This window comes from Chelmon rostratus, chromosome 10, assembly GCF_017976325.1.
Source record: "Chelmon rostratus isolate fCheRos1 chromosome 10, fCheRos1.pri, whole genome shotgun sequence".
NCBI classification, from domain to species: domain Eukaryota; kingdom Metazoa; phylum Chordata; class Actinopteri; order Chaetodontiformes; family Chaetodontidae; genus Chelmon; species Chelmon rostratus.
Window position 1 is genome coordinate 28,672,122 of NC_055667.1, and position 144,179 is coordinate 28,816,300.

General features: G+C 42.3%; 4 protein-coding genes and 1 pseudogene across 5 annotated transcripts in view; 4 read left to right on the forward strand and 1 right to left on the reverse strand.

Annotated features, from left to right (window-relative positions):
• Positions 1-5,384: 5,384 nt before the first annotated feature.
• On the forward strand, positions 5,385-80,646 carry oprl1 (opiate receptor-like 1). The gene is made up of 5 exons (XM_041945502.1): positions 5,385-5,611; positions 52,819-52,906; positions 55,123-55,305; positions 57,438-57,528; positions 80,105-80,646. Exons 1-5 carry the CDS (start codon positions 5,403-5,405, stop codon positions 80,644-80,646), a joined length of 1,113 nt encoding a protein of 370 aa, XP_041801436.1. The 5' UTR covers positions 5,385-5,402.
• On the reverse strand, positions 35,063-38,433 carry LOC121612642. Its single transcript, XM_041945670.1, has 8 exons — positions 38,428-38,433; positions 37,584-37,651; positions 37,169-37,237; positions 36,823-36,914; positions 36,330-36,703; positions 36,112-36,178; positions 35,748-35,913; positions 35,063-35,177 (listed from the first exon to the last, which is right to left on the reverse strand). Exons 1-8 carry the CDS (start codon positions 38,431-38,433, stop codon positions 35,063-35,065), a joined length of 957 nt encoding a protein of 318 aa, XP_041801604.1.
• Positions 80,647-109,188: 28,542 nt separating the features above from the next.
• LOC121613346 (Ig-like V-type domain-containing protein FAM187A) lies at positions 109,189-113,564 on the forward strand. Its single transcript, XM_041946699.1, has 5 exons — positions 109,189-109,377; positions 110,788-111,065; positions 111,266-111,631; positions 112,906-113,135; positions 113,338-113,564. Exons 1-5 carry the CDS (start codon positions 109,189-109,191, stop codon positions 113,562-113,564), a joined length of 1,290 nt encoding a protein of 429 aa, XP_041802633.1.
• A 25,601-nt stretch (positions 113,565-139,165) lies between these two features.
• rgs19 (regulator of G protein signaling 19) overlaps positions 139,166-144,179 on the forward strand; it is a 36,304-nt gene continuing 31,290 nt past the window's right edge. The window contains exon 1 of one of the 2 annotated variants that reach the window (XM_041946008.1): positions 139,166-139,331. In XM_041946008.1, coding sequence (XP_041801942.1) covers positions 139,275-139,331 — 57 coding nt within the window. In that variant the 5' untranslated portion in view covers positions 139,166-139,274. The remainder of the gene's footprint in view (positions 139,332-144,179) is intronic. The other variant, XM_041946009.1, reaches the window with a different exon arrangement.
• Positions 141,635-141,789, forward strand: LOC121613423 (annotated as a pseudogene).

Genomic DNA, 144,179 nt, shown 5'->3' on the forward strand with positions numbered 1-144,179 from the left:
TTCCATCGAGGCTCATGACTAGAAACCTCCAACACACCGTGATCTTGCAGTCCCTGTGAGGGAAAACAGCTCTGACTTGAAGTTTGTCGTCAGGACACAAAGGACAGACCTGAAATCTGGTGCTAGAAAAAAAAAAAAAAGAATCTGTGACATTAGAGAAGCCAGTGAACCCATCATAACCTTGTTAAAATGCACTTGTAGATAATCTTTAATAACACATGGCACACTGCTGTGTATGTGTGACTTTAGGCTGACGTAAGCCTCTGTCAAGGACCCAGACCAGGACCCAGGGAAATAACCTGCTGCTACCTCTCATCGTCTGCTGTTGCTGCAAAGCCAGGTCCTGGCATCCACTACTTGTTTTTTTAGGTTCCCACATTGGTGACTGGGCGTTGGCTCCCCTGGCCCTGCCTTGACAGCACCCGTGGCCATACTAAATTGCTGAACACATATATCACACTAACCTCTGCGATGGCTGCAACTGCTTCTCTTTGCGAGGCTTCTGATGTCAGATGGTAATGATGAGGATGATGATGCTCACAGCTGGTTTTCCAGGTTTGGGTCTGTTATCTTTGTGCAGAACGGAGTCATTTTTGAAGAGAGTTGCTCTCAGTTGCAGGTTGTTGCTTTGCAGCTCAGTGATTTCATGTTTGTAGGCCGACAGAAACATCAGCTAGTTCCTCAGGAAGCACAAATATGTTCAGTTCTTTTTGTCGACTTTTCACGTCCTGAAATCTCACCAAATATCTGAAGGCGTTTTCATCGGCAGCAGGCTCAGATGTCACAGCGGCTTTCGTTCTTGCAGAGTAGAAAAATGCTGCCTGTCCTCCTTCCTGTTGCCACAGCTTTAATTTCACTTCCCGTGATTTCACATTTGAAAGCAGAGAGCTGAGACGCTGCTGGAGCTCGAGGTTCAGCTCTGAGAGGTTCTTGGTGATGTCCACCATGAAGGCCAAATCACACATTTGCTGTCACTGAGTTTCCACATCAGGTTTTCCTTCATGTCTATAAATTATTCCAGACAAACTGACAGTTTGACTTTGCCTGGTGCTCGCAGCTCTGTCAGAATGTGGTCTGTAAAAGCTGCTTGTAGCATCCAAACTCCACTGAAGAGCGTTAGCGTCATTGAAGAGCGTTAGTCCTGCAGCTTGTTCAGTTTAGCTAGTAATGTGTGTTGCTTTCAGGGACCACTCAGAAGAACATCATAGTCACCTTTTTTAGCTGATTTTCTTTATCACTGTTTATCACAGCAGAAACTGAGGCGGCGTCAGACATTATCAGTGAGGCCCAACCAGGTCGATGTTGTGCTGATGACATAATAAAAACCAGGATTGTGTCTTTTTATGCAACCGTGACCATTTGGACAGCTGTGAACAAGCTGAAGGGTTGAAAGTAAGCAGAGACTACACCCCCCCCCCCATAGTTTACCTGAACTGTATGGAATTATTAATAACTGTTTGTATTATGCTTCCTTTGCGGCGGTGCTATCTGAACCTGCAGGTATTAAACTCTGCGACACCCTGATCTCTTTGTGTATGTTTAGTTAGCAATATTGAATGTTCGCATGTCCACTTGTAACAAGCGTTCTTCATGACGGTCCCGCTCTGTGGATTTTCTGAAGATGTTTGCTGCTGTTTTTTGAAAAAACGAAAAAAAACACAACCCCCTCATTCACTTGTTACAGACTGGTGTTTGAAGTAGTTTGCCTTGTTGTCCAGAAATCCCACCTGATAATGGTACGAAACTCTTTGCAGTGTTTCAGCGCCTTCAAAGTCATGGATCAGTTACTCAAACTGGACATCCTGGTTCATATTTCAAGTCTCAGCAGCACCTGAAAGAACACACCTCCACCAGTGCAGCCCCCCAGCAATGAATCAGACGAATCAGACACCGGTGCTTGATTAATTATGACATCTTGGTGCCTTCTCTATGTATTCACATTACTGTAATGACCCACATTGGTTTCTGACTTTTCAGGAAATTTGCATAAATGTCACAACATTTGTATGGACACATAATTACTGCAATTACTTAAGATAAGATAAGATAAGATAAGATAAGATACACTTTATTAATCCACAGCTGGGCAAATTCGTTGTTACAGCAACAGGTAATGGCAGTTGTAGAAAAGATAGCTAAAGAAATAGAGAAATACAAAATAAAAGTAGACTATATATATGTACAACTATACAAAGGGCTTATGTCAGAAAAAAAGTATGTAAATATATATATATATATATATATAAAGGATAAACAACATTTGAAGTGTACAAACCAGTTGCTGCAGCTTTACTTTCCTAGATGCATCTTGCACTATTACAGTAACTAATAAAAATATCAGTGTCATTAGTCCTCGGCTGTCTTCTCACACATAGTAGAAGTGGTTCAGTGGCCCACCCAGAGCGGCACCGCAGCCTTACATGGACATGCACTTCAGGCTCTAAGTTTAACGGCTTATTCATCAAAGCTTAGGCAGCCAAAGTACGCACCCTCACACACTGCCGCTGGAACAGAGCTCGAACCTTGAACACAACACAGCGTGTCTGGATGAGGATGGCGGATGTGAAAAGGGAAGGAGGAGAGGAAAAAGATGTCACGAGAGAGAAAGAGTGAGCGATATCGGTGCATGGACAGTATGATCCACGTGTTTTAAAAATTCAGCAGCACAGCAGAGTTACTTTGCTGTTTTGATTTGATGAATATTCATGATCAGGCAGGAAGGGAGGGAGGAAGGGAGCGTGGTTCATGGCAGCTTTTGACGTGTTGCTGCTGCAGCTCACATGAAGGGTGTTGCAGAGAAAGAGAGAATTGCCTTTGCAGCTGAAGCTTGATTTAACACACGCCTTCTATCAATGACGAGGACCTCCACTGTGGTCCATGAACTATTAAAATGCTTGAATAAGTATGTTCCTCATGAACACCATCGACACTGTATTTATTGTATTGTACTCTATTTGTTTATTTTCAGTCTGTCTCATGTACGGCAACCTCCACCCATCCCTCCATCCATCCCTCCATCCGTCCCCAGGCTGTGGTTTACCCACATTGTATCCAGGCTGATTTAAAAAAAAAACGGAACTGTAAAAAAACAAATCAGATGCACGCCACATTTGGAGGTGGTCTGAAATGCGATTTCCAAGCAGATATCAACAAATACGTCTCACTGGATGCCACGGCTGCATTAGAACAGCTGAGCAGGATCCACGCTGCTACAAGCAGAGCATATGGAGGACATCATGAAGAACTGCAGTCTTCTGCACGGCGACTTGGCAGCGTGATCGTTTGGACGGCGAGATCAGGGAGCTCCATTCATCATTCTCTTCATGCAGATTGGATTTGTGTGTCCAGACGTCGCCGACCAATCTGATCCCAAGGGACAAAAAGAGATTTGATTTGAGAGACAATGCTGATTTGCCTGCTGTCTGAATGTAGCCTCAGCTTTGTTCTGCGATTGAAACAGATGTGGTGTTGGTGGATGTGACCCCTGTCACAGAAACAGTCAACCAATCAGAGCTAAGTAGGTGAGACGCTCCTGTATCTCTCCTCGCTTCTTATTAACTGTTCTCGCCTCTGTGCTGCTCATGAGGGAATCGTGAGGGATCTGTTGGGTTTCTGTAGATAAAGAGTTTGGTCTGTTTCTGCTCATCTGTAAAGTGTCCTGAGACAACCTCAGCTGTGATTTGGTGCTTTATAAATAAAACTGAATGGGACAAAATCCTTGGAAACGTGTTGCTGGTTTAAATGGCAAACATCACCGGCAGCAGATTAAATCAGCTGCAGCTAGTAAACGTTAATCCCATAACTGTTACAATTAAAAGTCTGGATATTCTCAAATTAATAAGCCACGTGGCCACGTGGCGAGAGGTGACTGCTCTCTGGAGAAATCAGCTGATCACCTCATGTCCATTTAAGAATCTGACCCTTAAACTTTATATCAGATCAATATTTTCATCCGATCAGCTTCATAGTTCAACAGCACGAAAGAAACACGAACATGGAGCTCGGCATGGCAAACGAGTACAGACAACACTGGAAGACGCTGGACAAACACTTCATGGTTTGTGGCATGGCAAGGAGACAAAGACAAGACTAGATAGCACTTATGTGGACAAGAATAAAGACAACACCAGGAAAAACACTCACAAGGCAAGAAGACAACAACCTGACAAAGAGTGAGGGGAGGACTCCGGCTTAAATACACCAGGGAGGGCGACTGATGACACACAGGTGAAACAAATCAGACAATCAGGTGGGAAAAAAACCACAGGAAGTAAAGCACAAGAAGACACATCACGTGAACCTTCAAAATAAAACAGGACGTGACATTTCACACACTTATTTTCAGGTTGTAGCTACAGATTGTGAACGTTAATTAGACTGTAACTAAAAACCGCAGTGCTTCTGCCAACAAAAGTTGATGAGACATTGTTGACATGCGGAGGTCAGATTATATTAAATTATATTAACCCTAACCCCATAAGAAAAATCTAGAATAATGCAGCCCATCCTTTGCACAAACAGTTTTTGATTGGTGGTTTAGAATCACTGTTTCCTGTATAAAAAGCCAAGTATACGATCACTGTTTCTCCTATTTTTACTGCATTAACATCCATAAATATTCATTAAATAGTAATCTACCCCCCCTATATTCATATTCATGTGATAGTACACTTGATGCCATCAGTTCCTCTCCTCCTAATTTTCCTTTCAGTGTCGTCTTCCTTTCCTTCCTCCTTTTCTTTCCTCATTCCCCATATTCCCTCACTCCTCAAACTTCTTCTTTCTTCCTCGGCCTCTTTCGGCCTCTTGATCCTCCTCTTCTTCGTACTCTCCTTCATCATACATTTCCTCCTTTCTTTCCCAGCCCCCTCTTTATCTCCCAACTCTCCCAGTCTTCTCACCGTTATTCTCCCAACCCCCTCCAGTCAGTTTCTTCTCCATCTGTCCCCCCTGCTTTATATCCACCTACCACTGCGAGCGACCTTTGTTTACATTCAGCGACATAGGTATTAGTGTGACAGATGACGAAGTCTTGCTGCTGGCTTGGGGGGGTTGGATTGATTGTGCAAAGGTGACGATCGGTCTGAAAATCAGAGTGTGCATGTTGGATTCTCTGGACGTGAAGATGATCTTTTTCTGCTGTATCAATGAGAAACATGTGCACTAACAAGTCAGAATTATTACCATGACAACTAACATGTGAAATTCAAATCAGCCCACACAGCATGACGTTAAACTGTTCAGCAGAACCGACATCTTTCTGCACAGTTTTAGTAACTCAGATGGGCTCATTGTTACCTGTAGCTTTATCACGCTGCTACAGTAGATACAGTAGGATAAACACACTTCTTCCTTCTTCCAGGTGCACGTAAACCCCCCCCCCCCCTCGCTCTCGAGCAGAGATGGAGTTCCCGGACGACTTCCTGCTGGCCGAGCTCGGTCACCTGCAGCTGTACAATGACTCGCTCTTCCAGAACAACTTCAGCGGTGCCTACAACGAGACCGACGCCTTACTGCCGACAGGGGTGAAGGTCACCATCGTGGTCGTCTACATGATCGTCTGTGTCATCGGCCTGGTGGGAAACTTCCTGGTCATGTACGTCATCATAAGGTAAGAGGTGCAAGAGTCTCTGCAGGTGTAAAGTACGCAGACCTGCTGCAGTACATTGTCACTCGGTATAAGTCTTTCAGGACCCTGAACTTCCACAGACGATATTTTTGCTTTAAGCCTCGATTTCACTTGAAGTCCACTCTTGTTCAGAAGGATTTATATGAGGCTGATACGAAAGTCTCAACACATAAATAACTGAGAAACCGCAACAGCCCAGACTTTCCAGTCAGTCGTTCCTCTAAATCGAGGGATTTGTAGTCAGGAATGATGATATGACCGCAGTTGCTATAGCGATCCACACGGTAAGGATGAAATATTTAAATAATCCAGTCCAAACATATGTATTTTGCCACTCTAAACTGAATGTGTTTATACTCCGGGAACATCTGATGGGCTCCAGACATTCGTCATTGACAGTGAGTCTCAGAACGATTCAGACTAAACGTTAGCTTATCTTATCAGAAATGATGATTATCAGTCATTGCAGCGTGAAGGGCATCGAGCGGCCTCTTCAGACTTCGCTGACATCGACGACTCGAGATGCACATGGGCCACAGAACGTGTGTGTGTGTGTGGGGGGGATACTTGGCCGTATCAACAGAGAGACCAGCTCCACTCCCAGGCCTTCTGAATCAGTTTGGTGTCAGCCACCCTCAGCCTCCTGACCCAGTCGACCACAACATAGAAAATGGTCTCCACAGACTCATAAAACTGCCGTAGTGTGGTGCCACCACACTCTGGTACTCTGCCCCCCCCCCCCCCAACGATGCAACTGCAGAGTCATCATACTGAAGCCAGCAGTGTACAGGGTGAAGAGAAAAGGGGGGAGGTCAGTCCCTGTGGATACCTTTGAACTGGAAGTGTTGCATTTACCTCCTTACTTACTGCATGTGAAGTTGGAGGTATGAACTCCTCGTTACCTTCAGGTCTCCACATGACTTGACTGGAAAAAATGACTTTTTCCTCTTCAACTCCTGTTTACAGTGTTTTTGAATATGATGTGGCAAAATGCTGCGGCCACACACACATATATGGTGATACCAACTTCCTTATCCCAAGAATAAACCGTGCAGGAGACATGGCATAATACTGAAATACAGCTGAAATTACGTATACATAGCTCCACGGATAGATTGTACCACCTTGAACCCATTAAATAATGTCAGGCTCAATCAACTCAGTGCTTTAAATTTAACAATTTCAAATTACTTAAAGAATTGGGCCCAATGTGACTCTGGTAGGCTTGGCATTAAGGTGATGGATTGTGGGTAATTACCTGGGAAGGACAGGTAGCAGGTGACGGAATGCCTGACCAGCTGACTTATTCATGTGAAGAGACAGCAGAGACAGAGCATAAGAAAGAATAAGACAAACGTAATGAAGGGTGTTTTCTCTGCACGCCAGATGTGACATTAGGATTCAGTTTTTTTAGAAATAGCCTGAGTCACTCTTTTGAAACAGATGGGAAGAGGTGACATTTACCCTACACAAACACATGCCCCCACACACAAACATCTCACACAACAAGACGTCTTTGAAAATGAAAGTTACTGCGTACTGCCCAGAGACCATCGAGAAGTATCGCTGAAGTATCTTTGACACCACTCACAGGCGTCTGAAGGGAGTTTTGTAGTTTTCTGTTTATGTCACTCGTGTCAGCTAATGTAGCTTAATGCAGCCCTTCTTAAGCATTCATGTCTTCTTCATCATTTTGAAACTTTAACCCCTCTTTTTGGAGGTAGTCTGCCTAAATAACACAACAACAACGACTTTGGGAGAAAACAAAGCCTTTCGTGGCTCCAGAGGGAGCTGAGCAAAGTCTGATAAATTGCCCCAAGCGATGTCATTTGATGCAGTGTTAGTTGGGGCTTTTAATATTGCATGAAAATGTAAAAAATCTGCAGGGAATTACACAGTAGTGAGCCTGCAAGGCCTCTGCATCCCACTCCTCTTTTCAGCTTGATGCTTATTCATGAAAATAGTCTAATAAGAGCATTTGTTGAAGTTAAAGTTAAAACTCTTGTCTTTGAGACTGAAACAACGTGGATGCAGAGTAATAATCCGGAGAGTCAACGACTCTGATCAACATTTTCATCCAGCTGACGTTCTCGTCCGACTTCCGGGTCCTTGAATTTCTGTGTTAGAGGTGATTTAGCTCTGAAGGCTCTGTTAGCTTTTCAGTAGCAGAAACTTCGTTTTCAGTTTTTATCTCATCTGCTACTATTATTTACTGTAAAATGCTTCTCTGATGGCGTAGCTACGTCCGATGGAGGAGCTTGTGCTGCCGTCATGTCGATATGATGTAGGGAGGCAGGGACAGTGGGAGGCCAGTATTGGCCCACACACACCTATGTACACCTCCCAAACTTGGTCTGATGCTACTGAATAATCATAGAAATATAGGAATATTATAGGAATGCTACAGGCACGGTGTGTCTATATGATCCTCTCGCTGTTCTGTGACTACAGGTTGCTACATGTACTTTGATCATGAAGGAGTCACCACTCTATAGAGTATGAAGGCTATAATTGAATATAGAATTGAGTATTTATAGTATTATATGTATTATTATAAATCCAAGAAGAAATCGTTCTGCTCCTTCAGCACCACAGACAGCTTCGTGGATTCATCAGTACTCAGCACAGTCAGACCTGATACTTCAGAGCCGTGGTCGGGGTCATAGATCCTGACGAACCTCAGTCAGATGACGGATCAATGAGTCAGACAGACCAGGCTAAACAAGCCCCCTGGCCTTGCACTGTCTCTGCTGCTAGAGGATGGAGATGCAGGTTAATAAGGGATGCATTCTGGTCATTTTACAAACAAGGGGGATAGCATCCCCCCTCAAATCACCTACTGGACTGGAGAAAGCCAAGCCTATCCTTTAAACATTTACTGCTGTTGTGTGAAGCTCATGTATACAGCTTCATCTGCAGCCATTGTGAAGCTTCACTCCATTTTTTCTCTTCACTTTCCATCCATGGAAACAAAATGTACTCTGAGCTGTCCTCCCGTAACTTCAGAGGATCCTGTTGACTGTAAAATGAGCTGAACGTTGTCCTCTGGCAGCAGCCACTTTTTGATGTGTGTGTCTTTGTAGTTATTAATTCTTTTGTCTTTGTCTACATGAATGGGATAAGTTGTCCTGTTCTTACTTCTTACATAAGATCTGGTTAGCCAACAGAAACGCAGTACACTCTAACACCTAAAGTTGGCTTTTGAGGGAAGGAGAAGAATGAAAAGGTTTTGTTCTCGATGGAGCAGCCATAAATCATCATTTAAATGCCAGAGTTAATAAGCAGCATCCAATCCACCTCTCCCTTGTAAACTGCAGTGATAAAAGGAAGGGAGGAAAAGCCATCTAGCAGCATTAGTTGAGGTTGCGTGCCTTCTCTCTGCGTCTTTCTGCTTTTTGTTTTTCCTGACAGCGCTGCAAGCTTAGCGTGTTTTCAGCTCTCATGTTCTGTCAGAGAACAGCGGAGAAAAACAGTTTTGACTTTCAGCAGCAGAGCGCCGCACTGCAGATGTGTTGTTGGCTCATAGCAACAACAGGAGCCACGAGCAGGGATTCCTACCAGCATCTGTTTAAGGCTACAGCCCCCCCCCCCCAAAAGAGAGAAGATGGGAGAGAGACAGGGAAAGAAAAAAACATCATCCTGAGGATGGCAGGCTGAAGCTGTGTTCACATGGAGCGGGGCTTATGATGGAGAAAGTGCCGCCTGGAGAGAATTTTGTAAAGGAAGGGTTTCTGTTTCCATAACAACAGGCCAGTCCACGTTGTACATTGTCGGACACAATCAGACCTTTGCACTAGTTCTGAGACAAGATGCCATCGTTCTTTGGAGCGAAAGACAACACAACATGAAAAAAAACAAAACAAAAACACATTGTCAGATCTGAGGTGTCACTTAACAGACTCAGGAGTTATCAGGTGAGTCTTCAGCTCTCAGGTGAAGCTGCAGTGGTCCAGGCTCAGGAGCTCGGATGGAGGTGACACAGTCCCTGCTGCAAATAGATGATGAGATGAACAAATCTGTTAGCAAGCAAATCCTATGTCAATTTTAAATATCAGTGTTGGAGGTATAGCGCCCTTTATGTTGCACGGTAGAAAATGTGGATGTGGAAGTCGGATATTATTTATTTGCCATAATGTTGATCTTACCAGTTTCCATTGACCCGTATTGTACAAAGCAAGAACTTTACATTTGTATTACTAACAACATGTATGTTGAATGGAATCAAGCTGCAGAATTGTTTTGTTCTTGTCTGGGATGTTAGACTTTCTTTCTATGTGTGTATGTGTAATATACACTCACTGGCCACTTTATTAGGTATACCTGTCCAACTGCTCGTTAACACAAATTTCTAATCAGCCAATCACATGGCAGCAACTCAATGCATTTAGGCATGTAGACATGGTTAAGGCGATCTGCTGCAGTTCAAACCGAGCATCAGAATGGAGAAGAAAGGTGATTTAAGTGACTGTGAACGTGGCGTGGTTGTTGGTGCTAGACAGGCTGGTCTGAGTATTTCAGAAACTGCTGATCTACTGGGATTTTCACGCACAACCATCTTCAGAGTTTACAGAGAACGGTCCGAAAAAGAGGAAATATCTAGTGAGCGGCAGTTCTGTGGGTGAAAATGCCTTGTTGATGCCAGAGGTCAGAGGAGAATGGCCAGACTGGCTCCAGCTGATAGAAAGGTAACAGTAACTCAAACAACCACTCGTTACAGCCGAGGTCTGCAGAGGAGCATCTCTGAACACACAACACGTCGAACCATGAGGCAAATAGGCTACAGCAGCAGCAGACCACACCGCGTGCCCCTCCTGTCAGCTAAGAACAGGAAACTGTGGCTACAATTAGCACAGGCTCACCAAAACTGGACAACTGACGATTGGAAAAACTTTGCCTGGTCTGATGAGCATCGATTTCTGCTGCGACAGTCAGATGGTAGGGTCAACAACATGAAAGCATGGATCCATCCTGCCTTGTATCAACGGTTCAGGCTAGTGCTGGTGGTGTAATGGTGTGGGGGATATTTTCTTGGCACACTTTGGGCCCCTTAGTACCAACTGAGCATCGTTTCAATGCCACAGCCTACCTGAGTATTGTTGCTGACCATGTCCATCCCTTTATGACCACAGTGTTCCATCTTCTGATGGCCACTTCCAGCAGGAATACGCACCGTGTCATAAAGCTCAAATCATCTCAGATCGGTTTCTTGAACATGACAATGAGTTCACTGAACTCAAACGGCCCCCACAGTCACCAGATATCAGTCCAACAGAGCACCTTTGGGATGTGGTGGAACGGGAGATTCACAGCATGGATGTGCAGCCGACAAATCTGCAGCAGCGTGATGCGATCATGTCAATATGGACCAAACTCTCTGAGGAATGTTTCCAGGACCTTGTTGAATCTATGCCACGAAGGATTAAGGCAGTTCTGAAGGCGAAAGGGGGTCCAACCCGGTACTAGCAAGGTGTACCTAATAAAGTGGCCGGTGAGTGTAGATATGTATACATATTAATATAATAAGAAATCTATCTTGGGCATTTACTCTAATTTAATTTTTCAAACCTGATTTCCACTTTGACTGACGCTGAGAGTCCGTCAGCCTTTCAATCAATCCCTGATCGATCCGGTTTAATCTGCGGGTGTTTAAATGTTAGTTTGCCTCTCAAGCACAGCTCTGGAGGAGTGTTTTGACATGTATCTCGTTCTTTTACAATTAAAAATGACATGTACAGTGCGTAAGTATGACAGCACTATGAATGGCTGATTTTTGTCTGCTGACTAAAAAATAACACGTTGAAGTGTTTTAAGCATTTTTGTGGGGGCTTTAATGAAGTGGGAGTGAAGACGAAACACAAATCAGGGAGAGTAGATGTCATATTTAACGTCTTTTTAAAAAAAATGCTAAAACGATGAAACAATCGAGAGCAGAGGTGACGGAGCTGTGCGATAGCGATTTCCTGCTGCTTCTGGGCTGAGCTGATGGAGCAAGGATTTTTAAATTGGAGGAGGCGGAGGAGTGAAGCGAGGATTGAAAAGAATCTACAGAGAGAGAAGGGCAACGGGTTCACAAGAGGGATGTCAGGTGAATCTTTGCCGTCTACCTGGAGAGCAGCGTGTGACACACCTGAGCTGGAATTAGCCACAGAGGAAGTGTTTCTTCTGTTAGACTCGTTTTTCTCTGTACAGCTTTGGTTTTCTTCTGGTTTTGTCATGATCAGAAAATATTCTCACAGTTATGGATTCAGTTTGATCCACAGTTTATACGAAGCTGTTTAGTTTGTGACTTCTCGTCAATGTATTTCCTATTTTGTTGTGTAAGAAAATGAAACAACGTGAAAGTCTTTCAGCAGTTTATCTCTATAGTATAGGTGAATCTAGCTGTATTGTCTTCTTCTGTTCCTCTTAGCAGGTAGTGGTTAGCATTTAGCATTAGCATTAGCTAAATGGTAGCATCGGAACTGTATTGTCTTCTTCTGTTCCTCTTAGCAGGTAGCGGTTAGCATTTAGCATTAGCATTAGCTAAATGGTAGCATCTGAACTGTATTGTCTTCTTCTGTTCTTCTTAGCAGTTAGCATTAGCATTAGCTTAATATTAGCATCGGTACTGGCCACTACCTGGAGCATCTCTGGGTCAGTTGAACGTGGCAGTGCTGTTTGGATTGTGTAGGAGCAGTGTGAACTGGCACTAGGGGGGGTGACTCTGGGACGCCGGAGCTCACCGCCTAGCCTCCTGGAGGTGTAGTGGGACTAAGTAGGCGAAACACCGTTGAAGGGAGGTGTCCACCCCGCAGAGACGTGTTAGGAATCACTGCTCTTCGGCATGTATAGATGTTCTTCACTGATGCATGGAGGTTAAGTGTGTGCGTGCTGTGGCTGCTGGTGTGAATTTCTTCGATGTTGGTGTGGCTCAAACCTGCAGCGTCATGGTCTCTCAGTCCACTGTGCGGTTTCTGTGGTGCCGGTAGCCAAAAGTGTTTTTCTGAATAGACAGACACATTAAAGATTCATGCTTTGGCTCAGAGACTTGAAGCCGACTGAATAGCTAATCACGCACAGATGGTCTGAGTGTGAATCACAAAAACAACAAAAACCACAGTTTCGATTGTGACCCATCATTAGTCACCTCTTCAAACTAATTACATTTATTGTGTGTGTGTCCCTGTCATTCAGCACCATTACAAAGGTCAAATCTCACTTCTGTGTTTTCATTCACAGCAGCATCATTAAGAAAAATCACAATCAGACCAAAAGAGGTGTGTGTGTGTGTGTGTGTGTGTGTGTGTGTGTGTGTGTGTGGTCTGCATTCACCGAGCCATTATGATCCTCCTGATGAAATCTGTGCATTCATTGGTTCGTTCCTTCGTGCAGGTTTATCTGCAACCTGACACAGACTGGTGGTGATGGGCTTTCATCTCATCATCTTATATTTCACTTTTTGGAAAATAGACTTATTTACCAGTTCAGTGTTTGGTTATTAGCTTAGCATCCAGACTGGAAGCAGCGGGAAACAGCTAGCCTGTTTTTTTTTCCAAAAACACTTTAAAGAAAGGAGATGGATCGTGTTCATTGGTGGCATTTAATCTGAATATACACAGAAAAGGAAATATGACAGTTTGTGGTTTGAGGGGAGTTACATGCTGGAATTATTCCCCTTCGTTTGACAGATGAGCAGTTTGTTCTGCACATATTTAATCCAACCTCTTAGAACATATTTGCCAGCGAGTTTAAAGCCATTTGCATTCTTGTATGTAATTTCTTTAATGGTAATAGTAATTGTATGCAGTACAACGATTCTATAATATTAAAAATATTCTCATATGTTGTGATCAGTGTTATATTTATACTTTATCCACATTTATCCGAAGTCTTTCATACAGTAACAAATCAAATCTGTTTTATTTATACAGCACCAAATCATAACTGAATATATACACACCCATACGCAGTTAAAAATATAAAAACTCAACACAGCAGAATTAGAAATATTTCACCAACATCACCCACAATTCACCTTATACTGGAAATAAAGTTTAGACGTTGGTTCGATTCACTCAACTGCACAGGTTCCAGTGTGTTTCGCTCGTAGCTACTGCTAATGCTAATGTAGCCTCGAGCTGCTAACCTCAAGCAGAGATGAGCCGTGGGCTCCACACCCTCTGACCTTCAAACTCATAGTCTTCAGAGCGTCTATCAGATTTCATGCAGCTCCCTTTGGACCCAGAAAAGCCTCCTTTACAGAGGCAGAAGTTCTCCTGAAGGCCTGTCAGATGTCTAAAATCTTCTGTAGCAGCGAGAAGATCAGAGCGACAGATTCAGCTGGATCAACACATGTCGAACATCGTCCTGTTGAACATTCTCATTCTACCTCCGACCACCAGCCCACATTACATTCTCATCACTTAAAAACATGTTGCCAGTGTTGACCTGCCAAAGACTATTCATCAGTTATTTTTGAAGACGACACGAAACGTTATTCAAGTCGGCATAAAAAGACAATATGTCACCTTCAAAGCCGGTCCGCCCGTTTCCCTCCCTCTGAAGCAGCGGTGAAGAACGCCAGGAGTGAATGCCAGTTTCCATTACAACAAAAGCATGACTGTGGTGTCAACTGCATGCCAAATTAATCAGAGCACACGAGGCCAAATCGCCTTCCAAGCTGCCGTGTGACCGGTTGCTGACGAGCACTGTAGCTTTTAAAAAGCTTTTTTTTAAGCAGAGTCTGGTGCAGCGGCCCCTCCTCATAAAACACACCAGCAAACTTCACAGAGGACAAAGAGGACAAACAGCGTCGCCGATCTGTTTTAACCGAAAACAGTGGTGATCAAAATCAAAAAAAGAACTGTCCACCATCTGTGTAAGTGTCTGTACCTGTTGTGTACACCTGTGTGTGTGTGTGTGTGTGTGTGTGTGTGTGTGTGCCACAGCCTAATGACTGTGCCTTCCTCCCTGCTAATGACCGTGGTGAATTATGAGGCCATTGACTCTGTACTGCAAATGAATCCTTCAAACTGAGAGCAAGTGTGTGTGTGTGTGTGTGTGTTTGCATGTGCACACACACACACAGCATGTGTGTAATAGACACCAAATATAGCTGCTTGTCACATGATGTCTGTGTCTCTGTGACACAAACACAGATTGTCATTGACATATTTTCAGGACTCGCTCTTTACGTCCTTCCTCGTTTGCCTGCAGATGACAGGATTAAAGGGAAACTCCCCTGATTTAGTTTGTCATCTCTAGAAAGTTTGGGTTTGTCACCAGTGACAGATTTTTAATTTACATTTTCCACAATGAGTTAAATTCCTCAAGGAGCAAACTGATTTCAATTTTCCCAACAGTGAGACAGCAAAGACTAAATTTACCGAAATCTGAGTCTCTGAGTTAGCTATACTAATTAGCAAAGTTAGCATGCTAACAGGCTAAAATAAGATGAGCCTGTGAACATTACACCCTCTCAACATCAGCGTGCTGCTCATTGTCACTGTTAGCATGTTAGCATGCTGGTGTTTTGTCCAGTGTTTTGGGTTAGCTATACTTTGTGTTAAGTGCTAATTAGCAAATGTTAGCATGCTAACAGGCTAAAATAAGACTAAAATAAGATGGTGAGCCTGTTAACATTACACCCTCTCAACATCAGCATGTTAGCATGCTGATGTTACCATTCAGGCTTCCATGAGAACATGAGCAGAGCATGAGCAGAGCATGGCTGGAAGCTCTTGCATTGTTTCTTCTGAGCTGATTTTCCAGTTCCTGTTCACTGGAACTTCCCATTTATGGATTTTTTATTTTATTTTATTTTTTTGGGGGGGTTGCTGAGTGCAGAGAAGAATGTGAAGCCCAATGTGTGGGTTTCTTTTCTTTTTTGCTGCTGACGTGTGAGTATGTCTGTGGGACCTGCTGAGTTTTAAAGGTCATTGAGTGACTTGTTGAAATGTGATAAAAAGCCTCCATTAAATAACACATTTGCTCATCGTCAGTGTGGGTGCAGTTAATGAGAATTAAACTATAACTCTCATACTAACGAGGAGCCAGATGTGAGGAGGAGTACTGTGAGGGTCTATATTCATCTTTTTTCCTTTTCTTCTTGTGCATGATGATATTTAAGTTTTATAATGGACATACGGACTGAAATCAAGTGATGTTGAAGAGGATTTTGACTGCGTGGATTTGACTTAAGTGGTTCCACACGATCCAAAACAAATGTCTCATCGTGTTTTTAGTCTGAGTGTGTGATGAATCCATGCAATCTTCCCCATTTAAAAATGACAGAAAAACAAAGATCCAACCTAAGAGGCAGCTTTTTCAGCTGCCGTTCCATGTTGACTCTTTTTCCCTACAACCGAAAGCAGGGTGAGCCCTAACATACCCACAAAACAAGTGATCATGCTTTTGTTGCCACAAGGAGATCCTACTGGAGACTGATACGCCGTCAGTGAGCATGAATTATGTATTATGTTTCTTTTTAAAACATATTTGGCGTTTCAAACAATCATTGTAAGAAAACAGCGTTTGTCGCAGCCTGGCAGGATTTTCTCGACTTGAACGTCCACTTCATGTTGTCTGAAGACGAGTCTGTGCTTTTTGAGGCTCCTTTTAGAGTTCCAGTTAATAACATCACAAATCAATGCATTTCAATTTGTACAATTCTGCGAAGGTTTCAGGGTGAGGAAAGAAAACAGCAGGTTCACGGACGAGGAGCCGCAGTCTTTTTCCATTGAACCAGCTGTGTGAACATTATTAAAAATCTTTAATCAAGTATAATTGAGGAGTGTTTGTGCTGCTCTGCTTTAATCTAAAAGCCTTTATTAAAGACTGGCTGGTCTAAAGTCTTGTTATGAGAACAGAGTTGAGGCATAAATATCTACATCTTCAAATACTCAAAAGACACGACATGAATAATTTGTGAGTGTTAAAGTATTTATTTTTGGAGATATATTGCACAGCTCTTGCACAAACCTTTTAGTTCAGTCTAAATACATTTTCTCTGCACAGGTTTGAGACTGCAGACCAAATACCAACAATGTTCACCTTGAAGTGGAAGAGAAGAGCACAACACTTTCATTTGTTTCGCATTAAGACCTGACCGGAGGAGCTGTGACACACAGGGAAAGATGTTGGAGAGTAAAATACGGGGAGTTCTTCCATCCCTCATTATCCATTTTCATGCTTTGATCTTCATTGTCATCTTTATTTTCCATCTGTGCAGTTCTCTGTCTCCTCTCTTCGGTTCGACTTTCCTTGCACTGCAAGTTAATGAGAACTGTTCTCTTTATGAACCGACACAGGGGTACAGACATCTGCCGGACAGGGGCGTCACAGCCATCTAAAATGTGGGGGTGTTCTAGGTTTCTGAATCTATCATCGGGAAAATTAACCAACAATTATCCATTAATGTTAATTTTTATATTAAAAAAGTAATATATGGCCGAAAATAACAACAAAAATGTGTTTTTCCTCAATGAAACATTTATTCCAAGAAGAACAAAACCTCTTTCAGAAACAACTCCAAAACATGTCAATCATATGAAACAATACCACTGAGGTGATGGTGGTTTGGGAGCAGGATTTCAGTTTTCAGTTTTCTGTCAACATCTAACTCAGTCTTTATTTATATAGCACCTTAAATACGATTAAAAATGCAACACAAAGTGCTTCACAAACTAAAAACCTTTGACAGAAACACAATAAATAAGAAGAATGAAAACCTGCCCCGTAACGACCCCGCAACGTTATCGCTGTTTAGTGTTCCCATTTCCTACCGTCAGTGAACGCCTCCGGTACGGATGCGTGCGTGTGGTTGGATGAGGAGGAAGGGGGCGGGGCGAGAGTGAGGAAGTGTGCCTGTGTGTTTTTGGAGAAACAGCTTGTTTAATGGTTGTTTGCTCGGCGTGGTCGACCGACAGTAACCGTTTATCCTGCGATAAAAAGCAGGTGAGACCAACTCTCCGTCCGTTTCCTGGATCCAGTGGGACGCTGCAATATATAACCTCAGGAAAAAGTGGGGGGGATGAAATCATCTGGTTGTAAACGTGGGGGTGTTGCAACCCCCTGACCTGAAAACCTTTATATCAGGGGTCTCAAACTCAACTTACCTAGGGGCCGCTGGAGGTAGAGATTGGGTGAGTCTGGGCCGCATCAAATATCCCACAAAAAAAAGCTTCAAGTATTCCACAACAAAAAAGGGAAACTGTGCCAATCTTCTCAATTTGAACAAATTAACAGTCAGAACATCCAGAACATGGAGAACATGAAGAACAGGAACAGTTCTTCAGAACATAGGCTTCATTTCTACTTCCTCCTACTCCTTGCTGCCAGAGACTTGGCAGTGCTTCCTCTCACACAGCTGAGCCACATTTGGCTTGAGGGAGGAGGCAACTGAGACCCTCAGTATGGCTTTAAGATGCTCATCTTTAATCCTGGACCTGTACTTTGACTTATTGAAGTTCATTGTGGAGAAGAGCTTTTCACACAGGTAGGTGCTGCCAAAAAGGCACATGATCCGCTTGAACATCTTGGAAAGCTCAGGGAAGGTGGGGGGCAGTTCTCTCAAAAATTGTCCAAGCTCCACTGTATTTCCACTCACTTCCCTGAACTTAGCTTTGAGGTCAGTATTGCACTGCAGGTCAATTAGCTCCATCTGCAGGACAGGGGGGGCATCCTCAACATCAAAGGAGAAGGGGTCAGCAAAAATGTTAAAAGTGACTCTGTGTGTCTTGAAGTCTGCAAACCTGTGTTCAAATTCTTCTTGTAGCTTCCCAATGGTATCAGCATACTTCTCACCACTGAATGCTGTGCCTGAATCCATGAGTCCCTTGCATGCTGGAAAATGGCAGAGGTTTTTCTGAAAAAGCTGGGCTTTCCATAACATAAGTTTTTTGGAGAATGCTCTGACATTGTCATATGCAGCACTGACAAGCTGGCCGTGGCCTTGTAACTTCTTATTCAGTACATTCAGCTCATGTGTGATGTCAACAAGAAAAGCTAAGTCCATCAGCCATTCAGGATCACTTAGCACAGGAACAGGCATCCCATCCTTCTCCAATAAGGCTCTCACTTCAGCTCTCAACTCAAAAAACCTCTTCAAGACTGTCCCCCTGCTGAGCCAATGTACCTCGGTGAAGTAGAGCACGTCCTGGTATTCCGACTCTATTTCTGACAAAAAGTCGCGGAACTGCCGGTGCTTTAAAGCCCTGGATCTGATTTGGTTGATCATTTTCACAACGTCAGCCATCACATTATCAAACCTCAGGATTTTGCTGCAAAGGGCCTGCTGATGTATAATGCAGTGAAGAGCAATAGCATCCTCCACACCCTCATCTTTCATCTTTTTTTTAACGAGAGCGACAAGTCCGTTTTTTCTCCCCGTCATTGATGGCGCTCCGTCGGTAGTTAATCCAGCCAGACGCGTCCATTGTAAGCCGGCATCCTTGATTGCATCACACAGCTGGCAGAATATCTCCTGACCGGTGGTCTGGCCATGCATTGGAATCACTGAGAGCAACTCCTCCATAACTTCAAAATTGTTGTCAACACCACGGAGATATATTGCAAGCTGCGCCGTGTCAGTGACGTCTGTGCTCTCATCAAGAGCCAGTGAGTAGGAATGGAAATGTTTAGCTTTCTCACGCAGTTGATCGTAGATGTTATCTGACATGTCAGAAATACGCTCTGCCACTATGTTGGCTGAAATACTGATGTTACTAAAGAGCTCCTTTTTTTCCGGGCAGACTATACTTGCAGCCTGTAGCATGCACTGCTTAACGAACTCACCGTCTTTGAATGGCTTCCCTGCTTTGGCGATCATCTCACTCACCACGTAGCTGGCTTTGACGGCCGCTTCACTGTCTTTGCGCGCTTTCTTGAAGAAATCTTGTTGCCTCAGTAGAGATGTTTTCAGTTTGGCAACCCGATCCTCTCGCTCATCTCCCACGTATTTCGCGTAGTCCTCAGCATGTTTAGTTGAGTAGTGACGGCAGATGTTAAACTCTTTGTTCACCGCAACTTTACCCATGCATATAAGACAGGTTGGTGTGCCCCTGTGCTCAACAAAGAAATATTCCGTCTCCCACTTCTCCTGGAATTGTCTCTTCTCGTCGATACATTTTCTCTTGACCGCAGGTTTTGAGAAAGACATGACGGCGGAAAAAAACACCGGTGACAGTGACAGGTTTCCCTCCACTCACTCATCCAAACTGTCAGAGTGTTCAACTGTTAATTCGCGCTCTTGTCATGAGCCTGAGCTACGGGAGCCCATAAGTGTCAAAAAGTTAAAACGCCCAGATGCATGTGAAAAAAAAATGTGCGGGCCGCACTAACACAAAGCTTTTATTTCAGACAGGGGGCCGCAAAATATTGTTCCGCGGGCCGCAATTGGCATGGGGGCCATGAGTTTGAGACCCCTGCTTTATATCATATATATATAGGAAAGGTTCATTATGTGTGAACACAGTTTGGAGCCAGACCACTCGAGGTGATGAAGGTCCGACTCAGGTGCCTCAGTGTCATCGCCTTAACATCACACTTAGACCTATAAGGTGCTTTGAGTGGAAGATTTCTAATATTAACCATAATCAGTGGCGGCTGGTGGTCAAATTTGGCGGGTGGGCTGTCAAATGCACAAGATGCTGCAAGAGAAGCATCACCTGTCATACACACAGTTTCATCAATTACAGGTGCACTATACTTTTTTAGACCTCTTAAATACTCAATTCTGATTGGTCAATCACCAAAATTCAGCGCTGTTTATTTCTCGACAGACGACCGCCTGCACAGGAATTCCTAGCTGCCATTGGCTGAAGGGGCAATCCCTCATGTAATGTTGGCATCCAGTCGTGCTCTACAGGGTCTTTACACCTGTGAGAGCTGAAGTCTTTCTCACACTAAGATTAATATTCGCACTCATCCTCATTAAAGCGACAGGCCGACGCTGCTCCACTGAGTCATGCACGGGCACAAATGTGTTCATGAAATATCTTTGTGTCGATGTCGGGAGGTGTAAATGTAGTTCAGCTGTTTTTGGTTTGGTTGATTTGTGTCATATCTGGTTACAAAGTAAGAAGATGTTTCAGTGTTTCACCTGGCAACATGTGGTTTGGCTGTGATGCATCATTTCCTCGCACCAGCAACAGATTTCAGCTGGGAGGCGGGTTTCGTCTCTCACACAGCACTGGCGGGGTTAACGGTGTGTGCAATCATCTCTGCTCTGGGCCTCTGCGAGCCATTTCCCTTAATGAGGGCCTCAGATGGCGAAACAGAGCCAGACCATTTAACATCATCACGGCTAATTTCTCCTCTGCACGGCGCGAGCACGGCACCGTTTCTACCCCCGATCGCGTCTTTCACCGGCAGGCTTCCGGACTTTCGCTTGATTTTGAACAGCGGGAGAGCCAGGCTGATTTTTGACCGGGGAGCGCTTCATTTGCATTACAGTAAGGGCCGGTGTGGGGTTTGATGGCAAGTGAATGGAAGGATTGAATTTAGAAATGTGGTGATTTATGCAGTTTTTTATGAGCAGAACTGACGTCTGCGAGGTCATCCAACAGAACAGGAACTTTTTCAAGAATGAAAGAAAGGGGGAGTTAAAGGCGCGGCTGCATGTAAACACAATATTAGTGGAATATTAATGTTCATCCGCAGATGTTCACGTCTTAATCTGTATTTTGTTCAGAATGGAGCAAAACCAGAATATTTTGTGCACACAAATGTGATCATTGTTCCAATGCAGAACGCAAAAACCAAGATAAAATACTCAATTCTGATTGGTCAATCAATAGACGAGCGGATGCTCAGGTATTCTGTTGCTAGGGAAGCCATAGCAACAGTCATAGACTAAAGGGGCGATCCCTTTTTTTGCCAGTTGATTTGAGAGGCAAAATATGGAGCATTTAGTGGACAAAACTTTTAATTTGTTTGGAGACGTGTGGCAGGACAATGACATGTCCCCAGCAAAAAAAGACAAGAAAAGTAAAGCTGGACCAACAGGAGGGGCGATATTAAGGCACAAGAGACTTAAGGACACAGAGACTGACCAGACTGAAGGGGACAGACAGGAAAAACCACCAAGAGAAACACAGCATGGACGATCAACCTGAAGACGGCTGAGCGGAGACAAAACTGGAGACAGATTTTTAAATTATGACGCTGAAGCAGAAATCAGCTGCTGCTTCACTTTGATTTTTAATATAATAATAATATATAATAATCCTAAAACAAGTAAAAAACTCATGGGAGTCACTTTCAAAGCAACCTGTCCATGTCCCATTTTCTTTTCCTCAATCAGGTTTTCTGTTTTGTCGTTGTTTAGTCATAAATATTCTCTGTTTCATCCATTTTTCTTTGAACTGAGCTTCCTGTAGTCTTAAGCGGTGTGTCATTTTCTCCATTGTGTAGATTTCCTCCACCAGGTGAGTCCATTGTCCTTGTGTAGGGGGGTCTTCCCTTCCCCGTTTCTTCGTGGTAGCTTTCTTAGCTGCTGTTAGAAGCATTTTTACCAGGTATCTGTCCTTCGTCCATATATTTTCTTCACAGAGGTTACACAAATACAACACTGCATTGGAATCTTATATCCAAGTATCTTCAGCAGCGCATCGTGTAACATTTTCCAGAAGCATCTGATTTTATCACATTTCCAGAAAATGTGCGAGTGATCCACGTTCATTGTCCCACAGTCTATTTTTGTTCAGCTGTTCACTCTTGATGTGTGGTGTACCGCTCTTCATCTGTGATTGTTATCTTAAATTCTGATTCCCATTTTTCTTTTATGTATTTAGTTGAGTGTTTGTTTTCTTTGTATTGATTATGAGCAGGATCACACCATTCACTTCCCCGGGGGGGTCCATCCTGATCTCATTCAGAGAGTTATCTCTCAGTTGTTGGTACCTATAGAGTTCCTGTTTATTCAAATCAGTTTTTTCTTTTATATTTTGGAAACTCCCACCCTCCATGCTGTGATTGCTGCGTGTTTTAATCACTGCTTTGTGTCACATTATTGAATGCTTCAGTGGTCAGCCTGTTCTAAGAGGGATAATGTGGAGCGAGCAGTCGGGCTGCTGTCTCATCTGCCGTGGTTTATTTCTCCATAGGAACCTGCTCACTATACACTATCCCTCACCTAATACATGCTTCTTCTTATCTGTTATCTGACGCTTTTGTCTGGCTGCTAGGTAACTGTGGTTTCTTTGAAAGTAGATTTTTTTTTTGTTTTAAAAACCTTGCAAATTGAATTAGTCCTGCTCTGTCAGCAGATTGTTGTGCTTATTTTAAATCATATTTACCCAATTTTACTGCTTTTTTCCTTGTTTTTGACATTTTTCGCATTAGTTACCCAGCAGGTAGAGACAGACTGAACACAGCAGAATCCACACGCTGTTCTGTTGACTCCTGAGGCTTCACTGAGCTCAGATTAGATGTGACAGCTGATTTCACTTAAATTCGTTAAGAGGTAACGAGAGCCAACCATCCCCATGACCGTTTATGTGCTGTTGTGATTCAAGCTTTTAACTGAATGTTACCTTTTTAAATCAGCTTGATGTTTACATAGATAGATAGATAGATAGATAGATAGATAGATAGACAGACAGACAGACAGACAGATAGATAGATAGATAGATAGATAGACAGATAGATAGCATAGCATTACACACAGTGAAATAAGTGAAAAATTGTGAAATAAAACTATAAAGAACAAACTATACATAATAAAATATCAAAATAACAAGCAGTAAAAAATATATATACATAATAATAATAATAATAATAATAATGATAATGTTAATGATAATAATAATGATAAAAATGATAATAGTAATAATAATAATAATAATAAATGAAAGTTTGTAGAAAAACAAGAATTAGAATTAGTCCAACCTTCCACAGATCACCTGGCCCTGCTTTATGGCCAGGTGAGTCAGCTACCTTACCGTAACTCCAATCAAAAAAATAACTACAAAACCTACATTTTGGTTTCTTTTAATCATGACAACGATCTCTGTCAAACCTCAACCAGGTCATTTTAGTTCCTTAAACTGAATCAAAGACAGCATACACTGCAGAGGAAGGCACTGACAAACAATGATGATCATAAGAAAACGACGTTGCTAGGTGACACTTTCTCAACGGCTTCCGGCGAGTCTAATTTTGAAAATATTGGAATTCATTAAAATCCAATCAATGGTGTTTGTGCTGCTGCATGTCATTAACAGGAGGACAAACAAACAAATAGATCAAACTGCAGTTTTATCCTGAAGGACACAAAGAGAGGAGAGAAGTGAAAGCAGGAGAGGAAGAGAAAGACAACAACATTAATGAGAGAAAAAGGTCTGGAAGAAAGGATCCAAGAGATGAACTGAGAGAAGGGACGACAGAGACACAAATGAGGGGATTTGTGGCCATCGGTCTAATTAGCTGCTTGTGGGCGTAAGCGAATGAGCTTAAGAGGAAGAGGAGTCAGCACAGCGGCCCGGCGTGCTTTACTGTTGACAATAAGAAGCAAGAATGACACAAACAGAAAGAGGTTTCCATTCAACGCAAGAGACAGGATTCAATAGAAAATAATTAAAAAGACAGGGATGGTGTGGATGTAAAGTAACAATATATGCATGAGATGATCTGATCTTATCTTATCTTATCTTATATCAAGAAGGCTAATGGACGGGAGAGGAAACATCGGAAGAGGGAGGCAGGGAGATACTGAAATAACACTAAATAAACCTGCAAAAAAAAAATGTCTTTTTAAATGAGAACGTGTCTTTCAACAATAAAATATTTTCCATTAGACGCCTGTGGCTGGATTCACGTCTCATTTTTTGCATTATGTACCTGAAAGTGCCTTCAGACTGGAAATAGCACTGCTCGAAAGACGCTGTGTAAAGAGAGAGAACAGTGAGGCTGTAATGAGATAAAACTGTGCTGGATCACATCAGTGCATCAGTTTCCTGTGAAGCCCTCATGCATAGGCAGGCAATCACTCCAGTGTAGAGACATACTGACACAATGTAAATACATTGAGCTGCTATTGCAGAAACATGCTGACCATACGTAGAGTCAAAACTGGGGACTGACTTCATGAAAAACTCTAGAAGAGATTGTGGTGAATGCTGAAAGGTGCAATAAGCAGTAGGTAAAGTGGAGTAGTACCAGTTTATTAAGTCTTGTCCTGTCCCTCTCAGAGCTTCCACAGCCCCAGCAGACCACTGAGTAAAGACTGCAGATGCAACCACGGAGTCATTAAAAGTTACGTTATGGGGAGGACAACATCAGTAATATACATCCAGTGCATTTAGAACAAGAAGGAAGACTATATCTGCCCTTGAATTGAATGGCATAATGATATAATCCTTTACTTAAACTCTACAGTCATGAAACCCCCCCCCCCCGAAATATTACAAAATAAAACAAAACACAACCAGAAACTCAGCTCCTAACAAATAAAAAAGACAAAAAGACAAAACAATCTGCAACAACAATCAGTTAAAATAGGCACAAACAGAAACTGGATGGTTCATGATCATTGCATTAAATTCACCAACGGGTGGTCCAGAGAGGTCCAGATGCAAGGTGGCAACTTCCTCATGAGGGACTTACAGCCAAACAAGGACATACGTTTATCAGGTCGTACGAGGTGCAGGATTATCAGTGCCGGTCTGGATTACTGGACTATCTGCTGAAAATATAATAAAAAGAAGCAGTGAGGTTTTGCCCACTTTTTTAAAATGAGTTTAATACAGACAAGTGGAGGAAGCATCTCGACAATGTGAAGCAGCAGAAAGAGAAGTTTCTGTGCTTGCTGCAGACAGACCGAGAGATGGAGGGAGGAAAAACAATAACAACGAGGAAAAGGTTAAAGAGGAGGAGAAGATATGAAGCAAGAGCTGGAAGTGGAGAGAGATTAGATTTGAGGAGACAGGAGGCAGAGGAGGGCAAACATCAAGGGAAAGAAGGAGGAGGGAAGGACAAAGCAAGGGAGATAAAGATGTGAGAGGTGATATATGGAGAAGAGAGGGGCTTCTTAACCTGCGTGGACCCCCTCAGGAGAGATGATTCACAGCCTCACAGCATGAAAGATGAGGCGGCTGAGAGGTCTGATACAGCAGAGCCAGACCAAGGCCGTCCAAGACTCAAGATTCAAGGACTTTATTGTCATTGTGCAACCACGAGGAAATTAAAATTGCATCAACCTCGAATGCTGCCTTTGTGCCTGAAAACCGGATGAATCTGCAAGCTCGTGCTTTATTTGCTCTGGCAGGTGCATGCGGGTAGCCTCCTGTCCAGATACCAAACGACCAAGATGGCTCCAAGAAGGAGGCCAGAGCCAGAATATTTTCACATCGAACTCCAAGAAGTGAGAGTTTGTTTGGATTAAAGCAGAGTTGTGATTGTTGGAACAGTGGAAAGACTAACCAAGAGGATTTTGGTGAGTTTTGTTTTGTTTCTGCTGAGTTTGAATCAAGCTTGTTTTGTGTTCTCATGGAGGCTTACCTCTGTCGGGATCCGTGGCATGATGTGGACATACTTTGACGGCACAGAAGCCCCCAAAGATTATATTGCAGCCATTGCAGCTTGTTTTGAGGATGCTGACTGAGGGGATCTACGCTCTGTATGGCAAGTGTCCTGAGACAACTTCAGTTGTGATTTGGCACTATATGAATAAAATTTAAAATTGAAAACTGAAATTGAAATCTACTGGACCGATTCCAAAACAGTTGGTACCTATTAGTCATTTAAACACATAATGCTACGCCATCACAGCTCATCTCTGCACACTGTGGTCTGTTTCATTGCTCTGATTGGCTGTAGGTCTATCCAATTGCATCCGCAGTCATGTTGGTCTGCACCTGTTGATAACTCCCCTTGGAAATCAAACCACCTGCGGATCAACCGTTTGTGAACTGGTGTGTCAATGCCAGCTAGCATTTGTATTTAAGACTTCACACATAATTACAAAGAAGAAATAAGACAGGAATAAGACAAGAAATATGAAATATCGGTAATGAAAAATGCAGAATTTAAGCATCTACGTACAAAATAAAAGCAGTATAAATGAACAGTATAAACAGTTCGCCAACACAAATAAAACCAAGTGATGCCTTTTGTGTCTAATAGATGAGTTAGCTCTCACAGTCCGGCTGCTGTCAGCTCCAGGGGATGTTCATGGTGGGTCCACGGAGTCAGGAACATTTTACCAGGGTTTGGCAAGCTAAGCAGCAATCACTTGATATTCTGGTGGTGAGAAGCTTCAAAAAACATTTAGCACGAGTTGAGGTCACAACCACTTTGCTTTACTTGTTTTGGACAGGAAGCAGGCGGGTTCATGGGAAGAGATGTTTTAATTGAGGTAAAACAATAAAAAGACAATAAATGTTGTGTTAATGTTTGAAATAGTACATGTGAAACCGTCTGAAGCCCGATGTGTTGCATACGTAATTTACCAGAAAAATGCCTCACAAGAAGCAATCGTGGCAGTTTTCTTCTCTCAGGTGAGTCTGATCAGCAGCAGGTAAACAGGCCACAGGTCACTGGTCTCCCCCTCTACAGCTCCACTACATAATTAGACGGGCTTTGGATTGATCCACTGAGACGTGGAGCACTATCAAACCTTATCCAAACTAATTTCACACATGATTACGCCCGTGCCCTCGGAACAATAGTGTGATGATCGGTACGATGGCGGCTTGGAGGGGACGTGACTCAGACAGCAGACAGTCAGGGATGGTAAAGTTTGGACTGACTTCTCGAAGTATTTGCTCAAAGACAGCGGGTCAAAAAAAAATATTCAGATCAACAGCAATTTGTTTCCTTTGTGCATTTTACAGCCAAGGTTCAGCCTGGAAAAGCAAACACACACAACAAAGGAGGCATGAATGTTGAAAACACAGCCATGTTGTGTGTGAGAGCTGCTCTCCAAACATAGACGATGTATGAGTGTATGGCAATGGTTATTTACCATATGCGTATGGTAAATAACCTTATTAAACCATGTGGAGTTACTGATTAATAGCTGCTAATTTCTGCCTCACAGCCTCTTTTACATTCAGCAGAGTATTTACTCAGACTGATGCAAGTGGACCAGCTGCAGCAGAGTTAATGTGAATGTGCTGCTGCTAATTATGAGCCGATGCTGTGCTAAAGGCACCTCGTGAATGTTTGGAAAGACTGAAAGTGAAGGAAAAGTTCTGTGCTCGAAATATACGTTTAAGAAAACATTTCAGATCTTCACAAGCTCTTCAACAAAGGGAAGTAGAAAAGAGAAGAGATGCTCTACAAAAGGTTTAAACATTTCTGAACGTTTGATTTTTCTCTGCTTCATGTAATTGAAATGTTAATGGTGCTGCAAATGTTTTTTAGCTGCTTCTCACTGATCCTCAATCACTGACGAAAACCTTCTGCTGTGGCTCTCAGTCGGGGATGACAATCAGCTTCGGGTCTCATTTGTATAAATTTCCATTCCCTTCTTCCAAATAAGTCTCGCATAGCAACACCCTCACATACGTTAACCCCACGTGTCATTTTTCCCAAACTTCGGCGGTAAATGAACACAAATGCTCGTCGACTTGTTTGACTCGTCTGACTTGGTAGGTCAACCCACAAGGTGTCGAGTTAGGAGCATAACTGCCACGCATGGCGGTGATCACATCCAGTGTGTGAGTGTCATCATGAATACATGCATAAATAAATAAAATACATGTCTACATCAGACTTTCTGAAGAAAACTTTCCAAACTTACCTCACCTTCCTGCACACACACACACACACACACACACACACACACACACACACACACACACAGTCATTTCCATCACATAGAATTACATTAATTTCCTGGAGACTTACACTAACCTTAACCCATCTTCACCCTAAAATTTTACGATTTACGCTATGGGGACTATGTGTCATAGCACATGAGTAATGTATATCCTCACACAGACACACACACACACACACACACACACACACACTGAAAGGTGAAGTCTTGATCTTGCTTGAATTATTTGCAAACCCCTTTGCAGATCCACCCATTGATTTTATAACTTCATTACTTCCTTCTCATCAGCTGTTCTCTGGAGGATTTTTGTCATGTGATTGACATACGATGCCGGCATGATGCCATCTTCCATCAGCGCTTTGTCACCTTTCATATAATTTATGTCATTTATGTCAAATGTCACTGATGTCCAGTGAGCTGTGTGGTCCTCATTCTTCAATAGCACTAATAACACACATGTAGGCATCAGCACCAGTTTGACTTTGTCTCTCGATCTCTGTGGTGTAATAGCATACGAGCTGCCGTCAGTCAAACTGGTAACAACACACCCCTCCAGTCAGAAAGAAGATTTCTGATTCGACCTTTTTTCTTGCTTTAAAAAAAGAAAAAACTCAATACATTTAAAACATGTTGACATTGTTCTTGGCTGCTAAATGGGCGAACACTTGTTATCAAAGGCTGTACTAATCTTTTTATCATTAGCCAGCGCTTTGGTCATGATTCCAATCCGGTAACCTATAGCTCATTCAGCTACTGTCCTTCTCCCACCAAAATTACGCATTTTCATTCAAGTGTTTGGAAAGATTTGTTTTTGCAAATTATTAATATTTATTGGTGGGTCGGGATGACTGAAGGATTGCATTTGTAACTAATAGGTGACATAGCTGATGAGGAAATACTGGCGTACCAGTGGCCTTGTCTGTCATCTGCTATCCACAAAGGTTCTGCATGCTACCATTTAGCTAATGCTGATGCTAATGCTAACCGCTAAGGAGAACAGAAGAAGACAATAGAGTTCCGATGCTACCATTTAGCTAATGCTAATGCTAACCGCTAAGAAGAACAGAAGAAGACAATACAGTTCCGATGCTACCATTTAGCTAATGCTAATGCTAACCGCTAAGGAGAACAGAAGAAGACAATACTGTTCCAATGCTACATTTAGCTAATGCTAATGCTAACTGCTAAGAAGAACAGATGAAGACAATACAGTTCCGATGCTACCATTTAGCTAATGCTAATGCTAACCGCTACCTGCTAAAAGGAACAGAAGAAGACAATGCAGCTAGATTCACCTATACTGTTAATGTTAACTGCTAGATGCCAATGCTAACTGCTAAGATACTATCATACTACCACCGCTTTAGCTATTGTTAGCTGCTACAATGCTACTACAGGCCTAGATGCCACATGTAACTGCTAACATAATGCCACAATACACCTGCTCTGTGTTGTGTTGTGCAGTCACTTCAAGACTTATTTTTAAATCAGTAAGAATGTTCCAGACGTTCCCACTTTACCTTGTTTCAAGAATTTTCTGGATGACTGTATCTTCCAGGTGGTTAAAACAATTATCTCACCTTCACAGGCAGATTTTTGAAAGAAAATAAGCTCAGACAATAAGGCTCATGGAGCACTTCATAAGTGCTAAGGCAGATTTTTGTTGTAACTTTAGCATTTTTTAAAGCGTGCTTAAAAGCAGAAAAGAAATGAGTAGGTTCGCTCAGCTCGACTAAAGCTGGAGCTGAGAGAACGCAGGTGGAGAGAAAAATGAGCATGGCATGAGAGGGTGCTTTAATGGCCACAGATACTACACTACTCTGTAGTACAAAGGCCACAGGTTTGTTCCCCTGCAGCTGCCAGGTCTTCATCAACAACCTCCATGAGGGCTCCTGGCACTGAAACCTGCTGGTGGCCGTGGATGTCCCTCAGGAGTTGAAAGGCTTCATGATGATGCACAGCATTTGCCAGGAGACAGCACTCAGCAATCACAAGGCCGGCGCTCTAATGCTGTTGGCAGAGCTTTGAGCGAGGCTGGCTGGCGAGCAGTGAAAAGGCTGTCAAATGTGGAGACGCTGGCTGACCGAGCACGCTCAGCGTTTCCACAACCTGCGAAAATCATTCATTATTTACAGGCCGCCGCCGCACGCAGACTGCATCGCTATGACTCTACGTGCTGTTTGCACACATGCAGCTGCTGACAGCGGCAGGACTGCGACAGAGCGGCAGGTGATGCTCTAATGAACATCTCATCCCAGAGTACAGCCTCGTCTCTCTGCAACATCCTCAGATCTCAGTTTTCAAGATAATGAGGCCAGCATTGCGCCTTCCGTATGACCAGACAACACGCAATCAGGATCGATTTTACATCTCTTGCTCATTAGAGATGCACAATATAGCTAAAATTAAAATGATTAAATATTAATATATTTTCCATATAACACCATTCAGTGATTTTATCATAATATCATGTGTGCATGTTGTATTAATTATTAATATAAAATAAATAATTATGGTGGTGACAGACCTGTTCACACTATTACATTATGGGGACTCACCTCCCATCTGGGGACGCAAGTCCGGTCCCAATGCTGAAGCTTTTTTTTCAGTGTTCAAGGTAAATCTATTGGCAGAATATGACAGAAATGGAATATCATATCCATCAGTGGTGTATAATTACATGAAAATAATAATCGTTGCTTTTGAATGAGGTCTTTATATCAACAGAGGGAGTCTGCCGTGTTTCTACAGTAGCCCAGAGTGGACAAACCAAACACTGAGTCTTCTCACTCGACCAAACTACAGCTGCTTGACCCCAACCAAACTGACTCGTCTCATCGCGGGCCAACCTCTCACCACACCATCAGCCCAGACTGTGTTCCAGTCAGACATCATGAACAGATCTAAGAACACCGTCTCTTGGTTGGTTGTTGGATGTCCCAGATCTTAGCTAGCTTGTAGAGAAAGCCGATGGGAATGAGGGTCAAAATGTGAAAAAGAGCCGAGCTTGGAGAGATTATTTTTCTTTAAAAACAGTAAAAAATAGGATATTCACCATGCAGACATGAATACTTCATGTATGAGAATGAAGCTGCACAATAACACAGAATTACCGTGTTGTTTCACTTCATTAATTTAGTGACCCATCCGTCCCATCGACCACATTTTCAGTTGACACGGTGGCGGATGCTGCAGAAAGTGAAGTTTTTCACACTGTTCAAAGAAAAGATTTATTTCAGCGCAAGAACTTACTTGAGCATCGTTCACACTTGAGGCCATTTTTCCGTTGCTACCTTTGTGTAATGTAGCTCGCTAGCGATGAATAAGAATATCCCATTCTCCATCCCGCCGAGTAAGCTCTGATTGGTCAAATGTGTCTTCTGCTGGCAGAAGGACTCATCAACGGGCGCAACACCAGACTGTTCAGTCACCTGGGTGGTTGTTCAGAAGCTGTGAAGACAGCCCTGAACCTCGCCACCCAGGAAAGGTATCACAGGCGCTCAGGCACAAGGTTCTGGACTCAAATGCACGACTCTAACACAAGTGTAGGAACCAACAAGGCTGGTTTTAATAAGAAAAGGTCTCTCAGGTACAATGGTTAGCAAAAGGTGCTCAATATTCATGCTAAGGTTAATTCTCTTCTATACAAAACAGTGAAACAAAAGACTCTCAAGACAAGGACATGGTAGCAAGGTAACAAAGCTGGACTGACAAGGATCACAAGACAATCTGGCACAGGACAGGGGAAATATAAAAACACGAGGTAACAAGGAACAGGTGGAGACAATCAGGGCGGGGCAAACAATCAGACACACCAAGAAGTCAAGGGTCTGAAGCAAGAGGGAAGTTTAGGTTTCACTATAAAACAGGAAGTGCTTGACAAAAACATGACGCCAGTGAACAAACCTCAGACACGTCGGGACATAGCGAAAGGTTTCACAGCTCTCCATCATACAAATAATTTAATACCCATCTATGATATGAATCAGAAATCGATGTGGCGTTAAATGTCTCTTAATAATTGAGCCACAATCACAGCAAAGTTCAATGATCTAAATGAAGAGCTGGAGACTGATGTTCACCTCTCTGGTGGCTGCTGTTCATCCACAAAGGTATTTTAACACCATAAAACTACTCGTTATACTACGTAGTACGCAGATGGGCGTCAATGGCTGCCTGGTTGCATTCACAAGCTGCCAGTAGTTTAGCTGCTCTCTTACACTGAAATTTTTGATTAAAATCAAACAGCAGACAGCTGAAGAGGAGGCAGCTCACACAGTGACCTCCAACAGCCCGACTGCAGAGGACACTGTTACTAATTACCTTTTTCCTGCTTCATATTGTGAGCGTCTAAATGCATCCTTAATCAAAACAGCGTCATTAAGCGCAGTTATAAATTAGCAGCAGGACTCATTAGAAAACAGCGAGATGCGGTCCGTGCTTCAGATAAATCACGGCTGCTGGTGTGATGCTGACATCATCGCCGTAAATCCAGTTTTAAGTTGTGGTCCAGGACGGTTTGTTCCTTTGAGATTGAAAAGGTGTTTTCTCACCAAGTGTGGAGAGCGTTGAATAGAGGATTTGATTTATATTATTATCAGTGGACCCCCCCAGCACAGTGTTTTCTGCTCCATAGCCTTTGAATATTCTGAGATGAATTATTGGCTCACATGCTGAAGTTTGCAGAAGTTCAGCTTGATGAGGAGTTAGATGTTTTGACGCTGGAGGCTCATTTGAGGCCTCCAGCTCGTTCACTCGACTTCAGTTTACTTCTCACACCGTCACTGCTGTAAGGAAGCAGAAATGGAGCCATGTTGTTTCGGCATTTTTCTGTCTTCCTGTTTCCTCAGTAGCTCTGCGTCGTGCGTTGAAAATGGACATGAGCGTGCACCAGGGCGGCTCGGAGACGTTCAGCTCAGTCTGCTGGACGCGATGGTCGGCACAACGTATGCTGACGTTTGGCACTTCACCGGGATTTTAAATATCTGCACAGAGCCAAAATTCCACCTTTAGGCTGCAAATGTATACATCAAGTATACTGGTTATGTAATGTATTGATAAATGTGAATAAAGCTGGTATATTTAATATATTTCTATATTAATAAATAACATATATTGCTATGAATGATTAGCTACAAATCATAATATTGTTCAGAAAAGTCTGCACAGATTTTGCCAATAATTCATCCAGTTTTAATCAGCATAAGGACACCTAATGGTAGCAAGGGGAACATGAAAGGTCATCAGAGGAGGACAACTGTAAAATGATGTCAGTGCTGTCGAGGCTGGTCATTCTGGGATGTTTTACACCAAAGAGACCAGACTAGAAAGAGATCTTACACTGGTCCGCTGAGTCCAGCCCAGTTATCTTTCCAGAGAGCACGCTCCTCCCTTCACAGCGTCTTTGCTGAATTAAACTGATGAGATCATAAAAACTCGCTGTTTTCCCTCTCGAGCAGCGTTCATTTCCAAACACAAGACTGAACATCTCAACATGACAGCCTCTGTGAAACACTTTGATTACACGCAGAATCGTGGTTTTGAGCAGCTGGAGTTTGTGCTCTGAAAGTCTTTTAAGGACTCCAAATGTTGGTTGGTGGGGAATTACAGGAGCTCAGCCGGGAGGGTTTTCAGAGACGGTCTTAGTATGAGTGTAAACTGCTTCTTATGACTGTCGGCCGAGCTCAGAGCCGCTGCGGAGCTGCAGAAAAATGGATCCGTTTGGGAATCTAAGGCTGAAACTTCATGTAAATCCAGGCTGTAGAAGACAGCAATATTATAAGCTCAGAGCAAGGTGATAGCATGAAGAACTAAATGTTCTACACTGTAAAATTTTTCGCTGTGAATTCACAATAAATAATTGGATAAGTTTTGCATGACTTTCACAGCAAGGATCACAGCATTATACTGTGAAATGTACTCACAACAATTTACTGTAATTTCACATCTGTGATATTATAATGCATTGTTGTAAAAGCACAACTGTATACTGTAACTTCACAGTTTCAATGACAAAGCAATTACTGTGATATTACAGTACACTACTGGGGAATTACAACCTTTTGCTGTACATCATTACACCAGGGCCCTGTACTTCTACAGTGTGTGCTGTGAAAGTAATGCACAAGTTGACAGTAATTTACTGTGAATTTACAATGTATACTGTGGAAGTCATGCAAAACTTATCCAATTATTTATTGTGAATTCACAGCGAAAAATTTTACAGTAATCACTGTACAATTACAATCAAACCCCCCATAGAAACCACACTCTGAAGCAAAGTCAATGTTAGCCCAATGGCATATTTATTTAGAAAATAGGTTATTAAGCATAACTGCCAAAAAATTTACAAAAACAGCAACAGACATGTTATTCTTTTTTAACCTTATTTAATACATTAGAAAGGCAACATTTGTCCGGACTACCCAGCTGTGTCACAATAACAGTACGAGAATGGGAATGAGGCCTACCTGGCAAGGTAAGAGAGTAAGAGAGAGAGCGATGAAGGGATGTCGCAAAGGGGTGATGTGCTCCTCTCAGTCTCAAACATTCTATAACCCACGCAACAGCGTTGCAACACTACAAAAATCTTGTAGTGTTGTCTCCAAAAAAATACAAAAAGAAATATTTAAAACTGAGCCTGACAACTCCTGCAGCAAAAAAAAAAACAACTATGATGCCCACTCAAAGTCAATGAGCTTCCTCAAAAGGGTGCTCACATGAGGGTTCATTGTTGTGCGCTTCTTGGTCTTTGAGCCTCTTTCGGGATTGATGCCCAAGAAGCACCTGTTAATAAGCAAAGATAGTTTCAGTTTTAAATACTTATGTATTGCAGGCAACATTTATCAAGGTGTTCAACTGTGCCTTTTCCCATATTACACCCTAATAGATCTATAACCCAAACTTGTCGGATCTTCCTCTTATCATAAAATTATTTTTAGCCATCTTTAGCCAGGGTGCCTCAGGTTAGGTTTGCCTTAGGCCCGGGCCACACAGCACGCCTGAGCAGAGCGTGAGCTTGGCGTTACGGCATGGTTTTCATTTCGGAGTCCATACTAACAGGTTAGAGTATCCACACAGCCGGCATGAGCAGCGCAATGTGTCATCTCGCCGTTTTTTTCTGCTGCGTGGCCCGGGCATTAGGCAAAGTGGTCTGGGCATCCTCTGTTGTTTCTCTACTGTAAGGGGCTGTAGCAATATGCGCTGCCACTCTATTTCAATATCAATTTATTTAGGATAACCCATTGAGAGCAGCATCTCGTTCAAACGTGTCTTCATGCAATTGGCCAGCTGGTAAATTAAACCCAACCCTGTTGGAAGTATGACAAACACATCTTTTTCAATAAAGGGTCTGACCTTTGAATGAACTCCAGCGTTGACGATCCAGCGGCAGGATACTCAAGGTTGAAGACGTAATAGCTGCTGAAGAAAGCTGCTACTCCATGTACAAACAAAGGGTGTGGGCCCATCACAACATGTCCCTCAATGGATATAAGCCACCCAGAGGGCTTCATCATGTCACCTGAAATGAACAGATACCACATCATGTGTTATGAGCACTTTGAGATCCGTTTCAGATATATAGTAGTGTGCCATGCAAATGTAATTATTATTATTATTATTATTATTATTATTATTTGTGGTCATGTAGATTCCTAGTATTAAAAAAACAAAACAAAACTGAGTGTGAAATTTTGATACAAAATCCAAGTAACAATACCTTGAACGATCAAGCAGGGGGTGCTGGGGAGTTCTGCAGTATTAACGTCCACAGCAGTGGCACATGGCTGTAACACAGTAACACACAATAGCATAGATTTAACATTCAAGGATAAATATTGTTCATTGGTCAGAGATAAATCAGGTATCAAGGTAATAAATGGTGTACAATGTAATCACTCATTTTGCATTTTAAATATTTGAATAAAAAAATCTTACATCAACTTCAAGCATCAAACTCTCCTTCGGCTCTCTGAAGTATGACATTAGGAGCAGCAGGATGCAGGCGGCCTTGTCAGAGTCTGGCTCATAGCAGGCCAGAACATCACAGATTCTGGGGTTGTCCAGCGTTGCACAGTAATCCAGGATGGTCTGTCCTCGTCGACTGATTGCCTCCTGCAGTTTTGGAAGGATGTCGATGTCTGTCAGGAGGCTAAAGTGTGAGAATAGGCATTTCTGAGAGAAGAGAAAGGGCCACTCCAGTTTGATCTCGGACATTGCTGGGGCAGGCACTTTGTTAAGGTATTTCCGCAGGATGACGTATGTCTTCCTCATTATTGGTTCTGCTCTCTCTGCCCCACTCATTCCTTCCTCTGTGTACACAGACATACAAATGTATTGTTAGTACCCAAGTAACAACTGACTAAAGTCACCCAAATTTGCATTGCACAAAATTAAAAAATAATAATAATAAAGACAGTAGATTGCATGCCTGAGTAGATGTTGAGCAGATCCCTCTTCATATTCTCCAACGTTGCCTCGGTCTCCCCCACTGGCAAATCTGCTGGGCCCCACCTCACACACCTAGGGGTAGGCATCACAGGGTAACAATACTATTGGGGGAGGTTATAGCTCAGAAGTTGGAGCAGGTCATCTCATGGCTGAAGGGTCTACATCTGTGTTTACTACAGTATTGACACCGCAACACGCTTGACGTGAAAAGGGTCCACGTTAAAGTGTCAATAAAGTAGTCAAGAGAAAAGTACATTTTGTCCTGTTTCAGGGTTATTCATGGTCTTATACAATACTTATGATTTTACCCGTATATTGTTACATACCCGTATTGGTCAACAGGACCTCTTGCCAGTCTGGCCTCTCCTGCCATTTCCCTGCGCGGTCTTCCTTCTCTGCGGCATCGAGCAAGAGTATTATTCCTATTTTTGTACTCCACTCTTGTTTTTACTTGTTGCTGAAGAGAGTGACATCCGTCTCCAACAATATAATACGTGTGTGAACCTGCAATCACAACCTCTAAATGGACATCTAGTTTCCATTCCTCCCCTTATGTGCGTCTTCAAATGCTTAATAAGAGAGGCCAACATGTCACATTTAAATGCACAAGCCTCAAGCACACATTTCAAGGATGTGTCAGGTGGTGGAGCTGATATGTCAGGCAGTATAGGCTCAGCAGCTTGCAGGTAGGACCTATGCAGCCTATACATATGAATTTGCAGTCCTGTGTGTTTTCTGTACCTCCGTGGGCAGTCAGGTACCCCACACTGGTAGTGATAATTAGGGGCATTACTATGCAGCTTTGTGTGCTGAACAAAGTTATACACATTCTCAGACACATGCTCACATCCAACCATTTTACAGAGAAACATTTTGGTGCCTTTTGCCTAATCACCTACCCAAACTATTTCTCCTCACTCTTAGCCTGACACTGATGGGATGGTTAGCCTCGTCCTCTGATGACCTAGAAAGAAAAGAAAAAGGAAAAATTACACAAAGGCAACCGACAATACGAATTTCAGTTTGAATGCAGATTATGATCATGAGAATATTGTGAAAACATGAAATCTGTACATATTTGCTGGTTTGTTAAAAAAAAGGGGGGGGGGGGGGGCTTAATGGACATTTTTGGACATGTTAATGGTCTATGGAATGTTCTATTTTCCTCTTGCCTGGTCTCTTTGTGTATGAATTCTTATAAATCCTCAACCCTGTGAGGAACAATCAAGTATTTTACATCTTTTTTGACTGATCATGTGACTGCTCACAGCTTCCCCACTGGATTTGCCAGTCATGGAAGGGCACACGGATCCCTATTGGACATAGACTGGCCTGACTACCACAAACACAACAATAGGATCGATGTAAAGGTTTACGTGTCCTGCTTTCATTAAAAAAAGAATTATGTTGCTCTCATTTACCGCTCTGGACATAGACGTGATAGAGTAGACTATGCCGCCGACCTCTAATTAACTGACTAAAAAAATGCATACATGTTGACCACCATGCAAAACTTTCACCATTGATATAATATATGATGATTCACCTAACTACTGTATATCTGATCAAATGCTGAGTCATGTACCTTCATAATCGTATGATATACGAACACTTAAAAACAGTTCAGTAAAAGCATAATGTACAGTATTTAGGTATTCAAATTCAAATAATTAGAGCGGCTGCCTCATGTTTGTCTGATCTTGACCCCGCTTTTGGCGCCGTCCCAGTAGCAGCCTGTAGCACCAGCTCGCGTTGTGTTTTTTCTGCAATTTTGCAGCTTGGGATAAATAAAGTCTGTCTATCTATCTATCTATCTATCTATCTAACTAACTAACTATCTATCTAACTATCTATCTATCTAACTATCTAACTATCTATCTATCTAGGCTGTGGTAAACAGCAAACTCTAACGTTAGCTAGCTAGCGTTAGCTTGCCTATACCAGACCACACAGGCAGACGCTTTAGCAAGCTAACGTTGGCTGGTTAGCTAAAAGTTGCTACTGCTACCGTTCGCCATTTACGTTCAAATACAGTAGGACGTGAGAGAACTTCCGACAGTTTCGGGCACTTGCTAACAAAATATGAACGGTGTCATGCGATAGACGTTCATTTAAAAATAAATATTATTATCATTTAAAACAACTTGGGTGCATTGCAAACGGACGTTAGGCATGCAGCTCACCTCCTCCATTCAGCTCGGAAGTCAAAGGGAAAGCGGCGCCTCCGCTGAGCTCCACCCCCTCCTCCCGTCAGTGCTCCATCCAAAGCCACGCCTCCAGAAACTTGCTCGCTCAATGCTCCGTGCAGGGAGTACAGATACTTCAGTTACATGAGCCATATGTACCCTGATCAACTTATTCTCCTGCTAACTTGGTATTTCTGCTGAGGAGTGTGCTTCATATTTCCAGCAACTGTGAAACGTGATGAGTGTGCAGGCAGGGCCAGGGTCAGGGTCTGTCTGTCTGTCTGTCTATCTATCTAGCTTTACAGTTCAGTTACGTCATGTGACTTTCCAAGGAATATTTGACTACAATATTTCACTGTATTAATACTATTGAATGCTGTGAAATTCTTGCATTTTTTTAATGTGTTGCTGTGATATTACAGACCTTGCTGTGATGTAACAGGGGTTTTTTGATTGCAGGATTTTACTGTAAAATAACAGGTAAATGCTGTGAAATCCAAGAATACTGTAGTTTTTACAGGTATTCATTGGGATATTACAGGGGAACTTGATTACAACAAGTTACTGTAAAATAATACTGTTAATTATTGTGAAATGCTGGTAATTTTTAACAGTGTACGTATTGCCTTGCAATAAGTATTTCTTATTGTGTATTTATTTATTCCCTCTCATTGAGTACTCTGCCTATCAGTACATACTGGTATTTTACTGTGTGGTAGTATATTTTTACAGCAACTTTTCTGATAGTTCTTTGAGGCAATATATATATATATATATTATTTTTTTTACATATTTTCTTTTATATAGTAGTTTGTTTAAATGTACATATTTATATTCAGCTTTTATTTTGTTTTTCTCTATTTGTTTTTTTTCTAACCGCTATTACCTGAGATTAAAGTCTATCTTATCTTATTTTTATCTTATCTTATTTTATCTTATGTCATGAGCGTGATCTTCCCCTAAACCTAACCAAGCAGTTTTGGTGCCTGAAGCAAACCAAACTAGGACCATTTCACCACATTAAAGGTTTTCTGGCAGGGATAGAAGGTTTGTGCATTGCTGGGATGAGGAGGTGTTGGACGGCCGTTAGCAGTTGCAGTTAGCAGTTAGCAGTTAGCTGAAAGCCTGCTGAGGGTAAAGGTGTGAGACAGCGAAGGCTCTGGGAATGAGAACAGGTTGAGACATGAGAGTGGTGTCAGTCTTCTTTTTAACTGCCATCAAGACAACAGAAGGTGGAGTTTAATTCCCAAAATGTTCAATGTTTCCTTAAAAGATATTAAACTATAAATGTCGTTATGTTTGGCAGTATGTTTCGAGTTTAACCTTCGAGTTTACTTTCTTTTTAAAGTATGAACTGGTGGTCCACGGTCATTCCTTGGCTACACAGATGTACCTGCCTGCATTTAGCAAAAACACAGACTAATGATCAGGTTTGACCTGGAAAACTTGTTCGCAAATGAACAAAAGTGAGGAAATTTATATTTGGTAGATGATTTGTTTGTAGTAACAATGCTTCTTGGTAATAAATTTATAGTGTTGAAAAGCTGTGTATTTTCCTTTTAGAAGGGAAATAATCAGGCTTTCCCTGACGTGGGTGGAAGCAGTGTTTGCTCATGATGAAGTTTATGAACAGCACTTTATATACCATAATAATCTGCATATCCATTGCTTGTATGCACAGTGTGTACTATTTGTGAGCATTCAGTTTCCAGTGTCCTACTTTTCTCCATGGCCTGATTCACACTGATGTACTTTTGTAACGTTTCAATCACAACCTGAGATCGTACCAGTGCTCAGGAATGAAAAGAAAGCTTTTTTTTTGGGGGGGGGGGGGGGGGGGGGGTCTTTGTAAAACACCTGGGTTATTTCGCTGGAGGACATCTTTGAAGACACAATGAGTCTCCTTCCTCCCTCCTCTCCCATTTCTTTCACAGCGTTAGCGAACAGCATCAGGGGAAATTACTTTCAGTCGCTGTTTTTAAGAACGTACCAGAAAAAAAGTCCCTCCCGCTGACAGTTTATTATCTTCACCAGTTGTGATGTTGGTATTTCATTTCTGAAAGACAGAAAATCAGAGGAAATCAGCAGGAGGTTAAACTGCACTATGGACAATTACCAGAAGATTGATTTTATTTTATTTTTTTTTTTTGCCTTCCACACAACCGAACCACAACAAACCTCAACAACTGAGGTAGAAGACAGAAGGTGTGAATCTTTAAGGGTCATTTGACAAGCTGTCAAACTTCAGGGCGTCAGATGAGAAAATGCTCTCCATATTCTGTTGTTTAGTCTGGACGACTTGGTAACTTCAGGGAATTTAGATAAAATCTTTTCTATGTTTGGATAGAAATTTGTTTGGTGAGTTTGTCCCGGAACAATATATTAGTAAGTAAATCAACAAAAAAATATATCAACCACAATTTTGATCTGATTTAAGTATTTATAAAGGAAAACAAACTGTGCTTCTCTGTATAGTAAAAGTCTCTCTGCCTTTTGTCAGAATATACGAAAAAAAAGGAACTTTTTCACAGTTTTCCAATATTCTGTAAACCAAACAGTTAACTGATCAGTTGTAATTGTCAGATTGATCTACTGATTAATGATCTGACTATCTGTTATGTCAAATAACGTTATAATCAACATTTCAGAATAATTCAAACTCATATTGGTGGGATATCTAAATTCATTCCTCCCAGTGGTTATTTCCAAGATAAAACGAGTTAATTCCAGACTGCCTTCTTAAAACTTAATGAATAAAAAAATGAGCCAGTTTTTTGAACAGCTCTTTGAAAGGAATGGCTCACCGAGATCCGGCTCCCCTCAAAGAGCCATAAATCCCATCTCTACAAACTTTCCCATGACTCTTTGCATTCGCTTCTTTTGCCTGCAGTATTTCAGGTTTTTGTAATACTAATAAAATAAATACTCTAACCTAGAAAGGCATTGAAATAATGAATTCAGTTGCTGATAACCCTGAAGGTGGATCCTCCTGGCGTTAGTCGTTCGTGGTGTGCGATATTTGTCGTGGTGTGCACGCCTCTGACGGGTGGCGTTGGAGTTAGAGTAATTGCGCTCTCAGAGGCTGGTGTGTTTGCAGTGTCCACTCATGTGCTCATCAGCGCTACTCCAGCCTCTTTTCTCTGGATTGAATTCTGATTGGCTTAATAAAGTGGGCTTTGATTCTGTGTGTGAGTGTGTGCGCACCAGTCTGCCTCTCCATTACCAGTGTGACCTGTGGGACGGCACCGAGTGGGATGAATGGAATGGGAATGAATGGCAGTTAGACCATGTAGGAGTTGGAAAGTGGAAATTAAATGAACATCTGCAACTCGTCTCGTTTGATCAACAGTAAAAATCATCTAAAGATATTTGTTTTATGTTAGAAAACAGAAAAAAAGCAAGAAAATGATTTTAAAAAAATGCAACAAGCAACTATTGTGGCTCATCACATAATCAACTGCAGTTTTTGCCACCTGACAAAATGAACCAATCAGGGACAACTAACCCACTGTGACACACAGGCCGCCGTTTTCCATTCAAACACACACTGATCTGGCTTTTTTCTGTGTCAACGAGCTGCATGAATTGTGAAACCTTTTTCCATAATTAGGAAATTAATTTGTTTTCTTTGTTTCGTTTAATTTTATAGTTCTAGTATGAAATTAGCTGCAAAAATGAAACAGTTTTTTATTCGCTTTCCTAACGGGCACCATTCCAGCCTCACAATGCATCATTCAACTGTAGTTCCCTGCTGATCCCACCTCCACCTGATACAGGTGAGTGTACATAAGAAAGACCCTAAAACCAATAAAGCAATGGGAAAAATGACCAAATCAACAAAATACAGGCAAAATGCTCCGCTTCTGAAACACTTCTGGTGGGTCATCAACAAAAACTGGTGTGATCAATAGCAGGACGGCTTTATAAGCTAAGCTCTCAACCTTTTATGTGCATTACTGCATATTTGCAATACTGCAACTATTACAAAAGCAGTGGACCTTAAATCACAGTCCAGAATATGACAACAAAGTCACGTCAATGTAATATAATATAATTTTTTCATGTTATAGCAGGTAAATGAACACCAGGTGCCACCGGGAGCAGGTAGGGTTGAGCAATTGGACAAGTATATCAGTAATCCAATGAGTGATGCCCTCAGCCAATCACTGACTGTTTTTCTTCTTTGGGGGTGGATTTTTTGCTCTTAATGGTCTGCCCCCAAAAACAAGTGCGAGCCGCTGCTCAGCACCTGGTTCATCAGGTAGCAAAGAGTCTAGCAACGGCAGAGAGGCAGCGTGGAAACTCTTGTAGAGCAAGAATATCTGGGTTTATTTTAGCCAAACCAGAGCGGGTGATGGTTGGAACAGAGACTGTTGTCGTTACTTTTGTTCTGTTTCTGTCGAGTTTCAATGTGTATTTAACAATGTGACAAATGACTTTAGTCATTTGGTTTGGTGAAAGAGAGAAACTTGAATTTAGGAGTTTTATATGTTTGTGTATATATATATATATCTGTTGAATTAGAAAAATAGGTCTAAGAATATTTTCTTTTCTGTTATTTTTTTATTTTATTTATTACACTAAAATTGAATATCAGGATTCAGGTTGCCTCCAAGGCCACTTTCCTTAAAGCAGGACTGGTGGCTTTCACCAGGTGAGAAAAATTAAGCTGCTACCTTTCTGCATCTAGTGACTCTTCTTTTTGCGTTCGTGTTTAACAGTCTGTAAAATTTAAACAAACTGTAAAATTGTGATGTTATATACATTTGAATGTATGGCTTTAGTCTGGCACATAAGGGTATATCACACTTGGTGTCATGTAGCTTATATTTCAAAGAAGAATTAGAAAATGTAAATGACAGTCAGGGCGTAAAACCAATGATGTGTTTCCACCTGCAGCATATAGGTAAAAATTTCTACTTAAGTTCTTTAAGTCAAATGAAAATGTAAAATGCATCTCAGTAAACTGTTGGACCACAGGTGTTTTGAATAGTAAAAAAGGAATATTTCATAAACTTGATTGTCACTGTTCTGAAAAAAAAACCAAGCATTTATTGGCATGGGTAATTACTTTAATTTTGTACTTTGTTGGAATTTTTACACTGCTACCCAGGTGCTCTGTCCAATGAAATGATTCCTGTGCACACAGTGCAGACTGGCAGTTGGTGAATAATTCAGAGTGATTATTAATATTTGAACCAGAACTGCGTGGCGGATGAAAGAGTCTTTCATCCTACTTCCTCCTCCCTCCGTTAATGGTGAGAAGAAGCAGAATGAAAAATGGAGAGAAAGAAGAGTCTGTCAGAGATGCACATGGAAAGAGATGAAGAAAGGAAGAGGAACAGTGTGATCGAGGAAAGTGAGGATGGAAAATGAGCCTCTGATAGCACTGCCTCCATGAAGTCAAAAGGGCAGCATCATCTGCAAAGAAAAGTCACATGGCCCATGGTAATGTCCCATTCTGCAGTTTTTATCATCGAGTTTAAGCTGAAAATGTTACTGTAACCTGTTATCATTAACCAATTATTGGACCTCAAGGAGACACCCAATTAAATTAAAATCAAATTTGATTAAAAATTAAAAATGAGATTTAATGAATGTAAATAGAACTTTTCTTTGTTTAAAAGAAAACTCGACAAAGCCCCTTTAAATGTAGGTGTGCTGATGCTTTACAGATATTCACAAGGCACGGATGATCCAGAATTCAGGTCTTGTGCAGTATTGTAACAGTCCCGAACATGATTTAATAAGATTACTGGTATCCGACCCGACAGCCCTGCACCACTGAATTCAGCACACTTCATTATTGTCGACAAATGTGTTTCCTGAAATGTTCATAGTTGCATGTTGCATTTATTACTCTGAAGATCATCGTCACACCGTGGTGAGGTTCCTCTCGTCTTGGGTTTTTGTCTTGTCATTTCTTGTTTTATTTTGAAAGACTAACTCTCCTCTCGTTTCAGAGCACTTCCCCTTCCTCATGTTTTACCGGTGTGTCCGCCCTGATCACCTGTTGTCTCCACCTGTTCCCCATCACCCTCCATGTGTTAAATAGTCTGCGTCTCCCTTGTCTTGTGCAGGAGTGTCTTTGTCTTTGAACCTCGTCCACAGAGTCGACTGCATGTAAGCCATTGTTCCTCAAAACGAGTGTTTTTTTGTTTGTAAGTTTAATTATCTAGTTTTTGCCTTTTGATCATTGTTTTGTTCATAGCCGAATTGTTTTCCTCCTTAAGACTGATTTTTGTTTGTCAGTTAAAGTTAATTTCGCATCTTATCCTCCGCTTTTTAGGAGTGAATTTTATTTTGTAATTTTTTATTTTTTTTTTCTCCTAGTCTGGTTTCCCTCCTGTCGGAGTGTTTTCGTTTGGATAGCCTTCGAGTTTTTCCTCCCTCTGCAGTGGTATTTTGTTTACTCCACAGTTTTACTCCACAGTGATTTTTCTTATGCCCTCTCCCTTCGGAGAGTTGGATTACCTGTAGGATCATTTCAAACCTGATTCATTTGTCACTCTGTCTTGAGGTCATTGGATTAAGTATTTAAATAAACCTGCATCCTGATAAATCTCTGCGTCTGAGTCCTGTTTTGACTCACACAAGGAGCAAATGTGTGGGTCATTCCTCAGGTTTTTAATATTCATGTCTTTGTTGCTGGTTGATACTGTTCACGAGAGCTGCAGGATAAGAAGATTCACGTCCGTTATGTTGGAAACAGAATTAGTGAACTGAGTGTGTTCCTCTTGCTCAGTTTGTTTGGCTGAGTGGTGTTATCTGTCTTAGATGGCACCAGAGAAGGACACAATTTGCCTGACAATGAGATTCCTCTCTCTTATGGGTTTATTAACTCAGTGTGTTTATTATCCTGTAATTTAACTTTTAGCTATCATTCTTTGTTTTTATTGTTAGCTGTTCTATGTTCTATGTTCTATGGAAGCACTGTTCTATACTCCTTGAAAGGTTGATAAAATCACATCAGCTGGCTTCCATATATGAAGAAGTGTTCAGTTAAACCAAATGCAGTGGAATGTTAGTGTTTGCATTTTGCTTTGGACCAATGAAAACCAGTTCCAGGTGTGACCACACCTTGTAGACAGCAGTGAACTCATCAAATATCTATGAATATCATCAAAAATGGTGAACTGATACGAGCTAAAGAGTCATTTCAAGACCATAAAGTTTTTGCCACTTCGTGTTAGCTTCCACCGATTTTATGATGGAGCATTTTTGTACTTTTTCATCTGTTTTGATGAACTTTCAGCTGAATCTTTTGCCACTGTAACTTTGAACGGCTCTAATGAACTTTGCCATCAGAGTTTTGGAGGGAACTTGCTGCATGGATAGCATGGATAATGACTGGCAGTTTTTCAGTGCTTAAGTTCTTGCAGAACAATGCAAAGCACATGAGATCAGCATCATATCTACAGGTACAGGGTACCAAACCATTATATTAAATATTACGATGTTAATAACACTTTAGCAGAGCAAGCAAATGAACTGTGAGGACTGAACAGCTTGCAGATCAATATTTTTTTTTATTATAGTGATAAAAACCTGAATCCAGGTGCCAAAACAAATAGGAGCCTCGCACATCTGCAGCTACCAGCCTTTGGATATCCATGATATTCCTACTGGATGTTTCCACAGGTCCTGGTTTAGATCCAGTGCTGGCGTTCAGTGCCAGTGCAGGAAATACTTTTGACCAGGGGCGTCACAGCCATTTAAAATGTGGGGGTGTTCTAGGTTGTGGCACATGAGCAAAATTTTCTGAATCTATCATTGGGAAAATTAACCAACAATTATCCATTAATGTTTAAATTTTTATATTAAAAAAGTAATATATGGCCGAAAATAATAACAAAAATGTGTTTTTCCTCAATGAAACATTTATTCCAAGAAGAACAAAACCTCTTTCAGAAACAACTCCAAAACATGTCAATCATATGAAACAATACCACTGAGGTGATGGTGGTTTGGGAGCAGGATTTAAGTTTTCAGTTTTCTGTCAACATCTAACTCAATCTTTATTTATATAGCACCTTAAATACGATTAAAAATGCAACACAAAGTGCTTCACAAACTAAAAACCTTTGACAGAAACACAATAAATAAGAAGAATGAAAACCTGCCCCGTAACGACCCCGCAACGTTATCGCTGTTTAGTGTTCCCGTTTCCTACCGTCAGTGAACGCCTCCGGTACGGATGCGTGCGTGTGGTTGGATGAGGAGGAGGGGGCGGGGCGAGAGTGAGGAAGTGTGCCTGTGTGTTTTTGGAGAAACAGCTTGTTTAATGGTTGTTTGCTCGGCGTGGTCGACCGACAGTAACCGTTTATCCTGCGATAAAAAGCAGGTGAGACCAACTCTCCGTCCGTTTCCTGGATCCAGAGGGACACTGCAATATATAACCTCAGGAAACAGTGGGGGGTATGAAATCATCTGGTTGTAAAAGTGGGGGTGTTTTTGACTTAATGTAGACAGGCAGAAGTTTAGGATGTGGAGTTTGGGGTGGTGGACTTCTGTTCATGTCCTGTCACACCCTAACAGTTAACTGATCCCGTGTCAGGTGCACCGCTGAATCCCAACATCTGTGATCACTGATGAAAAGACAGACTCACGTTACAAGTCCTTTCAGTAAGGATGGACACGAGAAATGATTACATCAAGCGGTAACATTCACCCAATGTACAGCGGGCACATGAAATAATATGAAAGTCGACGTAAAAGTCATTCATAAAACAAAAATAGCAAATATTCACTCGTCTCTTCGTACCGTCTTAACTAACCAGTCAACTGCAAAAAACAGATAAATTGATAATTCATTAGTTGCATTTTTTTTTTCAAACTAGCTTTCCCATTATTCCCAAACACCAAACGAAATGTTACAACAGAAGAATCTGAACTACTGTCTGATCTTTTTACCTGACTTTCAACGGACCATCCTCATCGGGTTTGGCTGTGATGACAATTGGGCCAAGCTGGACCAGGTGTGTTCCGGTCAGGGTCGGCTGGTGTTGAAGTGTGTGAAATGAAGGAATCATATGTGTAAATAACCAGCTTCACCAGCACCTTTCCAACACGTCTCCGTCCAGGGTCTCACCCACTTTCTGCACTTCTTTCCTCCATTTTTGTTTTTTTCAGCACAAACAGCAGCGTATGAACAAACTGCCGATGTCGCCGTGTTTGTTTTGGCACAAGAACATGACACGATTTCCCAGGCTCGAGAGTCAGGACTCAAAGTGCAGGACACAGACAGTATGGGGGTAGAAGGCTTCAGGCCGGTTTTAATAACAAAAGTGATAATTACAAAAAGGTGGAACAAAAGGCTCAAAAATACTAAATAAGGACACTAAGGTTTTTAGTTCTCTAAAGGCAAAACAAAACAAAAGCTCTCAATGACGATGACAATGAGACGATGGCAACAGCAGGCGGGAAAACACACCAGGAAGTCAGGGTCTGAAACGAGAGGAGAGTTCGGGTTTCACAATAAAACAGGAAGTGCAAGACGAACAGCTTAACAGACACGACGAGACACAACAGAACATGCAACAGTTAGCATGTGTGCAGGATAACGTGTTCACTTCCTGTGTTCACTTCCTGTGAACACATAATCAATCAAGCCACAGCATCAAAAATATGTTCTCCTGTTTCCTGGAACAAACATATTGACACGCTGTATTGATTCGTTTCTTTCTTTTTCTGCTTTATTCTTCTTCTTTACGTGCATGAATGACTCATTTGTCTTCCTTTGTATTTGGAGACTTCTTTGTCTTACTGTCTGTGCCTTTTTCCTTTACAGGTAAAGCAAACAAGACGTTCCGATATCGTCTCATAGTGACGTACCTTCTCGCATGGTGTTTGTTCTGCGGAGCTGCCCTCGTAGTGAAACAGGGCAGAATATCTCTCTGTTAGAATAAATCTTCACTCCGCATGTCGCCGTCTGTAGCTTCTCTTTGCTGTGGGCTCGACTCTCCGTCCTTTCTTCTCTCGTCCTCTTATTTTTCTCTTTCTCTTCACCACTGCCGCCAGGAGCCTTGAACTCAAAATGAAAATGCAATTATAGTTTCAATGAAAGACGGAGAGTGAGGAAGAAAGGAAGGGAGAAGCAGAGAACGATGGAGTGTAGGGAGTGAGGCTCAATATCAGGAGGCCGTTTGAATCGAGAGCAAACAAAGACAGACAGAAGCTCAGAAGATGAGAGACCTGAAGAGACTCCAGAGAGAGAAGACAAGATGTATTCTGCAGCAGAGACAGAGGGTCTGGCTGGGTGGACTCGGTCCCTGATGTACAGGGAGGAAAGCTGAACAGATCTAAAATATTCTCTCTGAACAGTGGTATGCAGGGGGGGTGACCGCCCCCCCCCCCCCCCGTGGCCCAATTGTTGCAAAACACTTCCTAAAGTGCCCTCTTGGATGCCAAAGCGCGCACTAAAGTGCCCTCTTGGATGCCAAAACGCGTGCCAAAGTGGCCTCTTGGGAGCCAAAACACGCACTAAAGTGCCACCTGGGAGCCAAAATGCTCACTAAAGTGCCCTCTTGGACGCCAAAACGCGCGCTAAAGTGCCACCTGGGAGCCAAAACGCGCACTAAAGTGTCCTCTTGGGAGCCAAAACGCGTGCTAAAGTGCCCTCTTGGGAGCCAAAACGCGTGCTAAAGTGCCCTCTTCAGTGGCGAGGACACGCTATATGTGCCCTTTCCCTCCTTTCTGCCCCTGCCCTTCAAAAAGTCTGTGCACGCCACTGCCTCTGAAGACTTCAGCCTACAAGTCTTCAGTCCACAGAGAGAAGGAGCGGCTCTCACAGACCACATCCTGACAGAGTCAGTGTTGGACTGGCGGGTTTGTGCTGAGCGAGCTAACAGCAAAGAAACCTCCTTCAGAAGGAGGAACTGTGCTGCTGTTGCTGCTGTAGAGCTGCGAGCACCAGCCAAACTGTTCCAGAGTCAGTTTGTCTGGAATAATTTATAGAGATGAAGGAAAAGCTGACGTGGACAGTCAGTGACGGCAGGTGTCTGTGTGATTTAACCTTCATGGTGGACATGAACCTCGATCTGCAGCAGCTCCTCAGCTCTCCGCTGTCATGTGACATCAAATTAAAGCTAAAGAGGAAACACTGAGCGTGTTCCTGCTCTGCAAGAAGAAAAGCTGCTATCAGGGCACTTTTCTTCTGTGAAGTCTGAAAGTGGATCAGGAAATGTGATGTCATTGTTGTTTAATGTGTGTTTGACAGTTGGACATGACGTCCTTCAGCACCTCGTTGACTTTATTTATAACTCTCATTACTTGTGTTCAATGTGCAGCTGTTGAGTCTGAAATTAAAATTTTGTCATAAAGTGTTCTGAAAGTACTGAAATAGTTTTATACTCAGCTTCCTGAGCCCCACAGATGTGATGCAGATGGACGGGGAGGAATCGGAAAGAGCTGAGGGGGTGAAGACAGATAACAAGTGAAGAGGAGGGAAGATACGAAGAGCTAAAAGTCGCAGGAAGGTAACGAGAGGGATGAAGGATAAAAGGCTGAAAGACACAGATGTTGAGATGCAAGGGAATAGATGAGTGAGAGAAACTGGAGATGAGGCAAAAAAGGAGGCAGAGGAAGAGACAGAAAGAAAAAAGGGATGAAGAGCGCCTGAGGCCAAACTGACTGAACAGGGGAGGGGGGGGGGGAGAGGGGGGAGGCGGAAATATTTCACTGCAATGCGTTTTCCTAAAGTTTTATCCAGGACAGCAGAAGAAAAGCCTTCAGTGTGTTTTCAAGTCAAAGACGCACCCTGAATACTTCTTGACTGTTATCACATGTTCTGATGTCGGACTTCACTGATCTGAGACCAGCCTGTCTTTATGCCAAGAGGTCAATCATATATGATGACCAGTCAGGTCATGTAAGATATGCAGTTTACCAGAAAATACAATTATGATGACAAATAACCAAACTGAAAAGGCATCGGCTGAAGCTGACGCTTATTTCCGCCCACCCTTCTTACCTAATCAGCTTATTCAGATCAAATAATTCAAATCAATTAACCAAAAAAATCCCAAAAATGATTCCATTATGGTATCAATAACATCATGGACATTTCTCATATTTTTCAAATATCTTACATTTAAACAAGCGTTTAAATTCAAAGATTGATTTTCAACTCATCGTCAAGACCATTCCATAGATTCACACCCCTCACAGAGACACATTGATCTGTTATTTTAGTCCTGGATTTTATTTTCTCAATCACATGTTTTGCTCAGAGCTCATATCTACGTTCCCTTTTTTTTAAACCTGCTCATTATTTTACAAGGCAACAGCTTGTTATATGCTTTGTACATTATCAGTGCTGTTTTAAGTCCATATATGACCTCTGTCTTTTTTCTTTTCTTTTCTTTTCATAAATCATGTTTCGTTTGTTGTTGCACTCCAGGAAAAATCAATCAAGCTGGTGTTGGTTTACTGAATTTAAGAATGCACATTTTTGGGACTGGCCTTCCTTATGAGGACGAAACTCAAGTCCTCATTATGTAACTTGTTAAATTTCAGGGTGAAGATTTGGGTTAAGGTTTAGGTTTAGGTTAATGTTAGGATTAGGGTAAGCCTCGAGCTAATGAATGGAAGTCTATGGAATATCCCCAAAAATGATGTAAACACAGTTGTTTGTGTGTGTGTGTGTGTGTGTGTGTGTGTGTGTGAACATCAAAGAAAAAAGTATCAATACAAAAAATAAAGAGTCAGGCCAGCAAGCTGAAATAAAGATGAGGGCACCCCCGGAGGGCAAACCAGACACTGGACCGTCGGATAAATCCAGACCTCCTCCGGTCTACCACAGAAACAGGACCACCAAACAAAGCTGCTGCTGAGGCCAAGACCCCTTCATCTCAGCGGAAAGGGTCGATCAAGAGGCAGACCACAGTGCCCCAGCAGAGGGGGCAGACAGCGTCCCTGACACCACGCTGTCCAGGAATGGTTTTGGTCATGACATCCCTGCTCTTCTCCTGCTGAGGCTAAAGATGACAGAACTCACGATGGTGTTCTCTGAGCCTTGTGGGGCTCTGAGGTCAACTACATGTTATCTCAAGTTTGAGTCTTGGTCATGTTTCACAGTCACCGTGGTGATGTGGAGAATGTTTTAATGAGCACATCCATTTAGCAGGTTACCTGTTAGCAGGTAGCAATGCAAATAAATCAGAAGAAGAAGAGCAACAGCCAGTGTGTGTGTTTTTTAAAGCAAATGTTTTATAAGAAATACACAAATGTAAGTAATTGTACGCACAGTATCTAACGTTTATGTTAAAACTCTATTGGGTACCATTTAAGGACATGACGGTTTGCATGGAATTATTAAATATGTGCATTTCATGTTGTCCTATTTCGAGTTTCGTCGACTCAGACACAACTTTAAACTCTCCTTTGAAATGTTTGAAGTCACCACATGAGCCCCGCAGGCTGCACCGACTGTTCAGAGCAGAAAATGCTGATGCTGCTCATCTTGCAGTTGAACTCCATACCTGTCGATAAATAAGGCTGGGTTTAACATTTCGTGCCAGGTTTAAGGGTTTGGTCGCCCACCCTGCAGCTACAAGGTGCTTTGGACAAAAACATCTCATTGTTCAGTTAGCACCTCAGAAAGATGCTCTGTGCATGCTAACAGTGTGATGCACCTGCAGCCACACAGACTCTGGATTAAATTCTGAATTGGCTGCAGACACTTGATTAAGGTGTGTCGGTGTGTGTGACCTCCACCAAAACGAGCTGCCTGTCTCAGGTTTTGTCACGTGACTGAACTTTTCTGCTTCCTGTGCTTCGTCTCTCCTCAGATACACTAAAATGAAAACGGCCACTAACATCTACATCTTTAACCTTGCTCTGGCTGACTCTTTGTTCCTGGCGACTTTACCATTCCAGGTATGACTTCATCCACCGCATACACACGTGCAACAGATCGCTGAAGTACTTCAAAGTGTCTCTTTTTACGCTGTTTCCTGAACTCATCATTTTGTTCAACCTTGAGATTAGATTCAAGTAAAACAAAAATTCCACCAAACAAATGTCACAGCGTTAGAAAACAGCCTGACTGTTTTACTTTTCAGATGGTTTATTCCATTTAACCTCATGAAAGAAAAAATGCAGCAGTCACGTTCTGCCAGCAAATCAGTCTAGAACACAAAGAAAATAAATTCTAACGAGCTGCAGTCACATGATCGACCGAACCTCCAGAGCAGCACAGAGTAGTGTTGTGACGTTCACGAACGAACTGGTTCTTTTGAACGGCTCGTTAACATGAACGATGGGAACCGAGTCGCAGCTGGGAAACGTTCTTTTTTACATGGGGAGGAGCGCTGCCCAGCTGCGCGCTGCTTATTAGATATGCAAATAGCATCACGCCACCTTGTGCACGCTGCCTTCCCGTGAGTGCGCCAGTAACAAAAAAAAGCAAAGCACTGTCAAAGCAGAGTGATGTGGCGCCACCCTGTGGAATATTTACGATTAATCCAGATCAGACTTTAAAATCTAATCCACACATGTCAAATAACGCTATAATCAATATGTCAGAATAATTCAAACTCATATTGGTGGGATATCTAAATTCATTCCTCCCAGTGGTTATTTCCAAGATAAAACGAGTTCAGGCCAGACTGCCTTCTGAAAACTTCATAAATATAAAAATGAGCCAAATGAGCCATTTTTTTTTCAACGGCTCTTTGAAACGAACGGCTCACCTCAAAGAACCATAAATCCCATCTCTAGTATAAAGGAAGGTGCACAATCTATGTATATCAGAAAACATATTACTGAAATATTTGTTTTTTTTTTAACACATTCGACATGCGTCACTGTTAACGTGATAATATCTTAACTTCATGAACAGGTTAGAAGCAGGGAACCAGGGCAGCAATTGCTGTAAATAACTTATCATAACTAGTGCGGTAACATTACAGGTAAAGCTCTGCACTGACTTAACATGAAGGCAGCGTGCACAAGGTGGCGTGATGCTATTTGCATATCTAATAAGCAGCGCCCAGCTGGGCAGCGCTCCTCCCCATGTAACTGGGAAAAAAAAGAGCGGTTCCCAGCTGCGACTCGGTTCCCATCGTTCATGTTAACGAGCCGTTCAAAAGAACCAGTTCGTTCGTGAACGGCACAACACTAATCGTCACTGTGTGCACAGTTGAAGAAATTCCTCTCGTAGATTTGAGAGCGCTAATCCTCTGAAGAACTACAAACACGGTGTGATGACTTCATGCAGCACGAAGGGAAGTTTGGCAGCGTTCACTGCCAAACTTTCACAGTGTTCACCTTATACAGTGAAAAAGTAAAGGAAGACGAGTTGCTAGACTCATAAAATACAAATGATAAGACCGACCAGTTCCTTGAAGTCTTCCTCTGTTCCAGTGTAAATGTCATGGCACTGTTGATATAGGTGTTATCTGTCATTGGCCTTTAGTAACGAACAACTATGGTACACACAATCTGAATGAAGTTACGACGAGTTAATCTCCCAGAGCACGTTCTGCCATGAGGATCGTAGTGGCTCAGTTTGAAAAGTAATATTTGTTTAAAAAAACAGGAGCTGCTGCTACTTCAGGCAGTTCACTCGTTCGTGACGGTGACGGCCGTGTGCAGCCTTTGTTGATGGGACAGTTTGTTTGACTTGTGATGAAGATCACAAACTGTACAGTTTCAGCAAAACAGCAGCTGTGCTGGATTGTGCTGAATATGCAGCTTCAGTTGTGTCCAAACGATTTATATGAACAGATCATCGCTATCATTGTACATATTGTCTGGTAATAAAGCACTTTAGAGCATCGCTGTACTTATGACTCAATAACTAAGCTTTTTTCATCAGTTCATTGTGGCTTCATAAATTCTCTGTAGCATGCGCTCGATTCACTAAAAACACTCAAAAACTGTGATTTAAATTTCGCTCTCTTGCCGTCTGGATGTTACGAGCACTTTCATCAGTCACTGGCTGGTTGTCATGGTTACGGTTTTGTGCTTCGCTGCACTGATTCGTTTCCACTTCATTGAATGATTAACTGTCCGAAGTCATATTTCAGAGGAGATGGAGGTCTCTGTTCGTCCTGCAGCTGTCTTTCTATGTTCATTTTGTTTGTTTCCAGGGCACGGACGTGTTCCTGGGCTTCTGGCCATTCGGGAACGCTTTGTGCAAGGCGGTGGTGTCTATCGACTACTACAACATGTTCACCAGCACCTTCACCCTGACAGTGATGAGCATGGACAGGTACGTGGCTGTCTGCCACCCTGTCAAAGCGCTGGACATGAGGACTCCTCACAAGGCCAAGGTAAAACGTTTCATTTCAAAGTGAGATGCTCACCTTTTCAGAGCCTTCACACCTCCTTTATTCTCCAGTGACACCACATCTGATGTCAACAGTCTGTTCAGCTCACTCCACACACTGCTGCCTCCGTCATGAATCATGCAAACTGACTCTGTGTCGTAATGTTGCTCAACTGATGCGTCGATCTGTCTGCTCAGCAGGTGGACGCAGATGCAGATTTTAGGTTTGAAAACTAGAAGAAAAAAAAAACCTTTAAAGTGATCAAATCTACACTTATGCTAACTGAACCAAGCTGTGTGTGTGATGTGTGTTTCAGTCTTTGCATGAAGACTTGACAGCGAAGAAGACTAAATGAAGGGTAAAACTGCTGTTGCCCAGTGTTATGTGACCCACAGGCCTGGGGGCATGTGCTGTAGTTGCATATGATGGTTCTTGAAAGCAGCGATAGCTTCAGCCGACTTTGATGAGTAAACACTGTGTCCTATGATGCCGGGGTGTGCATCGGCACTGCCCTCACGATTCGATTCGATTACGATTCACCAGGTAACGATTCGATTCGATTCTACGATGCATCAAAATTCTGCTGCACACAATAAGGCAATTTTTTCATTAATCATGAGCCGATGCAAGCAGTAAGATTTAACAACAGATTCTATTGGCTGCTGTGTGTGTATTCGCTGTCCTGTTTGTACTCTCCTGTATCTTCAACATACATGTCATAAAATAAAATTAAATGGTACAGGCCTATACATCGGGGCTCAATTGTTTTAAGCATGTGGCGACAACCCGCATTTTCCACAACAGAATTTGGTCGTAGATCCTTCGCTATGAAGCGTGCCACCGATCGTGTAATCCTCTTTGCTCTCTCGGAGTTGTGTGGTAACGTCGACACTAGCGACTCGTCAGTTCTTGGCTGGGATGTGTCGACTTGTTGTTGTTGAAGCCAACGATCAACACGGTTCGTGAAGTTAGCTGTATTGCCAACGTGCTTGATTTTAGCGTGGCAGGTTTTACACGCTGCATAGGTCTTGTCTAGTTTATCGTGAACTTCGTAGAATCTGAAATGTGCCCAGATGTCCGCTTTCCAAGCTTCGGGTGCGTTTTTAATGACCCGTCTTTCGCGGTCATCTCCCTCCGCCTCAGCCATCCTGTTGTGCTAACCACTAGTGCCGCCGCTTAGCATGTAGCTCGTTGCTCCGGAAATGCCGTAAAGTAATTGAAACTTCACAACTTTATTGTCCACTCGAGGCCAAAATAAACAGCGACATAATCGATGCTGAATCGTGCCCCGCATTGCAATGCTTTGCTGAATAGATTATTGTTGGCACCCCAACTCTGATGACATCGTAAGAAAGACACCTTTTCAGCCGCTGATGAAAATATGAAGAAGAAAGGAAGAAACACTTGAACACAAGAACAGGTGATTTGCAGGGTTTTGACAGTTTTCCTGCCCATCCCTCGTCGTCACGGTGATCAGACTGCTGAAATGTGAAGAAATTTCACTTCAGAGACAAACGAAAGTCTGTTTCCAGCTCTTGGTGAATACCACTGCACATGTGAAAACAGCAGTATGAAGCATTTTGTGGCCCCAAAGGAAGCTGAACAGAATATGATAAAAATGCCTCAAGTGATGTCACATGAGTCATTTGGGGTTGAAGTTTGAAAATGAAAAAAATCTGATGGTTCAGTGAACCTCTGTCAGACCTCATCTCTGCTGCAGGCGAGTTGAGATCAGCCCCTACTAGCATAACACCCAAACCTGGAACAGAAAAATTTGTTCAAGTTATGACTGAAGTTTTTTTCCGGCTACGAGCGCTGCGATCTCACACTGTTGTGCAACTCATACAATGACAAAAATGCTTAGCAAAGCAAAAAGAAAATAAACAACATCCTAAATACAAATCATTAAACTCAAGTAAACTAAATTATTGACATTTGCAGAGTAATGAGGATTTATTGTCCAGTTGTACAAGCTAATTTGAATGTTGGTGATGCTGACTCAATGCACCAATAGATGTTCTTGTGTCGCAGCAATAGTTATTTTAGATCTGTAGATATAAGAGTTATTAAACGATGCATCTCGCTGTGTAACCGCTGCGTGATTGTATTCATCATCACCATTGTGTCCTCCACAGGTGGTCAATATCTGTGTGTGGGTGTTGGCTTCAGCCTTCGGGGTCCCGGCCATGGTCCTGGGAAATGTAGAGGAGGAACAAGAGCATAACAGTAAGCAGTTCACACACACGATAACACAAACTACCACACATGCATACACACAGTATATATGCATACACCTGTGAACGTACTGCAGGTGTGCATGAACCGACCTGCTCACACACACATTTCATTATCTGCTGCTGGCAAAGGTGGGGGTGAAAAAAATAGCTTCACTGTGTTTGAAGAGATTGCTTGGGGAGGTGTGATCCGAGTGAACCAATTGTTGTTGTTGTCGTCCCTGTTTTTTACGGCTTTTTACTGCACAGCATCTGACTAATGGGCTCAACACATGCCGTCGTCAACGACCCTTTTCCTCTTCATCTCCATCAAACCAGTGCAAACAGAGTTCAAACCGGCTGCCTGTCGTATTCTTCATGATGCTTTATCTCATGAACTTTCACACAGCAGGTACACATTTATAACCAGAATGATTCCCAGCCTTAGTCAAGCCAGTCAACAGCGGGGAAGTTAATAGACCAGCGAGATGACTGAGATCAAGGGAATGAGGGGAAAACTCGTTGCAACTGGATTCAGCCATTATTGCTCAGTTTCACAAGAATTATTGAACAAATAAAGTCGAACCATTAAACAAAACACACGTTTGCATGAGCGTGAACAATCAGGAAGAAAGAAATCGACAGTTCTGTGCACACGTCAGGCTAACCAAAGACAGCCTGGTCGTGCTGGTGTTGGTTAAAAACGATGCGCAGCTTCTTTTCCACTGATCATTCAGAAAGTCCAAACCTGTCTTGTAATGTTGCTCTTGTCCCCGAAGTTTCTTACTTTCCTCTTCATATGTCCAGAAACATGTCAGATGTTTTCACCAGTTTCTTTCAAACTCAAACCGATCCACTTCCTGACTCGCACTGAGCCCCATTGAATGAGAACCATTCACACACTGGTGGCAGCAGTAACCATTCACACACTGGGGGCAGCAGTAACCATTCACACACTGGGGGCAGCAGTAACCATTCACACACTGGGGGCAGCAGTAACCATTCACACACTGGAGGCAGCAGTAACCATTCACACAAAGACACCTGGACACGTAGACAGCATGTAGATTCCAGGATGAGAAAAGAGTCAACTTTGCCACCATAAAGCTATGAAAATTTGGTTTATGCAAAAAAAAGCAAATAGCAACATTATATCAGTATTTAATTATCCTTTAAATAATTTGCTTTTTAATTAATGTCTTTGTTTCCACCCCTTGTGAGTAGAAGGAAGTTTGAGACGAGTATCAGAATGCCCTCATTTTACTGCTTTAGTCTAAATCCCAAATTCCCAGATTTCCCCATCTAGGGATTAATCAATCAATCAATCAATCAATCAAAGTGTATTTATATAGCACTTTACAACACTCAGGGTGACCAAAGTGCTTTCCAGTTAAAGTCAAACAGTAAAATTAGAAATGAAAGCAGATTAAAAGAAAGCAACACTAGAACACATATCAGGGAAAAAACAGATTAAATGCAAATAAAATAAGATATGATAAAAGAAAATAAAATGTCACCACATTACTGTGTATTAAAAGCCAGTCTGAAAAGATGTTTTGAGCCGAGTTTTGAAGAGGCCAAAGTCTGTGATGGTGCTCATGTCAGCGGGCAGTTTGTTCCAGAGTCTGGGCCCAGCGAAGGTAAAGGCTCGATCCCCCCCAGTGTTTATACCTGGCCTTTGGGACTTCCGGTTCTAACTGATTTGAAGACCTTAGCGCCCTGTTTGGGTTTCGGACGGAGAGAAGCTCTGTCAAATAAATAGGAGCTGGGCCGTTGAAAATTTATCTTATCTTTATCTTATCTTAAATGCTACAATGATGCTTTAAGTTCAAAGTTTCAACTGGTTTCTGCCACCTGAACATCAAACAGGTGGCTCAGTTCAAGTCAGCGTTCAACAGGGCCTGCCTCAACCGGCCCTCCCATGATGCACAGCTGAACTGCGTTTCCTTTAACGGGGTGTGTGCATCAGGGGGGTTCACCTCTTCTGTGCTGCCCTTCTACTAAAATGTGAGCGATCTGATCGATCTCACTGTTTTATTAACGGCTTGTACTCGTCTGGCAGTTCATCGTGTATGATGACAGAGTGGCTTAAGTGATCGTGATCTGTTTAACTCCGGAGCCTGAGTTCAGTTCCTGGTTTTATTTGATTATAAAATCAGCCTTCGAAGCTTTCTCTTTGTCTCCAGTTTAAAGGAGAGTCGAACAGAAATTAGATGCCCGTTATTGTCACTGTTTACTCTCAGAGCGCTGTATCGCTCATGTGTCATGCACAAATCAAATAAAATCAAATGAAGCAGTAAAAACTGTGGATCTGTTGACTTTCTGCACATACTATGAGTTCAAGTTTAGCTTTTCTCAGAACAGCGTGAGGCAACAAAGGATGCACTTTCATACAAACATAATAATAATCAGAAAGGTTTCACTAATGAACAACAAGCAAAATGAGCACCATGAGGTGAGAGTCCTCGCCTCGCATCCTGTCATTTCGTGCATTGTCAGACATTAGAAAACAGGCTGCAGAGTGACGTCATGAATGATGAAATCAGTGAGATGAAATGTGTTCAAAGTCATTGCAATGGTCGTTAATTAAGGCTTCAATTGCAAAACGTGTTCTAAAAGCCAGACAACACTCTGTGGCCTCTTGTGCACCAGGTGTCAAATATTATGCAAGCGTCGTGGCTTTTCAGTCCTGTCTTGCCTGAATAAAGGGAAAATGGACATTTGCATAGCAGTCACAGATGTCTGACTGACACAGAGCCATTGCTTCAATAGATGAAGCCAGCAGTGTTGTTTCTGAAAGTATGTGACTGTGGGACAGTTTGACTCTGCTCCTCTCAGTCTCTCTGATTGGCTGCCTGATAACACCTGATGGATGGAAGCTTCTCTCTCAGATTGAAATGGACTTGTTTCATTTCTCTTCTTAAAGCTGCTTATCAGCCTCTGCTGAGTGGAACCAGCTGGGTCCTTTGTCAGACTGTGTGTGTGTGTGTGTGTGTGTGTTTGTGTGTGTGTTTGTGTGTGTGTCTTGTTGCCATAGATCATCTCTCTGAGGCGTTCACATATTTTTGTTTAGCACACACACACAAACACACACAAGTACAAGTCTTGAAATGGAACAGATTTTACTCTACACATAAGTTGTGTGTGTGTGTGTGTGTTTTTTTTAAAGCACTGCATTTGCCATATAGGGTTGTGTGAGTGTGATGATGAGCTTTTGTGTGTGTGTGTGTGTGTGTGTGTGTGTGTGAGAGAGAGAGAGAGAGAGAGAGAGAGAGAGAGAGAGAGTTCAGAGCAGCTCTTCTCCTAAAAAGGCCAAAAACCAAGAACACTGCTCAGTTTCTACGGTAACAAGTGCACCAAGACTGTCAAATGACCTTCAATGGGCGATAAATGAAGTTTACACAAACCCCCCAAAGCAGAAAAAGACCAAAATCAGTAGGTGAACAGAGTTGTTCCATCAGCAGCTGCTGATATTTCTGCCACATAAAAATCTTTTCTTTGGCTTTTATTCTGTTGTAGAACAACAACAACAACGACTGGTTTGCAAGCTGTTTTATGACAGAGTGACTGAACTGTGATGTGATTGGCTAAAGTAAGAAAAGAGAAGATGAGTTCAATGTTGTTGTAATTCCTAGAAGCAATCATATTGCATTTTCCTCTGTCATGACCCGTGCTCTGCACGCCGGCTTTTTGTTAGGTTTCCCCTTGTGTGTTGTCTTTTACTGGGTTTTCTCACATCCTGTTTTATTTTGAAGGTTCATGTTATGTGTCTTTGGGTTACTTTACTTCCTTTGATTCTCTGATTGTGTCCACCTGTGTGTCATTAGTGTTTCCTCCTTGTGTATTTAAGTCTGTGTCTTCCCCCCTGTCTTTGTTGGGTCGTTGTCTGTGCTTCCTCGCTGTCATGTCACCTTGCCGTATACCTTAGCCACAGTCATATCCATAGCCACAGTCATATCCATAGCCACAGTCATAGCCACAGCCACAGCCATATCCATAGCCACAGTCATAGCCACAGTCATAGCCATAGCCCCATAGTGAGTGTTGGTTGTTGTGTTTTCTTTGTTCATGTCCGTGTCGTGTTCCAGGTAATTGTCTCCTTGGTTTGTCCTTGTCCTTTGTTTGCAACAAGCTTGTTTGTTCTTGTCTTTGTTCCTGTTTATACCTTGTTTTATGTTAGTGTTCCACCGTCCAACAACTTGAATTGCCATAAGATTTGGTGTGAACAGTCATGGTCCGAGAGGCTGACCTGTTGACATTTCCTCTAGCGCCACCATCAGGCTGTTGAGTGCACAACATATCTTATAATCTAAGCCAATACCACATTGCTGCCTGACGTGGCCTCCAGCAGGGCTCTTCTTCTTCTGCTGTTGCTTTTCAGCTCACTTTAATAACGGTGTTTCACAGCCAATCACATACGGGAATGTGTCACCATTTAACGAGGAGAATAAGGGTTATCATTTCTGAAGAGCACTCAGCTTTCACTGAACGCATTAATATTATAAGCTAGACAGGGGGGGCTGCTGGTGTTATCTACACCACTGTTTCTCAAGCCAGGCCTCAGCAGAGCCCAGTAACAAGCAGCAGAGCTGGTGCAAGATCCCTCTTTATTTTAAATTTGGTGGGGGCTAACCCATCGAATTTGTCTACAAAAAGATCCAAAAATGATGTGTCTCCTATTCACTGTTTGGATTTTACGACAATTTTAGAAAACAAATTTCAGGCGATTTCTCACTGGCTCTGTCACTCTAACTGATGATGTCATCCACTCTAGGGGGAGAAATTCTGAGCATTTTTTGAGAAACTTTCTGGTCTTCAGATGGTCATAGCTCGAAAACCGTAAGAGATATCAAAAAATGTGCAGAGGTTCATTTCGACCCGACAAAATTATCTACGTTTTAAAGTTTGAATGAAGTCTCTAGGAGAAAGTATGGAGAAGCAGCGGACAATTGAAAAAGGCTGAAATTTGACGAAATGTCCCATTCATTTCTTATGGGAAATTGTTCACAGTTTTTTGTATAACTTTGCGAATTATTGACGAAAGAGCTATAAAAGACATAGCACACCATTCCCGATCGAGCCGCACGTTTTGATATATAGTTTGCGAGGGTTTTCTCAAAGCTGCGGGACGAGTTACGCGCCAAAATTCTGGTGGAAGATGAAAAAACGTTATGATAACAATATACGCTCGCTACGCTCGAGCCACTAATGATCTGCTGTAAATGTGTTCACTTGATTGTAACAATAAGGAATAAAACTGTTAGTGTCTATGAGGTTGAGCTTTCAGGCTGCAGGTGTGGTTTAAAGTGCTGCAGTAAGCCGATAACTTCACAGGCTCCTGATCATATGATGTTAAATGATCTGCACAAGACGGCTGAAATAGATCTTTTAAAGCGTACTTTGATCTCACTGCGGGGCTTTTGTATTGAATGCAATGAACAAACCTTTATCGAACGAGTCTTTACCTTGGGAGACAGAGCTGTTTCATTCAGAGTACATCAAACAACTTCCCTCTCCAAATATTAATCATTTCATCAGAAACACAGAAATCCTTCTCTGTCTCGCTTCCATGTTAACTCTGCATTGATTTCCCTCTAAAGCACATGCTTAACACACCCCTGCCAACTCAAGCTATTCCCCCGACTGACGTGTGACCGAGCTAAGAAACATAGCAGTGCACAAGCAACAGGTGGGGAAAAAGACTGCAGGTCAGTGTTAGCATGAATGTAGAGAACTAAAATGCTTCCCACAAAATCTGCTTTGCAAATATTTCATGCATTCAAAATGTCCTTGCAAGATGTTCCTTATTATTGAACGCTGCCTCAAATTAATGACCTCCTCCATCCACTAAAACTAACAGAAAGCTAATTTCAGATTAGCTCGCTGCTCCCCTAACGGTCATTCCTCAGCAATGGTTTGGATTAGATTCAGAGAGAGAGCAAGATCTTTTTAATAACCACATTGATTCTGACGTTTTGGGCCACTTTCACTAAGAACATGTCGTAAATACAGTTGCTATCATGTCATGGCTGCTAGGGTTAGGGTTAGTAATCATGACAAGTGTGCTTCACAAGTTCAAATACAAAAGATTTGCTAGTTTTAAATGGCTGCCTGTTGGAATGTAACTTCATAATGGGTGCATCCCATTTCTGTTAATTGCATCCTCGTTTCCTTCACTTGCGTCTTTTGCTTGCGTCTTAGTCCCTCCCACCGGGGATGCATGGAGAGACGCGAGGAAACCACGCAAGGAGAGAGGAAATGAGGAAACATGTTTTAGGAGAACTGAGACGTCCATTCCTCTGAAGCGTCACGTGAAGCGACGTCTGTTTCTGATGAAGCGACACAGCTGGACCTGCTGCGTTTACCGTTATATTCACACCCCCACCACCCCCCACCCACGATATATTTATATTTTATACTTATATTTACATTATTAAAAAAAAGTCTCCAGCACTAGCAAATAAATATGAAACAATTTTATTAAAGCACATCAGAATTAATGAGTTCATTCTTGGCTGTACATCTCTTCAGGTGAAGATCTCAGGGTTCACCTTTGGAGGGCATCCACAAGGAGCCCAGAGACATTCTGGATTCTAAACCTACATCAAGAAAAAGTTCAGGTTTATTGTCTAGAAATTTCAGATCTGCAGAGTGGGTTCTCCATCATAAACATCAATATGTTGCTATTATTATTACTCATAAAACGATATATAAGCAAAAAATCCTTTAATTACTTCTTCCATCATCCCCATAAACAGCAGCTCAGTTAATTTAGACAGAAGATCCTTGTGCTCAAACAGAGGATTCATTCTCAGTGAAGAACCTTGGAGCTCTAATCTGCCTCTATACCTGCCAAAGAGCAGTGATTCCTAACACGTCTCTGGGGGTCATCAGGTGGAAACCTCCCTTCAACGGTGTTTCGCCTACTTAGTCCCACTACACCTCCAGGAGGCTAGGCGGTGAACTCCGGCGTCCCAGAGCCACCCCCCCTAGTGCCAGTTCACACTGCTCCTACACAATCCAAACAGCACTGCCACGTTCAACTGACCCAGAGATGCTCCAGGTAGTGGCCAGTACCGATGCTACCATTTAGCTAATGCTAAATGCTAACTGCTAAGCACTAAGAAGAACAGAAGAAGACAATACAGTTGTGATACTACCATTTAGCTAATGCTAATGCTAAATGCTAACCGCTACCTGCTAAGTGGAACAGAAGTAGACAATAAAGCTAGATTCACCTATACTGTTAATGTTATCTGCTTAATGCCAATGCTAACTGCTAAGATACTATCAAAGTACCACCGCTTTAGCTATTGTTAGCTGCTACAATGCTACCACAGGCCTAGATGCCACATGTAACTGCCAAGTGCCGCACTACCATCATCTACCCCTGCCTCTCACCAACTGCACCGATCAAAGTGGGGTGGGAATACAGACCCTGGTTCAGGTAGGGGGTAGAAAGTTTAGAGGGTGCTGAAGGTGGAGGCCTAATCCACAGACTAGATTTAACAGCCTCTTCTAACATTTCCTTCAAGAAGCAATCACAACAGGAAAACAACCAAAAAAGAACAAACAAGCCACCTCTGTATCTGACAACCCAAACTCACCTGAACAGGCCGCATGGTCCCAAAGAGAGACTCTAGCTGGCCACGCCCCCACCTTATCTACACTTCCTCTTCCTGGATCTCTTCTTCTACTCGCGAACACCATTTCACAAGCTCAAAATATGAATGACACTTATTCGCTTGCACAGATTGCTGCATCTAGCTTTCTACTTATCGCAGCAAGCAAACCCCTTTTTACTGCAACTGGTGCAGAAAGCTGCAGCCAGACAGCCAACACGCTCCAAGAGAGGACATCTTGTTATTCCAGTTCTTTCTGCCCTCCACTTGCTGCCTGTCAATTTCCTGTCAAATTGATTTTGCTGCTGGTTTTTAACGGTTTGCATGGTCAGGCTCTTGCTTGTCTGTGAATTGATTTTCCTCTCTGAGTCCGATCGAGGCCTGAGAACCTGCGGCAGCTCTTCTTGCTGTTCTCATACCTGCCAGTGACCTCTTTTAACTCCATCCTTAAAAACCATTTTATCCATGCGTTTCTCCCCTCTGCTGCTGGGTTTTCTTCGTACCATGTAAATCTATTTGTAGTGCTGTATTACTGCACATAAATGAGTTAGTGCTGAATAATTGGGAGACAAACTGATGGGACACAAAGAGGAAAACAGCAGTTATGCTTTTCATATTTATGCTGAAGCTAAACAGAAACAGTCGATGATTTCCCAGACGCCACACATCACACTCTATTTTTCAGCTAAATCCAGTAATGTGTTGTAGCTAGCAGGGGGGCGGGAGGTCTCGTAGTCAGATATTGATCCAGTCTCAGCCTGTAGCGACGGCCTAATCCTGTAATCATTTTTATTAGTCTACTCTACAGCTGAGCTGCGTCTGCACTTCTGCTCTGCTGCTTCTCTCTTTATCTTCTGTTTGCACATCGTCTCCTATTTGTCTCTTTTTCTGTTTTTCTGTTTTTTCCTCAGCTCCCTCTCATTTTCCTTCCTGCCTCTTCTGTCTCCTCCTTTTCCTTCTTCATCTCTCATTCTTTCTTTTCATGTCCCGCCTTATTTGGATTTACATCTCTTTGTTGATGTCACTCTCATTTCCATTTTATTTTTATCTAACTCGTGTCTAATTCATTTCATTGTCATTCATACCTCCTTTCTTTCATTCACTTTTCTCATTTCTCATTCAATCTGCATTAAACGCAATTCATTTCATTCATGCCTCTTTATCATTTTCATGTAATTTTCCCATTTTTCTTTTCATTCATCTGATTCTCATCCTCTTAATTTTATCCCAAAGTCGCCCTCCTCTGTCCCTTGTCCATCCCACACATCCCCCTATTACTTCAATTTTTCCTTGATTTTTCTTTCTACCCCCACACTCGTCTTCCTTTCATTCATTCACATTCAACTTTCATTCTCATCACATTCATCTCATTCACCCCTTATTCCCATTCCCTTTGCAGTTTCATGTTTTCTCATCTTCATCACTGTCTAATCACCTTCATTTCATTCTAATTGTCATCTCATTCCTTTCCTTCACATCCCACCCTCTCCTTCAATCTTTTCATCTCCGTTTACGTTTTACTCCCCGTCATCCCGTCTTTTTCCTTTGCATGTATAAACCATTTGTTGGCCCCCGTCCTGTAGCTGTTTCTGTATCATCTGTGTTCTTTCGAGACAACCAGCTGTGCAACAAATTGACATTCAGGGATGATAAAGGTTCACTGTACTCCATCTCTATTCCTCTCCTCTCCCGTCCTGTCTCCTCTCAGCAAACGGGGGGGGCAGCGCAGCTTCATAACCTGACAGCTGCAGGGTAAGTCATGCCATGCCGCTCTCAGTAATTGGGGTCAAAAGCCTTGCCCAAGGACACAGTGGCAGGAAGGAGGCTGTAATCAGCAGCCACCCTGCTGTCATAACAGTTTTTCTCAATCGCTTTGGTGCTTTTCTCACATCACTCTTAAAATTTGGTGCATTTCTCAAAACAATTGGAGCGAACTGCAAAACCTGGTGGCTAACCGGCAAAAGCACATCGCTTGCTAAAAATGGAAAGTCTGTCCCTCCAAAGCGAGTATTTATGTCAACGAAACTGCCAGTGTCATCAAAATGAGACGTCTCGACACCATCATGTGTGAACAAGAGTCAAACGGCTTCGTCATGTTTTCATTATGACAGTTTATTCTTTTCCAAAAAAGGTCAGAACTCTGTGACACCACCTGAAATGCTCAGACAGCAGTAAACACTACCTGTACCACCACTGAAAACAACAGTAAAGTTACACGTTGCTGTAGTTAGAGGAGTCAGTGAGTACAAGACGCTTCACATTTTAACTGTAGGTGTTCTTTGTAATTCTGCAGCATCGTGCAAAAGAAAAATACTCTGCAGTCACTTATTTAGAACATACAGAAGAAACACTCTTTTGGTAGAGCTGTGCACAAAGTGAACAATATAACAGTACATATTGTAACTGAACAAAGGTAAATCAGACGTTCCTGTCTGTCTGGCCACATATTTATCATCTACATCAGTCAGTGACAGCTGAAGTTCACCTCAGAGCAATTCCAAGCATAAGCAACTGATAATGTTTAAAACAGCAGAGAACTGTATGAAAGCAGCGGAAACATGTCCAAAAACATTTGCAATGCTTCAGAGGAAGGAGGTGATGTGCACAAATGACTAAATGTTGTGGAGTTATGAGAGTTTTCATTCTGATCTGAGAAAAGCACCAAAGCGACTGAGAAAAACTGTGATAGCCGAACTGACTAATCCATCCAACAGACCAGTTCACCTTTCGCCAGGTATATCGGTAGGAACTATGTGTTGTTGGTCACGCGTCCTACCCGGAAGGGCAAAGGGTTTTGACCGCTACGCTACACTGCGCTACGCTACGCTAAGCGCTATGTTGTCCTATTTGTTGTTGGATTTTGGCTTGTGACTACTGATGTATTGGACTCGTGGAATAAATGGATCATCCTTGATCCAACAATTAGTCGTTTTGTTTTTTGATCACAGTGAGTCAACAGTGTGGTTAGCAAATAGCCTCGGGTAACATTTAGCGCGTCAGCCTAGCCACCACCCGCGTCAGTGACGCCTCAGTAGTTCCGTATTAGGACAGAACTCCTTTAATAGATGGTATTTCTGGAACACCAAAGGATTTAGAGGGGAGGATCAAGTCTGGTAAATCTTGATATCACTTAAAAGGAAACCAAAATAATAATAAAAAATAGCGAACAATGATCAATATGCACAACAGCAAAACAAATTATATAGTAGAGTTAAAAAAGTTGTAGTAGACTTTGACCTCCCCAGGCTTGCTGGTGCGTACTCTCGGAACAATCCTCAGTGCAAATGTGCAAATGAACAAACAAAGCTGGGTGGGCCGGGTGGGGGTGTAGGAGCTGGTATGATAGTGAGCTAAGAGTTATTGGAGGAGAGGAAATGAGCACCGTGATGAGCAGCCTCAACCAAACAGGAAGCAGGATCTCTGTTCGGTCATTTAAACACTGTTATTTATTTATGCTAATTCACGGATTATGATGGACTTTTAATCTTTCATTGATGAAGCGGAATAGCTTGATTTGAGATTGCATGTCAAAGTTCATCCTCAAGGCGACAGCATGTAAACTTTAATGAATGAGTAATTACAAAAGCAAATAGATATGCTAATATATTGCCTTTATAGTAACAGTGCATAATTAAAGCTGCCGTGCCTCGTCATCTATGATGGCGTGGTTTATCTTTTATGGGCTCGTAAATTGAGGTAATGTGTCACATTTCATGACTTTGGTTTGATGATCAGGAGTTGAATGTTATTGTTGGTGTGTTAGTTTCAGAGAGAGATAATGATTTACTCGCACAGATCAGCATCAGTAGCGATCATTTGTACTGTACATGCAGGTTTAAAAATCCAAGGTCAGCCCTCTGCAGTGTTATCTTACACTGGATGGTCTCAGTAGAGCACATGCAGTACTTCCACCAATGCAATGTGATAAATCACTCCTGTTTCTATATTTATCTCCTTTTTTATTCTTCCCAGTACAATATTAACATTCTGTGGAGGCGATATTATCGTGTCCTTTAAATCAGACCTGCCGCTGCCTCTTGGGTCAGATGCTTGATTAGAATTCAGTGTTTCTGTATTTCATCCTCAGCATGATGTTGAGCAGAATGTACTTTTTCTTTGTTGGTGTGTGAAGGTATGTGAGAAGAATTTTCCGTGTCCGTTTAAATTTATGCTGCACAGCCACAAAACGCGGATAAAGTCAAAGAAAATAATACTTGTGATGGGTTTTGTCTTCCTGTACTGTTTCTGGTTCTGATGCAGGTTTTGGCTCGTGCATTTCACTGCACAGTCCCTGTAGCAGGGACGGTCTAAAAGGGGGTTTAATCTCAGATTTGTAGACTGCAGTATCAGTCTACAAAAGCCAGCGTTAGATCTCACACCGTTTAAAAAAAAAAATGACATGAGATGTTTGCGTATTTTAGTCCAAACACCAAATGCAATCATGGATCCACATCCCATAATAACTGTGTGGGATGTGGATGTGTGCATGTGTATACATAACTATTTATTATTCTTGTCTCGACTCACTCATCAGGATCAGTTTAAAAAAGTCTCCAAACCTCAGCAATAGTCAGCTACTGATAGTTGTTTTAGACATCAAAGAGCACTTCAGTAACGAATGTGTACGTGAAAGTAACCCACATGAACATACAGTGTTATATTTATAACACACAAAGGTTTCAGATCATCAAACCAATTTTAATATCACACAGAGACAACCCAAGGATAAATAAAATGCAGTTTCTAAATGATGCATCAAGATGCTTTTTGGCGAATGTGAGACGAGCCTTTGTGTTCTTTAGTGACAGCGGTGGTTTTCGCCTGGGAACTCTCCCATGGATGCCACTGTTGACCAGTGTCTGTCTTAAAGTGGAGTCGTGAACACTGACCTGAACTGAGGCAGAGAGGCCTGCAGTTCTTTGGATGTTTTTCTCGTTCTTTTGTGACCTCCTGGATGAGTTGTCGTCGCACTCTTTGAGTAATCTTAGTTGGTCGACCCCTCCTGGGGAGGTTTGCCACTGTTCCCAGTTTTCTCCATGTGTGGATAATGGCTCTGACGGTGGTTCACTGGAGCCGCAGAGCCTTGGAAATGGCTTTGTAACCTTTTCCAGACTGATTTCAGTCACTTTGTTTCTCATTTCTTCTTGAATTTTCAGATTTAGTCGCCTTCTTCACTTTGTCAACAGATTCTATTGAAGTGATTTCTTCATTCAACAAAGGTGGTGGCAGTCAGGTTTGGGTGTGGCCTGTGAAACTGAACTCAGCTTTCCCAAAACTGTGGTTTGTCACAGTTACTTTGTGATTTAACAAGGGGGGGCAATTACTTTTTCACGGGTCAGATAGGTTTGTATCCCCCCCCCCCCCCCCCCCCTTGGTAAACAAAATCATCATTTAGAAACTGCATTTCATATATCCTTAGGTTGTCTCTGTGTGATATTAAAATTGGTTTGATGAACTGAAACCTTTGCGAGTGATAAATATGCAAAAAACACAGAAATCAGGAAGGGGGCAAATACTTTTTCACAGCACTGTATGCATATACATATATATATATGTATATATGTACATATATATGTACATATATACATATATATGTATGTATATATGTACATATATACATATGTACATATATACAGCATCGTGTTAGCCGTGTGTTCAGGCAGTGCAGTGAAGCTGCACTTGCATTAACTGAACTGGCATCAGCTGCTTCATTCATGGTTCATTCATGAAGTGTTTGGCCACCAGATGAGTATTTGTGGTATTTCGATGTTCACAGGGAGCACTGTGCAGGCTGGAGAGGAGTCACAAGCCAGTTGAAGGTTCAGTCAAATGAGGCGATGCAGAGCATGTGCAGGAATGATGTGGTAGAAATGGCAGTAAACCCTTTTAAGATAAGATAAAACTTTATTTATCCCCAACAAATAGATGCATTCAGATGTGTTCAAGTAGGACTGACAGTAAATCTAAAAATGAAAATGGGTGCTTCTTGCAGTATCTGTTGTCCCAACTATAAATGCATAGTTCATTAAATCCCTGCAGCCGTCTGAAGGCAGCAGAACACATATGTGGATAAATTTGAAGCCTCTGTTTGGACATGTGGTGCACCAGTGTGTGTTTACATTGATTACATGTGCAAACGATGGCAGGCTGCTACAGAACAACCACACAGCTCTACACACATCAGACGTGTCTGTTATATCTCGTTTCTTTTGACCGTCTGTGGAGGAGATGTCAGTTTGCACCGGCTCATTCGTTCTGTGCATCGCAGCCTCCTTTCCGACTTACAGCAGTTCATGTTTTATTCTTGAAATGAGCCAGGGCGGAAACCCTGCTGTGAAACAGTTTAAGATCTGCTGATGTAACCTTTTGAAACACAGTAATGAAAGTCAATCAGTCTGATTCCATTATATTAACAGCTTCATGACTAATTGATTGTTTCAGAGACACATCTGCCTCTGGCTGCTGATGTCTGGTGCTGTGTGTTCACTGGTCTATATTAAACTTCAACCAGCTGAGCTATCTTGAATCATGCAGCGATAATGTTCACATACGTGTTTATTAAGGGGGGTTCGCTCTCCCAGCTGAATACATGTTGAATTCTTGGAGAGCGTCGTCGAAGAGCCTTTTCTTGATGGTCAAATCCTTGATAAACTTGCCTCTGACTGAACCGACTGTTTGCAGGCTGCCTGACATACGAGGCAGCAGTTGGTGAAACACTAATCTGACACTGACGTGAAAGTGGGAATGAGATGACAGAGAATAATTCTGCAGCATAATTTCATTCTGCAGGATTTATGCTGAATTACAGCCGTTTAGTTCTGTGTTCAGAGTATCTGCAGAGCCCTCCAAAACCAAACAGCCCCCACCCACAAGCTCTCAGACAGGAGGATGAGCTGTGAGCCCTGAGGCGAAACACACTCCTAAAGAGACAGTCATCATCCACAAAGACAGAAATCATTCAGACTGTATGACCTGCACAGCTTGATCTCAACCCGCTTTTACTTTGAAACTCATCTGGGCTCTGCCTTCAACAGTTTTTGATCTGACTTGTCATTGATTGGTCATCCCAGAATAATAATAAGGAATAATAATCCCAAGAGAGATAAAATAAAACTTTATTAATCCCCAATCGGGGAAACTCGATTGTTACAGGCAACAAAATAGAAAAATACAAAATAAAAGTTCATGATACACATGTACATTTTATGCAAGTACTATAAAAAAAATAATATAAATGTATATTGCCACAAAAGAACAATAAAAAATATTGCAATAAAAAAATATACTGCCAAGAATTTTATCAGAAACTGGGTGGAAGTTGCTCATCGTTGGAACGGATAAGTTTAGTTCAGTGTTTACTCTGCTGCACAGTTATAAATATATATGTGTCACAGTTGACAGAAGTATATAAGCATAAGAAAGCACCGCAGTACAATCCTGTACATTTGTAATTTTATTACAGGAAGTTTAATGTGGATAATCTGGTTTTCATCATCACAAAGGCTTTAAGGTAAAAACCTCGCCCTGTAAACCCAGACGGCTTCTCTGAGTGCTGTGACACCAGATTTATTCTGAAAGAATCACTCAATACGACAATTTTAAACTCTACAGAGAAGTGGAAAAAGAGCAAAGACCCAATAGGGGTCTTAGTGAGCTGCTTTTATGGGGGCAAATTCAAGACCAGGTAGCAAGAAAATGTCTTAAATGTGCTCACAAAAACCTCCCACTAGGATTTATACTGATCATCTCCGAGTCAGGCCCCTGCAAAGGTCCAGCGAGAGCTGCAAGGATTTCATGCAAGAGCAGGTAAACAAGCACAAACACAGCTCAGTTATCAGCCAGGAGCTAAAGAAGCTAACGGAGACGCACTTTATATGTGGCTTAGTTCTCATAAACAACTGGCTTCAGGCCTCCACCCATGAAGAGACCAAGTGCTCTCTTTTTTCTATTTCCATTTTTTATTCTTTTCTTTCCTTTCTTTTTGTCACTGAAAACTTTTTCCTCCTGTCTGAACAACGTAAGTCACCACTGCTGGAAGGCTAAGTACAACACTACAATGTGTCCTGTATTAAAAGCAGCGAAGAGGAGAAAAACAAGAAGAGTCAATGAAAATAGAGAGGAGAAGAACAGACAGGTTGTCAGAAAAGTGCTACGTAGCCCAGAAAAAGCTGCAGGGAGGCAAAGGGTGGAGTAGGTGATGGTAGATCGACACAAACTTATAACGCCAAATGTATCATGAGTTTTTGAGCCCTCCACATGAGCAGTGTGACAATTTTTATGTGACAATTAGATACATGCAATGCACGGATAATCCACCAGGGGGCAGTAATTAGCTCACTAGAGGGGTTTCCAGTGATGCTGCAAGATCGCCATGACTAAGGATTGCGACACAGGTGGTTTTTGAAGAAGAACTTTGCCAATTTTGAAAAGTTTAAGGAAAGAAAACATCAATAGGAACAGTTACTGGGTTGATGCAATTTGAAATTACTGTTTTAGTAAAAACGTGTTAAAACGGCGTATCAAATTTGATACAGCAGGTATATAAGTCATCCAATTCTACATCAGTCAGTTGTCATTTTATTGCATTTCATGCATTATACACAACATCAAACAACATAAAGTTTTTTATTTTACAAGTAAACTAATTAAATATTTAAATGACATAATTTGGTGAATTTAGAGCAAAAAACTTGCTGCATCATGATGATTGATGACTAGTTGGGAATTGGGATGGTGCGATTACGACTAACTTTTTACTGATTTTTACTAAAAACTGACCAATTCAAAGAAAAAATACACTATAATCTGTTTTTTGTGTGCATGTGTGTTTTTAGATGGCAAAAAAATACAGTGATGAAGATGCTCTGAACAGGATTATGGAGGGGAACTCAAGTGACATGGAGCAGCTAGGGGAAGATGATGATGATGATGATGAGGATGATGACTAATTTGTTGGATTGGTTTGTGTTTTATTATGTTTTTATTTGTTGAAGAAAAAAGAATCTTTGAGCGTTCTTACCCAATGTATCAAAGATGATACAAACTGAAACTCATATATGGAAATTGATTGTTGTTTGTTCAGAAGGACCAATTAAGGCTCCAGTTTCACAACATTGATGAGGACGAAGATCCAGCTTCCTCGTACTGACTTGTCTCTCCAACAGTGAAATACATCGTTTTGTGAGTCGCCGGTAATCAGCTTTATTCGCTCATTTAGAAACGTTGCACAGTCCGCTGCTGTCTTCACTACAGTTTTGTTCTCACTAAAGTAAATTCTCAATGTGTTATCATTAACAAAGCAATGTGAATACATGTGAAAATTTAATCTCACATATCATCGACACGGATGCACCATGGTGATGATAATTGTGCGACTTTAGCATTTAGCTCATATCCTACTATAGTTTCATGTAGGAAGTTTGTTTCCTGGTGGAGACCGGAGGTCTTAATTCCTAAAATATCAACAGTGGCATCAGGATATTGGAGCTCAGCAGCTTCTGAGGCAGCTGTTAAACGAGGTAACGAGCTTTCAGTGTTCAGGTGGGAGGGGGGCACACAGCTATTGTCCTCAGAGAGAAAATGGAGGCTACAGGGAGAGGAGATCAAGAAAAGGAAGAAACGATGAGAGAGAAAGTGAGGAAAGGTGACAGGAGGAAGGGAAAAGCACGAAGAGAGAGACACAAACGAGACATGAAAACAGTCCACAGGCCAGCTGGAGAACGACCACAGAGGACAAAGGAAACGACAGAAAGTGAAAAAGAGGAGGAGAGGCTAAGAGGGTAGAGCTAACAGAAGAGGAGAGCAAAGCAGAGCAGAGAGGTTTCAGCAAAGCGAATGAAAGGAAAAAATATCAGGTCTGAACAAGAGGAGCGGAAAGTAAGAGCGAGACAAATACAGACAATCTGAGCTGCAGGAAAAGAAAAATAAAGGGTCGGCAAAACGCAACAGAGGAGGAAGAAGTGATGAATGAGAGGAACGAAAGCGAAGGTGGAGAATCATCAACTGTGAAATGGAAACCAGGATGAGACACAGATTCCTGCTTATATAAGAGAAAGAAAGATGGAGGGAGAGAACATGACAGAGATAATGTGGGGAGGGAAAACTGTGGAAAAGGAAAACATGAAAGGTTGATATTAAACAGAAGAATCAAGAAAGAACGTGAAAAACAAAAGAAAAAAAAGACGGATGCTGCTTCCTGAAGGTTGGACGAGAACCAACCGGGAGTTTGGAAGAAATATTCTCTAAATGTTCTTCTGCTGCTGCAGCACAGGATGTACAACCAACACCAGCCTTCAGGGAACACTTTCCTCTTTATGCAGCAAAAAGTGGAAGCAGGTGTGTTCGATGGGAATGTACCAGGGCCGTCACAGCCATCTAAAATGTGGGGGTGTTCTAGGTTGTGGCACATGAGCAAAATTTTCTGAGTCTGTCATCGGGAAAATGAACCAACAATTATCCATTAATGTTTAAATTTTATATTAAAAAAGTAATATATGGCCGAAAATAACAACAAAAATGTGTTTTTCCTCAATGAAACATTTATTCCAAGAAGAACAAAACCTCTTTCAGAAACAACTCCAAAACATGTCAATCATATGAAACAATACCACTGAGGTGATGGTGGTTTGGGAGCAGGATTTCAGTTTTCAGTTTTCTGTCAACATCTAACTCAGTCTTTATTTATATAGCACCTTAAATACGATTAAAAATGCAACACAAAGTGCTTCACAAACTAAAAACCTTTGACAGAAACACAATAAATAAGAAGAATGAAAACCTGCCCCGTAACGACCCCGCAACGTTATCGCTGTTTAGTGTTCCCATTTCCTACCGTCAGTGAACGCCTCCGGTACGGATGCGTGCGTGTGGTTGGATGAGGAGGAAGGGGGCGGGGCGAGAGTGAGGAAGTGTGCCTGTGTGTTTTTGGAGAAACAGCTTGTTTAATGGTTGTTTGCTCGGCGTGGTCGACCGACAGTAACCGTTTATCCTGCGATAAAAAGCAGGTGAGGCCAAACTGTCACTGACCTGCAGTCAGCATTTTAACCACAGCCACGATCTTTCCCTAACCTGACCCAAGTGTTTCAGTTGCCTTAAAATACAAATTATTTTATTTTACAAAACTAAAAGGAAAAAAGGTAGAGACAAACGAAATACAACCAAAGAGGGTGGAAGCCAGGGGGGTCAGCACCTGACCAGGTGAGCTGTATCTCCCTGCTGATTCAGCCCCGCCCACCAGGCTCCTGAGTCAGAGGCTACACTGCAGGACATGATGGAGAGTGCCTGATCTAAGAGGAACTGAAACATTATTTGCCATAGCAACAAAACATTATCACAGTTTCCTTCTTCCAACACGACGATGTGAACCTGTGACATTAATTCTTGAACTAATTAAGGTTAACGTGGCTCAGTGATGAATCCCACTTCACTGCATGGTTTGAAAAATACACATGTTGGAAAGAACCGGAGGGAAGTAAAAGTCATCCTTTGACATTTCAAAAGGTGAGATATTTCCACTGTTGTTGAGTGATTGCTGCAGTTTGACCGTGCAGCCGCCAGCGCGACTGAGAAGTATGTTCAGTGTGCACACGTCAAAACATACGTACGTGTGTGTGTGTGTGTGTTTGTGTGGTAATGTGTGTGAATGAATACAGCACACACTGTGGGCAAAGTAGAAAGAAGCTCCATTTATGAGCACACAGCATCTTTCCAGAGAATTCCATCCTGAGGAAAACTATCAGCAAACTTCATTTACATGAAGCGTTTGTCTGTGAACACGTGAAGCGTCTGACCGAACGAGCGGAAAACATTCTGTTTAATTGTGTTTCTAAGTATTTATAAGTATTTATGTGTGTGTGTGGATCCAGATGATGGAGTGAAGCAATGGTTGAGATGGATATAATGATGATGTACAATAACTCAAAGTGGCAGCGCGGCTCGCTGTGAGGAACGTCAGCTCTGTGTGGACAACAGGAAGCAGCTTCCTCCAGATGTGACGGGCGAGAAGGGAAAGATGAAACGAGGGCTGAAGCTATGGGGCCAGAACCCTGACATTAATCGTTGGCATTGAAAACAGAATTTGGGATTTTTGGCATTGAACTACATGATAATATATGTTTTTAAAAACCAAATAAAATATCGTCTGTGTTCCAACATTATTCGATGACAATACTTTTTTTTTCCAGTGTCAATACAACTTTGATTACAATGCCAAATTTTATTTTCAGTGCTGCAGCGTTCTGGCCCCCATGTGAAGTGAGAATACAGTCTACAGTCCCATCAGTGGTCCCAGAAGGCCGTGAGGTTCATCAAACACCAGAAAACACGACTGTTTCCTTCTCTTTCCACTCAAACGTCTGTCAATGGACGCATCCGCTGACATGGGACACTGAAACTTCGGTGGCTCGTCCATTTGCCCCCTGACCCCAATAAGGAGGGACTATTTCCCTGCAGGGGTCAATATTCTAATGATTGGTGTTGTTTCCCTTTAGGTTTTAAACCTACCTGCTTCATTTCTCCTGCTCTCTCTCTGGAGATGGGGTCATTTACAGCCATCTTTACAAAACACATAAACTATGGAGCAGGTTATTACTACTCCCCCCCTTTCACACAGACTTTTACTGTGTTTATGATCGATGGCTGAAGTGTGGCTCTAATGGAGCCGGTGTTACGGCCTCCATTTTTACTGGGGACACCCACACGCTGTAAATCATGTGCACTCGTGCAAGATGCACTCGATAAAAGCAGCCGCCACATGGAAGAATAGATCAACTTTTATTTTAATAACTCTATTTGTTTGATGTGGCTTTGTCCTCGCTGTGTATGCAGCCTAGTCTGCAGGCTGTGTGTATGCATGGGGGGGGGTTCAAAGATGGTTTCAAAGCAGAAAACGACATTTCTAAAGCTCGTTCCTTTTATTAAAAACTGGGGAAAAACAGGCAATAATTCATGTTAAGTGGCGCTCTGTGTGCACACCCTCCAACATCCTGCTGCACTTTGAAGCCTCGTTGCTATCACTTAAATTTTAAATCAGATTGATTTCCTGGCTTCGCCTCAGGATTACAAAAGCTCAGATCTTTAATCTCCGCTCACTTCAAAGTTATGATTAATACATGGAACTCATCTAATGGCGGAAACCCCAGAACCAGATGAAGTGGAGATAAAGCGAAAATAATCGTTGTTTGGACCATTTGCTGCTTCCCTGACAAATGGATTGTCAAAAAATGAGTATGCATGGGAGAATTTTCCTTCTTCTCATCCCACAGTGTGCTGACTCAGCAAGAAAGTGTTAAACTGCTGCTGCAGTTCAACACTTCGTACCTCTTCAGCTCAGAATGTCTGGTTTTTGAGGATGTGCAAAAACGGCTGCGTGTTTAATTTAATTTGACTTTACATTTACATTTTTTCAAGCTACACCAGAATAATCCTTCAATTTTAATTAAACCTGAAAATGGGAAAAAAAAACATTTTCACGTCTTGAACAAAGATATGAAGTCTCAAACTGTCGGAGGGCGACTCTCTCACATGTTTCAAAGCCATAAATTTAGCAGATTTCACTGTGTTGGGATGGAATATTTGGTCATGTGGTTTTTTATAGCCATGTTAGCACCACGCTCCGTCGCTCCAGACTAAAATATCTCAACTATTAAAGAATGAATCCAATGGTAATTCCTCATTTTATCTCAAGTGCCACCATCAGGTAGACATTTTAATTACATGTCAAATGTTGGAATGAACAGTCTGTGTTTGTATGTGTACAAACCAATAAAGCTGATTCTGATTGTGATGTCAAATTTTGTACAGATGTACAGGTGGCCAGAGGATGAACCCTCATTTTTTTTCTTTGGCGCCATCATCAGGTCAATGTTTTCACTTTCCTAGTCAAGAGCTACTGAAATGATTGGCATTAAAGGTCCCATGAGGACGAATCTTAGTGACTTTTCAATCCTCTGATTTTTCTTCCAGCCAGCACACAGTTGATGTTTTGTGGTTGTCAGTGAAAAGTCTTGAAACATATTGGATGGACGTTCATGCTCTGCACCAATTTTGGTGATTCCTTCATTTTTCATTCGGTTAAAAAAAAAAACAGTTTGTCCACAGAATGAATGAGGGTACATGTGTCTTTTATCTTTTAGTTTTTTAGCGGTTGCTCAGAACTGTTTAGGAGTCAGTTTTTGTATATTTTTGCTCCTGTCAAAACTCTGCACCTGAGTGTCACTGGGGTTTAGTTTTGTTGTTTAGTTTCTGGAGGGGGGGTGGGAATGCATGTTTTTACTATCAATATGATCTAATTTATTTTCTTGTCAGCATTCATTGCAGATGTTCTTCCTGTTTGTAACATCCTGTCAGCCTTTTTTCTATTCTTTTTAAGGTGTATTTACATTATTATGAGGTTTGTGAGATGAATGCATCTCTTCTGCACCTCGCTGTTATTACAACGTATTATAATGTATTATTACCATTTCCTTTTATTTTTTAATGCAAAATTTTACCACCTGTCCAAAGTCCACCTGCTTCTTCTATACCGCTCGTTCATTTTCTATTTTACCTTTCTCTCCCAGGATTAGCATTTTTTATGTACAACTGGTATTCAGATATGAAGCACATTGTTTTAATTTCCTCTGTCATTGAGCCTAGCTTAGCACAAAGACAGTGAGCAGGGGAAACTGCTAAGCTTTGTCAGAAGTGAAAAACTGTCACGTTTTAACTTGACAGCTAGCAAGCGAGTCGTCAGTCCATCCAGGAGTCACCTGAGCTCTGTTCAATAATTGCTGTGCAAGAAACAGCCCCGATGATTATACGACTGATCATATTTTAAGAAAGATTAGCAGTTTCTCCCTGCCAGTCTTTACTACTCTGTTGCTGTACTAGGCTGCACCCTTCTTATTCAGTCTGCCGTAATATTTTTCCTGACCTGATATTTAACCTTTTTCTTCCGTCCCTTGTCTTCCTCTTCTTTATAACATCCAGGCGTTGAGTGCATCGTGGTTTTACCTGAACCAAGGAGTCACTGGGATCCCGTCTTCGGGACCTGCGTCTTCCTCTTCTCCTTCCTCATCCCTGTGGCTATCATCAGCATCTGCTACAGCTTGATGGTCAAGCGCCTGCGCAGCGTTCGCATCCTGTCCGGCTCCAAAGAAAAGGACCGCAATCTGCGGCGCATCACCAGGATGGTCCTGGTGGTGGTAGCAGCGTTTGTCGTCTGCTGGACCCCTATCCAGATCATGGTCTTGGCTCAGTCGCTAGGCTTCAACCTGAGCAGCTTGTTCACGCTGGTCCTGATGCACTTCTGCATTGCTCTGGGCTACGTTAACAGCAGCTTGAATCCTGTGCTCTATGCCTTCCTGGACGAGAACTTCAAGCGCTGCTTCCGCGAGTTCTGCCACCCATCGCCGTTCCGCCTTGACACACAGCAGTCCGGCAGGATGCGGAGCATTGCCAGGGAGGTGGCCTACAGCTGCAAGGCCGGAGATGGCAACGGGCCTGGAGGAGGGACACCTAATCCAGCATGACTAGGCGTGGAGCTCCCTTTGGTGGGGGTAGACCCCCAACAGAGGAGAGAGACCCCGGGGACAGGGAACTCCAACACAGAATTGACTCAGATTACAGCACTCTAGCGGCACGAACCCCCCCGCCCCCCAACTAGAAGACTGGCTTGGGGTGGGGGGGCGGGGGATGAAGAGGATGGGGTTGAAAGGAAAAGAATTTAGGATTAAGGATGGGGATGACAAACACCGGTGCCATTGGAGCTTATATGGATCGAAGCTAATGGGATACGTTGGAAGCTTGAGTGAGCGGGGTGATGGACGTCCAGGTAGCAGATGGTGCCAGATATGTGAGCAGCTCAACCACTGTGGATCCAGGATCTTGAAATGCAGAAAGATATGGAGCTACCGTCGTTAGTAAACCTCAGTCAGACTTCAAGCATCCAACTATCTTGAAGTGGACATAAACACAAAGGAGGGGGCAGAATTATCTGGTATTTATTGCAGCGCCAAATATAACAGTCTTACTAATAATCTGCCAGCTGAGGCCGGCGCCCAGGCGATGCATCGGTAGAAAGATGCCAACTCTGTACCTGGCTATGAAAAGGCAGCCAGCACAGGATTAAAGAAGGAGATGCCGATACCAAAAACTCTGAAACCACCATGCAGTACTTTGCTGATTGTAGAAAGAAACAACACTGGAAGCACAGATCCTGGAGAAAGACCACGGACTGAAGACTTGCCAAGGAAGAGTAAAGCTTTCTCAAAGTGTGAAATGCAGGATAAACACTTTCACTCCAGCTTATTGTGTCTTTAACAGCTGATATTTTCAGACAGAGGGTCAGGAGTGGGATGCAGGGGACAAAACAGCCTGTGTCCACCGTTGATCTCAGTGTGGGGTCATTATTGTGATGGTTTCTAAAGAAATGGGTCTGCGCCCTCATCAGGACACAAGTGTAATGTGATATTTGGGACTGCAGACAGGAAGTTGGATGTAATACAGTGCATCTGGAAAGTATTCACAGCGCTTCATTTTTTTCCTTGAAATACAAGACATAATACCCCATAATGACAGCACTGCTCCTCACCAGGCCAGCACCATTCCTACAGCAAAGCAGCGGTGCAGCATCGTGCTGTGGGGATGTTTTTCAGTGGCAGGAACTGGGAGACGAGTCAGGATAGAGGGAAAGATGAGTGCAGCAATGTACAGAGGCATCCTGGATGAAAACCTGCCCCAGAGCGCTCTTCACCTTCACCATCTTTCAGCATGACGACGACTCCAACAGACAAGCTATCAAAGGAGTGGCTTCAGGACACCTCTGTGAATGAGCGGCCCAGCCAGAGCCCAGACCTGAGTCCGATTGAACTCGATTGAGTACCGACACTTCCCATCCAACCTGATGGAGCTCGAGACGTGCTGCAAAGAGGAATGGGCGGAACTGCACAAACATAGGTGTGCCAAGCTTGTGGCATCATGTTCAAAAAGACTTGAAAAGTGCATCAACAAAGTATTGAGCAATTTGGATTTGGAACGAGGGTGTAACATAACAAAAGGTGAAAAAAGTGAATACTTTCCAGATGCACTGTATCTGCAAACATCAGCTGGCACGAGGAAAGAACAATGTGCAGCAAGCTACTCGAACAATATTTCTTAAGCTGTGTGTGGAGGCCCAGACTCGGTCACATGAATGTCATTTCTCAACATTTCTCAATGTGTCCCGAAACTAAACAAAACAGAAGGAATTCAGTCCTAAAACTAGTTTCTTCAAGGTTTTGTGATTTTTGAAAACGTTCTACAGTCACCTGTGGGGTGTTGGAAATTAGAGGTTTTTTTTTGTTTTTTTTTTGGGGGGGGGGGGTCTGCGCTACATTCAAATTTGTAGCTCAGACTTTTGCCATAATCTTCTACATGACCTGGGCCAAAATAATGTATTCATAAAAGTACTTAGAAAACATCTACTATGACTTCCTTGACTAACAGGCAAACTTTCATGAATTTGTTCTTAAATGAAATAAAGGTTGAAAAACAACGTATTTCGAAACATTCAGGCGAGATGGTATTTACAGCACATCTGTAATATAATATGTCTTTACGTACTCATTACCCCAAATACAGTACCAGAGTGACACAGTGTGTGTTAGCAGTTAGCTGCAAAGCTTGCTAATAGCGAGAGACAGATCATCTGTTTGTATCATTTGGATTTCTTCACTTTCTGATTTGGGCTCTTGTCGAGTCCTTGTTTTAAAGTGTGTTTAAAGAGCAGATTTAAGACAACTTTTATTTATTATTATATTTGTTTTATGAGATATATATATTTAAATCTGGTTAAAAGGTCACATCAACAAAAACATAGATGGTCAATGAAGGAACTTCCTACTATAACATAAACTGATTTTAATGAATGGAGAAATGCAAAAATACCTCCGTCCTCCTTGTGTAAATTTACACTTTTTGCCACTTCCACTGGTCTGGTCTGGTTCTTACAAATGTACGTAGTTTCCAAACCAGTCTTTGAAACCAGCAGCTGAATCTAGCATTGCAATTATCACCCAAGGACCCATTATAGGGATATGATTAGCTTAACACTCTGCAGGAACTGATACAGGTTTAGTTGTGGGTTAACTTGCAGGTCACTATACGTGTCACTAATGTTGACTGGCTAGAAAGAAGAGATCGAATCTAATAATGAAAATGTCATGCTTGCAGCTTTTGGAATTTCCCGTCATACCGAGGAGGCTAATTAGGCATTTTGGATTAGAGCAAAGTCAATCTAATCACATCTGGTTGTGCTATTATTCCCAGGTCTTTAGCTGCGGGCAGGTTTGAGGAATCAGAGGTGAAACTGATGGGGTTCGGGTTTGAGATATTCACACTGGGCGGGGTCGGGTAGGGGTGTCATCAGTGAGTCATTTTGACTCCAAGCACCACAGCAGCAAAGCAGGAGGAAGGGGTCACAGCGCTCTGACCCCACTCCAAGGGACAAAGGGGCTCTCTCTCTCTCTTCTTAGTGTCTTAAAGTGGGAATCAACCCTGAAACAGAAACCACATCGGGTATTCTTACTTTCCTGGACAGTTCTGGATACCGATAGCATTGGACACAGCAAAAAGCAAGGTGGCAAGATGCTATTTGCATATCTAATAAGCAGCGCACAGCTGGGCAGCCAAAAGAATGGGTCCCAGCTGCGACTCGGTTCCCATCATTCATGTTAATGAGCCATTCAAAAGAACCAGTTCGTCCGTGAACGTCACAACACGACATGACAGTTAGAATCACATTTCAGACCGCCTCCAAAATGTGGCTTGGATCTGATTTGAGAAATTACCTTTCATGTGGTTTTCTGCTGCATCTAATATTAATCTGGATACGATCTGGATAAAACAGATTTGGGATAGGAATTCTATTAATTTCATGCAAAATATGATCTGTTTTTAACTGGAAATGTGTTTTTTAACATAACATAATCAGCGACAGTTTAAAGTATTTGTGTCATTCCAGTTTGTGCACGGCTGAAGTTGTAATGTTTGCAGAAAACATCACGTTAGAACAAGCGATGCAAAAAATTATTCTCTAAAACCATTCACACATTTTTTTCTTAACAAAGACAAACCAAACTCACTTCTTCACTCCGGATATAAATAAAAACATTGAAAGAGGAGTTAGAAGCAGATAAGAGAGTCATTTTAATTTATTTATGATAAAACCCTTTATCTGAGTCACTCAGTCCATATCTGAGGCATTTTAATCTAAACATTTTTAAATCCAGTTTTGTCATCAGAGCTGAAATAAAATCATCTTATAAATACAGTTTCTATCAAGTTTTTGTCTGCTGTGAGAAATTAAACACAATGACAATTTGATTTCAGATTTTCGAAGGCCTCCTCGTTGCTCTGATGGTTTTAGTGTTCGGCTGCAGTTTCAGGTCAAAGATGAGGAATCAGCATGTGGATTCTGTTTTAGGGTCGATGTCCCCTTTAATTTTCTGTTTGTGTCTCCTCGTAGAATTTTGATTGCTTTGATGTCTTTACGATGAATTCCAAACATTTTGTCTTTTTGAATTATCACGTTGAGTTTCAGGATATGTGCTGTCACAAGGTGTCGTGATTTGCTGCGTCTTTCAGTGAACTTCTATCTGTATAAACCGATTTGTTTGCTGTAGCTACTCTTTGCAGCACATACGTATCTGTCTTCTTATGTTTGAGAGGAACAATTCTATGAACATACATTGCCTTAAATATCAAGTCTGTTAATGAAACTCGCTCTCTGGCTGGATAAAGTGTGCTCTAGTTTTACTGGTGCTTCGCTGTTAGTTTTTACTAGTCCAGATCTGTATTCATAAAGCCTCCGAGGACAGGACTCATCAGCAAACCAGAGAACAATTCAGTTTTGAGTTTTTTCTTCTTGAAATGGCTTTTCTTATCCTTAAATTAAAGGTTCAATTGCTTTACTTAATTAATCGTGTGGCATTTTAGGCAAGTGAAGATGTTTCTTCCTTCCTCTCCCTTAAACTTTGTACAATCTAAATATGAATCACCTTGATTTTTACAGCACCTTTGTGGTAGACAAAAGTAAGCCACACCCACTAAACATGCATATTGAGCTGATGGAAATGGAAAGTCAAAAATGTAGAGATAAACTGAGGATTTTAGCACGCCCGCAGAAAATACTCCTTTCTGATTGGCTGGCAGGTGACGGCAGATGTGGACACATCAAACAGTTCTGGTCAACAGTTCAACCACAATCAGTGCACAACATTTATTAAACTGTATGTAACCATGGCAACAGCTCTTTCAACAGTACACAGCTTCTCTTGGGTCAGCTCTGTCTTCTAGAAGCTGCTTTTATATAAAACTAATTTTTATTCACAGTTACAGCGTGCTGACAAACGTTATCACTGGATTGGATTATGTTCAGAGGCAGCAGATGAAGCGTACGTGTATTTCACGTCCTGCAGTGCACTCGCAGATTATTATTATTATCGCTATTTTTCTACTGATGTGGACCTAAAATATTCTGAAATAAAGTTGAGTTGACTTGAACTAAATTGAACTGTAGATGGTGGGAAAGTGTAGAACAGTGACACCAGAATCAGGGTTCATGTTCAGACTTCAGCACTTTGGCGAAGGTTGGGGGGTGTTTGTGATTTCTGCCGACTCTTTCCTGTATTTAAACAGATGATCTTTCCCCAACAGTGCCTAAGAGTAACCATAATGTGTGTATATACCTAACTATAACCTTAAACAGGAAACAAATTAAAAAGCTAATTTGGTCGACATTACCTTTCCTTCAAACATTTGCTTTTTGTTAATTAGTTGTATATAAAGGTAATGTCTTGGAGACAGCACTCCTGTGGTAATTGGCCTTTGTTTAAACTCAATAACACAGTCTGCAGTGTCCTTAGAGTGCATCACTGGTTACTTCATGTTGTACATTTGTAGAGATGGGATTTATGGCTCTTTGAGGGGAGCCGGATCTCAGTGAGCCGTTCCTTTCAAAGAGCCGTCCAAAAAACTGGCTCATTTTTATATTTATTACGTTTTAAGAAGGCAGTCTGGCCTTAACTCGTTTTATCTTGGAAATAACCACTGGGAGGAATGAATTTAGATATCCCACCAATGAGTTTGAATTATTCTGAAATATTGATTGTAACATTATTTGACATGTGTGGATTAGATTTTAAAGTCTGATCTGGAGTAATTGTAAATATTCCACAGGGTGGCGCCACATCACTCTGCTTTGACAGTGCTTTGCTTTGTTTTGTTTTTTTTTGTTACTGGCGCACTCACGTGAAGGCAGCGTGCACAAGGTGGCGTGATGCTATTTGCATATCTAATAAGCAGCGTGCAGCTGGGCAGCACTCCCCCCCATGTAACTCGAAAAAACAAAAGACCGGTTCCCAGCTGCGACTCGGTTCCCATCGTTCATGTTAACGAGCTGTTCAAAAGAACCAGTTCGTTCGTGAACGTCACAACACTCTACATTTGCGGCTACCTCTTGTAAACGGGGATTTCAGCTGCATCTTCAGTAAAGTGAGTGCACCTTTACACCATGTGAATTTAAACTCTACGCTGACAACAACAGTAACCAAATACTACGATAAGACACAGTTATTAGTGTACTGCAGGTCAGGTAGCTGGGGACACACCAGACCCTGCTCTGAATATCACAGACGCGACAGCCATTAATGACTTACCACAAGATCTCATAGTATATTAACCGAAACGTCAGTATGAGCGGTTTGTGCACCAGTCAAATCACTTCTGGTTGTCAAACTCTAAATATGCTCAAACTTATTTCGCACTATGACCTGAACAAAACTATTTCAGATAGACTGCTAATTAACTCCCTCTTGTGAAACTAATGTAACCATGGAGTAAAATTGATGGTAAAAATAAATAAATACAGCTCCTTTTTACTTATTTATGCCATAAGGGTGATAATCCACTCTAAGGTGTTCTGATATAGAAAATAATAAATGCCCAATAGTGCCTGAAAATCCCCACATTTCTTTTCAGGTCAGTCTTTCTTTCACTGTTGACATTTTCAACTTAAAAGTGACGAGAATTTGGCTGCAAATCACCAGCAGTGAGCTGGGAGTGAAATTGGGGTTTTGAAGGGCTCTGTACGGTGGCTGATAAGGACAAACACCCTGCAAAATCGTTAGAATCGAAAGACGTTTCAATAGGGAGACACACATGGCAACTGCATAAAGACGCTAATTTAAAAAAAAGCCATGCAAAAATTCAAAGCAAATACAACAGAAACATGCTGCAAATGAAAAAAAAAATGTGCTGCAGGAAGCTTAAATTACAGGAAACAAATAAAGAGATAAAAACTGCGTTTTTCTCTTGCATTACTTTAGAGTTTGTGTGCATAGTTTCTGTATTTGCAGTCTGTTTTGGCTTCCTGCAGCACGTTTCTTTCACTCAGTCGTTGTATTTGTTTTGGATTTTTCTGTGTTTCTGAAGCTGCAGCACGTTTCTCCCAATGGAAATAGGCTTTTGGAGCACATTTGCTCTTATCAGCCCCGTAGCTGTGTGTATAAACAACCAGGCAATGTTCAACTCGTTAGAAGACATGTTTTCCAATATGTAGTCTGGCTTTGTGAGGCTGGTAACGCCATCAGTTCTTGAGAATGATTTTTAACTCTACATTCTCGCCATACCTCTGGCATCCTTGATGATGAAGTCTGTCTCTTCTCTTCTGAGATAGCTTTATGAATACCGGTCACCTTTTGTACAACCTAGCAGACTTTGTGTAGGAAAAATGGCCAGAGCATCGAGGACACTGGCTTTGACATGATTCGCCTTTATGATGACGTGCTATAACACAGCTGTGAGGCTTTTGTGCTTAACTGTCACTGTTAAATTGAAGACCCAACCATATTTTGTAAAACTGTTTGGTGTTTTTTTGTAGCACAAAACTACATAAAGAGGATGAAATCCCTCTGTTCAACAATGCAGAGTAAGCATAGTTATACTGTCTGTTAGCTCTGTATAAACGTTATGTTTGAATATTACACTCGTGTAAAAGTACAAGACAGGATTCTGATCGTCACTGCACAGCTGACCTCTTATCTTGTGATTCTTGGTGTATAAATGAAAGCTATTTCTCGCCAACCATAACGGTCAGTATTGTTACCTCCATGCATTCGAGTGCAGGGAGATCCCTTTCATTTGTTTACATTTTACAGACCACATGAATGTCAAATGAAAAACCCGATGAAAACCCAAATCTGCATACGTGATGTTGTTGTTATTACTATTATTGCTATCAAAAGAGAAAACGCATTAGTGTTTTTTGCTGTGCGCGAGACTGTCTGCTTTGTATCAGTGTATTACTTGTGGACTGCATTTTGCTCACTGCCTGAGTCATGTAATGAAACAGTTCTTCAGGCTCGAACGTTGAAGAAATTTTTAATTCATCAAGAGTTGTCGCTGTCGAGACCCCATCTCTCAAACCTCATCTCGCCTATCACCAAATCCAGCCACACAATATGGCTGCGATCACAAAGCTTGAAGTAGCTTCAACGCTTCTCTCGGCGGTTGGGACTAAGTCAAAGCGCAGCTAAATGCTAAAATGTGATAAAATCTGTTAAAATATTAAGTGATGCTATCTAGTCACAGTTTTAATTGATCTGAATGCTGGTTGTGATTGGTTGGCATCACATGACAGAGCTGTTTGTATCACATGACTCTGGCTGCAGCTTCATAAACTTCCTGTTCTGCTCGCTAGCTGGTTTGTTGTCAATGCATAGAGACTTTACGCTGAAGCTTGAACTTTAAATTGTATATTTTTCTCTGCATATGAAATGAATAAATAAATGATGGTCACGTACGACTGACTGTTTTATTTATTAGAGTGTAAATGGGGTAAATGGGATCAGTCAGCCAATCGCCGGGATCACAATGCATGCACTCAATATTCACATACAAGTGTGACGAATACTCAAATATCTGGCCACAAACCCAAACATAGCTAGTTATCTTGCTAGCTTGGTCATGCGTTAAATAGCTAGCTGTTTTAAACAAAGACAAACTGTTTCTCTTTCACAAAGCAGAAGCCCGGACCAGAAGCAGCTCGTGCTTTCCCTGTTGTGACTTGTCAAATGTCTTCCAGGAAGGAGGCCTGTAATCTTGGACATACAACCGTTTTAACCAAAGTAGCACCACCGGGCGACAGTGAGCGTTTCCATCTTTTCACAGACGGCCAATCGCGGATCCTTATTTCCATCTTTCCCCACATATTTATGAAAACAAACCCGGCAACGAGAGCCGGCCACAGTTTTTCCGTCTGAAGCCGCTTCAAGTCCGTCGGTCGACTTCTGCTCCTGTCAAATTTCATCCACCGGCATAAAGAAGTGAGCTGCTGCCGGCAAACTTATTCTATTGTGTTGATGAGCTAGCTGGCTAGCCTCTTTGCGTATTTACGCTACATTACGCTATATCAGCCTTACTGTCATTGCATAACGTTACTGTCACAGTGCACGTCGGTGCAGAGAGCGTCTCTATTCATTTCTGTCACGGTCTGTGTCGATTCAGATGAAATGTTTTTTATTTCGTCTCCAGAAGGTCAGTCAGAGAGATGCTTGGCTGTGCTCATAGAGCGAATATACAATCCTCTTTTTAGCATGCAATGGCAGTCAAGTTGAATTCAGACTTTAGACTGGTTTGTCTCAGAGACTACAGGAAGATCAGGCAGCTGGTCCTGGGTCATGGTACGGTCATGCAGAACTCGACTCTGCAGTTGTCTGATGTGAATCAAACTCATTCTTTTATTAATTTCTTTGTGTGTGTGCGAGAGAATTGTGTATTTTGTAATCAGTTTAAAATATATTCCTACTGCAGTAGAAAAAAAGTCTGTGCACGCCACTGAGTCCATGTACCATTTAATGCACTCCACAAAAATAGTCTTTACCATTATCCCATCAATCAGACATCAGTCCGCGTGGACTGACAGCTACAAAGGATAAACAGCTAACTGAAGGAAGAGGAGGAGAGGGAGGATCTGCCGTCATAGAAACACATCAGACATCAATCTTAGTCAAAAGCAGAGTCCTCACCAGGCATACATGTTTCAGTATGACTCATGGTCTTTCCACAGTGGATGTTTTGTCTTAATATCAATAGTTTGATGCACTCTCTCTTCCACACTGCACAAACAAAGCCATGTCTAAACTATATTTAACAAGTGTTTGCACACTGAAATAATTTTCTCATATGTACATAATTTATAATTTTTCCAACATTAAAAACTGACACAGAACTCAGCATTATTTCTAGTCAATGGGTGATGTCAGCCATGTTTTCAGGAGAGGAGTCTGCTGAAAGATTCTTTCCAGGCCTCATTCCAACCTTGGAGAAAGGAACTGAACATTTCAGCGGACTTCTTGCCCTGAATACATGGCTGACAGCAGCGTGGCTCGCCCAGAGGGTAAAGTTTATGTCATGACCTGTGCTGTGCACGCCCGTTTTCCTGTGTGTTGTCTTTGCCTGGTTTTTGTCACATCCTGTTTTATTTATGTAAGTCCGTGTCTCCCCCCCTGTCCTTGTTGGGTCGTTGTCTGTGCTTCCTTGTAGTCTACGTTGCCTTGCCATAGCCATAGCCATAACCATAACCATAACAATAGCCATAGTCATAGCCATCGCCCTATAAGCAAGTGTTTTTCCTCGTGTTGTCTTGTTCATATCTGTGCCGTGTTTCATGTGAGTTTCCCTGTTTTGTCCTTGTGTCTAACCCTGAGAAACCAAGTGAGTGTTGTCCTTTGTTTCTTAGTGTTGTCTTTGTCACTAGTCAAGCCACAGCCCACGTAAGAGTGATTCTTGTTTTGTCTTTGTCTTTAATCATGCCCCGTGTCCTGTAAATGTTTGTCTTGAGTTAACTTGGTTCCCTCCCCATGTCTGGTCCCTTCGTGTTTCTCCACAGATCGTAGTGTGATTCAGGTGTTTGAATACTTGTTTAGTCGTTGTCTTCGTCACCTTGCTGTCTGCGTTCCCCTTGTTCATTAAGTATCCTTGCCATTGCCCCATACCTTTCGTAAGTGTTTGTCCACGTGCTGTCTTTGTTCACGTCCAGCTCACGTTTCATGTTAGTGTATTCCTAGTGTCGTCAAAGTCATGCCATGTTTTATGTGCTTGAGTTTCTAGTCGTGTCTTAGTCTATAGTCCTGCCACCTTTTCTGTAAGAGTTTTTGTGTTGTCTTAGTCTCAACCCTCGCCCCGTCGTGTTTGTGCTTTGTGATAGTGTGTTTGTCTTCTACGTTTCCCTGTGAGGTCATCGTTCTCTGTATTAGCCCATTTACCCTAGTGTGTGTTTCTTAAGTAGTTTCTGAGTTTTGGTTTTCCTTGGTTGTTCTTAAATAAATTAATTTATATCAGTGCCCCCTTGTGTCAGCTTTTGGGTTCAACCCAAAACCCCGACACTCCTGACAGTTTATTGACGACGACACTGTATTTTGGAACTGTGGGGACCACTTCAAGCCTGATGGGATGCATCCGAACATCACTGGCTGCAGGCCGCTCAGAAATGAGACAGTCCACTGCGAATCAGAATCAGAGCAGTCCTCTAGCATGCTCAGCTGTTTCCTTCTTAAAGGTTTCATCATCTGGGTGTTGCTCTTCAAATATAGTCCTGTCTTTGATGCAGGAAGAAAAGTGGAGAAAGGAGGTGACAAGACATGAAGAGCTACTTGTTCTTTTTTCATTTGGCCTCTTTACAAGTCAGAGCAAAGCAACCTCTTTACTCCACTTTCCTTCCTGCTTCAAAGGCAAACGCTCTCTCATCTGGTCTCTGAAAATCAAGCTGTTCCACTCAGCACTCGGTCTAGAGGCCTGGAGTGTTTCCATTGTGTTATGTGGAAAAGCATGTTTTTTTTCTCACTGTGTGTTTTAGACTGTATTTGCAGCGTGGTTGCTTTTAATGTGTTTGTTTTGGCTCTCTGCAGCATGTTTTTTTCATTTGTGGCACGTTTCTGTTTTTGAATTGGCATCATTTCTGAAGCTGCAGCACATCTGTGCAGCCACCATACAAAACTACTGATGAAGTGCACACAACAAGGCAGAAAACCATCTCAAAACAATGACAGTCATGACAGTTAGGAAACGACAGGACAGTTGTGTGTTGATCCTTTACTTCGGTTAAAAAGTCAAGATTGCAAAATAGAAATACTCCATTATAAGCTGAAGTATACCCACCATCCGAGACACCACAGCACCACTGCTGTGAATTCTTAGTTTTTGTTATGCCCCCGGTCTAGGGGTGCAGAGGCACAACACAAAGAAAGGCGGAGGAGAAATTACTATGAAAAACAGGCAGTTTATTGCCAACAAAATCGTACTTTTTTTTTATAATTCACAGATAAATTTACAAACCAAATGGACTAACACAAGAAGCCTGGCTCAGGGTGGACTAATGGCCACAACAACAATCAAAACAAGCTATCTGAAAACCCCCCAAAAAAGTAACTAAATCCTGGTAGGAACATAAATACACAAGAAAACATGTACTAAGTCGACCTCCCTAGGCTCAGTAAAACAGGAGAAAATAGTCAGTAACAAAATGCCAGCCCACCCCCACTGCTTCTAAAAAAAACTAAATACTTACAATATTTACACAATCTGATCCAAACTACAAACAAACAAACAAACTCTCACTAAGCTAACTCCAACTCAGTCTACAAGTTTCAAGACAAGACAAACACTCAGTACACCCAGCAACTACACAGTGACGCTTTCAGGTACACCACTACAGGTAAAGTGGACTCCAGTCGCAGGCCGGCAGGAAGAATGGGTTTCAGTACCGCCCAGCTTGATGGTACAGCCAATCATCAGCCTCCAAGTCTTCCAAGCGACGCTCCTGCTCACAGACACAAAGATAGGACACATAGAAGAGGTCTCACTCTGTCACAGAAAAACAAACTATTTACGGGAGGGGCCGTAACAATTTCATTTGGGTCAAACAATGCACACGTTTCTCTGGAGGAAAATAATCAGCTCAGCTCTTTTATAAACAACAATCTGAACTTTTCAAATAGTTTTTCAGAGTTCCTGGTAAGGGTTTTCAAAGTAATTGTGGGAGGAAAAAGGTTAAAGCAATTTCCCAGTGTTCCCCTTTCAGCACTGAAGGTCATCTGTTTTTAGGCTTTAGTTGTCCTGGACAGTGTTTGCTGCACAGTGGCTGCTGTCTCCTGCAGAGTGGTTTTAAATCAAAGGTAGCGACTGCCAATCAGTCCCTTTGCTGATCTGTGAAACACATTTCAGTAACTACTTAATAGATCAACGTGACATTTGTTGTGGATATTCATGGTTCCCAGAGGACAAATCCTAATGATCATGACCCCTGTCGTCTTGTTCAGCACCACTTTCAGGTCCCTACTTTCATCTTTGATTCTACCTCTTTACTTTCTACCCCCTACCCGAACCAGGGTTTGTATTCCCACACCCCGCTTTTATTGGTGCAGTTGATGAGAGGCAGGGGTAGATGATGGTACTGCGGCACTTGGCAGTTACATGTGGCATCTAGGCCTGTGGTAGCATTGTAGCAGCTAACAATAGCTAAAGCGGTGGTAGTATGATAGCATCTTAGCAGTTAGCATTGGCATCTAGCAGTTAACATTAACAGTATAGGTGAATCTTAAAAAAAAAAGGTCAGCTGACTGTAATGTTCAGCAAAAAAAAAAAAAAAAAAAGAAAAAAAAGGGGGGGACAGCCGTGGCCTAGAGGTTGGAGAAGCGGCTTGTGACCGGAGGGTCGCTGGTTTGATTCCCCCCACCGGACTGGCAGAGAAACTTGGATAAGGTGGAGTATCTACTCCCCCCCTCCATTAGCCAGCTGATGTGCCCTTGAGCAAGGCACTTAACCCCCCAATATGCTCCCCGGGCGCCTGATGCAGCCCACTGCCCACATGTGCATGTGTGTGTTTCAGTAAATCAGCGATGGGTGAAATGCAGAGAATAATTGGGATTAATAAAGTGAATTAAAATATATATATATAGCTGTATTGTCTTCTTCTGTTCTCCTTAGCAGGTAGCGGTTAGCATTTAGCATTGAATCAGGACATTCATGCGTCTCAGAGAATGAACCCTTTTGATTGACATGTATGTTCTTAACTCGAGCAGCAATGCTCACTACATGTTATATATATATATATATATATTCTTTTTTTTTACTTTTACTAGTCTCGGTCGATCGTGCGTACCTACAGATGTACAACTGGTAAGTAATTTGCTTTTTACTCTTTTCTGGACATCAGGAGATCCATTCAACCACGGCTCCACTGTTTTTAGACTCAGGATCAGCTGTTAGCGCTGTGCAGCACCAGCGTGCTCCTAGCGGAAAGACTGGAGATCTGTGCCGGGACCAGCGACGACGGTATAAACCATCCATACCGCCTCCTATTAGGGGGACTGTAAGATCTCTACCTAACAAGATGGAAGAGCTAATAGCGCTAACTAGACTGCAGCGGGGGTACCGAGAGTGTAGTAGAATTTGCTTCATGTATTGTGCAGTCCTCACGGGGAGGACATCAATAGTCTGACAACTTGCATCACGGACTACATCAACTTCTGTGTGGACACTGTGCCTACCAGGAACTTATTGTTAAAGAGCAGCAGCCAGATTTGAAAACTGAGCAATGAAGCTGCAACAAAGCAGAACGAAAGAACATGTTGCAGCTGGCTGAGTGTAAAGCATTTGCCCTGTTCTCACTTTTACCACTTTTATACAAACAAATCTGCGTTTCATGAATATCCGCTGATCAAGAGTCAGTCACACTCCTGTAGGTTAATCACAGACTCCAGTCCACTGTACATTCCGTACATATCACTGCTAAATCTCAGAATCAGAATAAAATAACAAATTACGTCCCCTAAATGAGACACAGCAGGCCTTATCCAACCTGTGTTTAACCCAGGACAGGAGCTATAGGTTGGATGGCCCTTGTTGGCCTCTCAGAGCGACTACAGACTCAGTTTTAAAAGGATTTGCATGCAATGTTTGCAGTTTTCAAGTAACAAAATCGTTCTCTCTAAATCTGTCAATGCACACTCTTAAAAAAATTGATAATTGGCCACTTCTGAGCAGAAAACAGGCTGAGCTGAGAAACAGAAGCCTAACATATTCAGTTATACTTAACCTGGTCACTCTATAAAGTGTTAGAAAAAGGCACTCTTAAATCCTCAATTCTGGTTGATTAATCGCCAAAATTCAGCAGTGTTTATATCTTCGGCTGCTCAGATACTCTGTTGCTAGGGAAGCCATAGCAACAGTCATAGACTAAAGGGGCAATCCGTTAATTCCAGCTGATTTGAGAGGTTATTTTGCCTATTGGAGCATTTTGCGGACACTGCTTTTCATTTGTTTGGAGAGGACAAAACACTCGACGTGTGGCTGGACAACCACATGTCCCCAGCAACAAAAGACAAGAAAAGTAAAGAACAAGCTGGACCGACAGTTGAAGCGATATTAAGGCACAAGAGACTTGACGACACAGAGACTGACCAGACTGAAGCCGAAAGACGCAAAAAAATAACCACCAAGAGAAACAGCATGGACGATCGACCTGCTAAAAGACTGCTGAGTGGAGACAAAACTGGAGACAGATTTTTAATGTCTGACGCAACGTATGTGTTTACTTTCAGAGCCGCCGTGCAGTAAGAGTGGCGACAGACGAGAGCAGGCTCATTTATATCGATAAAATCAAATCAATAAGCTCTGTTTTGGTTCCCACCAACTCTTGAGAACAGCTACCTGATCCATAGAACAGCCGACGAGAGCAGAGACTGAACCATGAAACCAAAACGATGAGAGGCCTTTTGATCCAACATAAACTTAAAGGAAACTGATAAGTAGAATTCAAAATGTAGACTTCTGAATGTCTTTCTATCACAGGATGTTTAATAACAGACCATGCACACCCACATCTATGATTCCTCTCTCTCTCATAAATGTCTGATATGATGGACAGAGAAATATTTCCATATGGCAACATCTTGACCTTTGACCTCCACCAGGGGTCATGAACTCCCAGTTTATTTTCTCTGCAAAGCGGTGACCGATGAGCGTGAGGGAATGCCGTCGATATGTGGTGATTCGTATTCACAGCAACAGCGCTGACCTTTGACCTGCAGTATCAGGCTGCAAATGTGTGCATGTGTTTATAAAGAAGTGGCCCTGAAAGTATATCTTAATATTAACATTTGTCAATCTGACAAATTCAATCTTTAAGCAAAATTTAATCACAAATCATTTTTCTTTTTTTCTTTTTTATTTGATCTATTTAGGACAGTGCACATTGATGAACATGGCTGTAAATGTGCCAGTTAATAGCTGATTAGCTCATTTTCAACTGTAGTCCTTGGGCAGAATGTTAATTGCCAAATATAAAAACATGGAAGTACACATGACATAAAAATACAATTACAAAATACACATTGTCAAGCACACATTTGAGTACAGTCCAACTTAACCAGATCCAGTGGTCTCAGTCTACTTCATGGACACACTTCTGATCATCCTTTAACCAGCCTTTGAGCGTTCCTTTAAAAGAGGAATATGTAAGACACTCCCTTATTGTGGAGGGAAGACTGTTCCAGATGCATCGATCAGGTAAAATACAACAAGTGCAGCAGTGTAAGGCAAAGCACAAACGTTTCAGACCTATTTATCCTGCCTTTTCACTTAATAATAATAATAATAATAATAATTATAATTTAAACTTCAAATTCATTTGGAAGAACAAATGCCAGTACATTAGAAGAGCTGAGGGCGGTTTAAATGCTATTGCCTCTCAGTTATGAATGGTGCTCTAAAACTGAAATGGCTCACTTCCTTTATGATGCACAAAGACTCTTTTTGGTTTATCATTCCAAAAGCAATTTTTCAAAAAATGGGAGGCATTGATTTCCTATTACGCTGTGATTATGATGTATATAAACTATTATATATAAAGAATTATCACCAGCAAGTTCTCCTTTACTGGAATCTGATATATAAACACAGTTTTTTCTCCTTCGTGGAATGATCGATATGTTTTAACCAATCGTAAATAGAAAAAGGTATTTGGGCAGTTTCGTATCTTATGGATAATCAGGGCCGTCTACTAACCCACCACCCAGCACCTTTGTGCTAAATATAACCTGCAAAGGTCGATCAAAGAATATGAGAAAATAATAAAAGCCGTTCTTCTTTTAAAACGATGAATGTTTCAGAAATGAGACCACTCTGTGTGGAAGGAATCAGTTTAGACAGCAAACTTTTTCTGAACAAGTTCATTAGAAATGTTTTAACTTCACATTATTACTCTTGTCAGCTAAAAAGAAAATGTGTTTTAAGTGATTATTCTGTGATGGAGGTGATAAGTGATATATGTCTCATCCGATCCCACATAAAGCAAAAGAGGTTGTATTTAAAATTCTAAATGATATCTATCCCTCTAATCATTTCTCGCACTGAAGATGTATTTGGGAAAATAATACACGTGGATTTTGTGACAGAGACATTGAAACTGTGGAGCATATTTTCTCTGAATGTGAACATGTAGTAGGTTTCTGGTTAGCTTTTCGAAGCTGGATGTCAACTGAACAAATCACTTTGCATCAGCTGAACTGGATGTCTGTTCAAGTCGGAGCACAGCTGAAGGAGAAGAACTTGGACTTCTTTAATTACACTCAGTAAACATCACATTCACAGATGCAGATACCTCAAGGTCAAACCCCACATCAACGGATGGAAGAATGAACTGAACCTATACAAGTCAAATAAAAATGCCCTGAGACTTTATTCACTACCTGAACTGTACTTACTCCTCGAGTAAGACCCTCACTGCTTACTTATTTTTCATTTTTTGTTTGTCTTCATTTTCCTTTTTTCTACAGCTGTTTCTGTTACGTTTGTACCGATGACTGTTATTCAATCAAAAAAAAAAAAAAAAACGTTTCAGACCTGATCAGAAGGTCAGAGCTAATTAGATAAAGGCTAAAGTGAAGAGGTCAGTTTTAGCTTTCTTTATCTGCTTCCCTGATAACTGTAAGTAGTTTGTTCCAGAGCTTTGAGGCATAATGGACAAAGGCTGCACCAGCACCACTAGACCAGCAGCAGGTGATCGCAGTGTTCTTGAAGGCCAATAGTAAACGAGGGAGTTAGCGACGTAGCTAACGACGTAGCTCAGAGTCCATTCAGGGCTTTGTGCATCAGACCTCTTCATGGTACTCATCATAGCATCAGCGCAGCAGGAGGCAGGAAATCTTTTCACAGCCAGTGTGACACGACGTGCAGAGCACCACAGGACAGCTTCATCACTGTGTCTTCATGATAGGACACTGAACCTTTTTACTCACAGTACAGTCGGTTTGCAGCAGAGGAGGCGATTATTTCTGCTCTCGCTGCCTTTGTGCATGTCGGCTTCGACGGGGCAAATGGAGGAAGGTCGATCATGTAATCCTGCTTACATCATCACATGATTCTGTTTGAAAACAATAACGGCAGAGCCAAGTTGACGCCCCGAGGCGATTACAGCAATATAATTACGCTGAAATCATTTCCAGGCAGCGGAGGAGGGGGGGTCATTTCTTCATCCAACCCCACACATATAAACACGATCATCAGCATCTCATCACGCTGAAACAGAAATCACACACGGATACAACTGACGCAAGCGATTTCACTGATCTGATATTATGCTGATATTTTTTAGTAGCTCATTAGAGACCGCGCAATTAGCAGGTCTAGAAATAGAAGCAGCTAATTAACAAAAATTAGTGGCAGAAAGGAGAAGAGATGATCGTGATGGAAGGAGGCTCATGGTTTGCTTGCTTCACAACAACCAGCGTCCCTACTGTCTGTGTTGTTGAAATATAACTGTTCTTTAATTCAACGTGATTTGTCCAGTTTGTTATATTTCCTGTCAGGCCGGGACTCAGAACAGGACTCAGAACAGGACTCAGAACAGGACTCAGAGAACACGACTCAGAACACGACTCAGAACAGGACTCAGGGAACAGGACTCAGAACAGGACTCAGAACAGGACTCAGAACAGGACTCAGACGCAGAGATGTTACTCACAGACCTTTATTCAGGCAACCAAGAAACCTCTTCGCTTCGTGCCAAACAAACAGGCTATGAGACTTATTCTATATTCAGAACAGGAAATCACTAATGATAAATATCTAAGCATGAAAATAAACTAGAAAACAGAAAACGCTCTAATGAGGCTAACAAACAATTCTCTACAGCTATTGACGAAGAAAACAAAAACGCTCCTGAAGGAGGAAGAACACAGTGGCTATGAAAAGATTAACTGAGCAAGAAAACGAATCGAATAAGAAAATCTACCAAAATAAAATACACTCCTATAAAACTGGAGGAACAAGATCCTAATAAATAAAACAAGCAAACAGAAAATCACTCGGAATCGAGGAAAATAATTCGGCTGAGCTATACGTCAGAAAAGAAAACAGAAAGCTAGATTATCAAAGTTACAAACAAAAAACACTCACGAAGAGGAACAAGGCTTACGAGAAATAACGCTGTGGCGATGATGATGGCGATGGCGATGGACAAAGACAGGCTCGGGTGAATCGACCTTCAGACAAAGACACTCTGGCACGAGACAAGGGAGACGCAGACTATTTAACACCTGGAGGGTAATCAGGGACAGGTGGAGACAACAGGTGACACATGAGGAAGGGCAAGTGCTCTGAAACGAGAGGAGAGTTAGACCTTCAAAATAAAACAGGAAATGATAAGACAATGACCCCATGACCAGACAGTCCTCACCGCGGTGTGACATTTCCATATTAACACAGCAGTCAAGAGCAGACGAGCTGCTGCCAAACTTTGATTGTTCGTGTCAGTCAGTATGATTATATTGTGTCGTGTTACAGCTCAGGAAATGAGGACCAGGACCCCGATGCAGAGTGGAAAAGTCACAAGGTTTATTCACAAAGTACAACTAAAGACGCCAAAAACAGGAAAAAGAGTTCAATGATCAAAGCATCAACTAAAAGGTTACCAAAAAACACAAAACGCCCGAAAGGGGATAATATACGAAACAGAATATCAGGACAGAAAATACTCGGAACAAACAACTCAGGGAAATATGCAGGAATAATCTGGCACCGGAGGAGTGCTTGGACTGGGCTTAAGTAGTCTGCGCTGATTGGGCTGATTACTGTCAGGTGTGGTAGTCAGCTTCGCTCCTGAGGAAGCCCCGCCCCTGCTCGTGCACCTGTGGGCAGAGGGAGGACAACAGGAACGGATCGTAACATGACAGTGTTGCTTCCAACAGGTTTTGTCATTTGCCAGGTTTGTGGACGTGGGAAAGTTTGCATGAATTGAGTTTTCACGTGTAGCATAATAATTATAATAATAACAATAATAATACATTGTATTTATAACACACTTTAAATTTGAACACAAATCTCAAAGTGCACAGTTCAGGAAACAACAACAGTAAAAACAATAAAAACAGTCAGCAGATCTAATCAGATCAGTCTGGATCAGCTTTCTGAAAAAGGAAGGTTTTGAATGCATCCACCGACTGGGGGAGCCCTGAGGTGGTCGGGGAGGGCGATCCACAGACGGGGAGCAGCAGCCTCGAAGGCCTGGGTGTCCCTTGGCCTGACCGTGTTCTGGCTGAGGTATGCGGGCTGAGGAGTTCAGTGAGGTAGGTGGGGGCTGCACCGTGCAGACAGTGATGGGTGTGAATGCACTAATGCAGTCTAATCTAGCCTATTAAAGGAGCAGCTTGTCTAAACACAGTCACACCCCCAGCTATAAGAGGGTGGGCACACTTCTGCAACCTCACTATCTCAGTTGATTCTTATTTCCCCCCCCGACAGGTTTTATTTTGTTTTTTAATTGTACAGGTTATAGGTCACATTACAGGTGGAAAAAGTTGTGGGATTATTTATCTTGGTGCCATTTTTTTTTTTGCATCACATGAAAACGGGGGTGTAGACTTTTTATATCCACTGTAATGGCAAAACTGTACCATCTTAATATGATACCGTCCCACACAGATGGATCCTGCTAGAGATGGGATTTATGGCTCTTTGAGGGGAGCTGGATCTTGGTGAGCCGTTCCTTTCAAAGAGCCGTTCAAAAAACTGGCTCATTTTTTTATTTATTCAGTTTTAAGAAGGCAGTCTGGCCTGAACTCGTTTTATCTTGGAAATAACCACTGGGAGGAATGAATTTCCCAGCTGGGCAGCGCTCCTCCCCATGTAACCCAGAAAAAACGGTTCCCAGCTGCGACTCGGTTCCCATCGTTCATGTTAACGAGACGTTCAAAAGAACCAGTTCGTTCGTTAACGCCACAACACTAGTTCCTGCTCCTCCTGACTGCCACTGGTGTCCTGTCTGTTTATCCATACCATATGATCGAAATCTTATGATTCACATTATTTTGATAGTCATTAAGCGATTTAGAGGCCTCTCGTGCCCTGTAATGAAGATTGCATTTGTCTGTCACTAATATATGCATTAACTCTACATTGCACTACCAAATTAAGTTGGATTAAAGGGAATACTTTCTTAAGAAAATGTAAAGTGTGCCCTAAAGTGGCACAAAAAGAAAAGTCATTAGGTCCTTATAATCAAGACAAAAGTCTGTGTTCTGTGTGTGGACATATTGATGAAATCAAGGAAATTTTATGGCACACACACACAAGGACCAGGCTTCAGGCTTCACAGGACCAGCTGGGGAATGCTGAGCGTGGAGGATGGTTGGTGTAACACCTCCTCGTCCTCCAGCAGCTCCTCGTCACCGGCCTTTGATCGAAGCAGCTCAGCAGCCAGCTGCTCGAGTGGAGCGGTGACCGGCCAACAGCGGCGGGCCGTGTTTGGACCTGGGCAGTGGGCATGAAGTCTGACAAGTGTGAATAAGAATGAGGATGTGTCCTCATGAGGCCTTCTGTCAACTGAGCAAGGTTGAAAACAAAATAAAAAAACATGTGACAGATTGTAGGCAGACATTGAAAACACATTTTAGTTAGAAATCAGAATTGTTTGTTTTTTAAATAATTGTTTTGAATTTCACAAGAAGTGAAAAGAAAAGACACACAGACACTAACACCATGTCCCTGACATTTATACCACTAATCTGTTTTACCAAATGCTTTCTCGATTATGTTCAGTAGCAAAGAACTTCTTGGACCACTTGACAGGTGTAAGGACGTGGCCTCGGTGGATGGGTACAGTTAATTTAAACACAAGATCCTTGTGCTCAAAAAGAGGATTCATTCTCAGTGAAGAACCTTGGAGCTCTAATCTGCCTCTATACCTGCCAAAGAGCAGTGATTCCTAACACGTCTCTGGGGGTCATCAGGTGGAAACCTCCCTTCAACGGCGTTTCGCCTACTTAGTCCCACGACACCTCCAGGAGGCTAGGCAGTGAACTCCGGAGTCCGGAGTCACCCCCCCTAGTGCCAGTTCACACTGCTCCTACACAATCCAAACAGCACTGCCACGTTCAACTGACCCAGAGATGCTCCAGGTAGTGGCCAGTACCGATGCTACCATTTAGCTAATGCTAATGCTAATGCTAACCACTAAGAACAGAAGAAGACAATACAGTTCCGATGCTACCATTTAGCTAATGCTAATGCTAACCGCTAAGAAGAACAGAAGAAGACAATACAGTTCTAATGCTACCATTTAGCTAATGCTAAATGCTAACCACTACCTGCTAAGAGGATCAGAAGCAGACAATACAGCTACATTGACCTATACTGTTAATGTTAACTGCTAGCTGCCAATGCTAACTGCTAAGATACTATCATAATCTACCACCGCTTTAGCTATTGTTAGCTGCTACAATGCTACCACAGACCTAGATGCCACATGTAACTGCCAAGTGCAGCACTACCATCATCTACACCTGCCTCTCACCAACTGCACCAATAAAAGCGGGGTGTGGGGATGCAGACCCTGGTTCGGGTAGGGGGGTAGAAAGTTCAGAGGGTGCTGAAGGTGGAGGCCTAATCCACAAAGTGTGTGAGACCTGCATAGATACACATAGAAAAAATAAACTTAGTTTGGGAAGCATTTCTTTTCTCCCGAGTCTTTATTGCTGTGGCAAACTGTCTGAATCCAAACACAGTTTATACATAAAGGTCTGACATGGCTGCATCAAGGTCATTCGAGCAGGAAAGCTTTTTTTTTTATGCCATATTTTCTTATTGTTCTTTGTGGCAATATATATATTTTTACAATGTACATACATATATATATATATATATATATATATATATAGTCAGCTTTTATTTTTCTTCTGTATTTCTCTATTCTGTTGCTATTTTTTTATTGGAATCTGTGTTACGGAAAGCGGGGGTGCTTTCGTAGATGTAAGACGTCGCTCATGTTAAGCCTGAAGCTCTCCTTCTGGAGCCGTATAACTGAGCTTATCAAGATAATATAAACATGAAGCGATTTACTTGAAATGGGAAGCATGTTCTGTGACATGCTGCTCTTCAGTTTACTCACAAATATGGATACACCCTGGAGTGAATTATATCTTTGTCGACAGACTTCTGCTCCTAACCAAACCTTAACCATTGTCAGATCATTTTTAATTTTCCAACAGTTAATCGTGATGGTGTTGGAAGTCTCACATGAATGATGTCATCCAATCTTCATCAGATCAGAAAACGCTGCGTCCATCGGAGAAAGCAGGAGGCACTAAATTATTTTTGAACATGACGAGGACTTTCCTTTTCGGCTCATATGACATTCAGCTTAACTGTGAAATCCAACAGGGAGCTGGAGGAGGGGTGGGTACGAGGGGAAGAAGTTTGCATATTAGATGTCATCAGATTAAACTTTAACACTGCAGTAAATGTCAGTTATATTAAGCCTGTATGCTGCACATCCACGACTTGTCTACTGAGGTTTAGGAAGGAAGTTTAGAGGAAGATAAATACAGGAAAGGGAAGAGGAAATGATGGGTGGAGGAGTTAAATGCATTTTAATGCTTCAATGAAAGCTGTGATTTCATGGATGGGATGATGGGGGGAGAAAATCGTGGGATGAAGAGGAGAAGGAGGAAGGGAAGCAAAATGTTTTTCTACCTGATGCTTCGGAGCAGTTTATAGCAGCCTGTGTGAAGTGAGATGGTGTAAACTGAAAGTTAATGCTCTAATTTAACATTATACGAACAAGAGTTGACTGTCTGCACAGTCTGAGCTACTTTCACACGTACACAGTGAGAGCATACAGAGGGAAGCCTTTTTTGTTAAGTGGACAAATAGCTTTTTCTGACAGGATAAAATTATATTTTTGTAAATGAAAATGAAAAGGCGGCAATACTAGAAATTAAAATTAAATTAATTGTGTACAAGGTGAAAATGGGCAAAGGTGTGGGTGGGACACCGTTAGTATCCACAGCAGACTGTATGGAAATGATTATCTGTCCAGCTGACCGTCCATTATTCCACCTGTAATCACACAATAAATTTAAAACGAGAGGAAGAGGAGGAAGGACTGGCCCAGTGAGATGTTTGGGTGATGCCAAGCATTTAATGGACCTTTTTGAGAGGAGGAGGGGTGATAATAACTGTGTGGTATTCAACATCCATCCTCAGAGATGGAGCTATTAGATGGAGTTGATAAGTGGAGGAGGAGGAGCTGGAGGCAGGAACAGATGAAGAAAGCGATGAAGAAAAGGTTGTTACCTGGAGCTGAAACCAGGGGCTGATGTGCTGTTTGGACCAGAGGATTGAATTAGAGGAGGCCTGGGATGTGGGACGAAGGGTGTAGCTGCTGGGCTGTGGTGGATGAGGCGATCGTATGTTGCGCCTCAGAGTGGACGCTGCAGCTAATGGACACAGAGAATAAAGAGCAGCGACAGAAGAGGAAGAGGAGGAGGGGGAGGAAGAGTTTAAAAAAGATGATGTTTGAACAGTAATACGTTTCCTGTGTCTTTTATTCATCCTGTCTGTCGGGAGAACACGGCGTGTTTGTCTTTGTGAGGACCACTTTTAGTTCTAGATGTTGGAAGTCAGACCCTGTTGTCTCCTGTCTGTCTCCCCCCTGTCTGTCTAGTGGAGGGACATCACTCCAGGGCGTGGTCGACAGGCTGGGCCAGCCCTCATGACTACGCAGTATATTAACCCCAGAGATTCAACCAGGATCCTTTGTGCCTCTACCAGGGCCAATGGTCTTCATCGTCTGTTTTAATTAGAGGCACGAGACAACACAAGAGCCACTGTTGTTATTAGAGGAGTTATCCCGCACGTTTTTTCATCTTCCGCCAGAATTTCAGTGCGTAACTAGTCCCCAAACTATATATCAAAACGTAAGCTAACGTAACGTAAGCAGGAAATGTACAGAACAATGATCAAGTTGTTCCAAAGGAGGATGAAACAAATGTCACTCAAATGCATCAGACGTGAAAAAAAAAAACAGGTAATGTTGTTTTCTTCAGTCAACTTAACATTTTGAAGAAATGTGTTCACCTTCTGACATTTAGACAGTTTTTAAGGATAAAGCAGCTTTGGAAAACACGAGTTTCTTTGAAGATGTGACATTTGTGAGTGTTTTTAAGTTTTAGTCACGATTTGTTTCACATTTTTTGTGTTTTCATATTGTTACACAAACACGTCTTCGCGTATTAACCACAAAAAATCCTTAAACAGATTTACGAACTTCCAGATGAGCTTTTACTTAAATTGAAGTCTGTTTCTGTATCTTGATGTGCTGTATTTGTAGGGAGTGGCTGCATTGTTACCTGCTATAAAGATGTGGTTTTGCCTGTTTTGGCTCCTTTTGAGCCACAGCTTACAGCATCAGGTCTGCTGGGCAGTGCCCTCTAGGACGCCAAAACGTGTGCTAAAGTGCCCTCTTCAGTGGTGAGGACATACTATATGTGCCCTTTTTTTCCTTTTCGCCCCTGCCCTTCAAAAAGTCTGTGCACGCCACTGATAATCAATAAAGAGAAAACAAGCCAAATGAAATGATTCGCTTGTCAGGAATAGACGGTGATGTCACTGGCCATGTGGGTTTTTGTTTTCTAAAATGAATTTGTTAGTTTCTGAAATTGAGCTAAATTCCATGTTGTTAATGGAAAACAGGAAGGTGTGTTCTGAAGTGTTTACCCCTCTGAACACACACTTAGTCATCCACCCAGCGTTTACACACACACACACACACACACACAGTGACATCATCTCTCGGTGCATGCCTTCAGCCAGAGCTGCCAGCATACATCAGTTTGTGTCGTTTGCGTCTGCAGGCAGTAAAGATGGCCGGCGGCGTGTTGTGTTCAGTCGTTGTCCCGGAGGCCCGATGGCACCATTGCCCTCATTTATTTCAACTTAATAATGTTACAGCAACGGCCGCCTGCGGCAGTGCTGGGAAGCACTGCAGGATGAATTAAGTTAAGTGTATGAAGCATTGCTTACTTCTGAAGTGTGTTTCATGAGCTGTGTGCAGCTCTGCATTGGCACTCTGCAAAGACTGTAACTCTGGTATTTACAGGTATGAAAGCTAGAGATGGGATTTATGGCTCTCTGAGGGGAGCCGGATCTCGGTGAGCCATTCATTTTTATATTTATTAAGTTTTAAGAACTCGTTTTATCTTGGAAATAACCACTGGGAGGAATGAATTTAGATATCCCACCAATATGAGTTTGAATTATTCTGAAATATTGATTAAAACCTTATTTGACATGTGTGGATTAGATTTTAAAGTCTGATCTGGATTAATTGTAAATATTCCACAGGGTGGCGCCACATCACTCTGCTTTGACAGTGCTTTGCTTTTTTTTTGTTACTGGCGCACTCACGTGAAGGCAGCGTGCACAAGGTGGCGTGATGCTATTTGCATATCTAATAAGCAGCGCGCAGCTGGGCAGCGCTCCTCCCCATGTAACCCGGAAAAAAAAGAACGTTTCCCAGCTGCGACTCGGTTCCCATCGTTCATGTTAACGAGCCGTTCAAAAGAACCAGTTCGTTCGTTAACGTCACAACACTAATGGAAGCCTTTCTTTTCGTTCTCTTGACATCCGTCTGGAGGTTCAGGTCTTTGCTCTGGAGTGTTTGACTTGAATGAACTACACTGTAAAACTGTCATTAAGCAGAACATCAGATCAGTGGTGATCTGGCAACAAAAATGAACCACATAAATGTGTATGTTCTGTTTGATTATGTCTCCGATTCTGACACTTTATTTTGTAACGTGAAACTCATCCTCCTGAAATGTTCCACAGAACACCGCAGAAAGTCCTTCCAGCCTCACTCTGGTTCGGTACACTGGCCCCCTTCACTTAATGGACTATTTCACTTGTCAGTAGCATCACTGCACGACCTCACAATAATAATAATTTCATCAACATGTGCAATCGTTCACCTGGGCTGTGCAACAACTCAGTGTATATTTATGAATATATGCATTATATTCTGCATGTTTTATACTGCATTTTAATATTATAATTAATAATTATTATTAACATTTTTTGCGGGCTGCACGGCGGCTCAGTGGTTAGCAGCGTCACCTCACAGCTAAAAGGCCGGCATGTTCTCCCTGTGCAGCGTGGGTAGCCTATATGTGTAGCCCTGTGGTAGCTGGCGACCTGCCCAGGGTGTCCCCTGCCTTCGCCCGAGAGACGGCCGTGATAGGCTCCAGCCCCCCCGTGACCCTGCAAAGGATTCAGCGGTGTATAGATAATGGATGGAATATTTTTTGCAATATAGACTATATAATTCTAAATATATAATTGTTATTATAGTATCAGTATTAGCAGTAGTATTGTAGTATACTGTTATTGTTAATATTTCTTGATGCAGTTATATTTCTAAATTTGCTGTAGCTGCTATTTATCATTGCACATTCTCACATTTACATGCTTCACATTGTTTACTATTTTTGCTTGGTTTTGTTGTATAATGTACATATTTTTACATATTTTTACGTTCTCTATTCTTATTTCATTTCTATTTTTATTACTGTTGGAGCAATTGCAACTCAGCAGGTTTCCCCTCAGGGATCAATGAAGTATTCTGATCGAATATGAACAAGACAAGATCCCAAAGCCACGCTAGCTGCTCTGGGAGCCTGTTCGGCTCTGAGCTCAACACTAATGTCAGCATGTTAGATTAGAATGTCACTATGCTAACATTTGCTAACTAGTGCAGAACACAAAGTGCATTTGCGGCTGATGGCAGTGTCGGTTTTTGGTCGCAAAGCAAATTGTTGAACTCAGCGTTCAACGCCATGCAGCCGCACCTCAGTCAGGTGGGTTCATACAGGTGTCTGGGGGTCCACATTGACAACACACTCAGCTGAAGGTACATGTTGGAAGCCTAACAGCGTCTCTACTTTCTACGCAGACTGAGGGTCTGTGGAGTGGAGCAGAGGATCATGTTGTTCTTCTATCGGGCTGCACTGGAAAGTATCATCAGATACGGCATCGCGGCCCGGTACGGCAACCTGACTGTGCAGTCGAGGTCAGATTGCCGGTCTGGTGTGGACCGCCGTGAAGATTACAGGGGTCAGGAACCATCCTCCCCTCCAGCTGCTTTATGAGCAGTCCGTCACCAGACTGGTACAGAAAATTGAGTCTGACCAAAGGGTCACCAAAGACTTTGGTGGTTATCCACGAACTCCACCACAAAGTTCTGGACTACATTATACATGGATTTGGATCAAACTGGTGGCCTGACAGACAGACCAACATCCTTAGAGCCTAAACCCAAAGGAAAATTAAAATGACGTTATATGTAGTCAACTGTGAAGGTTGAATTTAATTCTAGAGACGGGGAAGGAATTTGTTTTGTCCCACAGAACACAGGCACATGCTGTTACCATAGCAACCCCACATTATTTCAAAGCAACCACAGTGCACATTTTAATTCTGTTTAACTTCTGACACACAAACATCAACAGTCAGAAAATGCAATGAGACCGGTTTGCGTTGACAACGGAGGACGTGTCCTTAGTGAGCTCATCAGATTCTGTCAGACCTGTTGTGTTTTGAAAGCAACATTGTTTGACTTTTCACTTTCCAGGTGTGAAATAGCTCTCACACTGGATGGTCCCCTGAGATTGCACAGCCTTCTTCATGCGCTGAGAAGCTTAATGCCTCCTCCCGTCCTCCTCCTCCTCCTCTTCCTCCTCCCGTGTCCTGAGGTGTGGAGCTATGAAGCTCCTGAAGATAAGCAGGATGTGTTTGCTCGGAGAGCCTGCCCTGCTTTCCTGACCTTCACCAATGCTGCCTACCTGGCTGGAGTCACTTTGGAGCTGCCCTGCTGCTGCAAACCAGAACAGGTAACACCACCAACCATACTGTGAACACCTCTGATGAAATCTGGTTTCCGGGACTACGTTTAGAAGGAGAGGGATCCCAGACAAAGCTTACTGTAGTTAAATCATTGCCTGCATCTATCAGACCAAGGAGGACACTCTGATGTATTTGTTGGTTTTTCTTATATTGTTATTTTGTATTTTGTATACTTATTATTTTTGGATTTTTGCCTCTTACTTGAAAGTTGGGCCTTACTTTGAAGGTTGATCTGTGCCTGAAAGTTGTTCATCACTTGTAAGTTGCACATTACTGAAAGTAGTTCCTGTTCTTATTTTGCATGCCCTTGTGTGTCCACCTTTTTGAGCTGCTGGAACTGCAAATTTCTCTTTGGAGATGAATAAAGTATCTATCTATCATCTATCTATCATCTATCATCTATCTATCATCTATCTGTCATTTGAACTTGAAGCTTGTAGAACGAGTATTGATCTGGTGAAGGATCCCAGAAAGAATCAAAGCCTTTTTAACCAAGAGACACAAAGAGCAGATGTGATCACAACTCAACTCAACTTTTATTTATAAAGCACCGTTCATGCAAACATGCAGCTTCACAAAACAGAATAAAAAGACGTCAAGAAAGAAGCAAAACAAACAAATGGCAATAAAATAAAATGTCAATAAAAGCAAAATGATGAAATGGTAATAAACTGCAAGAATAAAAACAGTAAGAGAAAACAGTTGAAATAGACTGGGGCAAAAACAACAGTGTTTGAAATGAAAATAGTTAAAAACAGCAGTGTTCTGTCAGCCTGGGTTATAACATTATTCCAAATTAAAAGACAGATTAAAAATACAGAGAGAGCTCACCATTCTGATGTCTAAAGGTAATGTGTTCCAGTTTAGGGCCGTAAAAACAGAAGGCAGCTTCACCTGTACTCACCTGGAGCATATGAGGAACTTTCAAAATAAAAGCAGTAGAGGACCTCAGTGTAAAATGACAGAGAGTCTCTTATGTACGGAGGAGCGAGGTTATTTAAAGCTTCGTAAACGAATAAAAGAACTTTAAAATCTATTCTGAAGGAAACAGGGGGCCAGTGTGGTGTTTTAAGGAGGGGGGGTGATATGATGGATTTTCTTTGTTTTTGTCAGGACTCTGGCTGCAGCGTTCTGGACTAACTGTAGTTTTCCAGTAAAAAGAGAGTTACAGTAGTCCAAACGGCGAGTGATAAAAGCATGAATGAGCATTTCTGCGTCTTTCTGAGTTAAAAAAGGTCTGACCTTTGCAATATTTCTAAGGTGGAAAAAAGATTTTTTGATGACCTTGTTAAAATTAAAAATTTAAATCTGAGTCTAAAATCACTCCTAAAGTCGTAACTTGAGTTTTGACATGTCAGCAGATACATTTTGGTCATTTCGTCCGCCGTGTGTTTCAGGTCCAATCGGTTGTATGGTTCTTTAGGAAACATCTGGGCAGCTCACAGGAGACCAGAGCCCTGGCTGATCACTATGGCAACAAGCTCCTGGACCCCAGCCGCGTTCCTCACGGCAGTGCACTGCAGAGTCGATTCTCCATCCGTCTCTTCAGCCTGCTGATCTTCAGAGCCGGTCCCGACGACTCCGGCATCTATATCTGCGGCTCAGGCCGCAGAGACTTCTTCTATGGTTATGACCTGGACATCCAGGAGGCGCATACGCTCAGCTTCACTCCAAGGTGATGAGACGGACGGCGGCTCACAGATTTGATCGCCGCTGTCCGATGTTCGATTTGTGATTCTGCTCAGTGTTGAATGGTTCGTGCATCGCGGGCTTATCGACTTTGTGATGATCATAGCATGATTTTTAAAAGCTTCTGAACGACTGATGATTGAAAATGAACATTGGGTGACTCATATTCTGATTTGACACCCCCAGGCTCACTCCCCCACAAACTACGAGCAAGAAGCAGAAAGAAAGGGAAGGACTCGGCTCTGCTCAGCCGCTGTACCGGGTCTTCACCAGCTTCCGGCCCTGGTCGGTCTGCGATCGCTGCGGAGCACCGGGAGAGCAGGTTCGCGTCGGACTGTGCTACATCCGCTCCCGCTTCCTGCACGTACGCTACAGGCGGGCCAATCAGACGGTGGTTTCCTGCGGCTCGGGGGCGGTGCCGAGGGCTTTCGGACAGCTGAAGCGACGCAGAGTCGAAGCCAAGCTGGAGGTCAAAAGCTGTCGAGTGGATTGTCCACCTCAAGCCACTCCGTCCTCCAGAATCCTGCCTCTGGTGACTTTTCTTGGGTACAAGTAAGTGCTTAGTATTCAGAGGTACAATGATGCCTGGAGCTGGAGCAGGTCGTCAGACCAGGACACTGCAAATAGTGAAGCACTTTGGATAAAAACATTGTGGAAATTGAGCCATTTATCATGAAGGTGACTAAAACGCAACATGTCAACCACTGTCGATGATGTGCTAATGTTCTCGGTGCATGTCATGAGGATCGATTTGTTAGCGTTTGTGTAATCTGTCAATGGCTCCCCAAAAACGTTTGGAATCGTTGTCATGGAAACTTCAAATAGAAATTTGACCTGCCTCGTTACCTGCCTGCTCTCAGGTCTGAAAAGTGTTCTTTGGAAACATGTCGATATGGAATATTAAATGTACCACCCAAAGTCTGAAACACGTGTCAACATTTGTTTAAAAAACTACTGAAAGGAAACTTTCAAACAGCTTTGTGTCGGTGCGGGTAACAAGGAGAACAAAGTTAACTCACACTTTTCATTGCTTTGTTTGAACTTTTTTGGATTTCTGCCTCCACAGACAGTCGGATTGAGAGCGAGGCGGCTCACAGAAACTCAGATCAAACGAGGCCATCAAACGCGAATCCAGATTTTATTTTAGCGCACTGTTTAGCTGTAATATGTCCTGCTTCAAAGCAGATGAGTCAGAACCAAAGCCCGGCCCAACTCGCATCAGCACCAGTTTCAAAAACATTTCCCTCTTTCTTCAGCATCCAGCTGTATGAAAGACCATCTTTCCAGCTGTGAAAAAGTTCTTATATTAATATTATGAGCAATTATTAATGAGATATTCCCCCTATAGGCTCACTGTGCGTCCGTACAGTTTACAGCAGCAGAGAAACTGTAAGATTCAAGATTCAAGAGTCTTTATTGTCATTGAGCATCACGTCAATGAAATTTTCATTGCAACCCCCATGTTAGAAACAAGATGATAAGAAAGAATAAAATTAAGATAACTACAATAAAATAAAATAAACCAACATGCAATAAAAATATTCGTAAATGCAATTAAAAATATACCAGAATGAAAATATACTAAGACAATAAACAATAAAATATGGAAGTGAAATGTGCAAACAGAATAAAATATACAAGCAGAATAAAATATACCAGTGGAATGAACCAACAGCAGCTGAAATATACTAAAATGTATATAAACAGTAAACAATAAAATGTGCCAACATACTAACATGTATATAATTTAGTTCAGTGTGTTATTAAATGTAAATGTGAAGAACAAGTCATACATCTCTACTTTCATGAATCTTTGTGTCTTATAGTTCTGCCTCCCTGTCAATGGAGGTACCTGTGTTTTACCTGAACCACCCTGCAGACCGCGTCCTGACCCTGGGCTGTCCCGGGGCACGACCGAATATGGCCGTGGCCTGGGACCGAGGATCTGAACCCGTCTACCGATCCGAACTCTCGTCGCATGGCACCACGCCCACCAGACTGCTGATAGACACCGGACACCACCTGGTGTTCACACCTGCAGAGACTCAGGACTCAGGTACCTTCTGGCTGCACAGCTTTCACCACATGAGCTCCACCCCCTTGCACTCGTGCTGTGTTACACCTGTGACGTGTCGGCGGTGTAGTCCGCGCCTGCCTGAGTCTGTTTCTGTTTTATTTGCCCATTTCAACGTGGTGTGATTTTCACATTGTGAATCCAGGTTGTTTGATTTGATTAGAATATCTGTTCTATTAATTAGGGGTCTACTACTGCTGGCTGCAGGGTCGCCGGGCTGCAGAGATACGCCTGCTAGTCTACGCCCATTTGGGGCGTGGACAGCCGGTGACATCACATCCTGATTTCCAGGCGGCTGTCAACACCGTGTTAACATCGTATGCTGTCATGACGGCTGTTTTTTGCCTCCTGGTGATTGGCAGAGCTGGAGTCAGACTCCTCAGAGACGCTGGAGAAAGACATGTGGATTAAACTCATTTCAGTGCTCGCTGGTTGTGTGGTGTCCTCCGCTACCATTGACAGCCATTATCATATTATTTACTAACCAAAAACAGGCTAACGCTTTAGCAAGTTTGCATGCAGAAAAACAAACGAGGCTTCATCGGAGAGCAACGTGACCTGGACGATGATATGTTTTTTTATTTCTTTTGGTTTGTATTTTGACTTAATGCACGGCCAACCTCAAGCAGTCATGGCAGTTTGGATACGCTACGATTTCACTTGCATATACAATACATAATATTACCACGCTGTTTATTGTGTGCAGATTATACACTAACACTTAGCTAGGCAGTTGGCTGAATAGCAGCATGAGACCAGCCATATGCTTGCTTGGAAAAATGCATCTAAGAACAGAAGGTTTCCAAGGAACATTTCATCAATATCAGGAAGTTCAATTTAGACTCATACGAATGTAACTTGCAGGAGACAGTGAAGGTGGATAAGGTTGAATAATCTGCAGGTCTGAGTGTGACAGCACGTCAGTATCTGTGTTTAATGGAGTTCCTGCAGTGTTTTTGAACGCGCCTTCTTTCTTTTCTGGATATTTGTGAGCACCGAGGACGTTTTTGTCTGCGCGGTGGGGAGACACCCAGGTGTTTCCCACCTGGTGCATCCTCTACACCAGAGTGTGAAGTACTCTCAGCTGTGCAGCTTCCCCGATAAGAGCTGAGAGAGTGACAGAGACATGGTGAAACAGAGAGAAAGAGGCAGATAATGACATGCAGGTGAACAGAAAATAGAGGGAGAAGAGAAACAAAGAAAGTGAAGCAGATACAAAAACAATGTTCATATTTCCTCAATGCTGGGATGTTTGTTCTTAATCATTATTATTGATAAAGTTTAAATTGAAACAGAAACGGATTAACCTTCTTATAAATGTTGTTTTGCTTCTACATATTACATTTTAATCTCATTATTTTATAGATTTCACGTATCTATGAAATAAATGATGTTGAAAAGTCATGTTCTGTGAGAATAAATTCAAAGTGTTCAGTGCAGCTCAAAAAAGAGCAGACACGATGTGTTTGTAATGGCTTGTCTCACCTGGACTTTTGTAGCACCTGCAGGTGTCAGAGTGACTCTTGAAAACCTTGTTGCTGTGATGAAGAGCAGCACAATCAGAGGACAGATATCTTCCCATCTCCATCTTTCTGCCTCAGCAGCTCTGAACGGACTCCATCACAAACAGGCTGAAGGTTCGCTGGCTGACCTGGATTCAGCATGAAGGCTTTGGGTGTTTCTATGACCCCCATCTTTACACAGTCAGATATAAATGGCCTGTACCTTATGTTTGATGTTTGAGGTCTCTGCATCGCCTCCGGCCTCAGAGCGAGCACAGTGGGGAAAGAAAGGCAGCAATAAAAGAATCATTTTGATATTCACATGACACCAAAGAGGACAGCCAAGTGAGAAAACAGGGACGACTACGCCACCTGCTGATATTCCAGAAATAAGTGGAATCAAGTCGTCGATGGCGGTGAATGGTCAGCCAGAAACATGGCTGTGTGGGTCATCCGTTCAAGTAGGTTATTACGACCTATATTTAAGTCTGTCGTTAGACTTAAATGTCAGGACTGTCACCCAGGAGACTGCTGTCTGTGTCCTGTGTGAAACCAAAGTCATTGCTGACATTATTAGTGGCACGAAGCAACGCAAGAGCCTCTCGCTGTAGAAGGCTACGCTCGAGCCACTATTGTTATCCCGCACGTTTTTTCATCTTCCGCCAGAATTTCGGCACGTAACTCGTCCCGCAGCTTTGAGAAAACCCTCGCAAACTTTATATCAAAATGTGATCGGGAATGGTGTGCTACGTCTTTTATAGCTTTTTCGTCAATAATTCACAAAGTTATTCGCAAAAAACTGTGAAGAATTTCCCATAAGAAATGAATGGGACATTTCCTCAAATTTCAGCCTTTTTCAATCGTCCGCTGCTTCGCCATACTTTCTCCTAGAGACTTCATTCAAACTTTAAAACGTAGATAATTTTGTCGGCTCAAAATGAACCTCGGCTCACTTTTTGATATCTCTTCCGGGTTTTCGAGCTATGACCATCTGAAGACCATAAATTTTCTCAAAAAATGCTCAGAATTTCTCCCCCTAGAGTGGATGACATCATCAGTTAGAGTGACAGAGCCAGTGAGAAATCGCCTGAAATTTGTTTTTAAAATTGATGTAAAATAGGAGACACTTAATTTTTGGATCTTTTTGTAGACAAACCTTTCTTCTCTCGTCAAAGTTCAATTTTAAAGGGTTAGCCCCCACCATATTTAAATAAAGAGGGATCTTGCACCAGCTGCCCTGCTCTGCTGCTCGTTACTGGGCTCTGCTGAGGCCTGATAACGAGCCATTCATTAGAATCAGGTGTGCTGGAGCAGGGATGCATCTAAAACCTGCAGGGCAGTGGTACTCCAGGACCAGGCTTGAGAAACAGTGGTATAGATAACACCAGCAGCCCCCTCCTGCCACTATCAAACCTTCGGCGGCAGTTAACTTTATTAACCCAAACAATGATCGACTCCTAACCCTGACCAAGTAGTTTTGTTGCTCAAACTGAAGATAACTGCGACTGCTGGTGCTGATTTGTCATTTTGGGAGTCATTGCCAATCGACCTATATAATTGTTGATCTGCTGACGCTTTCTCCGAGAACAAAATCGGGACTAATTCAAAGTGAACACTTTCTGCCGCTGAGGTGTTCAAATGTCTTGTAAAAACGTAAATGAGTGGACGACTTGAGTTCACCATTTGCCCTCCCGCTTAATATTTAATTTCAGAAGAAGACTAAAGATACAAATTCAGAGAAGAAAACTGTCCTTTGAGGCTCTGAGCGGTGCCCTCTGCTCTTCTGCTGAAAGATCAACAGCCTGAAGTGTTTAAACAGAGAAAGTTGGTTGATTTTTCTTTGAACTGTTGATTTCTAGGTTCATAATTCAACAAAGACCATGAACACATCTCATAAAAAGCATTATGTTAAACATGTTTGACACTCTTTTTTACAAGAAAAGATGAAAATCCAATCCAGAATGTTGAACCTTGAATATCGAATCAGCTTTGAAAGATTTCAAGGACCAGAAGGTCATTTATCAGCTGCTCATCAGTGCCTGGAGGGAAGGTTTTCAGTAACAAACCTCATGACCTTCCTCTCCGCTCTTATTTTGAAGTACAGCCCTCCTGCTGTACTGCAGCCTCTCATCACTTGCTGTACTTTCCTGTCTGTTAGGCAGCTCACTCTGCAGAACTGGTTTTTATGCTGCCACTGCGCCCCGGGAGCTGCTGTTTAGGTGCAGTAGCAGGTATTTCCAGCACATTGGGCCTTTTTGAGAGTTATAGTTTTGTGTAAGTGTGACTTGTATTTATCACATGATGTATGGGCTTGAAATTGAAAATGAAATTGACAGTAAAACCAGTTCCTCCAAATCCTAATTTTGACATGGATGTGCACATGTGACGACCTTCGGTTCCTGTTTTCCTCCATCTGAACAACCAATCCTTCTTCACATTCAAAAAGCAACATGATTTAACTTGAGGAAGCTCGTGACCTGGACGTCACAGGAAAATAAGAAAAATAATGAACAGTAAAAGGAAATATTCATGCTGGAGGCTGATTTTATTACCGCTTTTACTCAATCGATGGCTTCTGGTTTGATAAAATACTAAACATGTTTTTTTCTTGTATACAAAAAGTTATTGTTTGGTATTTCTTGCTCATGTTTACGGAAGCCGAGAACGGCCAGTTCCGTATATTTTTTTTACCGTTTTCTCGTGATAACGAATTAAATTATTTGGTTCTCAGCAAAGACTGGTTCTCGATTTCGACAAATCGCTAACGAAGGCTAGTGCTAATTTAGCACGATGTAGCTTGATGAAGCGTTTATTAGCAGTGATGTGATGAGTGTGTTTACATTATGGTTAGTGCGATTAATGTGTCTATAATCAGAGGAAGTATGCCCCTTTGTTTTTAAAGTTCAGGGTTTCCCCCAGTGCTTTACACAGAATGGATCATCTTTTCTTGCCCCCCCCCCGAAATAACGAAACGATAACGATAACGATAACGAAATAATAATTTGTTATAATAATAATACCGACCTGGCCGTTCTCGGCTTCCGTACATGTTGGATAATCTTAAAAAAAATAATTATTTCTTTTGAATGAGATATGACGCTAAGCTGTGGTTAGTTTGTTTAAAAAGAAGGTTTTGTTAATCGATTAAAGTTCTCACCACGACATAATCAGAAGCAGAGGTTGAGCACTTCATTGGCTCAGCCAGTATCGACTGATTAATCAGCTATTGGCTTTTTCCTGCATGTCGTTATTATGTTGGTCTTAAACAGTCTACTCTCAGCTGACCTCTAATCAGTGCTGGACTCAGCCAAGTCTGTGCCTCGTCGCCAATTTGGCTTTTACGGACAGAATCTCAAAATGCATCCAGCTCGGTGATTTTAAGGTTTCCTTTGGCTGATGATGGAAGCACTGCCGGCATCAATAACCTGCCGCTGTTATTCCAGTGTGCAACGACATGGATTGCATGCACGTGAGAACAGGCCAGGATGAGATCCAGCACCTCCAGTTTTGAAGCAATGGCACACAGTGGTGAATTTTTGCCCCCCCTGGTGGTGTTCAGGTGGTGGCAGATTGCTGTTGCATTAGCAGTGATTTGGAGGTGAAGGGAGCAAAGCCAAGTCAAAGCTTTCGATTTACCTGCCATCTGCGCTCCAGCCTTTATTTATGAGCTCGTGGCCAAAGCAAGGAGCAAGAATGACTTTTCCCTGAGTGTGTCTCAGTTCACCCTTTGACAGGCAAGAAGCAGTGAGGGAGAAGTGAATCTGGGTTATCCTGCTTAGCCTGCAGTACAAAATGAGCACTATATGGTGGACTGATGGATGCAACCTTGGCCATTGAATCACTGTCCACATCTCAGTTTCTTTTTTTCATCAATTGAAAAAGGTCTGGTGTCACATGTGGTCATACTCAGACTTTACTTCAGTGTCATATTCACTGTAAGCAGAAGGTTGACTGCTTGTAATACAGCACTAAATGTCCCTGAGCAAACTGCATAGTGCCCACACTTCATCCACTCCTGCACTAAGAAGGTGAATGAGATGTCGTCCTCCCCCTCAGCAGTAGCACACTGCCTTATTTGCCCCTGTTAGATAACTTCCCTCTGGAAGGCGGAGAGAAATTTGGGCCACACACCGCAGCCATTAATCAACTTGTTAGTGCATCCAGGCAGCGCAGCACGCCGGCTGTCTGTGGAAAGATAAATGAACAGAAACTCGTTTCTTAACCTTGTTTCGCCTCAAGAATACAGACACAATATTTAAACCTTTCTGCAGCAGCGATACCTGCCCGCTGGCCCACAGGATCAATGAGAAGTGGAGCGATCTCTCGTTAGCTGCCGTCTGGCTGGCTGAAGTAATTGGCAAAAATGTGAACACACTCATTCTCAGTGCGCAGTGCTTCCAATTTGGCATCAGGAAACAATCACAGAACACTCCATGTGGAGAGTTCGGGTGAAACTGGGGAATCCGTACACAGAATTTATTTATTTCCTTTAAAAAGTTACTGTTTACCCACCTCCAGGCATGTTGACAAATATATATATATGTGTGTGTGTGTGTGTGTGTATATATATATATATATATATATATATCATGTCCTCTTACCTGCATGTAACCCGGATAATATATATAATATGGGTTAAATTAGTATGCTTTAATAATTTCATTCAAGAAATAATAACTGCCAATGCAAAATGTCAGAGTAGGTTGATTTGTTAGTTCAGCCAATCAGCCATCTGTTGACAGAAACTAGTCCCGCCCACCTGCTCTGCTGTCAGGAGCAAGTGTGTGCCGGGCTTCACCTGCAATGTCATCACAAAGGTTTAGACAATTCTGCTATATTTTGTTTGTTTGGGTTTTTTTTTTTTGTCATTTAGATTTTTTTTCTGTGCAAACGAGAACATGTTGACACCTGCTCCTCTCAGCCCCCCCTCAGCTGCAGGTGCAGTTACAAATGGACCGATCCATCACTTCATGGTCAGGTACAATTTGTTTGAGCTGTCGAGATGTCCAGGAAAAATATTGTGCATTTGATGTTCAGGTGTGTGTAACTTTACCGGAATAACAAGAAAATATATACAAACCAGTCGTGTGTGTGTGTGTGTGTGTGTGTGTGTGTGTGTGTAGCTTGTTGGCTCCTGACAGGGTGGTATAGATCGACTCCCTCAGTGTTTGTTCCTGAGCTGACAAGAGAGTGATGTAGAGGGCGACGCCTACTTAAACATTCAGACAACACACACACACACACACACACACACACACACACACCACAGATCACATGCAATGCAGTGATTTGCTGATGCAGCACATGGCAGTAAATACTTTAATTCTCTGTTTGGTGTGTTTGTGTTCAGTCATTTAGACCTGTCTGAAGAGTTGGGGAGTCATGTGACAAAGTAGGTCAGTAGAGAGCCATCAGTGATCATTTGTGGTAGAACAGGGGAACATCTGTCCACAGGTTTATTTCATGTTTTTTTATTCCTTCTATGGCAAACACTAACTAACCAATAAGAAGTAGCTGTTGCAGTGTCGTGGCACTGGGTCGTATTACGTTTAATTTACAATTTAAAATCTATTCTGGTTACCAGGTAAGCGTGCATACATACTGATTGATTTGCGACTTACCTGCTTTACCTGGAACAAAATGATTCCAACCTGTCACATGTCTCAACACTTTGTTCCACGTAACCATCACAAGAAGTAACAAAATAATACTAAAATATTTCGGGGCAGAAACGCAAATCATTTTTCACTCGTGAACATTGCGAGAGGCATTTTCCCTTGGCAGAATGAGTGCCATGCACCTTAAAATCCAGTAGATGGCAGTAAAGTTCACTAGCAACAAAGCAGCCAATTGTAGAAATACAACCATAAAAAGTCGTTATGGAGAACCCGTACAACAATTAAAATGCAGCTATGGAAACGTTTACACACACATCATGCGACTAAATGAACTCTTCCTCACATCTAAATGTGAACGGTCTGCAACAAATTTCATCAGAGATATTCAGGAAAAAATGTTTGAACCATATTTTCACATAATTCCTATAAAGAAATGCATCCAGACATTTATCGTGGTTTAGATTTGCATACGGAAGAGTGGCAGTGTCTTTGTCTTTGAGTGCCCTTCTAGTTTTTTTTGTTTGTTTGTTTGCTTTTTGGACATTGGTGAGACTGAACATTAACACAAGTGACAGAGGAGCAGAGTTAATGGCCATCCTCATACTTCGCTGATGGCCATTCGCTGCTGTGAAACATGATGATCAAGCGGCAGGACGGGAAGGTGAAGCCTCAGAGCCCAAACGGGTAATTGGATCCCTGCCTGACATCTGCACATCTGAGATCTTAGCAATGATTTGGATACGAGTTCCACCTCGAGATGGAGAACACTACGATTGATGTCCTAAAATAGAAAAACCAATCCAAGTGGGGAATAAGAAGCATGTCCATTAAATGATCGCTTGCGGTTGGAGAGGTACGACGAGTAATGATGTCCCAGGGCAGATCAGATTTCTTTTGCAGAAAGTACAGCTCCACTCACCGGAGTTCTTGAAGATAAATGCTGGAATCATTTGATTTCCACTCGAATGAATTAATAACGGCTTAACAGCTGCGCCATGGCAGCAGGTCTGAGAAATGCAGCTAACAAACGCGGCCTTCTTTGACTTGTTTTTGGAGGATCGTTGAATCCTTTGCAGCCCCACCGACCAATAATCCGCCATGCAAATACATTCTCTTTGGCCAGCTCCAACCTCTCAGCCTGCTGTTCAGTGCTGGTGCAGGAAGTACTGCAGTGTGCACTTAGCAGGCCTGAAAGTGCGGGTGAAGATCGGGATTATATTAATATCTAGCTGTCTTCTTCAAACTTTAACCACGATCTTTCCCTAACCTTGAAACCTTGACTAAGAATATAAGAAGAATTGTAGAAAGTGAGAGTCTGGGCCAGTAGCATGCCTGGGGGAAATGCGTAATGCAAAATGCGTGCTAAAGTGCCCCCTGGGAGCCAAAATGCAGGCTAAGGTGCCCTCTTCAGTGGCGAGGACACGCTATATGTGCCCTTTTTTTCCTTTTCGCCCCTGCCCTTCAAAAAGTCTGTGCACGCCACTGCTCTGGGGTTTTGCAGAATCGTCCAGTACTGATGTTTTTGTGTGGAGATTTGGTGCTTTGTGTAAAGTCATTTTCATCAAGTGGATCTCGATCCTGTGAGGGTCACAACCCATGAAGGAGTGGCTGGATGACCGTCGTCAAGCCTGAGCCTCTTTTATGTTTTCAACTTACATCAAATCACTCATTTAATGCAGACTGGATCCTGATCTTTATGAACATAATGAGAAAACTTTCAGTTCATGTAGCTGGAAAGTCACGTCAGGTGTCGATGCTCATCATATCAGCTACGTGTTTCACTCGTTGTCCCTCAAAATATCCAATCTTTTTCTTTCTCTTTTCTTGTAAAACATGTGGTCATGTTTAGGGACACGCAGCACTTGGCAAAGGTTAGAGAAAGATCGTAGTCTTGGTTTCAATACAAAAACTGTCCACAGACGGCTTGAAGCATGAGTCACAGTGTGTTTAACACATGTCTTCTTCAAATGTTAAGAAATCATTTTTATTCAATTTACTTTGAGGTGAATTTAGTTTTAAGTGACTGGTAAAGTGTGTCTCACGTACGATGTTATCAGGGGTGTAAAATCAAAAAACCATGTAAAACATGTAACATGGAGCTAAATAAATGAGTTTGCCATGCAGCCACTGGCTCCCCGCAGAGACACCGAAGGTCCCGGTCTTTCTAATCTCACGGAATAAGAATGAATTCTCCCCCCTTAAATGACCTTTAGGTTTATCTGAAGGAGCTTTTCATTAAAGTCTCACCAGAGCCTTCACCTTTCCTGTTCCATTAATCCAAATATGACTGTCAACACATTTAATTTCCTGTCTGCCGTCCACTCTGCCGTCCGTCATTTAACCCTTTCACCATTTCCTGCCGTCCTTTCCTGAGTTTATAGCACCTTCTTCCTCTCCCTCCTGAATCTTTTTATTTAGTTGTTTGCATCTCTCTGTGCTTCCTTTTGTTAACTTTTCTGTCCACACCTCAGTATCTACGTTCATTCAACCTTTTCATTCCTCTTACTTTATTCTTTATTTATTCTTTATTCTCTTTCATTACATTGGATTCAAACTGATCCTTCCAATTACTGTTTGATTTATTTCTGATCAATGAGGACCTGCCAGGTCTGCACTTTGAGAGATATTTGTTCTAATCTCGTCAGTTTTCATGAGAGAGATTGCTGTCATCGAGTGTCTGTGTCCATTTCCAAGGAAAAACATGGCCTGGTCAGCAAAGTAATCCACCAATCACTATTCAAATGCTGTTAACCAATCATTGCTGGTTTCACAACCATAGATATGTTGTGACGTGTGGTTCAAACTGAGCAGTTTTACAACAGTTTATCACAAAGACGACCAATTATTTTTAATTCTCAGAGTCTCTGGATCATTGTGTGTACCCTTTGCAAGCTGCCAAAGGTCGCTTTAAAAGAAGATGAACCAAGTGCTCTCGTTCCAACAACCCCAACAGAGTGAGACATCTTCGCTCGAGCTAATCAGGACATGTCGATTTCGGGAGTCTCATTCTCTCAGTTAATCTTTTATTTGTATCATATCGGTGCAGTTGGTGAGAGGCAGGGGTAGATGATGGTAGTGCGGCACTTGGCAGTTACATGTGGCATCTAGGCCTGTGGTAGCATTGTAGCAGCAAACAATAGCTAAAGCGGTGGTAGTATGATAGTATCTTAGCAGTTAGCATTGGCATCTAGCAGTTAACATTAACAGTATAGGTGAATCTAGCTGTATTGTCTTCTTCTGTTCCTCTTAGCAGGTAGCAGTTAGCATTAGCTAAATGGTTGAATCGGAACTGTATTGTCTTCTTCTGTTCTTCTTAGCGGTTAGCATTAGCATTAGCTAAATGGTTGAATCGGAACTGTATTGTCTTCTTCTGTTCTTCTTAGCAGTTAGCATTAGCATTAGCTAAATGGTTGAATCGGAACTGTATTGTCTTCTTCTGTTCTTCTTAGCGGTTAGCATTAGCATTAGCTAAATGGTTGAATCGGAACTGTATTGTCTTCTTCTGTTCCTCTTAGCAGTTAGCATTAGCATTAGCTAAATGGTTGAATCGGAACTGTATTGTCTTCTTCTGTTCTTCTTAGCGGTTAGCATTAGCATTAGCTGAATGGTAGCTCGGTACTGGCCACTACCTGGAGCATCTCTGGGTCAGTTGAACGTGGCGGTGCTGTTTGGATTGTGTAGGAGCAGTGTGAACTGGCACTTGGGGGGGTGACTCTGGGACGCCGTAATTCACCGCCTAGCCTCCTGGAGGTGTCGTGGGACTAAGTAGGCGAAACACCGTTGAAGGGAGGTTTCCACCTGATGACCCCCAGAGAGTGTTAGGAATCACTGCTCTTTGGCAGGTATAGAGGCAGATTAGAGCTCCAAGGTTCTTCACTGAGAATGAATCCTCTTTTTGAGCACAAGGATCTTCTGTTTAAATTAACTAGTGCACAGCAGGCTTTAGAACCGAGGCCTCCTGGACTGGATCTGTTCTGCTCAGTTTGAGATGTCTTCATATGTTCTGCTCTGGTTCAATATAACAACATCATAACAAACCACATTAACAGTAAAAGCAAAATGATTTACAACAATCAACCACACTGTGTCATTACTTTTGTCTACAAGCTGACAGGTAGTGCTCTCTCTCTCTCTCTCTCTGTCAGCATTCCCTACCTCTCTCGACCCTCTCATTTACTCTCTCGTCACGTCTCTCTTCGTCCTGCTCATCCCTCCATCGGTCTCTCTGTTTGTCTGTCTCTCCATGTATGTCTCTTTGCCCTTATCTTCTTCTGTCAGTCGCGGTGCCGCCCTGTTCAGTATTCCCCTCAGTCACATCTGTCGCCACGCACTCAATCACACACACACACCGACACACTCACACACACACACACACACACACACACACACCGACACACCGACACACTCACAGGCTGCAAATACAAGTGATAATGACTTCTCTTTTCTAGCATAGCCTACAAATTAAACAAATAGATACAGACACACACACACACACACTCACAGCTGACAGTCTCATGTCCTTGGCTCCATGGTGTAATGTGCAGGAGGACACATGTTATGGCCGTGCCGGTCCGATGTCACGGTCACTTTAAATTAAGGGGAAGTGTTTAGCCGTCGCACCACGAGAGTGTCTGTGTCATTCGTACCAAGGACAGCCAGATGCATCCATTTCAGACTCTGTCTCCCCCAGAGGACGTGGGCTTCAGAAAGTGAGACAGTTGCACAGTCTAAACATTTTTAATCAGCCTACCTCTTACTATCCTGCTCATTTTCAAGATGGCGGTCAAACATTTTTGCACCCAATTGATCATAATTTGAGCTAAATATCAATTTCATAAATATTAATATCATTCAGTGTATTGATCAAATAGAAGATAAGTGGATTTGTAGCAATATAAAGCCAGGCGTTGCTCAAACTAAAGTTGGACGACATTCAAAAAATCAAAAATAAAAAACTCAACGGACGAACAGTCACACCTGTACTAACAGCCACATAAATTGGTGTTTAGTAGGGGTGCCAACAATAATCTATTCAGCAATGGATTGCAATGCGGGGCACGATTCAGCATCGATTATGTCGCTGTTTATTTTGGCCTCGAGCGGACAATAAAGTTGTGAAGTTTCAATTACTTTACGGCATTTCCGGAGCAACGAGCTACATGCTACGCAGCGGCGCCAGTGGTTAGCACTACAGGATGGCTGAGGCGGAGGGAGATGACCGCGAAAGACGGGTCATTAAAAACGCACCCGAAGCTTGGAAAGCGGACATCTGGGCACATTTCAGATTCTACGAAGTTCACGATAAACTAGACAAGACCTATGCAGCGTGTAAAACCTGCCACGCTAAAATCAAGCACGTTGGCAATACAGCTAACTTCATGAACCGTGTTGATCGTTGGCTTCAACAACAACAAGTCGACACATCCCAGCCAAGAACTGACGAGAGAGCAAAGAGGATTACACGATCGGTGGCACGCTTCACAGCGAAGGATCTACGACCAAATTCTGTTGTGGAAAATGCGGGTTGTACCATTTAATTTTATTTATGACATGTATGTTAAAGATACAGGAGAGTACAAACAGGACAGCGAATACACACACAGCAGCCAATAGAATCTGTTGTTAAATCTTACTGCTTGTATCGGCTCATGATTGATGAAAAACTGCCTTATTGTGTGCAGCAGAATTTTGATGCATCGTAGAATCGAATCGAATCGTGAGGGCAGTGCCGATGCACACCTCGTGTTTAGCCACAGCTTTTATTTTTGCCACAACAGAAGCAATTTCTAGCTGAGACATGGGTCATTAACGTAAAAAATTCACCTAAAAAAAACGCAGCTAACCTTTTCCCGACTGTCTGCAGTCAATGAGCCAGAAGGGACAGATTGTTCCTGCTTTGTGTCTGTCGGTTTGCTCCAAATAGAGCCATCGATCAGCAGAATTAAACCTGTTTCTGTTGCATAAAGATATGGCATTAATTAACACTGCCGACTATTAGGCCACAATGGGAGGGGGGATAAATGAAGGGGGAGAGGGGAGGAGGGTCTGGAAGGTTGAGGTTTGAGCTGGAAAAGAGGAGCTGAGAGGATTGCAGGATTTGCATCCAAGATAAATGAAGAGGAGGTGAAAACACGAGGAAGGGAAGGGTAGAAGAGATTCAGTAAGATGACGACACCTCCAAAAAACCATGCTGCCTTAAAGAAAAGGGGCTGCACTGGTGGGGGGAGGGGAAACATGATGCACATGATGTAATGTACCAGGAGTGTAACCTTGCACTTATTTGATCTTTATTTCTGAATCATTTTGCAGCAACAAACAAATGTCCAATGCCGACACTCAGAAGCAAACAGCGTGCAAGCTGGCAAGTAAGAGTGTCATGGTTGGGGGGGCTGAGTGGGAATCTGTATCAGTTGATGAAAAGCAACTAGATTCTTTATTTTTAGAACACATATGGCAAAGTCAAGGCCCGCGGGCCGGATGCGGCCCGCAAATGATTTATATGCGGCCCCCCGGATGATATTTGATTAGTATTAGAACTGGCCGCAGCCGCCCGCTGGTGTTTTGCACGCACCAATACGACATCCCCCACAATGCAACAGACTCACTGCAGCGCGGTAAACGGGCCTCGGCTTCATTATCCATCAGCAGCCAGAACAGATGTTAACTTTCAGTTACCCACCCCCCAGAAAGGAAAGTATTGTTTTGTCTGTGTCCTATAGATTTTTGTATTTAAATTTATTTCATTTATTTAGATTTATTTTTCAGTTGAACTCAGGGAAAATTGCAGATAAGAGCCATGAGAAGGAATACAACTGATTAGATTTTTTATTTCTATTGTTTTTGAAGGATATTTATTGTTTTTGTCTGTGTGCCTGTTGAAAATGTTTTCCTTTAATTACTGACGGAGCCATAAAAGAATATTGGATTGTTCATTTAATCATTAAAGAATATATATTGTGTTAGATCTTAGTTTAATAGGCTATGTGCAATCATTAAAATATGTTTTAATAAACATTGAACCAGTCCGGCCCTCGGCTTGTAGCAAATCTGTTTCAATACAGGAAGGAAACTAAATGTAAACTAAGGTCGGCCTCACAAGGAGGGGAAGCAAATACAAGAATAAACTAAATGTAGACTAAAGTCGCCCTCTAAAGGAGGGGGGAAATTACAAGAGAGAAAAACTGAAACTAACCAGGATTCTAATTACACGACACAGAAAATACCAAGAACTAAACAAGACTATGACTAGGACATTAAATGGACAAGGCAAGAGAGGGTGAACCAGCAGAGGGATTACTGTAGTGGGGAGGAAGGCAGACGGCAGGCGTGGTGGCGTGGCGTGTCTGGGGAGAGTAGGTGAGCCGGGCCGGGCAGGAGCAGAGGCGTGGATGTCGGTGGTGGAGGAAAGCCAGTAGATGAGCAGGAGGATGATGATGATATGAGGCAGGAAAACCAAGGCAGCGAGGAGGGTTGGCGTCGTGTAGTGGTCTGCTGGCGTCTTTTAAGGAAGGCTGAAACAATGACAGAGGCAGAACCACTCCCCGCCGCAGCTGGAGACACTCAATGATCACTGATCGGCTGCACCTGCCCACGATCACTCGCTCTCCCTGTCTGCCATCACCTGTATGGGAAAAAGAGGGAGAAGGAGAAGAGAGAGAGAAGCTCCGCTAGGTGGAGCCAGAGGTGGAGGTCAAGACACATGGAAACGAGATTGGCTTTGGCTGGTTGCTAGGCTACCGGAAGTACCCGAGAATGCCTAAGTACCAACTATGAACTTTACTTTCTATTGGATTGGAGTGAATCAGGCCAGCTGCCAGGAATGAATGTGTGCTTCGTCCCGTTATTTCAGTGCGGCAGTTGTTGACAGGTAACAGGTAACTAAGATGGTGAACATGAATAACTGCACCTACTAAATGTCCACGAGCATGTCATTCTGCATATGTTAGCATGTGTGACACTTACACATGTATGGTCACAACTGTAAGAACATCTTATGTGTTTATGTGTGAAAAAGGTCACATTTAATTCTTTTTGCAGTGTTTTAGTAACGCCATAAAAGGTGCAGTTCCTAAATTCTGCCACAAGGGGGAGGCTGGTTGTAATACAGGCTCCTCGGCATATATACTTTGCTTCACACGTTAAATAAGGTTGAGTGAAATTATATGGGATATTTACACACATTTACATTGTACAGGAGAAAAAGACAAGGGAGCGAGAGGAGGGGGGGTTGACCCACATACTGCAGATCGATAATAACATGCCGAGCCAACGGAGAAGGAGAAGACAACAGGAAACAGTGGCACGACTCCTCAGCATATTGTCACCATTGATTTTTTATTTCAGACACACTCAGGTTTGTCACGCCACATCGTGACCAGAGAGAGACTCCTGAACGTGACAGGGAGACGGACTGACAGTGTTAGGGATGGCGACGGCGTGATGAGCATGTCCTGACAGAGCTTGTGACCGTCACTAACCGAGCTGTCAGCTGTTGAGTCCCTCAATCAATCAACCATTCAGGCTGATCAAACGACACTCTCAGACTTTGCTCGAACACAACGCCTGTCTTTGGATAAAGAAGAAGATCAATCACTCATTACAGCTTTGACTGAAGCAATGAGTCCTTAAACTGAACAACAGTGTTAGATTAACATTTTCTGACCTGATGCTGCTAACAGCAGGGCTACACATGCCATTTATTAGTGCTCTCTAAATTGTAGACACAACAAAGATGACTGAATGAGTTTTCTTAGATCGGCTGTGGTTTCAGTTCAGTTTACTTCTAGGTTCCTCCTTGGTTATGGTTAACGAAACGAAAACAGAAACTACTGTCCAGTGGTCTCTGGGGTTACGTTATGCATCCACTAGATCAGGGGTCGGCAACCCGCGGCTCTTTCATCCCTCTGATGCTCCTGAAAATAATGAATGAGCATTTATTTAAAATGTATTTTATTTTAGTTTGTTCGTTTGAAACAAACACCGCGCGCTCACAGATGACAGCTGATCCTGCGTAAAGATGCAGGTGACGGCGCACAGCGCTGATGTGCAGACGCTGTGCGCTGAGGTTCAGGAGCAGAAATCACATTAACCACGTTTGATTCATATTTTAATTGGCTATTATTTAGCACATATTCATATTTTTCATTGTTCAGTGAAATAGTCATTTTATTATTCAGGTTGACAGCTGACTGCACGCGCCAGTAAAAGGATGACGGCACGCAGAGAGTGGAATACCGCTGTTACTTCGGCCACGCCCCCTGACTACGATAGCCATAATTAACCAATAGTGATCCATATAAAAGGATCGGATTATAAGGCGCACTGTCGGTTTTTGAGAAAATTAAAGGCTTTTAGGTGCCTTATAGTGCGGAAAATACGGTACATCAAATTAAAGCTAACAAACAGTTTTAAATCTTTACTTTTCTGGAGCTGTCACTCAATCTCAGTCCAGCTTGCCTCGATTAATAATTCCTCTGTCTGTCTCTTCTTTCTCTCCAGCTCTTCGCTGATAAGCCCGTAAGGCTGTCGGGGCTTTCAGGACTCACAGGCAGAACACAGGACACGAGCTGAAGGCGAGCTCGAAGGCTGGTTTATTAACAAAAATGTATTTCCAAAAATCAAACAACAAAAGGCGCTTCGGTAAAAGGCAAAAGGGCAAATAACTAAAGACGCTGAGGAGCAAACAGACAAACGAACAAGACAAGACAAGACTCTGGGTTAACTGTAGCTGTGGTAGCAAAGACAACAAGACACATAACACACAAGACGACCCGGCACAGGACAAAGGGAGACGCGGACTATATATACACGAGGTAACAAGGAACAGGTGGAGACAATCAGGGCGGGGCAGACAATCAGACAGGCGGGAAACACACCAGGAAGTCAAGGGTCTGAAACGAGAGGAGAGCTAGGGTTTCACAATAAAACAGGAAGTGCATAACAAGACATGACGCTGTGAGCAGACACATCAACAGACCCGGCGAGACATTGAAACTGGAGAAACTGGAGGAGATGATGGAGGATCACAAAGGCCTGACATCTCTGAGACCTGATGATGAACATGCTCACGCGCGCGCACACACACACACACACACACACACACACAGTGATTTGGCCTGAGTGTGTCACACGTTAGCACTTTGCTCAGTGTGGCTCTCCAAGTTCAGGCTGTTCTGAGAAATTCATGGTTCGGTGTTACAGACAGGAGAAGGAAAACATCACAGGTGAGGTATAGATGCCCTCCTTTATGCATCCATCTTTCAAACGTTGAGCCTGAATACTGAACAGCAGGTCGTAACAGCTCCAGTAATTTAGATATTAAAAACAGTGCCGGTCCTTTACATTTTTAAAACAAGCATAAAACCTGACTTTAGAAATCAGGGATGAAGCTCTGATCAACAGTCTGCACAACAGCTACGTATTACTGTGCTAATGACATTATAGTGATGTTCATGGTTCACACTGTCCTCGTCTTTAAGACCTCGTCTTATAAAATCCTCACAAGATCAAGTGGTTAAAGTAATAATTCATCAAACGGGAAGCAGGCTGTTTTGGGCCTGACTCTAAAAGACTCATTTCACTTCATAATGACGGCATATCTCTAAACCTCCCCCCTTCTTCCAGATTTATTACTACATTGGTGTACTTGCATTTAAACTTTTTTCATCATCATTTTATTTATTTTTTTAGATAAGACCCTTTATTGATCACCACAGCGAAGATTCGGGGCAGAAAAAGGTACAGATAAACAGAGAAATTAAAGAATGAAAATAATCTAAGTTCATAAAATAAAAATGAGAATATAAATAAAAATAGAAAACACACAAGAGGAACTGAACTCCAAATTACAAGGCAAGTAGTGGATGAACTGTACACGACATGGTGTCAGCAGCACTCTAATATTACATGTACACCAGTAGAATGGTGTGATAAAGTTATTATACTCAGTTTTATAAGAGAAACACAGTAATGTAATAATCAGTATAATGTATGAACAACAGTATAATATTGTATGAGATATTAAATATGATAAAGTAGGACAGAATGAATAGTTTAATAGCTGTGAAGCTTTTCAAAATCATCCTAATGGAGAGGGGGAATAGTGTGAGTGGGCCCAATCGGTGGTCTGATGTGAAAATCTTATGACATGATCGAGCCCCTCAAGCGCTCCGTTTTGGATGATCCGGGGGCCGAATGAGCTGCCCCAGCTCGTCATCGCTCTCCAGGGTGGCTTTGATCTTCATCCTCCATCCTGTTTTCCACCACTGACTCCTGGTTGTCCAGTTCTCGCCCAACCACAGACCTGCCCCTCCTTACAGGCTTGTTAAGCCCCAGCACACCACAGCAAAGAATGGTGCACCTTTATCACCATTTCCAAATATGTAGCAATACGACAGAGGATGGTATTTGTCATGAATTAAAGTATTTGAGTGTACTATGGCTGAAAGACTACAGTATGTTTTAGCAAAGGCTGCCTCATAAGGAAACACCTTTTCACTAAGGTTGGGCAGTTCAGTATACGATGCAACAGTCTGAATATGTCCACTAGAGTCCACCTGCTATGTACCGTATCATATACCTGCCTCACCAGGTAACGTGAGACAGTTTTTCACATTAACTGTGGACAATGGCTCGCTCAGGTTTGGGGTTGTTCATGTGTAGCACCAGCCTAATGAAATGTCCACAGGTCCACTTTGTGCCACATCGTAAGCTCCAGTCAGACGGGATTGGTGTCTGTAGGGGGGGTCAGGTAATTTCAGACATTTTCAGCCCTCACGTTAATCCTGCCTGGATCGGCCGAGTCTCTGCTCTTCACCTTCAACCCTCGAGAAGCTTCAGCTCCAAACACCTGCCGAGTGCAGATGGACTCTGGTTATAGCTGCTCCGTCATGTTTTGTTGATGGAACGAGGTTGTTTTCTCAACCCCACCTCCCACAAATTACACTTATATATGATTCATTTGTTCTGCCATTTACACTGTGATGAGAAACTAATTGCTGTCCTGATTATGTTCCCTGGCTTTACTTCCTGTGAAGGACGTGCCACCTTCACGTATTATTATGTAGTGTTGTACTGCTAATGTGAGATAATAAGATCCCTCCATTAACTCTTTCTTTGTTCTCCGAATCGACATGTTTTATTGCTTTATTCTTATTGTTCTATAACTACAGACCATCAGAAGTAGAGAACAACATCCAGTTTCTTTACAAAAGGAGCACAAACTATTTATCTGCTCATGTTGTTTGTGTTTCTTGATCAGCCTGATATCTACAGACGGCTGGCTAGCCACCATTAGCTACTCAGCTACATGGCAGGGACGGACTGGAAAAACAGTTAAAATTTGCACACTAAATAAGTCAGCTCTCATGGCTTCACCTTTCCATCTTTTTTCTGTCCATCCCTCTCGTGGAGGCGACTGGTTAATTCACTATGAGTTATCTGGGGTCCGTTTCACAAAGCAGGTTCAACAAACTCTGAGTGTAACCCTGAACTCTGAGTTGATCTACTCTGAGATAGGAAACTCTGAGTTTTCGATTCCACAACAGCAGATTTGAGTTAGTTTGATTAACTCAGAGTAGGTTCACCTCGAGTTAAGCTCGTGCACCGCAACTTTAAAAAGACAGCATCAATGGAACCCCGATTTGAGGAGTCACCATGGCAACGGGGAAGCGGAAGGCTGCGTAATTCACGCCACTGGAAATTAGACATTTTAATGCGCTCATACAGCGAATATGAACACGTTTTAAGACGGAAGTCCAACACCGCTGCAGCTGCGAAGGAGAGGGAGACGGCGTGGGAGAACATTGCTGCTCGGGTCAATGCGGGAGTATAAATGTAGTCCTTTGAAATCACAATAATATTACAGGGCAAAACTGCTTGAATGGTTGCCTATTAATTTATTTCATTTAGGTGCAATCCCGCGGGGGAGAAGCGCACTTGGCAGCAGCTTAAAATGAAATATAAAAACATGGTTGAAACAGGTAAGACCTCGGCATGATCTCATGGAGGTAGCTACCTCATTTTGATCATGTTTTACATTGTAAAGTAAATATTAAGTGGCTCCCTTTCATTGTAAAATTGGTTATATTGTGTTCATATAGTTTTGTTTTTTGTTAACGAATGAAATAAAATTTAAAAATGAAAAAAAGTGTTCTCATCTATATCATGTTATGTTAAATAATTAAGCCTATATTTAAACTAACTCAGACTTTTACTCAGCCAACAGAAAGAAGGCAGATGCACGAAGAACGGGTGGTGGCCTGAAGACGATAACTGTCTGGAAAAGCAAGAACATCGTGGTCTGATAACTATCTCCCCACGAATATTTAATTCTCTGCGCAGTATCGCTGCACCTTCATCCACGGGATCATGATCGAAAGACGTTAACATGCCATGTTAACGAAAAAAGTCACCACCTACTGTTTAATGATTTTTTTTAATAACAGACGGCAGAACTATGCCAAAACTCGTCTGCCGACTGAATGAATGAATGAGGAAATGAATGCGGTGTGCGGTTGAAAGAGGGCGGAGACACAGAGAAACTCGAGGTTCCTTGAGTAAAACCTGGTCCCGACCAGGTTAGGTTCATAGAGTCAGTTACTGCGGTAACTGACTCGGAGTTTAACTTACCTCTGTCTGTGAAACAGGCTTGAGTTACCCCTCTTTCTCTGGTTTGACTTACCTTCCTATGTGAAACAGAAAACTCAGAGTTTCCCTCATTTCAGGGTTAACATTCTCTGAGTTTTCAGTAAACCTGCTTTGTGAAACGGACCTCTGGAGTCAACTAGCCACCCGGAGGACTGTCATGACTAAAGACAGCTAATGTCAGCTAGCTAATGGTATATCATCATTTGGTGTATCATTCAAAGCATCTGTCGTCTAATGTGCCAACACTTCAGATTTCCTTGATGTCGACCTTTATCTTTAATTCTATTGGTGGGATCCTTTCAGCAACAGCAATTATGTGTATTCACATTCTGTGTTTGTGTTTCTGTATTTTAGCATTTGAGACCTGGACCCAGCCTTTTCTGTATTTGAAAACTGGCCACGTCTGGACTGGTTCTGTCAAATTTGAGACCAGAGTCAGACCTGTGATCTGAGGGGTTTTTTTAATCTATTTTAATAATTACTGACAGCTATCTTGCCAGGCTTTTGCAAAGCATTAATTGGCTGCACTCTGTCTCTTTCTATGGATGCATGATTTGGGATTTTTGGGCTGTATTAATAAAATTGTATTTGACTTGACTTGACACCATGAACTTCCTGAATCAACCTGACAACAACACTTTGTGGGGATCTGTCATGCAAGGGCTGTAGAGGAAATGTTGCATTCATGTACCGGACAAGACAAAAGCTGAATTTCACATAACACCGAGACATTTATCATGATTCATGTCTTCTTTAGTCTTCTTCATTGAAATGACATGACACAATGAAACTAACTGAAAAGTGTTGGTGAGTAAAAAGCTGTTTGGACTGATGAGTTAAATCACTGAACGTCCATTTGGTTGATTTAATTCCCTAAATTAGCCTGAGAAACTAATCCGGTCTCAATGGGATCAGACGGCAAACCTCTGTATTTCTGTATTTTTTTAAATGTTTTCATTAACTCAGACAGAGAATCAAAGAGTTTTAGTTGTGATGAGAGTTCCTACCTGTCACCGGTTTTTTGTCTTGTCATTTCCTGTTTTATTTTGAAGGCCTAACTCTCCTCTAGTTTCAGAGCACTTGCCCTCCCTCATGTGTTACCTGTTGTCTCCACCTGTCCCTGATTACCCTCCACGTGTTAAATAGTCTGCGTCTCCCTTGTCTTGTGCCAGAGTGTCTTTGTCTGTAGGTCGATTCACTCGTGCGTCATAGCTCCACGGCCACAGATCGATGTTCATAGTAAACCTTTGATCCTCTCCGTGAGCGTTTTCATAGTCTGGTTCTGGGTTTTTGTGTTCCTTTCTTATTTTCATTACTGAATCATCGTCCTCTTTGTGAGACTTTTTTCTTGTTAACATTTCTTAGTCAAGTTCTGTTCCTTTGTTTTCTTGTGTAAATATTTCGTAGCCAATTTATTTTCCTCCTTGTGAGCGTTTTTCTTTCTATTTATATACTAAGATTATTATTGATATTCCTCCGTGTTTTAGGAGCAAAGTTTATTTTGATATCTTTATAGTGAATTTCTTTTGTTGGTTCATTTTGCTCATTTTCATAGCCTTGTTATTTTTCCTCCTTCTGGAGCGATTTCTGTTTTCTAAGTTTTATAGCCTTGCTTCCTCATATCTGAGCGTTTTTTTTTCCTTTTGTGTTTTAACGGCTAGCTTGTCTAGTGAGACAAGTTATAGAGTCATTTTGTAGCCGTTGTTTTCATGGCTGTCGAAGAGGTCTTTGGTTATTGTGAAAGAAATCTGCGAAACTTTAACTCTGCACCTGAGTCCTCGTTCGAGTCCCGGCCTGACACTACCAGAGTTCATCAGTCTCTCTGATCGAAAGACATCTTACGTAAACTTGCATTTATGATTCATGTATGTGAGCGGGGCTGTTTGCATGAAGGTACCTTTAGTTTGTTCAGGGGGGCTGTCCTGGATATGTGCATGCTCCTCTTAATGTACAGAACATTTTACTGCACACATGAGTACTTTTACTGTACTTTAAGTACATTTTGGTGATAATACATTGTTATATTGAAGTAAGGTTTTGATGCAGTATTTTCAGTGTGGTGTTAGTAATTCTGCTTAAGGACCTGTGAGCTGCCACCACTGGTTGTTACACAGCTGAAAGTGGTGCCACAGAGAATATACACTCATTAAGGTAAAGTGCAATTAGGAAAACTGCAGCAAAACAAAAGTGCAGAAATGCTCCTCTTGGTGTTTTCACAGCAGGGAGGGGTGAAGCAGTAAAAATGCATGTGGGTGTGTTTCCTGTTTTGCAGTATGAAGGTTTCGTTTCCTCTCATCCCACCGAACATCAGCCTGCAGGTCTGCAGGTATGAAATAATCCCTCTGTGCATTGTTGAATTCAGTTTCTCTGAATTCAGTTAGGATGTCATTGATCTCTGATTTAAATGCGAAAGTGTCTGTTTTTATGTATTTTTTTTATTGTCACTGCCAATCTGACCTGAACAGTCTCTGCAGAATATTAACATGATTACAAATTAGCCATATCTCCCATCTCCATAATGAAACCCAGCAAAAAGGTTTTACTCTGGAATAATAATAATAATAATCATTTATTTTTCCTGTGTTTTTGAACAGCTCAGCTTCACCTGATGCTCAACAGGACCGTTTATTTAAACAAATCCATTTCCACATCGAGGGAATTCACACACAGACTAATTTAATTTTGTTTATATGTAAACTAATGTGGTGACTGCAGGTGAATCATGACATTTAATGTTCTCAGTAGTCATTGCACTGCTGATTATTGTGCTCTCCTGCTGGAGATCCCTCTCTTAATTCCTGTGGTTTTGGCTTTTTTTAAACTTTACACACAGACAGACATTTTCTCTGCCGCTTTGCATTGATTCTGTTTTTTTTTTTGTTGTTGACGTGCCAGATCTCTGCAGGCTCTTCCTCTGTGACGTCCTCTGAGACACACTAGTGATGAAGAGGGAAATTAACTTGACACAAACCCCAATGAGAAACGCTCTGCCTCCCTTCAAAAATGACGAGTCATATCCTCAGGCAAGGCAATTGAGCCCTAAGCCCCCCCAGTGGAACTAATCACTATAAGATTATGGTTGTGTAGGCGGCACTCAGGTGGTAATGTGAAAGAGAAAAGGGCTGTTGCTGAGACAAAATATCACAAGCTTATAATATTTTACCTGGTTCACAACACAAACTGCACTCAGTCAGGGATCTTTGAGGATCAGAGAGAGTCAATATCTGTCTGCAAATAACAGACCATCTGCAATACCTCAAAATGCTGTGTCAACGGCTTGATATGCAGCTTTAGCGCCCCCCTGTGGTGACACATCACCACACAGGGCATTCAACAAATGGCAGGTTCAGAAACAGGAAGAACAGCCACATTTTCTCCACTTTACAGCTTTCTGCCATTTGAGCATTATTATTGAAATTATAAAACCTTAGTAAAAGGTATAAATGTATAAATGAGGTGTTTAATACATCAAGGCCCTCCTAAATGTTTCCACGTCTCCTACACACAGAGCAGCAGACATGCTGTAGGCTGTGGAAATGCATTTGATAAGACTTCACGCCCCTTACGCATATCAAAGGAGATTTGTGCTGTTAGATATGATTCAGAATCGTATCAGCGATCAAAGGTTAACCTCTGATAACACACAGCAGTGGAGACTGAAGCCAGCTCCAGCCAGTGTCAGTGACAGCGCTCCAGTAGGGGGCACTCAACTATAAAAACTGACTCTAGCACCAACTTTTGAAGTTAAGTGCTGGTATTTCTTCACGATCTTTATCATCAACATTAAAGATAGCTGACTGATCACAGCATCCTGACTGTGCTGCTGTTGTCCTAGGGTCATGAGTTAAGAGGGATATGCCACAGGAGAGGAATGAAAATTAAAGCATTTGGTAGTCAGTGAACTCACCATGAACTGCTTTTTGTTTCTTTTTTAGAGTATTTGAAAGTCATATTTGACTATTCAGGGTGGACACGTGGCTGGAAATGAAGAAGGAGACACTTTAGCTTCCAAATAATCTAAATAAAAAACACCTGTGTGAGAGGGTATTGGTGAGGACTGCCTTTGTGTGCTACGAAGTACATTACATTACAACACTAGTTTTAATTAGAATTTTTAAGACATTAAAAAAATGTATGCAGTGAAAACTGGATTCTTAAACAGTTTATTGTTTTGATCATTTGTTTGCTTGATTGACCCCCTCCCCTCATACTGTCCCTCCACCCTGTCGCTCTCTTTCTCTGTCTCTGCTTGGTGTGTGGCGCCCCCTGCTGTTGCTCTTGGTCTGTTCACATCATTTGAGGCAAATGTGTTGAATCTCATCAGATGCTGCATTCAAACTAAGACGATGGTTATTTTCTTGCATTTTTTAATTAAACACCAACATAAAGATTAGAAGAGAGTTACAGAGTCCTGTAAAGGATGTAAATGCTTTAAATCCAGTGACTTTAAAAAATGACCTCAACTGAAATCAACATCAGCAGAAGAGAACAGGTGATCAGGCCCAGTGGTTTGAATCTGTAGCCAGAAATATTCAATACTGTTCATTTAAACATTAAAAAGAAATGGGCTCAGATTTAGTGTCACTTCAGTTACTAATCCAGTGTTGCATAAATGAAAAGAGTTATTCACACATTAAAAAAGGGCTTTCTGATTTAAAACTGCACATGTGGCATTTGTGTGAACAGCTGCATGCCATTAAAGTCATACAAAACATAAATCTGCAGGCCTGTTTTCAGTGCGGTGTGTGAAACGATATATATGACTATGAAGCAACGTCAAGTTGCAATAAAGTAATTCCATCTTTCATTATATATGTATATATATATATATATATATATGTGTGTGTGTGTGTGTATATGTGTGGCAATGTATTGCAAAAACTCTAATTTTTAGATTAATTCACCTTTAAAACTCCTGAATTGGTGCATAGTACTTACTTTACGCGATCTTTTATGACGTTATATCGTGTTTATTGATTTTTAAACTAAATATATAAAGTATATAAAGTTTTTTAAAGCGGACTCCCGGTCCCCTCCTGCCTGGATGGACGCCTGAATTCGCGCATGCGCTCTGCCGCCTCTGTTCGCCAGGGCGGTGATCTCCCCCCACCCCTCTCTCTCTCTCTCTCACTCTCACACACACTCTTTCTCGCTGTCTCTCTATCACTCTCTCTCTCGGTGGGAAAAACCCGAGCAGGAGGAGAGCAGCAGAAGAGGGGGGGTGGGGGGGAGGCGGACTCCTTCTTCTTCTTCCGATACGGCGGCGGCGGCAGGATATTTAGAAAAATAAATAAAGAAAATCCACGCACCGACCCCCCCGGTGCGGAGCGGCAGAGGAAGGAAAAACGACACGGATGTGCCACCGAAAGCGCAGCGGAAACCGCCCCCCAGACCTTATTCATGCCAAGATTGTGAGTATCTGATCGGCTGCAGAAACGAGCTCGAACACGGGAGGGGAGGGGTGCTGGTTTCAGTTTAATTCCCCCCTCCCTGGTCTCCGGTCAGCGGCCGGGCTTTTCCTTGTTCCGCGGTGTTGAGGAAAAGGTCGCTCTCCGTGATTCCTCCCCTCCCCTCCCTCATTTCCTCCTTGCCACCTTCCCTCTCTCACCTCCTTGACTCCTTGTTGAGAACGGCAGGAGGAGGAGGAAGAGGAGGAGGAGGAGTGGAGCGAGCCTCCGTCTGTTTTCTGTGTCTTTTGAACGTTTTTCTGAATGACGGGGGGGGGGGGGTTCAGCCTTCAGCTGTTCAAACACACACAAACAGTTTGTTGGTAGTAAGTTGAGGAAGGATTAAAAAAGGTCTCCTTGCTTTATTTTTGTTAACTTTCTTTGCGGCTTTTTTCAGTCGTCATGTCAACTTTATTTTTTCACTTTAGTAAAATAAAACAAACTTATCTTCCCGGCGGCGCTGGGGGGGCGATGAAACCTCACAGGTTTTTACAGGACGCAGGTCACGAAGGCTCTTCTTAAACCAGCATGTTTGACAAGTTTTGTGTCGAACTTTGAATGAAATGAAGGATTTCTGGATTTGTTTGTAAAAATATCAAATTCACTGAGTTTTCGTCTGATTCAGAGGTGAAGAACCTGGGGTGTACAGGGTGCACACTAAATGTTGTAAAATGTGTGTTTTTGCCCTTTTGTTGGCTTTAGCTCGCGGTATAGCAAGTTGCTAACTTGAGATTTAGCTTCTGGTGCTAGGTGCTAGGTGCAGGAATGTCATCGCTCGTGTTAGCCTGTACATGTGCAACCCTCGCTGGCCTTGGCGTCATTTCAAGCTAAAACGTAGCATCTTTTGTGAGCTCGGTCACTTTATATTCAGAACGACAGACGTTCTCTTTGGACACAGCGAGCTCTGACTTCTTTATTTCAGACTTATGTGTTATTTTATTTGAATGAAGACTTATGGTTTGATCATGGCGAGGCTGGCGCGTTATTATCTGTGCGCTCCATCACCAAAGACAACAATAAATATCTGAGATTTCTTTTTGGTGTTTTTAGCTGAGCTCGACCAGGGACTATTCGACAAAAATCAAATCGGTGACGCTGTTTGTCCTCTTTGTCCTCTGTGAAGTTTGCTGGAAGTGATGGACTGTAGCTGTGGTGTGTTTTATGAGGAGGGGCCGCTGCACCAGACTCTGCTTAAAAAAAAGCTTTTTAAAAGCTACAGTGCTCGTCAGCAACCGGTCACACGGCAGCTTGGAAGGCGATTTGGCCTCGTGTGCTCTGATTAATTTGGCATGCAGTTGACAAAACAGTCAAACTTTTGTTGTAATGAAAACTGCCATTCGCTTGTGGCGTTCTTCAACGCCGCTTCAGAAGGAGGAACCAACGCCAGAAAAAGGCGGACCAGCTTTGAAAGTGACACATATTCTTCGTAAGGAAGTGCTGCGAGGCGAATCTAATTTATGATGAAGAGTGGTTCATGTTGATTTGGTAAAGTAACTGATGAATATTCTTCACCAAGTCTAAAGAAAGAAAGAAACTTTAAAGTGCTGGATTTGAGAATGGAATTTGGTGTGGTGGTGGTTGGTAGAATGAGAACATTTAACGGCCCAAAACACGATGGAATCTGCTTTCGGTTAACTAATTATTTTGGATTGTACCTAAAATACGTTAAAATGGTTTGAGTGGATCACTGGGAAGTAAAATAAAATAAGGGAAGACTTGTAAATATGACTTTAACTGTTTGTTTGTTCAGGTCCAAATGTTCCGTAATTTAAAACCTGAATTTTACACATCAACTCGAGGCCATTGCTGTCCCTGACCCTAACCCTCCCCATTGGAAATCTGAATACCTCAGTACTGAGTGGGATTTTTATTCAAGGAAGCACGAGGCTAGAGATTGTTGTGAAACTAAAACAATGACTGTTTTGGTCAATTGTGCCTTAATAATAATTTATGCATTTGCCTTGAAAGAATTTCAAAAATCATGGTGCAAGATTGCAACCCTATGATGAAGGTCTAGTATCTGAAAATGTAGCATGTAGCTGTGGTGCTCTTTGGCCGGATTTTTACGTATTTACACCGACTTGTCTGTGAATGCAATCTTGATTATTGAAATATTAAAAATAACAGTGAATGTTAGCGTGATGTCACAGATTACTTTGACTTTTATTCATACATTTTCAACATGGGAATAAAACCCAGAACTTCAACTCTGACCTTAATGTGTTCCGTCCAGATTCAGGGACACATTAAAAAGCTATAGCTATAGCTCACTTACCTGGCAGGGGAGACAACACGGTGGTTCACCCGGGGTGAGGCTCATCCATTGCCCTCTGGTTGTGCTGACCCCTGGGAATTCCCCAAATGTGGGAATCTCGACTGCATGATTTCTGGTAGAGGGGGACTGCGTACACGCTCCCCCCTCATTTCCTGGGGATTTATGAAGTTTATCATATTTTATCTTATCCTCTAGTTCATATTTTGGACAATCGAGACCAAAAACCAAACTAAACTAAACTGGCACTTTGAAGCTCCTACATGCTAGTCCAGTCCAGCACACCTGGTACTGTAGCACACCTTTAGTTTTAACTATAACTTCAATATTCCTACTGGGACTCATAGGATTCTCGTGCTTATGACCAAACAAGGTGTTAGCCTCTGGTTAGCCGCTTTTTAGAGGAAGAGACACAAAAAAGCAGAAACGAATATGTTGTCGCGTTCATGTATATGTAGTTTGAACAGAGATGCTCCTCTTCCTGTCATTGTGTGGTAAACGCCTCTTCAGGAATAATACTGGACACCTTTAGGTGACGGCGTTGCACAGGAAGGTGCTTTTCAAATCCCAAATAAGGGTTGAAGGATTTGCCAGTTGTTGAAAGTGAGGCTCTGTTTTCTGTTCGGTGTGTCTGAGCATGTGGACCTGCTGGTGAGCAAATGTCAACCTCCAGCTCCCTTCACCATGGAAACCATTATCAGTAGCATCATGCCTTCAGAAAAATAATTCTCTGACTAATTACCCTCTTATACCCTCGAAGTCTTGAAGTTTTTTCCTACTTCTTGTTGCAAGTTGGTACACACTTCCTCTTCCTGAGTCTTTCTTCATTATGTCTGTTGCTTGCTTCCTCTTTTTTTTAAGTCGGTCATCGTCTTCCCTTCCTGCGTTTCATCTCGTGGTTTCTGTTTCCCCCATTTGTTTTTTTCTTTCAGTCTCGTATTGTTTATTTCTGTCTACCTTTACTGTAGCCACACAAATCCAGCATTCCCATCACCGGTGTCACATGAAAACCTTGAATCTCCTGAATGTCAAATGTTTGTCCAGGAACTTAAAAAAACAGCTTTATTTTTAGGTCGACCACACCACATTTTTGTGGTTCCAATGGGATTTTGAAAGGATCACATCAAGAGTTCGAAGTTTTTCTCAGCCTATAGAAGACGATGTCATTCTATTTTCTCTAATGATAATAACAATAATAATAATTATATGAACTTAACAGTCACAAAAATTGCAGTTCCGAGTTATATGCTGTTCCCATAGAAAGTAAAATAAATAGACGGGCCTTCCAGGTCTGACAAGTGAAGTTGATGTAGGAGTGCCTTGAACTTGCATTCTTTCTAATGGTCAGCAGGGGGCGACTTCATTGGTTGCAAAAAGAAATCTTTTTTTTCATGTAAGCTTATGAGACAATAATTATCATTTTATTTATCACCTCAGAAAACGGGGCATGCATTACAGCATGGCTACCTTGTGGGTGTCCTTGGGCTCCTAGTTAGATCAAATCAGGATAGAGGCTCCACCCTCTCGTCTAAATATGGTCACTTCTGGCTCCAAAAAACCCAAATGGCAAGGACCATCACGCCAAACTCAAGGTTCAAAACTGTAGTTCACAAACCAATGGGTGATGTGACGGCAGCTCCATGTCTGAAAGATACAATTTTCAGAAGCCAAAAGTGACCAAAACGTTCTTTTTGTCCAACCAACACTCCAGAACCTAAAGATGTGGGTAGCACTGTCACGTTTTCCTGTCTGCGCTCACAATCAACTTCCAATAAAGGCATAAAAATCTTTGAAAAGAGAGTCACCTCTACCAGGCAGTGCCTTTGGGGGTTGTCATTAATTTAACTAATAGTAAAACTCTGCTTATGAAGTCTTGTTTGATTGCCACGCTCGTCAGGTTGGAGGCCAAAGTCCATGAACTAGTCCTTTCTATTTCTCCAAAATGATGTCATGGTTAGTCCTGGTCTGTCTGATATTTGGTGGTGCTTTAGTCCTGGTTTGGTCCAGTTACAGGGAGGCGTCTGATTAATATTAATCAGTTGCTGAATGGAGTTTTAATGTGTGAAAGTCACATATGTCTTACATGGGAAGTACCAAAAGAAGGCCTTCTGTAGGTCTTGATTAAAGGATAACTTTCGTTTTTTACAACCTGGACCTATATAACGCATAATCTGGCGTCTCTAGGCAACTAACTGTGACGTCGATGATGTCATTTTGAAGCAGCCAGCCACAACACGGCTGACTCTGCGGCGGTCGGCTAGTTTAGCTGTAGTTTGGCACAGCTGTGGTTCGTTATTGCGTATTCGTAGCCGACCGCCGCAGAGTCAGCCGTGTTGTGGCCGGCTGCTCGCAATTGTTATATAGAGGCTACGCACGGGCGCCCTGAGTACTCGCATTATATGGATATACGCGCCGCTCCTCTGGGGCTAATTTCTTCAAAACGACTCCAAATGCCACCAAAGTTGTCTGGGTGAGTAAATGGTCGTATTTAATGCTACAAATAAGGTCCAGGTTGTAAAAAAACAAAGTTCTCCTTTAAG

What these genes read in the sequence shown, in the direction of transcription:
- oprl1 (XM_041945502.1), top strand. Translation starts at nt 5,403, where the DNA reads ATGGAGTTCCCGGACGACTTCCTGCTGGCCGAGCTCGGTCACCTGCAG. An exon ending in GTCATGTACGTCATCATAAG is followed by an intron (nt 5,612 to 52,818) that starts GTAAGAGGTGCA and finishes GTCTCTCCTCAG; the next exon opens with ATACACTAAAATGAAAACGG. An exon ending in GGACTCCTCACAAGGCCAAG is followed by an intron (nt 55,306 to 57,437) that starts GTAAAACGTTTC and finishes TGTCCTCCACAG; the next exon opens with GTGGTCAATATCTGTGTGTG.
- LOC121613346 (XM_041946699.1), top strand. Translation starts at nt 109,189, where the DNA reads ATGCCTCCTCCCGTCCTCCTCCTCCTCCTCTTCCTCCTCCCGTGTCCT. An exon ending in GCTGCTGCAAACCAGAACAG is followed by an intron (nt 109,378 to 110,787) that starts GTAACACCACCA and finishes CGTGTGTTTCAG; the next exon opens with GTCCAATCGGTTGTATGGTT. An exon ending in ACGCTCAGCTTCACTCCAAG is followed by an intron (nt 111,066 to 111,265) that starts GTGATGAGACGG and finishes TGACACCCCCAG; the next exon opens with GCTCACTCCCCCACAAACTA.
- LOC121612642 (XM_041945670.1), bottom strand. An exon ending in CCCCTGCTTGATCGTTCAAG is followed by an intron (nt 35,914 to 36,111) that starts GTATTGTTACTT and finishes TGTTCATTTCAG; the next exon opens with GTGACATGATGAAGCCCTCT. An exon ending in ACGCTGGAGTTCATTCAAAG is followed by an intron (nt 35,178 to 35,747) that starts GTCAGACCCTTT and finishes GCTTATTAACAG; the next exon opens with GTGCTTCTTGGGCATCAATC.